At 43.2% G+C, this 144,179-nt stretch overlaps 2 protein-coding genes and 2 non-coding genes across 4 annotated transcripts; 3 read left to right on the forward strand and 1 right to left on the reverse strand.

The window, feature by feature from the left end:
• The first annotated feature begins 11,198 nt into the window (after positions 1–11,198).
• TRNAR-UCG (transfer RNA arginine (anticodon UCG)) lies at positions 11,199–11,272 on the forward strand. Its single transcript has one exon. It is a non-coding gene; the product is annotated as a tRNA-Arg (tRNA).
• Positions 11,273–15,348: 4,076 nt separating this feature from the next.
• LOC147444256 (uncharacterized) lies at positions 15,349–15,926 on the forward strand. Its single transcript, XM_086527819.1, has one exon. It carries the CDS (start codon positions 15,349–15,351, stop codon positions 15,874–15,876), a length of 528 nt encoding a protein of 175 aa, XP_086383945.1. The 3' UTR covers positions 15,877–15,926.
• Positions 15,927–16,594: 668 nt separating this feature from the next.
• Positions 16,595–16,681, forward strand: TRNAS-GGA (transfer RNA serine (anticodon GGA)). Its single transcript has one exon. It is a non-coding gene; the product is annotated as a tRNA-Ser (tRNA).
• A 5,208-nt stretch (positions 16,682–21,889) lies between these two features.
• On the reverse strand, positions 21,890–83,458 carry LOC147444258 (uncharacterized). The gene is made up of 6 exons (XM_086526937.1): positions 81,932–83,458; positions 80,864–80,965; positions 80,510–80,791; positions 24,747–25,328; positions 22,456–24,654; positions 21,890–22,371 (listed from the first exon to the last, which is right to left on the reverse strand). Exons 1-6 carry the CDS (start codon positions 83,366–83,368, stop codon positions 22,348–22,350), a joined length of 4,626 nt encoding a protein of 1,541 aa, XP_086383063.1. The 5' UTR covers positions 83,369–83,458; the 3' UTR covers positions 21,890–22,347.
• Between the last annotated feature and the right edge of the window lie 60,721 nt (positions 83,459–144,179).

Below are 144,179 nucleotides of genomic sequence, written 5' to 3' on the forward strand. Positions count from 1 at the left end.
TCAACTTTGAAATCCAACACTCTAGCCTTCCATGCTGAGCGGTAAACATTGATAGCACTAGACCTCTTGGCTCTTCTTGGTTGCATTAGGACCCATGAACCTTTGTTTATCCTTTGTCCAACCCATTGGTTCTCTGCACTTATTGAAGTTAATATTGTAATTGATGATATGCTACTACTTGGCCTTCTAGGCAAAGTGTAGGTGTTGCTAGTTGGTGTGAGAGACCATAAACACCTAGAGCTTCTTGGGCGGGAAGACGTGGAAGCCATAGCTCTGAGAGAAAAACTTTAGTGGAGGGAGATTCACTTTGAAAGTATCCTAATGGAGGGAAAGTGTTTTACAATTCCAATATCTTGTGCGGGCTTAATGGCCACCCTCCAGTACGTTAATGACCATAAGAGAATATCAACAGTGGGACCACACATGCACCTAACAGCTCGGTAAAAGCAAAGAAGTTATGATGCCACAATCCTAGATTCGTGAAAATTTTAAAATTATTTTCCTATTTCTTGAATCTTTCCACGTATTTTCCTACGTAACGTAGCCCTGAAGCTCATTGGACTCACTCTATTTTCTCTCTCTTTCATATGGCCCTCCAAATGACCTCCGAAATTTCCTAATGGGTGCTAGGTAACCAAGCCCTTTTTACGTGATCAGAAGTGGTAGAACAAACTCATTCAACTTATATGATCAAACAAGATGAGTATCTTTTAACACATAGGTCAGGACCGAGATAGTGGCATTATAATGTTGTGCATTAATCCAAAAAATTGTGTCTAGTAAAAAAAGTGCCCAACCGCTAGGTAAACAACCTTCAAAAAAAACCAAATATCAATCCAATATCTCATTTATGCCGGCCAACACTATCAAAGCCAATTTCCCAACTCGAGAATTTCTATGAACAAACCGGCAAATCATAGATCAAGTTTCACCTTAATGCTAGGAATTAGGTCAAGAAAAACCCAACAACTAAACCAAATCAAGGGGAAAGGAGCCACATTTTCTCAATCACTTAAAATATGATACACTTGCGATCGGAAGATCAACTAAAGTGCTCAGAAGAACAATTTTTTTAACCAGACGACAATATCAGTACCAGCACCATAATTTAATTTTTTTCTTTAAAAAATGTTGCAGTAAGTTTAAAAAACAAAAAGAAAACACAACTGGTTTGCTTTCAGAGTAAGTACGGCACCAACCTGTGAAGGAGGGTTTTGATCAACCAACTCCATTGAGTTTTGATTTTAAAAAAAATCAAGATTCAGTTCACAATGCAGCAGCATGCAACACCCACACTCAACTCTCTTTCCAAAACACACGCATGTCAAGGCTAAGTTAGGGGAAGAGCGTCCCTCACCTCCATTTATAGTGGTTGAGGGAGGTAACGCCATCAATTCTGAGAGGAGAGAATCCCTCGAGTCGAGCCTCCGCAATCGGATCAGGGCCCCATACCACCAGCTACACAGAGCAGGGATTAGGGGTAAATAGTAAAAGTGTAGAGAATACTAAGCGGCATGATACCATAGAGAAAACGCACGACGCATAAGATAATGCATTTTTTATAGACCCCCAAGGTACAAGAGCAAGGGGGAGGGAAGAGAGTTGAAGATTTAGGGGCACTTTTCAAGAGGATTATTACCACGGTAGCTTGGGAAAAGAATATCCATTAAAGGCAATGTACCCGTTAATGTCAGGGTTAAAAAATCCCTCCCATTTTTTTTCTAGGGCTTTAGGGTTTGTTCCCATATTTTTACCAAGAGATATATTTAGGAGGTGATTTACACTAGCACATGTAACAAAGCAATTAGGCAGGTAATATACTGCAAAAGTATTCACCCATCAGTTCCAAAATGATGCAGATTGCAAGTGAGGGAGAGGGGGGGGGGGGGGGGGTTTGGGACTAAGTAACACCCATATTAAATGCGGGGTGGAGTAATGGGATCGACGGTCCGGATTGTGGGGTGAGATCTCGAGGCGCACTAAACACGGCCGCACCAAAAGTTGAGGGTCGCATAGGCTAACCACCTCACCCACGTGTGCATCATGTATGCCTAGGCGTTTTCATGGCCTTATATTGTGAGGTGTCCAAGTTTAGTGCCCGTCCAGTTCAGTTTCCAAGCTGTCCAGGTTTAGTGCCCGTCCAGGTTCAGTTTTTTATTTGATTGCTTCGGCTGCGATCTCCTCTTCTTTCGCGCGTGAGCTTCTCCTCCTTTGATCCCATTGCCTGCCCCCCCCCCCCAAATATGGGTGTTACTTAGTGTCCCAAAATTGGAGAGAAGTATTTATTACCTCAATGTGGGATATTTTTGCGCATAGGTTCCAATTTAATTTAAAAACTTTAGTATTGTAATACAAACCAGTAGTTAGTAATGGATAGAAATGTGTGTGTGTGTGTGTGTGTGTGTAGCAGCTTGTTCACACCATATAACATTAGAACCTTGTAAAACTATGCACAGATCTCATGATGTGTGTGTGTGTGTGTGTGTGTGTGTGTGTGTGTGTGTGTGTGTGTGTGTGTGTGTATTTAGGTGTGTGGGAGAGTGCGTGAAGAAGACCTACACGTGACAGAAGACCTGAGCGTGAAGAAGACCTACGCATGCTAACTGCACCCATCAGCTCTGCACGACCTACGCATTATGCTCGCCTTGGATGCCTGCGAAGTCTCTCTGCAGCAATAAGCCCTCAACACAGAATCCTTGCCCTTGCGCAATCTGCCCTTTCTACTCTATACTGATTGAGTTTTGCTTTGATTCTGTAGGTTCGGTGATTTTAGGCTAACCCAGTAAAGGAGTTCTTTATAGTGAAGTGTTTTTTACAAGGTGCTCTGTTAGTATATGTAGTGCAGGTTCTGTCAACTGTCAAGTTCATGTAAAGTTTTTGTGGTACAAAGAAAGTTTGAAAAAAGAAAGTGAGTGCTTGGCTAGTGCATGCTTGTAGTATCAAACTTTGATTGTAGAAACGGTTGTGTAGCTCGATTCATGGCAGAATATGTTGTATAGAAGCGTAGGAAACAGGTTAATCTCTCCTCGATGGATGCTGCAAACATTATTAAAGAGTGCTTGTCAGAGGATTTTGCAAATTTTCAAAATGCCTTGTAAGGCCAGCGACCCGCTACTACCGAAGTGGTTATTCCGGTTCAACAATTTTTACAAGTATCAACGGACTATATAAGTTGTTATCCATGTCCAACTTACAACTTTTTTTACTTTAAACAAACGTTCAAAGTGTAAATGTATTTCCATTTTGTAAAAAATTAGTTAAAGCTTGTAAAAAAGTCCATAACCCCTTGGAATAACGGTAGCTATTATATGTATGGTTTCTATATAACCCAATTTTTTATACAACCCCATTTAATCCAAGTGACTTAATACCACCATTAGTTGAAAGTTTATTTTGTGCCTACTTCTCAATCATTTTCCATCAAGATTTTACATAGCATTTATGTCATTCTTTAGTTAGTGTGGTAAATTTAATCATACAAATCTCTTAAACTAATCAAGTAAATGCGGTACATCTCTTTCCACTTCCATCTTTAAAACCACTAGTCAAAACATAATAACTTTTGTCCTCAGTTATAGCTAAATCCCTCAAAAAAAGATCGTTCTACACCTCAAATAGTTTGTCAATTGCTTGGCTTATGCAAAGAAGCATTGGGCAAAGCATATCAAATCCTCTACATTAAGTTTGAGTAAGAGGAACCAAAAATTTCTGAAACTTGTACAAACGAGTGTAGATAAGCCATTCCTTAAGTGGAAAAAACCATGAAATCTAGACTTTTCAATCACGGCATCTCCATCCTGGTATGCAATGTGACCCAGATTACATAGCGCACTTTATCATCAATGTGACACCATGATTACACTAGCAGCTCCTCAAAAAAACCCATCATCAAATGCAATCAAAGGCTCGTTAGACTCAGCCCCTCTTTTTTACAGTTATCACGACATTCTCGGCCAGTATGTAGCTATACCCTAGGTGTATATTGCCTTATACTGGCATTAGTGGCCTAACCCTACAGTAATATCCCAATCATATTGAGTCAGTACGCAGAATCATGATCACAAAACCAAGGCCTCGAGCATATTGCCATGCCTGTACGTGATGTGCATAAGTACTACCTAATGCCAGTCACCCCTATCCATCAAAGAGATGGCAAAAATTCCAATTATTTTCCAGTGAATGCCAGTCCAAGCTTTGGTGTAGGGAAACATATACCCGTGCAATCATAAAATCTACATGTCATGTGAAAACGGCCCATCATAAATCTATACAAACCTTTTTATATTTGCTCAAGCCAAGTGCCCTTTAAGCCTAACGTCAAAACACGTGAAGAGAAATTATGTCGACTACTGTAAAAAAAACCACCTGCGTCAAAAAATTGGGGAAAACACGAACTGGTTTTTAATACACATGGTCGCTAAATATCAAGCCAAAACATTTTCATGTACATCATATGAAAACCAGAATTACTGGTATAGGAAAACCAATATAAAAAAAATGTACAGAATGAGGACCTGAGAAGCGACCTCTTTTGCCACAAGCTCCATGATTAGACAGTAGGCAAGCTTCCAAAACAAACCCAGTGTTTTGATGGTGATGCAGACTAGCGGTATTGAAACCGGCTCTGTATCCAAAGTGTGTGGCTTCAAGCGGCAGCTGCCTTGGCCCCATAGGGGGGCTGAGTGGGAGAGAGCAGATGAAAAACATCATCATGCAACATGCAGGTGCAGAGAGATCCTATGTGTGGTATACACTGTTACACTATAAGCGATAGGCGTGAACAACTCGATATGCCCAAGATCATTTAACACAATAGCCAGAGCTACCCGCCATTTTATTATTGGGTATTGTTCTATTTTTAATGCGCCTTTGAAAGGCATTTAACAAAGTTATGCGTGCTTGTAGTATCAGACTTTGACTGTAGAAACGATTGTGTAGCTCGATTTATGGTAGAAGATGTTGTATATAAGTGTAGGAAACATGTAAATCTCTCCTTGATGGATGCTGCAAACATTACTAAAGAGTGCTTGTCGGAGGATTTTGCAAATTCTTGAAATGCCTCGTAAGGCCAGCAACCCACTACTAAAGTGGTTAGTCCGGTTCAACAACTTATAGATCCGGTTGCACAATATGCGTTGAATGCAGCTATCTTGTTTTTCTCTAGCAAGATGCCCTCGGTACAAGACGTAGGTCAATGAGTTGATTTTTTGTTGAATAGACAAGTAGTCCAAGGGGTTTATTTTGGTGCCCCTGGGTTTTATGAGGTATTATTGGTAGACATGGAAGCTCGTTTGCAACTGTTGAAAATGCCACCTTTGTTTTTCAACATGCAAATGATACATGTATTGCCATGGGCGCTTACTAAAGACTATCAGAGTTTGATACGACATAGGTGTGCAGTGTGGATGGAAATAGTTGGATTTCCACGGACTTGGAAGTATTTCTTGCCTCTTTTGGCTGCTCAGTTGGGAAAAGTGATATGCCCGCCAAACTTGGATACCAATTCCAATAGATTTTGTGTGTTATGGGATACAGATAAACCAACGCCATCATGCATCACAATTGACTCTAGTGATCTAGTAGTATGCAAGAGGCCATTTAAACTTAAATGGGGAAAATTGTGCATGTTTTAGCTATGGAAAATTTGGCCATATGCTGTCTGAATGTCAAAAGCCTTTATTGACATTGCCACCTTTTGATGTTCCTACATCTAGAACTCATGCTGCCTCCCCCTTCTCTTTGTCTGTGAAGACAAAGTTGGGAAATGATAATGGAAACATGCAGGTTCACCGGGATAAAAACAAAATTAAGAACTTGGCTAATGTGCATTCTACTACAAAGGTTGATACCAAAGGGAAAGCCAAAATGGGAGATTCCATTAACGGTTGGAAAACTCCAAAGAAGACTACTAAGCCTCATGTTCACATGTCTTAAGAAATTATATACCTGCTTTGGATGGGAGAAGTGGTGGAACTTTTGCATCGGCATCTCATGATCATAAGTCTCTAGTTGAAGCGTGGGATAGAGTGGTTCACTTGTATAAACATGCTCTACTCAGCCCCACATTTGTGTCGTTGCCTATGCATGGAAATCCGCCGCAAGGAACACATATGGAGTCTGCTTTATTGATTCTTAGTATGGAGGCAAATGTGCCTATGGGCAGTTGTAAATATTGTACAGATGCATTCTTCTCTTAGATGTTTTACGTATAATGTGTGAGGGTTGTGCAACCACGACAAGTGAAAGCTAATCTGGCATTATGTACATATACAAAAAGCAGATATAGTGGTGTTACAAGAGCATAATCAGCACGAGTTCGCTAGCCAATCTTCGTATTATGCGAGATTTTGGATTGCTTTGCTGGTGTTAGTTATTTTTTGGGTGTTTTAATGATGGTGCGACATAAATTGCAACCAACCTTAGCTTATAATGACCCGGTAGAACGTTGGTTGTTCAATGTCTGCTACAAGGAAATATTCTAGAATTTGCGAGTGTTTATGCTTATATTGCCTCGGCACAAAGAAGTCATCTTTGGCAAGATTTGGTTAGATACCCTTGGCGTTCACATGCTTTTTGGTGTGGGGATTTTAAAAATGCACCTACAAACACGGATAATATGGCTCGTAATTTGCATATGTTGAGCTATGAGCATTCTTCTTGGGATGATATGGTTAGTAATGCAGGTGCTTTGGATCTATGGGCCATTACTCGCTCCTCAAAGCGGGGTTATACTTTTACTCATGATGCCACTCTGGATATAGAGCATGACTGGATCTGTGTTGGGCGCTCCGCAATATGATATGTTTGCATGTGATATGAAGATTGATCGTTTCTTTACTCTATCGAATCATTTTCCTCTTTGGCTCTTGATTCATTTTGAGGTATTGGCTACAAACTCTCCATTCCCCGCAAGTGGTTGTTGCATATTAATAATGCATATCTTTCACATATCCAAAGCTTGATTGAATCAGTGATTCCTTTGCTTGTCTCTCATATGTTTATTGATGTGGATGTGGCTTGGTATCGCTTTGTCATGTGGATCCAGAAGGATTATGGTTCATGGTACATGTATCAGCTAAGAGATAAAATGCGTGAAGGTAAGGCAACTTGTCACGCTTTAGAAAGCCTTGTAGATACTAGAAGGCTTACTAATGTTGAACAAGAGGAGTTATGTGTGGCTAAACCCTCGTTGATGCATAATAACAGGAGGAAACTTGAAAAATGGAAGGTTAGATCGAGACAGTATGCTTTCATGGATAAAGGTTGTTCGTCTAAAAAGTTCTTTAAGCATTTTCACCATTCGCGACAACCTGTCACTATCAAAAGGGTTAAGGATGATATTGGGCAATGGACGGCCAATAATGTTCAACTGGAAGAGTCCATGGTGGATCATTTTCAACGGGTTTTTTCCACTCTTGAAGCTCCCTCAAGTGAGGTTTTGCAAGCAAGACAGGTACTATTGTCATATGTACATTGGATATTGACAATGAATGATATAGTTACCCTTGAGTCCAATTTTACTGAAGCTGAATCGCATGATGATTTGTTACATCTTGGTCATTTAAAATCACCTGGATGGGATGGTAATACGGTTGAATTCTTTCTCCGCTTTTGGGAGTCCCTTAAGCAGCGTCTACTTCTCATGATAAATCATGCATGGACTGCGCAATCTTTCCCACAATCGTGGAAAGGACTAGTGAAATTGTTTCCTAAGTAATCACTATGTGAATCCTTCTCGCATTGGCGTCCTATCATGCTTATGCCGGTCGTTTACAAGTTGTTGTCAAAATTGATAGCTACACGTATTAAAGATCATTTGTTCTCTGGCATACATCCAGCTCAGTATGGATTCATCCCTTGCAGAGAAATTATGGATAATATTGCCAATGCTTTCGTTTGAATTGAGTATGTGAGCACATGCACTAAGGTTTGTTCCTCCGGTTCTTCTACAGTGGGTGCATAATAAGCACATCTTGTTCAATAATGGATTGTTGTCATTTTATTAAGTTGTTTAAACTTACATGATTTGAGTGAATACTTACGAAAGGGGCCAAGAGAGATCAATTGCGGGGTGGAGTAAATGGCCAACTCGTCAGGCTCATGACCTGAAGACCGCAGGTTCGAACCCTGCCCCCGCACGTAATGTTGTCAGCAGGCCCTACGTTGCCGTGCGCCTAACGCTTCTCCTTATCAACGTGTTGTAAGTAGTATAGTGGCTGAACAACGTGCCTAGAGTAAATTGGTCCTTAGCTCCGGAAAAACAGAACAAAACCCTTTCTCCTAAAGGATCGTACTGCTTATCACAAAATCGGGCCTTACTGCCCTATCCAATTTCACTCCACCTTATGATTGGTAGCTAACAAGCACACAGCTATCAACGACTTGACCTCTTAGTTTGGTGGTTCGCGTTTACATGGATGGTGCTTAAGCTTCCTTTCTTCTTTCTTTTTGCAAGGCACCAAGAAACGTTGAAATTTCCTATTTGCTCTTTTCTCTTTTATTTCCTAAAGTGTTTTCTCTAAAAGAAACTTATAGATCTTTCGGATTCAGAGAAGCCTGAGCATAGCCATCGCGTATTAAAGAAAAAGAGTGGATAGCCATGAATGCGTGAAAGAAACTTTCTTTGAAGGAGTTACGAAGGCATAGCTACAGCTCATATCATACTATCTGGCTTATTTCAGGCGAAAATAAAACACATTGTCAATACGATAATGCCGTAACGGCAACCTTAGACTAGAATACCCATTGAGTTGCAAGGACAGGGTTTAAAAGTGCACAGGTATAACATGCATACGTGGGCAGGACCTCACGCAAAAAAAGTGCTTTTTTCCTAAGTAGAAATAATGTATATTAATCAATCTAATATTAATCATGTTCTAACCGTTAGTTGTCGTCGTATGTTCACACAGTAGAAGTCGGATCTATGAAACTGATATAGGTTTCTTTATTCTTAATTATGATTTGGAAATTAGCCAAGAGAGATCAATTGCAGGGTAGAGTAAATCTCGAAAGTGACCTCTCTTTTCCCTTCTAGTTTACTTATATTACAGTTCTAGAGTATATGTGATCTCCACCAGACATGCCCAATGCTTTAGCCAATACACAAAAATGTATACCGTGATTTCGTTGTCTATCAATCACAGCATGCATCTTAGATGAATATAAAGAAGCAAGAAAAAGCGTTACGAGTAGGTAAACCCTCCGGTCAAGTAGTCATGCATGATAATCGGTGCATCCAATTCTTTAGCTCAATATTTCATTCAATCTTTTTCTAAACACTTTAGTGATAGATATTCTTTTTTTTTTCGACACACCATAGGGCCCACAGGGGGAGGTGCTTATCCCTTCCAAATATTAGCCATGTTACATGGTCGGGCAAGGGCCGCGTACCATCGGGCAAGAGCCACGCGTAGGCATCACCATGGCCACCTAATTGATGCACCACATGCTGGGAACGACGGAGAGAACTCGTAGCAACCAGCTAGGAACCTCCTCCTCGGGTGACCCACCCCAGGAGGAGGATACACTCGAGTGTCCAAGGGCAAGAGCCCTAGCAACGTGAACACCAGGTGAGCACAAGGTGTCCCTCTAGAGTGTGACCCAACGGGGGATTTGAACCCACAACCCGTAGGTTGAGAGGGCAAAGCCTTACCGTTAGACCAACTCTTTGGGGACTAGTGATAGATATTCTTAGATTCGGGTCGAATCGTTGATTTTGAGTAAAGTGGCCTTCAAGTGCTAATGGTTACCTCTTTCACGAAGGCCCACGGCAGCCTACCTAGGCCGTGGAAAATTCAATAAAAGTATGATCCGATTGATCGTTCAAAAGAATTCTACTCAATTGTTCAGTTGCATAACTTCATTGGGTTGCGCTATTAAAACATGGTTCGGATTCACGCTTACGCTCAGGCAAGAGAGCATTGGATTCTTATTCAAGCATTCAACGATTGATTGGAAGGGCTGCACACTTTTCGTAAGGAAAATGAAAGAGTGATAGATTATTACTGCTGAGGGTCAAATTGTTGATTTCACGCAAGCAAACGGCGCTATCTCCGCATTTTGTCTTGCTGGTTCCCTATAGCTTTGCATCCTTTTCATGGCCTCAAAGCAGGAAGGGGCAAAGTAAGCGAAAGAAAGATGATCGCTACGCTCAGGCTTCCCTTAGGGGAATCCTTTCGCTACGCTTGCCTCTTTCCGCCGTGGAAAAGGTTGGCACAAAGCGAGTTTAATTCTGTAGGTCGCGCATATGCTCATTTCGATCGGTGAAATCAATTGGTTCGATTCCAGTCGTGGGCTGCTATTAATATTAAGACCCAATTTTCAATTTAAAAAAGAACAACTCTACTATGTTAATTTTGTTGAAATTCCCCTTTATCGATGTGCTGCTTTGTGTGATGTTTACAGGTCTGGTAATTGGTGCATTCTGTTGCCAGGTCAATGTCAATCCGATGGAAATAATGTTCTTTCTTTGTAGAATGCAAGCTAGGTTTACAAATCTCCAGGAACAACTCGCGCAGTTACAAGAGCATGCAGCAGAATTAGAGGGTCAACTTGCCCAAAGCCGCAACCTAAATAACGCGTTAACTGAGAAGGCCGAGGCTTCTGAGATTGACGCCGTGGAGGCAAAGCTCAAATTGTATAAGATATTAGTCGAAGCAGAACGTTATGTTGAACCTGCAACCTGCGATCGGGAGGCGATTAAAGGTCTTTGGGTACTGGTCCAGCATCGGAGAAAGTACAAACTGGACATAACCCGCCATTTTCAAACGAAGCCTGAAGCTAATATAGCAGCAGGACCTTTTGAGGTTTTTCCTCCTTCAGACCTTCTATCCACAACACGTAAAGGAAAAGAATTAGCTTTGCCAGAGCGCCAGGGAACCGAACTTTCCTCTGGGGATCCCGGACCGAGTACAAGTGGAGAAGCCTCAGTCTCCAAAATATTTATCCCGGCTCCCTCGAAAGAATTTGTCGTCGACCCTGCCATTTTAGCCTTTTGTTCCTCACTTACTTTAAATTTTCTTAGTTTCCAGGGAATCCTTGGCTCACTCTGGGTTGGTATGACACTCCTTTTATCTTCGAAGATATTAATCAAGAAATTAAGGTGTTTGGGGAAATTGTGGGATATAGTGAAGAGGTGGGTTGGCAAATGAAGGTAGCGCAGAGAACCAGGGGTTGGGCCGACGACCCCCCCCCCCCCCGCACCGATAGCTCAATTGGATAGAGTGTCTGGCTTCGAACCAGGTGGTTAGGAGTTCGAGTCCCCTTCAGTGCCAATGCCTCCGCCCATTTATGGATTTATTTTGTTTTGAAACGAGAAAAAAACGAATAACAGGGATGGGGGCAACATGAATTCCATCCCACCGGGCCCCCTTGTTCGAGGTGTTGCCACGAATCTGGTTGATTCTCCCATTTTCTGCCCATTCGCTCCCCTAGCTTCTGTCCTTTTCCCATTCTTCAGACATATTCACCCCGTGTGGGCAGCCCTTTGGATCGGACAAAGCACTAATCAATGGTTTTCGGGCTTTCTTTTGCGGCTTCATTTCGGTTTTAAATCGCCGGGGTCCTGCGCAGGGCAGGCAACATCATTTCCCTTCTTTCCTTGCCACAGTACAGACGGCATTGCGGGGTGATCCTTTATTACGTATTATAAGAAACACTACAAAGGTAGCAATAAAGGTTAGAGGACGTGAACGGAAGGACGCGCGCGGAATAATTGCTACCTCCCCTCCCACGCAGGGAAACGGAAAGGGGTCAATCACCCACAAGCTTTTTTCGTAACTTAGCTTTGCAAACAAAAGAATGGTAAGAAAGATAGGAATCGTTGTGACGGCGCAGGATCCACCTTGATCACCTTTGCTGAAGTCCGGTGTTGCTGAACAATACCAATGTGGTAAGGTGTTGCTAAACAAGACAATGTGCCACTTTTGTTTGCAGTCCACAATGCGCGAAAAGCGATTAGCTACGAATGGATAGGCATGGTCCAATGCCAGCGAGGGGCGTGATAGATAGATCATTGGGCCTGGCCTCGTAGTCGTAGTGCCGGTTTACGTGTTGGAATACCATGGGGAATGATGGATTTGCCATCAGCACCATCGCACGATCTTACATAGACACGTCGCCAGCACATACCTACTCACTAATGTACACAATGGTAAACGGTAATCATAAGTATGTGTGTAAGATGGGCTTAGTACGAGAGGACCGGCATCGAGTCGTTGTCGAAATCATCTTCAACGAAAAAAAGTTATTAATGACCCTAAGGATTGAAAATTTCCTAAAAGCGAGAAAGACCTAACTTTTACCTTTTTAGTGACTAAGTTAGCGACTGACGCAAAATACACTCTTGCAGACACCAAAAATAGTGCAATTTACGAAAAAGACAGCAATTAGCCCTTCGCCAATCCGTTTGTATCATGGGTAATTTGGTAACCACATCTATAGTATAAAAAACATTTCTTTTGTCTTGACCTAGACCATACGACGATCTGAGGCTAAGCCATTGCCCTGCTACGTGCCATTTAGTTTAGAAAACGTAAGTTATAGCAAGCGTAGCTCTGGAATCCCGGGTGGGGAGCCAAAGCGTAACGATAAGACTGTTTCTTTACTTTTTTTTTGTTTTTAAAGAATTATTATTAGTTACAAAATGACGCTTGTAAGAAAAGGTAAGCAAAATCAACGTTTTAACTAATCCTTGGAATGGAACGATTAAAGATTTAACCTTATCCTAACTCACAAAAAACTAGCATAATTGGCATATTTAAGATGTACGGGTTTTTTGAGTTGAGGTGGATAACCAATCTATCCGATTGGTTTGTAAGACAGCCACAGAAGCGATAGCACCGGAGAGCTCAATTACCTTTCATGCCCTTTCACTGGTTTTCACCATCCTAGCTTTCTTTCACTTTTTAGTGATAGTGATTTTATTTGTTTTTTTTTGTTTTCCCTCTTTTTTTTTGCATTATAATATATGATTTCGCGGTGGTTTACGTAGGGTCCTATCGACCCATAGAACTCTACGGAAAGTGTAGACGGAAGTACAGGAGTAGTCTTGACGGAGGGTGTTGGCATTTTTGTTTTCGCCGTTGTTTAATCACAAAACACAAAGAACAGCCATGAATATTAGTATTAATAACCGCAAAACAAAGTTTTAAAGTAACAATGAATTTAGGTTGTTGTTTTAATTTTAAAAAGCCCCCAACAAACTCCCCGCAGGCTCCAACCCCTGGCCCAATTAATGAGGTTCCCCCCATTAACCTACCGCCAGCAGAAATTCGCCCATTTGAGACCGAACTTACTTTATCACACTGGGTTAAAGAGACGGCGCCATCAAGTACATCCACGGTGCCGCCGCAGGCTGCAGAGACAGCAGAGATAGTCAACCTTGCTTCACCTTTTGAATTCTTAAACTTTACTGTAATTTACATGATCGCCTTGGCCTTGATCATTCTAGCAGTCATTTACAGAAAACGTATAAAACTTTTTAGTGTAAAGATGGCTCTTTTTCACGAACCACAAAGATATAGGGACTCTATACTTAATCTTTGGTGCTACGGCTGGAGTAATGGGCACATGCCTTTTGGTATCAATCTATATGGAATCAACATAACCTGGCCACTAAATTCTTAGTGGACATTAACCTTATAATGTGTTAATAATTGCTTACACTTTTTTAATGACATCCCTTCCGATTACGCTGGTGATGATAGGTGGATTTGGTAACCGGTTTGTTCTGATTCTTACAGGCGCACCCGACATGGCATTTCTATGATTAAATAATATCTTATTTCGGTTGCCGCCACCTTCGTTGTTGCTTCTATTAAGCTTAGATCTAGTAGAGGTGGGCAGTGGCACTGGGTGGACGGTTAAAAAAAAAGGTCGTGCCCTGTGGAGACGTGGGGAACAGTAATTCCGCTTGATGCGGGAACGTCCTTACTACAAAGAAAGAAGCCAAGCCAGGCCGCAGACCTTGAAAATCCAAACTACTGTATAAATCTTTACCACGAAAGGACAACCTGCTTGGGGGGATTTGCCCTCCCATCAGAGACTCAATGCGGAATATCTATCACTCCGCGGATGGCTTGTAGGTATGACAGATAAAGATAGCTGTTTTGGCAACATGCTCTAAGACGCAAGTACGGCTTAAGTATCCTTATTGCCTAAAGCAAGTACGATCCATGGTTTACTACGTTACGTCAGGAAGATGCTTGATGTAGGGTTTGTCGATGCGCATAAGATCATGGAAGTGTATTAAATTGAAGGATGCTAGCTTAACACGCGTGGGCCTGGAATGACCATGTATAGATTACTTTTATTTGTTTGGTTTGTTTTAGTGACAGCATTCCTACTTTTACCATTCCTTCTCGTGCCGGCAGGTGCAACTACCATGTCATCAACCGATCGAAACTCTAATATCACTTTTTTTGACCCTGCTGGAGGAGGGGACCCTATCTCATACTAGCATCCTCCTTGGCTCCCTAGTTATCTAGAGGTTCATATCCCCATTTTATCAGGATTTGGTATCATTAGCTACATTGTTTCTACTTTCTTCAGAAAACCTGTTTTTGGTTATTTAGGCATGGTGTATGCCATGATTAGTATTGGAGTTCTCGGATTTACTGCTTGGGCTTATTATACGTTTATTGTAGGCTTAGACATGGATACACGTGCCTACTTTACGGCGGCCATCATGACTATCGTCGTGCTTACTGGAATCAAGGTTCCTAGTCGGATTGTTATCATGTGGGGAGGCTCGATATAATACAAAACACTCATGTCATTTGCAGTAGGGTTTATTTCTCTGTTTACTATAGGAGGACTTACTGGTATAGTTTTGGCTAATTCCGGGATAGACGTTGCTTTATACGATACTTACTACGTGGTTGCATATTTTTATTATGCATCTTTTATGGGAGCTGTTTTTGCCTTATTTGTAGGGTTCTATTATTGGATAGGTAAAATGCCTGGTCTTTAATACCTAGAGACTTTGGGTTAAATTTATCTTTGGATTACTTTCTTTGGAGCGAATCCGACTTTCTCTCTCATGCATTTCCTAGGTCCTTCAGGTATGCCATGTCGCATCCCTGATTATCCAGATGCTTACGTTGGATGGAATGCTTTAAGTAGTTTCGGCTTTTATGTTTTCGTATTGGGGATCCCTTGTTTTTTATAGTAGTTTTTAAAACTTTGAGCGATGGGAACAGGTGTGCTCCAAGTCCTCAAGGTGGTGAATAGAATTCAACCATATTTGAATGGATGGTCTACAGTCCTCCAGCTTTTCATACTTTCGGAGAACTTTCAGCTATCAAGGAAACCACAACCGTTTCGAGAGATCCCCCCGTGGTTTTGTTGATGCCTTTGCCGGTCGGGAATGTCGATCTCGGTGTAGTCGATTTGTATCGTCCAGTGATCAATCGACTTCATGCAGAATCTCCTTGGAGATATGCATTTGATCATTGCGAAGAGCTCAAAACCATCATTGAGACCTTTCAACAAGGGCGGCTATTAAGGCCTGAAGATACTTATGATTTCATCCAACAACTGTATCCCAAACAGTTGAACTCGTTATTAGGGTCAATATTTAGCAGTATTCGCCCTAACTTGGATGCATTTGCCAAAGCACAATACTTAATAGTATCTAAAACTTTGGAAGAGCAAAGTTCGAATTGTTTCTTAAAATTCATTAACATTACACACCGTACAATAATAGACATGGGAATTGCTAATCCCGATCAGGATTTAGATCATATTATTGCGACTGTACTTCCACAGGTTCGTCCAGAATTCACCGTAGCTGTTACTAACGACCTTTTGGTACACATCATACCGCCGTTTCACACTTACGATAAATTATTAGCCTTCATAAGTTTCTTAACTTAAATGGTTTAATATAAATGAGTACAAAACAGAACTTGAAAATACAAACTAACGCTGGGGGAAGGTCCGATCCCTTCCCTTCCCGGAGGTATGGCTGAGCGGCTTAAGGCATTGGTTTGCTAAATCAACATACAATACATTGTATCATGGGTTCGAATCCCATTTCCTCCTACACTTTTCCTTGATGATTATGTTGAAGTACAGTACAGAATCGAAAATTACAAGACGCTCTTTCCCAATGATATGATGGCCAGGCCGTTAAGTAAATCAGAGCTAGGTTTAGTCGCTCTATGAATGGTCAGGCTATTAAAGGTCCAAGTCTTCTTTGGCCTTTTTTTAAAAGTTATCGTGCACTGATTGAAGCGTAATTCCGTCCGTTCTTTACGCATGTATTTCCTATTAAGCTTTCTTCGCCTCGCTTGATAAATGTCAATCCTTTGCCTTTCGCCATTCGTAACTTGATCAAATGACACCATAATAGCTCGTAATTGTAGAGCTGCTAAGAGCATAGTTATATGTAAAGAGACTCACAAGTTATCGTCGTCATCTTCTTTTCACGGGTTTCATTATTATATAGGTTTGTCTTGTTTTTTTTAAACAAAACACAAAAAAGCTATTGCTTATATGTGCGTGCCTATAGCCCTTTTTTTTATAGAGTTTAGACTTTTAAAAACAAACTAAGACACTTTAAAGAAATAAAAAAGAAATAAAAAGGGTCTAAGGAAGGGTGGCCGAGTGGTTTAAAGTGTAGCACTGGAAATGCTATGTAGACTCCTGTTTACCGAGGGTTCGAATCCCTCCCCTTCCTTGCCATGAATGAAAGTTTTCAACTACGAGAGTACTAAATCTACAGGAAAACCCCATCTCACACGTACGACTACTAAATATCTTTCTTCTTACATCGTTCCTTATTAACATAGTAGAGTTGTCCTTATTTAAATTTAAAGCATTGGTGCTTAATATTCATAGCAGCCCACGACTGGAATCGAACCAATCGATTTCACCGACCGAAATGAGCATATGCGTGACCTACAGAATTAAACCTAGGTGTGGGATATATGACTATTACTACCATCGAAGCAACACAACCAGGCATTTCTCTCTTCCTTTGCTTAACTGTGCCCGGCACCACTGAAGATCTTCACTCAACATAGCCTAGGGTGCAACCGTGAGATGGGGCATACCTCTAAAGGGAAGATACGGGAGAACGCCGAATGCATGTGCTGCAACTACGCCAGCTATCCATCGAAAAGATTAACTGACCGGCGGAAAGAGGCAAGCGGAGCGAAAGGATTCCCCTAATGGGAAGCCTGAGCGTAGCGATCGCGTATTAAAGAAAAAGAGTGGATAAGCACCACTATATTATGAAATCTACAATTGCTTACTTTTTATCGACGATTTTACCATTAAACAAAGAATCTATCATGGTTGCTCGCTTTGTGCCTATAAAACAAGTGACAGCACTATATAGATTGCTTTAGTAGCACCTTTATGTAGCCTACGACACAAGGATAAAGCGTAATGGCAAGCACCATCCTAGCAAGCAAAGATGCAAAACGGGAAAGCTATCTTTGCTATATTATTTTTACTCGTAAATAATGTATCTACATGGATTAACAAGCATACATGCATGCATGCCTTATAGAGCAGAGCATTTGTTTAATCCCACGGTCAAAGGCAAAGGGAAATTAAGTTTTTCCTTTATCTGGTGGTTTGCGTGGTAATGGATGGTGCTTGAGATCCCTATCGCATCTTTTTGTCTCCTTTCTTGAGGTTGAGGAACCGCTTTAACCTTATAGCTACCGGCTGCCAGGGCTTAGGTGACAGGTAATGCTCCCTTCCCTTACGGCGATCCCGTTCCCTCCTAAATTGTCCTATCAGGAACGCGCCCACTAGGCTTCCCGTTGCCCGAAGTGGAGACGGCCACCCCTTGGCGGCCTTGCGCCCAACTGTCATACAACAAGTAGGCAAGAAAACCGACAAGGAAAGCAAGCAATAAGAAGGCCTTGCAATTCTTAGTTTTTGGTTAATTTATGACAGGCAAGGCTGGATTGAAATCGCAAAGACAGGCATACACGGGCAGGAACGCTAAGGGGAACTAAGGAGGTGCTTTTTTGTATATAGAATATACACTTTTCAATGTAATATGAATCATGTTCTAACCTAACGTCATCATGTGTTTAAACGGTATAAATCGGATTTATGAAACTGATATGGGTTTCTTTCTTTATTGGGGCTGAGTGGCAGAATAGAGCTCGGTGCCTCGTACTGAGAGGCATCATGTCCTAACGGAGATGTTTAAATTTTGAAAATCTAAATTGTTGTCATTGCATCAAATGGATTGGCACTCTATATTATGGCCAGGTGAAATAGTAAAGCCTAATCAAATTGTGAGGCATCTTGGATACCCGTTGGCTTGGTCACTCAACAATGCCAAATTATTGGATTGGGTTGAATAAGCTGCGGTCTAAATTGCACTATTTGAAATTGTCTACTTGGCCGCTGCATGTAAGGTTCGGAATAGTGCGGTCCATCTTGATGGCTTATATGCATTTTTTTCCTGCCATTGTTGTATTGGACACCCTGTCATCTTACGCGTTTCATGTCTTGGATTTTAGAGCACTTTTGGTCCACTTGCTCTCAGAAAAAGGGTCTATGATTGCTCGCGATGGATAAGTTGTGTACTCCAAAGCGTTGTGGTGGTATGAATATTCTACATTTGTGTTCTCTTGTTACAGCAAGGAAGGCCACCTTGTTATTGGGTGCTCGTTGAGCAAAAATACCCCTGGATGCAAATGTTTGCGCTTCTCTGCTCTCATGCGATTACTACACCGGCTTTTGGCCACACTGACAACCTTCATACTGGAATGTGGTTCTTGGTAAATTTAAAGCTATGATTACTAGATGCCCCCTTGCTTCCAGTCTTGTGGCTGATTGGAAATTGGTCATAAAGGAATTGTTGTGGCATGTTAAGAGATGACGCCTGTGGCAATTCAATTCAATTGAAGAGTTTGCATTGGAGTCGGGTTCTCTTGTTCAACGCTCTCCTAGACAAGGTTATTTTCTCTCCCAAAAAGGTATTGACACGATAACGGATGTGAACAACCCTGATGGACGAGTGCTCTCATTTAAACAGGATGCTCTTACTTTTAGGCTTGGGATGCACTACAAGCATATGTGGAACACCATTAAGGATAAGTTCGACTCTATATCTCCCATTCCGCCGTTGGTTGCAGAGGATCGAATCTGTAATTGACATTATGTTGGTTTTTCGATCCTCTCAATATTTGCAAAGAAGGTGTATTGTCATTTGTAGTCATATTCCTAGATACGACGACACTGTAATAAGGTATGGAACATAATAACAGTGTGACATGGTGGTAGAGTAAAGTTACGAAAGTGTGGCATACTAAGCTACCGTTCAAGGAGAGATTGTTTATCACGAGATGCATCGTTGGGGTTCTCCCAACTGGTAAATTTAGAACATTGGCCTCTTCGTGATGTGTTCATTGTGGTGCAGGCATTGAGAATATTCCACATTTATTGTGGTCTTGTTCTCGTAGGCAAGAATTTGTGGGTTGCATCTCTATAGCTCTTCACTTGCGTTTCCCTGGCATACATTTTGGTAGATCTTTCTGGATCTTTGGAGTGCTTCCACAATTGCTTTGACCGTCCACATGCATCTTCGGTTGGGTTAGATTTTGGTGCTATGGACAATGTAGAGAGCACGGACTTTCCTCATGTTTCAACAGATTCAAGTGGAGCATGTTTCCTTCTTCAAGATATCTCTTCAAGTTGCCTATGACTTGGACAAGCTCCCCGTTAGTCATTACAAGCTCTACTTTGATTGTTTCTGATTTACTGTTTGTAATATTTTCTATGGGTTTTCCTCGTTGTGAGGTTTCCCTTGGTAATTCAATCTGACATTACTAAAAAAGAATGTGTGTGTGTGTGTGTGTGTGTGTGTGTGTGTGTGTGTGTGAGAGAGAGAGAGAGAGAGAGAGAGAGAGAGAGAGAGAGAGTGCTTAGATGCAATTCACAAGAGGAAAGGCAGACAAAAAAGAACACTCAAGCTATTGAGACACATATCCATTTTAAAATAGGACCATATCATGAGCACAAATAACAACATTTTTAATATGAAGAGCTATTTTACAAAATTCATTATGGTGAGTTGCTGAAATGATTAATGCATAAGTACTCAACATAATAAACAAGAATGCAAGGGTTCACACAATACAACTCCTGATGAGAAAAAGGCCTACCTCTCAAGTTAGAGAGAGGCAAGAAGAGATGAGAGAATTGTCAATCATAAATGCCTTCAAGAAATTATTAAAGGCGTAATTTTGTACACATTCTCAACCATTCTTAAGAAAATAAATCCATAAATTCAGAAAACATCACATATTTTCCCTAACACAAAAAATTGGGCAACAAAGAGATTACAAACCGTAATCTATTACTCTACACAAAATAGCTTTACAATTAAGGTCTAACAATATATACACCAACCTAAAAACCCAAGCAAAACAAGACTATCTACAACATGAGACTAATGCTCGTTAGCAATACCTATACCTTACTACAAACCATGCACAATAATAGGTATAGACATTGCTTCATTGCAAGTCACAATCCCGATGAGAACATAGATAATCAAGCAGGGAGGTGGCAAGAGACCAAGGGCCCATATACATACAGCTATAAGTATAACTACCCACACCTCTCTCTCTCTCTCTCTCTCTCTCTCTCTCTCTCTCTCTCTCTCTCTCTCTCTCTCTCTCTCTCTCTCGTATAAGAGTTAAAAGCATAGATCTGAAAGCAGTGCTCGAAAAAAAACCTAGGTTTAGTGTAATCCCACCTACAAATATTGAAATTTACCTCTAAATTTTATATTTGAAAGTGAAACACTACCAAATTTTAACAAAAATTAGTGTACTTCAATGTAAAAACCTTCAAATTTTGTCGATTTACCTCTGTTGTCACACATATGTAGGTTTGCCAAGTTTTTTGGGAAAATGTTTCTTTTCGAGCATTGTCTGAAAGGTCTCTTACAAGTGTTTATACGTCGTCATATATTCTCTTCTAATAGCAAGAAGGGCGACCACATGTGAAAAAAAAGAGGAAAGTGGAATAAATACATCACCCAAGTGTGGTAGACTCGTTCTCCCAATTTCCTCACGAGTAAGAGACCTTGAGTTCAAGACTTGTCAGATAGATGTCTGAGCCTCCTCAAATGTTCCTTGCTCAAAATTCATAGCTGGAAATTGGTGATCTGAACATATCGTTATCGAGCCAGATGGAGCCTCGTAATAGCATGTCTAGCCAATGGGAAAAGTGACCACTAGTTTAACCCTCATGCTCATTTGATCACTCTTCAAAACTTGAGGTGCACTCTTCAAGCACAGTGACCTCATGAAACACGGTTTCTTCTCTTTCTTTCAAGAGTATTCAGCTCACACCTGCCTGCTTGCAGCATTGCCAACAGCATACACACACACACACACACACACACCATTATACAAAGTCTCTGACATCACAGAGCGGCCACCTCACGAGTGTCACGTACCTCAAATTAATATGCGGTTGGGACATGATCAACTTCCAAACAGATGATAGTCCAAGGCAATACAACCCAAAAACGAACCATGAAATATTTCGTTGAGTAAGACGAGGAAGCGTTATCCATATAGCTAGTGCAGGCAAATGGCAAACATTAACATCAGCAACAGCTCTTGGACAGCCATTACACTTTTGAAGTTTATTTATTTTACTTAAAAGGATTGCATCATTACGCCTAAGTCGACTGATCATTATATTCCTTGAAAAGCAGCTTAATTTTCTTATCCACGCCCCGGATATTGTAATGTATAAGGTGCCTTTCAAGACAATGCTAGTCAGCACAATGAAAATTTAAACCTCCACCGATAGAGCTCTGGGCATCACATTCGTACGCTTGATTTTTATAATGAGAGACGAAGAAGTTTTACATGCGACCAAAAATCGAATTGTTGACTAAACCAAAAATGCTAAGCGATACATACTGGTAAAACCATCATCTACACGAATATCCCTGCTCACAAGATATTTGGGGTTTGTTTTCTAATTTAAAAACATAAAAAGACTAAAGATATAGGGTTGGTGGACGACATTCAGAAGGTCACACACGCAGGTTAACAATTTATACCATATATTCACGATTCCATCCTTTCCGAATGGAAGCTTGCGAGACTTGTATACAAAGCAAAGCAAGTTAGCATGTATGTGCTAATTTGCATGGCTTGGACATGTACAAAGAGCATACTCATTTTACTTCTCCTGCAAAACCATTGAGATTTGTGGTCATGAGAGCACCTAAGAGGCCTCCAATTTCCAGCACGCACAACAAATAATCTGGTTAGGACTGGGACCAGTGACAAGCACCACCAAAACAAGAGAGACCTCACCATCCAGCGAATATGCCTTGCAATCTTGTCAGCCTTGGAGGTAAGAATCATTCTGTAGAACCCTCCAGCAAAGGGTCAATTAAGATTTAAATTCAAGTAAGAACGATACATATTAAGCACAATTTGAAGAACTTACAAGATCTGCTTCCTCCATGACATCTGCTGCCGTGCTAGCAGCAGATTCGGACCGGCAATTCGCATGAACGATGGGCCCCAGAGAGGATTTATCAAAGCCCTCCACAGAACTCCCGGGAGGAACATTCAAGTAAACAGCCCCTTTATACATCCACTCATCGATCTCGTCACTGTAGAAGTCTTCAAATGGCTCCCCGCATAACGCACAAGTCACTTGATTTTCATCAGCAGGAACTGCCATTAGCTTTTCTGGCTCTTCCATCTTTTCTACCACCTCAGGAAAGAACGCTGGAGACACCTCTGAGCTAGCTGCCCCTGTGCCACTCAGCCACTCTTTTGTATTTACAAACCATTTCCGAGAGACCTTTTTGGCAGATTTCTGTCTTCTATTTCTAGTCACATGCCAGTCCATGTGTTCGCTGTGCTCTTCTTGATGCTTAAATCGAAGTCCACAAGTTTTGCATTGCCTGGGAAAATCTGAATACAAAGCTTTAATTACTGAATCCCGTCTTTCCCGCAACAGCTCTTGCTTGAACTCCGTTCCATCAAAGCCACTTGTTTCGTTGACTGCTTTAGATGGCGGATCCAGAATTCTGGACTCGGTTATCGATGCAGTCGACAATACAACAGAACTTGGAGGCAGCACCTTTCCATAAAGCTCCATTCCACCCAAGGGCATATGAGAAGATGGATTTGGACCAAGAATGCCACTAGAGGGGTTAGAAATGGCTCCGGGTTGCTGGGCTGGAATACAAGTTGGGGCAGGGGCAGATAGTACTCCATGTGCCATAAGAGAAGACAAGAGAGAATTTAGATCAGCACCACTTGCCGGCAGGGCCCTGGAAGATGGTGGAGGTTGCAACACCAAGGGTGTTTGCTGAGGAGGTTGAGAAGGGGGAGGTGGACCAGGCGGCAGCGGAGGGTGCGTCAACCGTGTTGGGGCCACTGTTGGTGGCACAGGAAGGGGAGCAATGGCAACAGAGCTAGATGTTAAACTGGAAACAACTGGAGCCAACTGAACGGCTGAATTTGCCGACCCTACTGAAGATGGTGGTGGCCCAAATGGTAAGGGTGGGCCCCCTGGAAATGGTTGACTCGCCAGGGTTATAGATTCTGAGCCAGGTACTAGTGAGGGGACCAAGGATTCAGGATTCACTTGTGGCAATCCCCCATTAGGTGGTTTTAATGTACTTTGCAGTAAGGCTGCAAAAATGTTGTTCCCAGTTCCAGCAAACTGTGTCCCAGAAAACTTTCTAACAGTATCCTCAATTGACATTGATCCCACCGGTGCAAGAACCTGAGCTAACTGTAGCCCTAGAGGGGTTGGAAACAAACCCCCTGAGAGCTGTGTTGATTCTTTCATGCTTGCTGCCTGTGAATCATCTTGCCCATAAGGGGCTGGAGCAGGCAGATTAACTTTTGTGAGGCTTTCTGAAAGCACAGGCAGATGGCGCTGCAACTGCTGAAGCGACTGCAATAAATGACTAGGGATTTGAGGCAAAACTGGTGTTGTTTGAGTAGAACCTGGATGAGATTGTGCTTGGTCTGGTAAGTGTTCTTTCGCCTTCTGAGCTGGCAAAGGCGGCGATTGTAGTACAACAGGCGGGAACCGTACACGTAAAGGTACTGGCTGCTGTAAGGAATTTGACTGCTTATCTGGCACCTGACCCACAAACTGGGCTGGCTTTGGATAAAAACTCTGTTGATGTAGAGGGCTAGAACTTGGCTGGCTAGGTGGTGGGAGGTTTGGAAAAGGAAGCAGGGAATGTATTTGAGCTCCATTGGCACGTGACGGTGCAGAAACCTGCCGCTGTTGAAAGCTTACATTTAAACTAGCGGTGCCAGGTGGAAATGCCTCCAGCTTTAAATTCACACCACCAAACATAGGTCCTGAGACAGAAGGAAGAAGTGAATGGCTAACCACAGGTGAAATAGCTGCTGCCCCCTCGGTTGACTTCAACCCAGGATTTGTGACATCTGAAAGTCTTCCAAATACAGAGGGTGTTACTGTCCTATTACCTTGCAAGGGTAAAGGCCTTGCCTGTGGAGGGCTAGGGGGCTCAGTGACAGGATGTGGAAGGCAACCAACCATTGGGTGCTGCTCACCAAATAAGTTTGTAAGGCCCAACACATGAGAATCTTCCTGAGGATCCAAGCTAAGTGACCTCGTTGAGCTCCGCAAAGGATCACCTTCTAGATCCTAATAATAAATATAAACATAATTAGAAAGAATAATTTTGTTAGAATACCTCAAAAGCATGAGAAAAACCAGAGAACAACAATGGAATTTACCTTTCTGTTTACATCTTCCACAGATGATGGCCAATCGATGACTCCTGACAACTTTCCCAAGCCAGCCTGACCAGAGGCTCGTTCTTGAGCACTCAAAGTACCAGGCAATAGATTTTTAGCAGCACCGCCATGGAGCCATTCATCCTTGTCCCGGAGCAATTTCTCATCAACATCCCGCACTTTAGGGTTGACATCTGCCCAACTGTACTCCTCCTCCTCTGCATTTTGCCAGTTCCTAGGCCGGCCTACGTCCCTACTGTCCAGCTCTTGTACCGATTGAACAGGAGGCAGTGTCGCTCTTGACGACCGCATTCCTCTGACATTGCCATATGCATCTATTAAAGCTCTAGGCGAGTGCTGAATGTCAAAGCCATTTCTGACTCTATGTCTAAATGATGTGCTTTCTGAATTTTCTTCTTCTTTGATGGGGAACCCCACGTCCCATGCATTCTTCCTTTCCCCATTGACTCCTCTCTTATCACCTAAAGTAGCGTAATCAAACTCTGGCAAACTGGCAGACAGCTTGTGTATGGTACTTGCTTTTTCTAGTATGTTGCCACCTCTTTCATTCCGAGACTGAAGCTGCATAAAGGTATCCTTCTTCCATTTTAGAGAATATTCTTCCAGCACAAATGCTCACACAAAGATCTTTTCCACAACAAACAAATACTGACAGGAACATATAAACAGAAAAAAAAACGAACTGCATGGTTCACAAACAAAAGCCCTGACAAAACCCTGGTCAAAATCAATGATCATCTGGTCTAACGTTAGATATCAGAGCTCTTATCACACCCCACTGAACGCAGCAAGTTAACATGCATGAAACACAGTTGCACAAACAATTAACAATGAAGGTGAAACCAGCCATCACTCGTGTGAGAGGCAGACACTCACAATAGCTGCTAACCCACAACTTAAAGACAAAACCTTTACCGTGCAGATGTGAATGGCCAGAGTGGCACTCAGAGAGATGCTTTGGCCCCAAAACTGGTACTCCTTTCGGTATGTCTTTGTTGATTCACAATGCACATGTTAAGGTTATGGCCATCTTATAACCTCTTACAAAGAGTAACCAAGTAAGGGACGTGCATTCTCGACTGGGTGCCACTCTTCGTCGAAGGATGTAGCCCTTCAACAAAATGTTGCAGCTTTACATCAAGTGGTTCATGAAAGGATGTGACTATTTTCCTAAAGGTGTAACGGGCTTGGACACTCCACGCAAGAAATCAATAGCAACAAACGTGAGAAACTGTAACAACAGAACTTGAAAAGTGAGAGAGAAGAGGAGAGTCAGCATCGGAGTTCCGCTTCCGGATGCACTGGCCCCAAAGTCTGGCGCCCTTTTAGTACTTCCTTCTTTATTGCTTCACAAAGGTACAATAACCGGGAGGACTTGCGCTTTGCTTTTGCAACTGGAATGCCAGAGTGAGTCCTCCCAAGGCCGTATTTAAAGGCCCTTGGCCCAAAAGCTTACAACACGAAAAGCTAGGCCATCCAAAAGCTCTCAGGCCAAAACTGACGTCCAAAAGCTGGCCCGCGTTTTGCGACTGTGCATATGCATACCACATCAGCAGTCTTCCTACGAGTCTTGATCTTCAAGGGAAGTATGAAAAGAGACAGATCAGTTCCTACCCATGGGTTGTGATTCCCCTTACTCTCTTCGTTGTCACCCACCTTTTTCACCTAGAGTTGAGGAAGGTGGTGGATGCTCATGGCTTTCCAAACCCCTTTTCTTTCATGCAGGAATACTGGGCTGCATTACTGTCACAAAGTTATGGCATGGCCTATTCCACTAGTAGAAATCTTTGTAGATTCCCCACAATGACAACTATTTGCTCTACAGATGATACATTGGACAATCTTCGCAGATTCCCTGCTCTACATCCCACCTTTGTACGATGCCTCTATTAAAACTCTGAGGTGAAGTATCGAGCTCGTACCCAGTGGAGTTTGGATTTCCAAGTGCTGTCCTATCCAACTAGCCCGACGTACTTCGCTGCCTGGATAGTCACACATTTTCATTAAAAAAAACATTCCAAGCAGCGTCCCCTCCACAGCCCTCCCTCGCTGCCACAAATGCTGCCCATCCGTTTTGTGACCCTGTCGTCTGTGTCTCCCCTACCTCGCCTGCACCACCCTGTCTGGGTACCGTCACCTGCTGCATGCACCTGCGCTTGCCCAGTCTCCCATGACTCCAGGCTTCCTTTCTCCTTTGATCTCACTAGGAGCATCTCCCCTGATTCCTTCTAATTAACCTGTTTCCCAAAATCGTGCCCCCCCCCCCCCCCCCCCCTTTTCGATTTGCTTTACCTTACATTAGCATCTTCGTGGATCTGCATTAAAAAGAAATGGGTTCAAACCTACTCCACTGAAGAGGACCTGTTTTAAGCGCCCGAAAGTGACCGGGACAGTGTCGGAGCAGCCACCTCTACCGGATCGACCAAAGCCATGCCCACATGCACGTCTTCTTTACAGCAGAGATGGTAAGGAAAGCCATTGACAAGATGAAGCATGGGAGAGCTTATGATCATGACGGATTAATTGCCGAGCATTTTATTCATGCCAGAGATATGATTGCAGAGCTTCTAGCTATGATGTTCAACCGTGCTATGTGTGAGAGCTTGCTTGAGACTTGGAGTTTGTCTACTATCGTGCCTATCCTTAAGGCAGGAGACACTATGGAGCCTGGGAACTACCGTACTATTATGATCGATCACACATTAGCACAATTATACGCATCCATTCTCGAGCAACAGCTGAGCAGATGGGCAGAGAGACAGGGTATACGAGCAACAGGACAGGCAAGTTTTAGGAGGGGTTTCTCTACTCTTGATCACATCCCGACTCTACACGCCATTATTGAGGAGGGTAGGTCACATGGGAAACGGATATATTGTAGCTTTGTGGACTTCCTCAAAGCTTTTGATACAGTACCCAGAGCTAGACTGAAGCAGCGACTACAGGTACCCATAGAGCTCATTTGGGGGATTATGCCTTTATACACATCAGTTGCGGGGCAGGTACGCACTCCCGAGGGGATTTCATCATTTCTACCCTGGTTGACTCTACTATTGGAGTGAAGCAAGGGCGCCCACTATCTCTTACTTTGTTTGATACGTAGTAGATGAGGCCTCTGATTACATTACGAGACTAGGGGATGGAGGAGCACAGCTAGCAAGGACATGGATCCCACTTTTGTTATATGTTGATGATATTGTGCTGATTTTTGACTCCTCAAAGGGAATGCAGCGCCATTTGGATGCCTTGCATGTGTTTATGGAAGATAGCGGATTGTTTGTCAACCTTGGTAAAACCAAGGTTATGCTGTTTAACACCACATCGCAGTGGGTCAAGAGGTCAGCTCCCACATTTACCTATGGGCAAGAGATTGTGGAGTATACAGATGCATATACTTATCTGGGGTTAGTTTTCAGTGGGCCAGTTTTTTCGTTGAGAAGAGCAGTAGAGACTAGACTGACCCGAGCCTAAGCAGCCTTAGGTAGACTTGAGAGGATGTGGTCGCAAGTTCAATTTCAGAAACCTCAAACCAGACTATGGCTTTTTGATACTTTGGTGACCTCAGCTATGATGTATGGGGTGCAGATTTGGGGCCCCTCAGTTGGTTGTCACGACAGAGCTGGCAGCACTAATGGATGGAGAGGGATGGAGAGGCCCTTGGTATCTATGATTTCCCGGATGATTAGAGCCAAGGCCTCAATACCTCATGATGAGATTATTAGAGCAGAGCTAGCTACCACTCCGGTGGTGATTGTACTAGATCAGTCTCTTTCATACATAGCTTGCTCTTGAGTCTTCCCAACAGTTAGCCTTATAAGGAGACACGGCTTGCTAGTATGGACAAATGACTTCTTGGTTCCAGATGCATGGCCACACCACAATCCTCGCGCAAAGAGCTCTAGATAGACTTCAAGCCTTACAGAAGAACAAGTTAGTGGGGCACCTGATTATTGACACATCCAAGATAATGGTCATCTCGCACACTGTCCTATAGGTCAGATATCAGACAGAGCGCACTAATGTCAACACAATCATTGATGGTTGTTTTGCTACGATCGCTAATATTGCTATGCTGAAATATCAAGAGTTCTAATTCGGATGAGATGATTGGATGAAAATCTGACCATGGAACTGTATGGTGTATGCATGCTAGAGCATGTGATGTCTGGTAATGATGGTCATTGGCACATATGCATGAAAGTAGTGTCTACTAAAGAATCAGATTGGGTGTTGCAGTTGTAATCGCGAGCAATTACTCTTCTGTAAGGTGCAACGGAACTAAAAGTTGAACTTTGCTCAAGATGAGTGCTCCGAACTGTGCTCAAGGTTCCTTTTACTTACGAAAGGGAGAGCCTTCCGTTCCTTTGGTGAGGTGTGTAAATGATCACAAACAAGTGGCAAACACTGTGAATGAAAGGTGCTGAGACTGAGAGATAGAGAGAGAAGAATACGACACCAGAATGTTGTCAAACCCTCCTCCGAAGGCCCCACTCTCTATGGCGAGAGCGGTCTACTATTGATTGCACAAATCTCTACAATGCTTTGGACTTGCCGACGATGTCGACGACGATGAGGACGACGACGAGACGGGCTGAAATCTGAAAACGCTACTGGCTGAAATCTGCAAATCTTTATCTGCTGAATTCTGACTCTATGTCGGTCACGATGTCGATGGCGACGGTGTGACGACGACGTGCTGAAAACGCAGATGCTGAAATCTGCGTTTTCCAGGCTGAATCTGCAAACTACGCTGGATCTGACCGTGCGGCGAGTATCTGCTGCGGGAAGGTGAGATCTGCGAGGTTCAGGACTTCTACTGCGGTGTTGGACTGCTGAAAACTGATACTGCTGGTGCTTCTGGTGGTTCCGTCGCGGTGAATCTGCAAAACGCTGATTTGTCCTGCTGATCCAAAAATGCTAGGGCTGAATTCCGTGCTGCTGCAAAAGCGCTATGGATCTGCTGCTTCTGCTAATTCCAGAGATGATCTGCAATGCAAAACGCCACGGCTGATGATGGCTGAAAAACGATAGGCCTTGCTGTTCCAAAAACGCTAGGTTGACATGCCGGGGGGGTTCTTGCTAAGAAGGTGCCTGTTGGATGTCTGGTTTCTGCTGCCTCTTCTGCCAGATTGTGCTTGCGCTATGGTTTCTTATATACTTAGCTGTCAAAATTGCCCTACCCAGTTCCCAACAAAAGTCACTTAAAAATAATAAGTGAAAATTGGCTAAAATAGGGAAATAGGTCTATGCACTGTAAAAATGCTCCTGATGGGTTCTGATGGAAATCTGATGATCATGTTGTGTGCAACCAAAGGATATGCATCTAATCTAAGTGTTTGGACATGCACGGTCTGCGAACAGACTCACAAAAGTGCCAGAACACTTCCTAGGCTAGACTGACTAAACTGAACTGAACCCATGTCATGACGTAGCTTGACCACGTACACATAGGGTTAGATGTGCACGTGACATCTTCCTTCGACAGGGGGTATGTCACAAAGTTATGACGCGGCCTATTCCACTAAAGAGGGACCTATTTTGAGTGCCCGAGAGTGGCCCGAATGAAGTTGACCAATTTGAAACCTCAAAATACATGTACGGATATCCCTGACTTCATGGCCAATTTTTAGGAAATCCCCAATGTTTAGGGATTTTTCCTACGGACGCCAGCTTTTCATATCTAATGCTTTTTGGTCTTGGGCCTTTAAATATGAGCCTTGGGACCCTCTCTATATACATACATACATACATCCATACATACATACATGTATGTATGTATATATATATCCAATTGTATTGTATTTGAAGTGCTAATATCTATTATAATCCTATCCTTTTCGATTGGCACATGGTGCTAGTCAATTACAACTACTGAGTATTAATGGACCCCGAGAATGTTGGAGCTAGCATGTCCTTAGGGAGCTATACAAGCAAAGATATATATGTACAAGTGTTCTTGGGTCAAGGAGGCCTATAGGAGTCTTATAGAATGAACCAAGGTGGTGGTGAGTCATGCTAGGTAACGATTAATCCAACCCTGTGCACAATGGTATAAACCCACCGTCTCAAGAAAACATGGCGACGCTCCTCCATTGCCCCGAAAGATCCAATTGAAGCATCCCAATGACTTTTAAAACCTCTATGTAGCCTCCACATTCTAAGGCGATTGTCTACTCGAGTCATTTCTCATGAAGAAAAAGGTCATCCATGATCAACTCTCGTTTATAGAAAGTGCATTGACTAGTGCTTTGGTGTGTATCGAATTCTCTCTCACGTGTAATCTCCCTCTCTCCGTTTCCACACTAAACCTTTGCAATATCCATCCTATGTTCTCTATTTTCCTCCCAAGCTCTCAACAATCCAAAGATGGTTGAAATTCAACCCTTTCTCCACTGTCAAGGGTCAACCTAAAGCCTTACAGCTTCTCCAACAATTTGACGTTGTTTTCAACAACGGACATTACAATGAAGATTACAAGCTTTCAAGAGTTGTCAAATCTCTAAAGGAATCGCTATACAACGGTGGAGTGCTCTTACTGCAAAACCCATGCACCCAAGGCTTGGCAACATTTCAAGTTAGCTTTTGTAATGTGCAGCGGAAGTGATTGATGGTGAATGCTTAGGGTGAGTGCTCAGTGCGTACTCAAGGTTTCTTTTACTGAATGAGAAAGTTCCTGTTACTTCATGAGAGATGTGCAAAGACTAGAGAGAGAGGAGAGAATGATAATGTGAGTGATAGAGAGAGAGAGAAAGAGAGAAGACTAACACCAGATGGGATCCCAAACCCCCCTCCAAGGGTCCCCCCTCTCTATCGCGCTAGAGAGATATTCGCTTTGGATTGCACAAATGCTAATACAATGGTCCTAGATGCTCAGATGCAAACGGGATCTTGCGGTAGATACTTGGATTCTGCTATCGCCGATGTCGGTGATGGGCTGAAAACTGAAAAAGACTGGCTGATTTGAGGGCTGAAAATTGAAAACGCTGGCTGAACTGTACGATGGGCTGAATTCTGAAAACGCTGGCTGATTTGGTGCAAAAACGCGAAAGGGGTGCTCAGGTACTACGAGTACTTGGTACTTGTACTGCGGGTACTGACTTATGGTTGAGAAGTGATTCCTAGGGTCACTTATATATGGGATAAAAGCTGGGTCGGGCAATGCAACTTAAAATCCCACGATTTCTAAAATGATACAAAAATGTCACTTGTTGATAAGTTCATGAACTACTAATAAGAGGTGATTCACATGCAAATAAATATCTAAGCTGAGAGTATAATACAACTATATGGGAACACTCCCAATCCCTACACGTAGCAAACACTGGTTGTGCTCATGCGCAATCAGAGGGTATGCAACTAATCTAAAGTGCTTGGACATACACGTCCTGCGTACAGGGTCACAAGGCTGCCATAACACTTCCTAGGCTGTCCTAAACCCTAGAAATAAGAGTTAGCTTGTCCACATGCACATAGGGTTAGATGTGCACGAGACATCCCCCCCCTTTTCAAGGTGAGGTACTGGTACAGAGCTACATGGCTTCCGTGTAGTCCGCCAACAACTCCAAAAAATCTGCAAAGAAATCTTTGCCGACCAAATTTGCTACCTGGGTGCCGCGATACTTCAACTTCAAAAAGGACTGCAATGCTTGCTTCTTTGGGCTGCGCCGAAGCGCTCCAAAATAATCTGCTCCGGCTCCATGTCTTCAACTTTGTCTACGAGCATGGTTTCGTCCTCTTCAAAAGGCCAAAATGACCTATGAGACCAGAAAGTTACAATGTGGTGGATTTGATACAAAGTCAGAGTAACAAGATGACAAGATGACAAAATGACAAAATAAAATACTATGGAATCCTAAACTGCTAGGTGTGGACTAAGCAACTAAACAGCTAGCTGGGATAGCTAGATCACAGGAGATCCAGCATCGATCGCTGGCGGATCTCATCAATCTCCTCCATGGTCAGTAAAAAGTCTGACCGGGCGTCGTGCATGTCGAGCCTAAGTGATCGGAATCCTCTAATACAGCCTCCGCCGATGCTGTGTAGTCCTCTGCAATCGTGGGCGTCTGGATCTCCCCATCTCAGTCGCTCGGTCGATCTGTATGCCTCTGGTGTAAAGCGACGATCTCTGCTGTGGTAGTAACTCCTCCGGGTGTCCAGTGGCAGCTCTAAAGAAGTCTCTGATCTGTCTCTGAGACTGGCTAGCCTCTCCTTTCATCAAGCTCTCTCTGTGTCTGCGCAGCTCGAGCAAAAACAAACACAGGCATCTCTGATCCTCGTACCACATGACTCTAGAGAATGGTCCAAAAACAAGCAATGGAAGCGGCCTCGTATCTCGTAGTAGATGGGATGCTCTTCTGCTCTTGCTCAGAGGTGCACATCAGGCATGAGTCATAACTCATTGCTCATTGGTTTTTGATATTTTTTTCCTTTGTGGCCGTCGGCTTTGCCCCCTTTTTGTATTGCACTACCACATGAGTGATTGAGTCTTGACATATCACCTAGTGATTCTTAAAGTTGTTATTTAGCACTCTAGTCTCGACCCTCTACATGTCTCTTTGTAGTGCATTGGCTGACCTTGTAAGCCATCTTTGTAATCTATCATCTTTTTGCCCCAAGATTTTGTGTGGAGTCTGGACTCTATTTAACTTTGAGTTGATGTTCTTTCTATGAAGAATCAAGATGCTTTTGTAAAGAATGATCCCAATTCATGTGTTGTGTGTAGTGCACAATCGCGTGTAAGGCTTAAGACTGAAGCATCATTGCAATAATGCCTAAATAGGATTCTACTTGGACTAATGGGTGTGTATGGCTCTCTACTAACATATAGGTTAAATTTTAAGTATATTTTAAGCTTACCATTCCGGCCCTCGTTCCCGTTCCACTTTTCGAGGGGAGAAACCGTTCCGGAGGCCCCCGTCCCAGTTCCCGTTCCAGGTAACTTTGGCTTGGGGGTACTTGGATACTTGAGGCATACTCACAGGGGACGGGATCCGGGGCGAGGGACGGCCGAAACCGGGAAGGGGATGGGCTTGGGACGGATGGGAACGTTTGGAAATAAAGTGCCCGAGTGGAACGCAGGGGAACGTCCCGAGGACTGACGGGGACGGCCAGAAACGGGCAACCGATCAACGGTCAAAATTTTTGAATTTTGAAAATATGGTCGTTTCAAATGGCAGCAACCCAGTGGCTATAAAAGCCACCCTTTGGGTCACTATGTCTCAAGTTCTCATTGCTCAAGCCTCTCCTCTCTACCTTCGACGCTTCGCCTCCACGGTCTACCCTCTCCTCGAGGCTTGGAACTCTACCCTTGAGTCTCCTCTCTATCCACTCTCTCCCTCCTCTACCCTCTCAACTTTCAAGCTCTCCTCTATTCTCTCTCCACCATCATGTCATCTCAAGCTAACTCTAGTTCTCAAGCCAGCTCTTCTCGAAGGAGGCCCACCGTGCAAACATGGTCGTGGTGGGATGAAGTCGACTCTACGCGCATGGTCAAGGTGGCAATGCAAGACCATGGACATGCAAGCTATGCTCGTACAAGAGAACGGGTGGTGCAAACAAAGTGCGAGCCCATCTTCTTCATGAACCCGGGCACGAGGTGAAGTTTTACCCACGCATTACTCTCGAGACGAGGTAGGAGCTTCTTGAGAAGCTCACGGTGTATGAGGTCGTGGAAGCGGCCAAGAAAGGCAGTTTTGCTGCCGTTGATCCCTCCACCACGGAGACACCGCGAGAGCAAAGGTAAGCCAACCTTGGCTCCACCTCTCAAGCGTTCAAGACAAATGCATCCACATCAGGGGCTTCCATTGCGCATCGCCAAAGCACCCTCAACGAAAATTGGAATCCTAAATTGAAGGAAGAGGTGGATAGGTCGGTTGCCCAATTCTTCTTCCACGACCACATTGCCTTCCATGCTTCGCGGTGAGTTTCCATCGTGACTTATGGCATATGCACATTGCAATCTCCCATTTTGTATTTCATTATGGAGTCTTGACTCTCCATACTAACACAACATGCTCTTTTTTGTGTGGATAGGTCTCCATACTTTCGAACCATGGTTACGAAAATAGGGGAATATGGCCCCTCTTATGTGCCAGCTTCATCTGAGAGGCTTCGCACCACCTCCTTGACAAAGAGAAGCTTGCCGTGGAGCAAGCGGCCCAAGCAACAAAGGATTTGTGGGAGACCAATAGCGTCTCTCTCCTTATAGATGGATGGAGCGACACCCGCAAGCGGTCCATCCAGGGAGTGGTGGCCTATTCTCGGGGGTAGATGTATTTTGTGGAGTCACATGATGCATGCGATAGTGGCAAGGCCGCGGAGATGCTTGCTACGGAGTGGACAAGCACCATAGAGACGGCCCGGAGAATATCCTTTGTATGGTTGTAGATGGAGAGGCATCAAATAGGGCAGCCAGGGCTATCATTGACGGCATGTATCCCACTATCCATGTCACATTTTGCATGGTACATTGCGTCAACAACCTCCTCAAGGACATAGGGAGCTTGCCATGGATTTCACCCACCATTAGTGACACTAATCAAATTGTGTCCTTTGTGCTCAACCATCAAAAAGTGCGCCACGAATTCTCAAAGAGGAGCCACTTGTCCTTGCTCAAATATTCAGAGACAAGATTTGCATTCCATTGGCTTATGCTAGGCCACTTGTCTACATGTGGCGGACCCTTAAGGGAAATCTTTCTCAGTGATGAGTTCCAAGCCATGCCGAAGTCTACATCAACAACAGGGTTGAAATGCCGAGAATGGGCCGACGACGCCGCTTGGTGGGAGGAGGTGAAGACTCTTGACGCCATGGTCAAGCCTATTCTACACCTACTTCGAGTTGTGGATAGCTTGCAGCCATGCATAGGCAAAGTCTACAAAGCCATGGATCGGATGATAGAGACACTTGAGAAGCTTGTGCCTGACCCTATTCAGTATGCGGAGATTCGTGGCTTGTATGAGTCCAGGTGGAATGAATACTACTCTCCACTTCATGCGGCAACGAGCGCCTTGAGCCTAGCAGTGACATTAGGCGCAAGGTTATAGATGAGCTACTCAACTACGGGCAAAAGAAGGCCTCCTATGGATGTGTAGATGCACAGGTTGATCGTAGCAAGATTGGCTCGGTTTTGTGGTGGGAGGACTATGGAGGAGATGGCCCACATTTGCAGCGCTTGGCTGTTTGTGCCCTTAGCCAAGCAAGCACCAGTTGCTTGGAGCAACTATGGAGTGTGTACAGCCACATTGCCTCTAAGAAGAGGAGTCGCCTTGGGGTCCAGAGGGCCAATGATTTGGTGTTTGTGAGCACTAACTTGCGCATGCTTTCCAATAGCGTCACACACAAGGCAAATCCCTTCACTAAGTGGAAGATGGCACAAGAGAATCCATCTATGGCCGAGACACTTTTGGAGGAGCTAGAGGAGGACTTCGAGCCTCGCGAGGCCTCATTTGTTGCTGACGACCTCGACTACAACAATGATGTGGAGATTCAGCATGTGAGCACTACCGGAGTTTGATGATCATTGATCACTTTAGAGTCTAGAGTCTACTCCTCTACCTAGCCCTTTGTACTTTTTGTTATCCTTGAGGCTTGTCCTTTTTTAACCCTTGTGACATGCACTTTTCATTTTGTATCCATCGATGTTTTATTAGCACATTTGCGTCTATATGACTCATGCTCTTTGATCTATTTAGCGTAAATTTGTAGTCAAAGTGATGCTCTATGTGTGGCATATGTGTAGGTCAAAAAATGCCAAAAAAACCCTCTTTTATTTTGCCATTCCGACCCCTGTCCCCGTCCCCGTCCCCGTCCCCGTCCCCGACCTCGACCTCGACCCGCCGTTCCATGTTAGTATGACTTGAGGTTCTTGGGGGTACTTGGGGTTCTTGGTACTGCTTGCAATCTACATTGAAGAAGGCTTTTCTCCTACCCAAGCTCAACTCCTTCCTGCGGCGGGTACATCCCTTGGATGGCCTTACGCTCACACCAAGATTGCTTTTTCACACCTCCCGTCGATTGGCCTGCCGCAATGTGCAAGGTTCACTCTCAATGAGTGGAAAAGAGGAACGAGGGAGAGCTGGACAAGCCCTTCTTTTCTGGGTTACCTGTCACTCTTCAAAAATACAGATTAGAGAGATTGACACGCCCAAGTGGTCTTGGGTTACGTGCAATCTCAAACAAGCAAAAAAAACTTATGTGGTTCTTTTATGGCTTAATGGCCCTTAAGTCAGAGCAATGAATCGAGAGCGCGCTTCGGACTAAGGGTGAGAGTCGCTAATAAGTCCGAGGCAGGAACATGAAGATTCTTTGATAATAAAAATTTGTGAGAAATTCTTTAGGTTCTTTTCTTGAGTGATGATACCGAACACTGCCAAAGAGCTCTAAGACCAATGTAATGTGCAGCAGAAGATTGATGGCCAATGCTCAGGATGAGTGCTCAGTGTGTACTCAAGGTCCCTTTTACTAAATGAGAGAGTTTCTTTTACTTCATGAAAGATGTGCAAAGACTAGAGAGAAAAGAGAGAGAGAGAGAGAGAGAGAGAGAGAGAGAGAAGACTAACACCAAATGGGGTCCCAAACCCCCCTCCAAGGGCCCCCCTCTCTACTGCGCTAGAGAGAGATTTGCTTTAGATTACACAAATGATGATACAATGGTCCTAGATGCTTAAATTCTGATGGGATCATGCAGTAGATACTTGGATCTATGTCGCAAACGAGAGCGCACACGAATAATCAACAAGCTGAAAACATATCATCTTTCGACTCAAAAGAGATGAGGGAGAAGATCGACACAATAGTTGCGACCCCCCTTAAAGAGAATCTTTATTAGGAAGAATCTTTTTACAAGCACAAGAACCGGAGTGACCCCTCCGTTCTAGATCTTCCGACTCGAATGTCAGTTCCTTCCCTTGTGGGAATTCCGGTTTGTTGAGCTTCACGCTCTGGGAACAAATGGAAAGCGAATTGAGAGCTTGTCTCTCAGGAATTTTTTGCAAGGGATGGAGCTGACATTCGAGTCGGAAAAACTAGAACGGAGGGGTCTCCCCCCCCACCCTCTCCCTTAAAGAGAATCTTTAGTAGGGAGAATCTTTTTACAAGCACAAGAACCGGAGTGACCCCTCCGGTCTAGATCTTCCGACTTGAATGTCCGTTCCTTCCCCTCGCGGGAAATTCCCGAGAGACAAGATCTCAATTCGGTTTCCGTCTGTTCCAGAGTGTGAAGCTCAACAGACCGTTCCCGATTCTCTTCCCGGAATCTCTAAGCATAGGCCGAGGCCTCTTTGCTCCTTCTCCGTGAGGGAGTGCCTGCCAACAGCTCACACACAGAAAGCAACGATTTGTAAAGCGTATCACAATTTGGCACCTATCGCTCCTTGCACAGAAAAACTACCATCGTGCTTTGTAGTCTCGCGATCACTTGCGTCTTCTCCCAGCAGAGTCTCCTCCAAGCTAGCGCCAGTAGATCCTCCTTTCAGAGAGAGGACGTGTGATGCTTTTATAGTTCCTTGGCCATGGCAAGAATAGCCGGCCTTGCTACCGCATGAATAGCGAAGCCATCGCGCGCTGGGAATAGCCGGAGGAGAAAGAGGCTTGCAGCAGATTTAGAGAGAGGAGACAGAGTGAGAGAAAACGTTGCGCTGTCCACTTATTCAGCTGTACATACCAGCACGTGTTTTTTATTATTTTAAGCCTTGCTTTATTTTATTTATGGGCTGCCAACTCTGGCCGGCCAATCTTTTAAAAAGGTGTGAAACCTATTCAAACTCAAAAATACTCGGTGAGATGAAAATCAATGCTACACAAACACATTCCAAGCGTCCCTGGATGCAGTACACACGCAAAGATGCTGTGCAGACACAAATTCCTCGCGGGAAAGCACCTTTTTTTCCCGAAAATTTCTTAAAAATATTCCGCTTTTTAGGAAAAGCTTCTCAAAATCCATCTTTATTCTTGTGCTTGAGTCTTTACGCGTATTCCTTTTTCAGTTCAAGTTTCTTGCCATACTAATGGAATATTCCCTTTCCGATGCTCCCGCCACCCATCACGTGACGCATCAAGAATATTCGTTTCCTTGTCTCTCCTATCGAACTAACGGTACAACCCCTTCGTAATGCTTAATGTCTGTCACCAACGTGTGACTACTATCTATCCTTTTTGTTGATTTCTTTCTTATTATCTATTTACTTTCACTTTTTGGAAACACCCCTCGGGAAATCTAACTGCCCTGCATTGCATAGCTAGTGTGGAACTGCCCAGAGGGAGTCCAGGCCTGAGGGCAAGAGAGCACTAAGGTTGGACAAAGACTATGGTTAGCCAAAGTGGGGTCATTGACTAGCCAAAGCGGAATCCTTTGCTACATAGGCTACATTTGAGTTCTGGATGTGGCCGCAGTGTACAAAGAGGGTCGGATGACCTAGAAAGATACAATGGCAGCATCTCCTAAAATTTAGGGAACTGCTATTTTGGGACCTGAAAATGTGTTGACGTCATTACCTCCGGAATGACAAAGGGAACATTTTCTTACTCTGCCGTGAAGTCAACTGGGCAGCCGGTTGGGAGATTTTTAGGTGGCAACCCCGAAACGGGAAAATGCTTGTAAATGTGCCAAGTGGCACATTCTGGTGCACTTGCCTCATGCGACAAGAGTTGGCGTTGAATTTAGGAGGGAGAGAGCCTCATTTTCAGTTTTGTCACAGGTTAAGAGCTATGGAGTGCTTGCTTTCCCTCTTATGCACAGTGCGGTGCCAGGAGTGATGCCCTGCACGCTACGCACTGCCCTCTCTCTCCTCTTTGGCAGTACGTTATGCCCCTCTAGTGGGCTTTTCATTTGACCAATGTACAGTTGTGTGGGTTCATGCGCGATTGCCGAGGCAAAAGCCTCTTGCACAGGTACTGGATTAGCTAGCGGCTAATCCCCCGCAGGTACAGGTGAATTCGGAGAGGTTTCACGCCAGAAATCTCGTCCGAATCAAAGGGCAAGTAGCCCTACAGGTGCGGGAGCTCGAGGACTTGCTACGGATGCGACCGGCACGCGAAACGGAGCCCGAAACAGTAAATTACAGCCTGCTGTGTATTTTTGCAGGTTTAGGGTTTTGGCCCTAAACGGACCCTAATACCCTCAGGAGGTTCGGGGACGCGAGGGGACCGCTGTACAGGCGATCTGGCGCATTTTCGGGGCTGAAAACAGAGAATTCAGCGTGCTGCAGATTCTCGCCAGGTTTTGTAAAGTGCCCGTATGCGTCGGGAAAGTCAGTCAATGCGTGGGAATACTGACTGTGAAGGGTCCTAGCACAGTTATGCTGCCGAAATCGGGCCGGAACAGTTGAAATTCAGCCAAGTTTGTGCGGGGCAGCTTGTAGGGATCCACAACGTTTATTCCCTCTTTTGAACAATAAAGAAATACCGAAAGGGGCGCCTAAGTTAGGGGCCAATCTGGTGTCGGTCTACTCATACAGGTGCAATCTAGCAGCCTGTATCCCTCTCCCCTTTGTTGTGTCTTGAAAGTACAGGTAAAATAGACGACTAATAATGGGTGAAAGCTAAATCAAGGTTTAAAGTAAAGTCTACCGCCCTTTTTGGATTGAACAGGCTGGTTTCATGGTTGCATCGACAGGATTAAATCACTTTTTCCCATAGAAGTGAGCCTTGGTCAGATTAGGCTTGAAGACACAGGGGATCATAGACTAGACACAGGGAATTGCAATTATTGCTGACAGACCAGATGATGTGACTGAAGAGGTTTCATCTTCACAGGGTCAACAGACACATGAAGTGGGTGAGTCTTCAAGACCACCACAGACGGATGATCATATATTCAGGACCCAGTTGGCTACTGTTGTGGCTATGTTCAAACACGTAATGCAGAACCCAATGTTTTTAGCGTTTCTGCAACCTCCTGTTCCGTCTCAGCAAGTTGGGTCACTGGATTATATTCAAAAGCCTGTTAAGGCTCGAGCATAGGTAATTCATACTGCACAGTCAATGGAAACACCTGTACACTTGACGGAGAACATGCAGTCTCCACAACTTGTGCCTAAGGTGCAAGAACAGGTGGCTGAGATGCCAGTCTTTTAAGCTGTACCAGTTCAGCCCCCCACCTTTCAGCAGCCTATAGCTGGTTTTAATGGGCAGGGAAGTAACCTACAGGCTATGCAACAGGTCTTCCCACCACCTTCAGTACACCCTGGCTATTTTGGAGGTGGATCGGTATTCCAGAGCATGGCTTGTCATGCACCTGGAAATCAGTTTTACACGCCAGAACAGTGTTCGGGAGTGCTCAAACGATGATGCCTAACCCCATGTATGGTGTCACGGGCATGCTACCAGGGTTTCCAGAGCACTCAGGGCCAATTTGGGATGCCACAGGCAAATTTTGGTATGGCTGGAATTACAAATCAGCAGCCAAATATGGCGTTTCCAGGTCAAGTTAATAGCGGTCAGGGAACACAAATGAACCCTAACAGTGTTCCCATGTTTCAGTCACTTCCATATGACAATTTAACGCCGCTAGAGAGGCAACTCCGTACAAAGAAGGTGGCAAAGGTGTGTCTTTCACAACCTTTACAGGGTTTGATGACAGGAAGAAGGCTCTCTCATTCCTCCAGCAGTTTGACAAGGCCTATGCAGGGGGGAAACTTTACAGAGGCTTCAAAGGTCCGCAAGGCAGCCACTTTCTTGACAGGGAATGCAGGACAATGGTGGACAATTTTATTGCTTCAAGGGCAAGCTCCGTCCACATGGATTTACTTCAAGCAAATTTTTGCAGCAGTATGGTTATCTGATGACTTTGAAGCAGATGTCATGACAGAATGGCACCAGCTTAATGCTGCTACTTGCAAGAATCTGGATGACTACAATCGGAAGTTTTGGAAAGCTCTACTTCCAGTAATTTCCTATAGGTTTGTGCCATTGACAGAACAGATTGAAAAATACTGTTGTGGCCTACCCAAAGGATTGAGAAAATACTGCACGAAGACCAAAGTCACTACTTTCACGCAGCTCATCGAGGTAGCAAACACTGGGAATGGTTTGCTCAAGGGAGAAGATTGAGAATTCAATACTGGCGTCAAGGAAGGATCAACCAAGAAAAATTCAGCGAAGAAGTATGTTTCCAAGGAGGTTCTTAAAGTGACTCAGGAGTCAGCCAATGCAGGGAAAGGCAAAGCTTCGGCTGAATCAGAAAAGGGACCAGCGAAGAAATGGAAAAGACGTTTTCCTCGCAAGTCGGAAGAGCAAAAGAAGGTCCTGAGGACAGAGAACAAATGCTTTATATGTGAGCAGCCTGGCCACATTGCTTACAACTGTCCTACAAAGAAAAGGCCGGCTGATTCTGAAGACAAGGAGGACAGGAAAGGAAAGAAGCCCATGGCTGGTCTAGTGCCAGATATGGTGGGCGAGAAGCCAAATTCAGATGCAACTGAGCTTTGCAGAGCATGGGGAAAGGTCAGGGATCAAACAGTGCTTATCTTCTTTGATCCAGGTGCCAAAGCCAACTTCATTTCCCCAGAATTGGCTTCGAAGTTGAGAATAAGACCTGAAGAGATGGGGTATACAGCACAGGCAGGTTTGGCATGTCCTGGCCTTACAGAGGCTGTGACACCCAGCATTGGAAAGTTGCGTCTACATATCCAGTCCTATGTAGATGCTGAAGAATTTTACATCATGCCACTGGACGGATGTGATGTGTTGTTAGGTATTCCTTGGTTGTTTCGTGTACAGGGAATCATGGATGCCTACAACAAAAAGATCACTGTACAGAGCAGGGCAAAGACTCACATTCTGGATGTAAAGCTTAAAGGGGAGTCTATTCCCACTGTATCAGCTTCTGCTATTACTTCTGTAATGAAAAAGCATCTTTCTGTGTACTTGGTTTTTGCACGTGAAGTGTCAGATTGTGATGAATCACATTTATCTGTGCTAGATAAAGAAAGGTCAATGTTCTTACAGCAGTATAGTGACTGTTTTTCCGATTCATTACCGTCTCAATTACCGCCAGAGAGACCCGAGGACCATGCGATAGATTTGGTGTCAGGCAGTAGCCCACCAAATAAGCCTCCCTACAGGGTTAGTGCGGCTCAGCAAAAAGAGATAATGGGCCAAGTACAAGAGCTATTACAAAAGGGGCTGATTCAGCCCAGTTCATCTCCATTCTGTTCTCCAATGTTGTTGGTGCAGAAAAAGGATGGCTCATGGCGTATGTGCATAGACTACCGTGCACTAAACAAGAATACCATCAAGAATAGGTTCCCTATACCTAGAATTGATGATATTATGGACAAATTAGAAGGAGCAGCTATGTTTAGCAGGATAGATCTAAAGAGTGGGTACCATCAGATCCGCATTAGATCAGAGGATGTGCACAAGATTGCTTTTAGAACGACGTTTGGCCTTTACGAATTTTTAGTGATGCCCTTTGGTCTCACAAATGCTCCTGCTACGTTCAATAGGATGATGGACAGAATTTTCCGTCCACACCAGCAGTTTGTTGGTACATTCTTTGATGACATGATAATCTACTCAAAGCATGAAGAGGAGCATAGGCATCACTTGGCCATTGTGTTCAAAGAGCTACGCAATCATAGGTTGCTCATCAATGCAAAGAAAGTGAATTTTTTCTGGAAGAGATTCATTTTCTGGGACACATTGTCTCAAAGGATGGTGTCAGAATGGATCCTGCAAAAGTTGAAGCGATCAAGTCATGGCCAAATTTGAAGACGGTGCACGATGTCCGAAGCTTCTTGGGACTATGCTCCTATTACAAAAGGTTTATCCGAAATTTCGTTGAGATTGCTTCACCTTTACATGCCCTTCAAAAGAAGGCAGTCACCTTTAGATGGACACAGAAAGAGATTTCAGCTTTTAATCTCTTAAAGGAAAAGATGACTTCAGATCCAGTCATTGTGTTGCCAGATCTTAGGAAGTCATTTGTAGTCCAGTGTGATGCCTGTGGTAGTAGCATTGGTGCAGTGCTAATGCAAGATGGCAGGGTACTAGCCTATGAGAGCAGAATTTTGCAAGGGCCGGAGATGACCATGCAGGTCTATGAGAAAGAGTTACTGGCTGTGATTCATGCGCTCTTAAGTTGGAAACACTACCTGCTAGGTGCAGATTTCGTTGTCCAAACGGACCATCAGACCTTGCGATATTTCTTGACACAGGCAAAGCTATCTGAGAAGCATATGCGATGGGCAAATATCTTGTCCATGTTTCATTTTCAGATTGTGCATGTGGAAGGCAAGAAGAACGTTGTGGCTGATGCCTTGTCAAGGAAGCCACAAATTTCAACTGTGTCAATTCCTTATCATCATGAACTTGATGATATGAGAGAACAGTATGCAAATGATGAAGATTTTGCAAGGGTCTTCGAGCAGCTAATGGATGGACAACGTCATGAACACTATCTTCTCAAAGATGGGTTCATGATGATGCATGGCAGATTGTGTGTCACAAAGCCATTGCAACGCAAAGTTATAGAAGAGTCATGTCCCACCATATGCAGGGCATCGTGGTATCGATGCTACAGTTAAAGCGGTTGAGACATTCTTCTATTGGCCTACATTGAGAAGAGATGTGGATGCCTTTGTGCGAGAATGCCTAATTTGCCAGAAGGTCAAGTTTGACAGGCAAAAGACACCAAGGTTATTGCAACCACTACCTATTCCAGATAAACCATGGGAAAGTATTGCTATGGATTTTATCTTTGATCTTCCGAGAACGCAGACAGGAAACGATGGTATTTGGACTATTATTTGCAGATTTAGCAAACAGGCTCATTTTATTCCTGTCAGGAAGAAGATAAAGCCAGATCAGATGGCACGCTTGTTTATGAGCAATATTTTCAAGTATCATGGCATGCCACAGTCGATTGTTAGCGACCGTGATCCACGCATGACAAGTTTGTTCTCGAGAGGCTTGTTTGAGAATATGGGCACAACGCTCAAATTCTCTTCGTCATTTCATCCTCAAACAAATGGGCAGTCAGAAGAGGCAAATTCTACTGTCCTAGATCTGCTGAAGTGCTATGTGTCAGAGCATAAAGGAAAGTGGGAGCAGCATTTGCCATTGGTGGAGTATGCATACAATAATACAGCGCATTCATCAACTGGCAAGGCACCTTTTGAGATAGTTCAAGGTGGCAAGAAAGTTCCTCCCATACTGCATACAAAGGACAAGATATTTGAAGCACATAAGTATGTTCAGGACATGGATGAAATGTACAAGAAGGTCAAAGTGGCCTTAGAAAAGACTCAGGCAAAGCAAAAAAAAGCAGTTGATCGTCACCGTCATGAAGTGGTATATTCACTTGGTGATTGGGTGCTTTTACGCTTTGAAAAGGCAAGGTTAAAGAAGATGAAGGGCAAGGAAAGACTTTCCAAAGCTCAGCATGCGTTACTATGGGCCTTTTCAAGTATGCGACATAATCAGTGATGTTGCATATAGGCTGAAATTGCCTGACAGTTGGAAGATTCACAATGCGTTTCATGTGAGTCTTCTCAGACCCTATGTGGGTGATGTGCCAGAGGATATGCCAATTGAAGATCAGCCGAAAGTCGAGGAACTTGACAAGATCTTGGTCCCCGAATAGATTTTGGCACACAAAGAAAGGAAAGTGAAAGGCAAGGTTGCTAGGCGTTACTTGGTAAAGTTCAGAAACTATCCACCAATGGATGCTAAGTGGATGGAAGAAGGTGAACTTGCAGAGTCACCAACTGTGTTATCACTTTATCTTGAAGCCTTCGGTTTGCAACCTACCTTGACCCCTTGAGTTTCAGAGCTACATGGATTGTCAGTGTGACAATGGCTTTTGAAACAAATGATGTACATGGTATTTAAAGTGAGCTCAAATGAAATACCTATTACATGAATGTTAGAGCTGTACAGATTGTAAGTTTGGCAATTGCTCTAATGGAATGTCCAAAAGTTTGGTTAGTGCTATAGAAGTGAGTATTTCTTGTCAGTTTGTCAAGGATACAGTAATTGCTTCTATTAAAGAGTACATGTGTAACTGCATTCTTAAACTGTCGGTTTGGGTATGCTCGAAAGTGTTACGGGATCCAACGTGTAATATAAGACAGTGGCAAAATGTGCAGCTACCATTTTGTCATTGGAAAGTTAGTGACTCAAAGCAATGGCAGATTGCGAAGCTACCACTATGTCATTGGGACAGGGTTCACACGCAGGCAATACATGTGTCGACGAGGTGTGAGAGTGGCTAATAAGTCCGAGGCAGGAACATGAAGATTCTTTGATAATAAAAATTTGTGAGAAATTCTTTAGGTTCTTTTCTTGAGTGATGATACCGAACACTGCCAAAGAGCTCTAAGACCAATGTAATGTGCAGCAGAAGATTGATGGCCAATGCTCAGGATGAGTGCTCAGTGTGTACTCAAGGTCCCTTTTACTAAATGAGAGAGTTTCTTTTACTTCATGAAAGATGTGCAAAGACTAGAGAGAAAAGAGAGAGAGAGAGAGAGAGAGAGAGAGAGAGAGAGAGAGAAGACTAACACCAAATGGGGTCCCAAACCCCCCTCCAAGGGCCCCCCTCTCTACTGCGCTAGAGAGAGATTTGCTTTAGATTACACAAATGATGATACAATGGTCCTAGATGCTTAAATTCTGATGGGATCATGCAGTAGATACTTGGATCTATGTCGCAAACGAGAGCGCACACGAATAATCAACAAGCTGAAAACATATCATCTTTCGACTCAAAAGAGATGAGGGAGAAGATCGACACAATAGTTGCGACCCCCCTTAAAGAGAATCTTTATTAGGAAGAATCTTTTTACAAGCACAAGAACCGGAGTGACCCCTCCGTTCTAGATCTTCCGACTCGAATGTCAGTTCCTTCCCTTGTGGGAATTCCGGTTTGTTGAGCTTCACGCTCTGGGAACAAATGGAAAGCGAATTGAGAGCTTGTCTCTCAGGAATTTTTTGCAAGGGATGGAGCTGACATTCGAGTCGGAAAAACTAGAACGGAGGGGTCTCCCCCTCCACCCTCTCCCTTAAAGAGAATCTTTAGTAGGGAGAATCTTTTTACAAGCACAAGAACCGGAGTGACCCCTCCGGTCTAGATCTTCCGACTTGAATGTCCGTTCCTTCCCCTCGCGGGAAATTCCCGAGAGACAAGATCTCAATTCGGTTTCCGTCTGTTCCAGAGTGTGAAGCTCAACAGACCGTTCCCGATTCTCTTCCCGGAATCTCTAAGCATAGGCCGAGGCCTCTTTGCTCCTTCTCCGTGAGGGAGTGCCTGCCAACAACTCACACACAGAAAGCAACGATTTGTAAAGCGTATCACAATTTGGCACCTATCGCTCCTTGCACAAAAAAACTACCATCGTGCTTTGTAGTCTCGCGATCACTTGCGTCTTCTCCCAGCAGAGTCTCCTCCAAGCTAGCGCCAGTAGATCCTCCTTTCAGAGAGGGGACGTGTGATGCTTTTATAGTTCCTTGGCCATGGCAAGAATAGCCGGCCTTGCTACCGCATGAATAGCGAAGCCATCGCGCGCTGGGAATAGCCGGAGGAGAAAGAGGCTTGCAGCAGATTTAGAGAGAGGAGACAGAGTGAGAGAAAACGTTGCGCTGTCCACTTATTCAGCCGTACATACCAGCACGTGTTTTTTATTATTTTAAGCCTTGCTTTATTTTATTTATGGGCTGCCAACTCTGGCCGGCCAATCTTTTAAAAAGGTGTGAAACCTATTCAAACTCAAAAATACTCGGTGAGATGAAAATCAATGCTACACAAACACATTCCAAGCGTCCCTGGATGCAGTACACACGCAAAGATGCTGTGCAGACACAAATTCCTCGCGGGAAAGCACCTTTTTTTCCCGAAAATTTCTTAAAAATATTCCGCTTTTTAGGAAAAGCTTCTCAAAATCCATCTTTATTCTTGTGCTTGAGTCTTTACGCGTATTCCTTTTTCAGTTCAAGTTTCTTGCCATACTAATGGAATATTCCCTTTCCGATGCTCCCGCCACCCATCACGTGACGCATCAAGAATATTCGTTTCCTTGTCTCTCCTATCGAACTAACGGTACAACCCCTTCGTAATGCTTAATGTCTGTCACCAACGTGTGACTACTATCTATCCTTTTTGTTGATTTCTTTCTTATTATCTATTTACTTTCACTTTTTGGAAACACCCCTCGGGAAATCTAACTGCCCTGCATTGCATAGCTAGTGTGGAACTGCCCAGAGGGAGTCCAGGCCTGAGGGCAAGAGAGCACTAAGGTTGGACAAAGACTATGGTTAGCCAAAGTGGGGTCATTGACTAGCCAAAGTGGAATCCTTTGCTACATAGGCTACATTTGAGTTCGGGATGTGGCCGCAGTGTACAAAGAGGGTCGGATGACCTAGAAAGATACAATGGCAGCATCTCCTAAAATTTAGGGAACTGCTATTTTGGGACCTGAAAATGTGTTGACGTCATTACCTCCGGAATGACAAAGGGAACATTTTCTTACTCTGCCGTGAAGTCAACTGGGCAACCGGTTGGGAGATTTTTAGGCGGCAACCCCGAAACGGGAAAATGCTTGTAAATGTGCCGAGTGGCACATTCTGGTGCACTTGCCTCATGCGACAAGAGTTGGCGTTGAATTTAGGAGGGAGAGAGCCTCATTTTCAGTTTTGTCACAGGTTAAGAGCTATGGAGTGCTTGCTTTCCCTCTTATGCACAGTGCGGTGCCAGGAGTGATGCCCTCCACGCTACGCACTGCCCTCTCTCTCCTCTTTGGCAGTACGTTATGCCCCTCTAGTGGGCTTTTCATTTGACCAATGTACAGTTGTGTGGGTTCATGAGCGATTGTCGAGGCAAGAGCCTCTTGCACAGGTACTGGATTAGCTAGCGGCTAATCCCCCGCAGGTACAGGTGAATTCGGAGAGGTTTCACGCCAGAAATCTCGTCCGAATCAAAGGGCAAGTAGCCCTACAGGTGCGGGAGCTCGAGGACTTGCTACGGATGCGACCGGCACGCGAAACGGAGCCCGAAACAGTAAATTACAGCCTGCTGTGTATTTTTGCAGGTTTAGGGTTTTGGCCCTAAACGGACCCTAATACCCCCAGGAGGTTCGAGGACGCGAGGGGACCGCTGTACAGGCGATCTGGCGCATTTTCGGGGCTGAAAACAGAGAATTCAGCGTGCTGCAGATTCTCGCCAGGTTTTGCAAAGTGCCCGTATGCGTCGGGAAAGTCAGTCAATGCGTGGGAATACTGACTGTGAAGGGTCCTAGCACAGTTATGCTGCCGAAATCGGGCCGGAACAGTTGAAATTCAGCCAAGTTTGTGCGGGGCAGCTTGTAGGGATCCACAGCGTTTATTCCCTCTTTTGAACAATAAAGAAATACCGAAAGGGGCGCCTAAGTTAGGGGCCAATCTGGTGTCGGTCTACTCATACAGGTGCAATCTAGCAGCCTGTATCCCTCTCCCCTTTGTTGTGTCTTGAAAGTACAGGTAAAATAGACGACTAATAATGGGTGAAAGCTAAATCAAGGTTTAAAGTAAAGTCTACCGCCCTTTTTGGATTGAACAGGCCGGTTTCAATGTCACCCATCACATGACACATCAGAGTTGTTCGTTTCCGGTGGCTTTTAATAATTCCCGTAGATCTACAGTTGCTAACCTTACGGTTGAAGTGCACACATTTGCTCCGGTTGGAGTATATCTTATGTTTCCTCAACCTCAAAAGGTTCCTCAGCAATAGGCTGACTTGGAGACGATCCCACATATGGCCGGAGTAAACTAACATGGAAAGCATTATGGATCTTCCAATTAGATGGTAGATGTAATCAGAACGTCACATCGTTCACTTGGTCACTTATCTTCAACGACCCATAATAACGATCGGAATGTTTTACCACTTCCCTTTATGAGTTGCTTGATTTTTCAGTCTTGCCTTCTCAAACTTGAGTAAGACTAAGTGATCGATTGTTAAGTCTAGATTTCTTTTGTGCTTGTCTGCAGCTTTCTTATGTTTTTCCTAAGAGCGCAAAATTGCTCTCTTAACTTGCCCGTAGGCCATATCCAAATCTCGAACAAACTCGTCTGCTGCAAAAATTTTATCCTTAGTGACAAGGATCGGTGGAAGCAAAGGCTTACCATAAAGAATCTCAAAAGGTGCCTTCCCCGTAGACGAATGTACGGTATTGTTATACGCGTACTCGACAAGGGGCGAATATTTCTCCCAATCAAACTATCTTTATGACACATAAGATTTCAGCATATCAAGTACTATGGAATGAACAATCTCACTCTGCCCATCCGTTTGAGGATGATATGCAGAAGAAAAATTCAACTTTGTGCCAAGGTCATCAAACAAGGCACGTCAAAAGTTTCTTGTCATGCGAGGATCTCGATCACTCACAATAGACTTGGGTATCCCATGATACTTAAAGATCTGTGCTAGGAAAATCCTAGTCATATAATCCGCTTTGATTGTTTTCTTGACTAAAATAAAGTGAGCTTGCTTGCTAAATCTGTCCACTAGGGTCCAGATCGCATCATTTCCAGTCTGAGTCTTTGGGAGGTCCATAATAAGTTCCATGGCAATACTCTTCCAAGGTTGATCAGACACAAGTAAAGGTTGGAGTAACTGAGGCGTCTCATGTCGATCGTACTTTACCTTTTGGCAAATCAAACATTCCCTGACATATTGATCAATGTCTGCTTTAAGGCTTTGCCAGAAGAAATACCTTTCCAATGCTTAAGTCGTAGGGAGAATTCCCTGATGACCTGCATAAGGCGAAGCATGTGCTTCTTCCATGTCTTTCTTCCTCAACGGTTCTGCCACGCAAATTGCTTGGTGGAGGTAACCATCCCGAATGAATAGGGATATTCATTTTCTCCATTCTGTAGCTTACTCCATATTATGGAGACGTTTGGGTCGTTTGGATACAACTCAAAGTGATTCCAATTCATGATGATACACAGAAGTAACTGCATTCACCCTAGGCCATCTAGACAATGCGTATGCAGCCACATTCTTACTCCCAGCCGTATGAAGGATCTCGAAGTAATACATGGACAAAAAGTTGGCCCATCTTATCTGCTTCTCAAATAATTCCGTTGTGTAAGAAAATACCGCAAACTTTGGTGATCGGTTTTAATCACAAAATCCGCTCCTAGAAGATAATGCTTTCAGGTAGACAAGGCGTGAATCACAACCATAAGCCATAAGTTCCTTCTCGTAGATCGAGGCATGCAATTCTGCATCCTTAAGCCGTCTACTTTCATAAGCCACTACATGGGCTTCTTGGTTAAGCATTGCATTGATGCAATCACATGAAGCATCACAGTGGACCTCGAATGGTTTCCTTAAGTCTGGCACTATCAAAATAGGTCCATGGTTTAATAGATACTTTAGCCTATCAAAGGCACCTTGTTGTCTCGTGATAGGCACCTTGTTGTCTCGATCCCCATTTGGAAGGGATCTTCTTCCTTGTTAGGTCATGAAGTGATCTTGCTACTTGAGCAAAGCCTCAGATAAACCTCCAATAATAGGAGCACAATCCCAAAAAGCTACGTACATCATGTACAATAGTTGGAGTTGGCGACTCTTGTACGACCTAGATCTTTGCGGGATCCATACTCACTAGCAGCATTGGTGAAGCCGAAAGGCATTACCAAAAATTCATAAGGTTGTGTGAAAGGCAGTCTTATGGACATCCTCAGGGGCTATGCGTATTTGATGAAACCCGCTCTTTAAGTCAATGCGACTAAAGATGCTTGCACCCTGCTACTTATCGAGAATATCATAATCGGAAAGCGATTCTTGATAGTGATCTTGTTTAGAGATCGGTAATCTATGCACATTCGAAACATGTTGTCTTTCTTCTGCACCAGTAGAACTGAAGAGCAATAGCACGAAGTACTTGGTCGTACTAGACCCTTTTCCAAAAGCTCGTTGACTTGTTTTAAAATTTCTTCTTGTTGAGCAAGACTAACCCTGTATGGGTGTTGGTTTGGGGGAGAGCTACCTGGTACGAGATCAATGCGATGATCTTCCGGACGTTCCGGAGGTAGCTTGTCCGACAGAGTATCCTTGAACAAGCTTTATACTTTACAAGAAATTAAAACATTTAATCTCCAAACTAAAGAGCAAAAACGCACTTCTTTATTTCCTCTTTAATGGAGATATGGCTTACAATAGGAAATAGCCGATCCCTTGCATCAACAAAAATTTTAATGTTCTTGCCCTCATGCTCAAAAGCGAGGGTCTTTTCTACATAATCTGGGACCGGTTGCATATGGTAGTGCCATGGTATACCCAAGATGATATCACATCCCTCGATGGGTGCCATCAAAAAGCATTCGCGGTCCTTATACTCGCCAATCCGAAGATTGAGTTGTCCTTGTACGGGAGTTGCATTGGTGGTCAACCCCTCAAATGCCGATCTGGAGTGACTGGAGTCCCAAGCTGAGCCGATGGGAGGCCAAGCGTTCTACAATTTCCAATGAGATGAAGTTGTTCGTCGATCCAAGGTCGTAGAGGATCAACACCCGTTGGTTATTCGCGGATCCCTAGCCTTTAAGGAGCTGACGCTTCCCTTTTTCGGTTTCTGTATTCCCTTGAATTCAAGCTCGGTGGAGCGGGTTCCTTCTTCAATTGTTCCTTCTTCAAAGATGCTTGTTCCTGTCGTTGTTGCCGAACAGGGCAGTGGGGCTTCATGTGTCCTTTCTCACCATAGTAGAAGCACCTTCCTTGCTCTTTAAAGATCTGTACTTGGTTCAGCGTAAGATACTTGAGCCGTTTTACGGTACCCTCTGGCTTCTGAGGCTGATCCGGATCCTCCAAGGGACGGTTTTTCCCTTGGTTGCCATGGTCATCATAAATCGCTCTTTGCATTGCACGGTAAGTGCAATGTTCCATCCGTCTGGGGGTACCAGTGGAATGTAGATCTTCGGCAATGATTGCCGATTCCATCATCCGCTGAAGGCTGTCGTGTGGGTACACCTTCATGCTCTTCCGAAGCGGTGGTTGAAGGCCTGCTTAGAACTTTCGCGTCTTTTCCTCATTGAAAATCTTCATGAAAGGCGTGACTTTGACCAAAACTTGTTAACATAAGGCGTGACTTTCTCATGTTCCTTCTAGGCGAGCCAGTCCCATTCCTTCCGAATGTCCTTCTTGAAGTCAGGCGGAAGAAATTGTTCATAAAATTCAGCTATGAATTGAGCCCACGTTCTGCTTTGTGTACCTTCCAGAATTTTGGCTAACCACCAATTGCTTGTTGTCTCCTTGAGATGCATCCCAACATGACGAACTTGGATCTTTCACTGAAGTTTCCGTTGGCAAAAGCAACTTCAAACTGCCAGATGAAAGACAATGCCTTGGAGATATCTCTCCGTCCTGTGTAGTTGTCAAACTTTACATCCTTGTCACCGGATTTGAAAACCCGCATCTTGCGGTGAATCTGCTATTATCCCTCTTCAACTTGGTTAGTATTATGTAGGGAAGTAGGAGTTTTCTTCTTTGGAGAAGATTTAGATAATATGAGATGTAGATGTAGTAGTATAGTCAGGAGAGTATGATGGAGAAGAGATAGAGACATCCTTGCTTTCATTAAGCAGAGAAAGTTCTTTTTCCTAGCCCTTGCTCTTGGAAGATTGTTTGTCCTGATCCGGAGATCCCTTGTACACTTCAGCACCTCTTTCCGCACCATTCTCCTGCGGGTTGCTTCCACAAGCAGGATTTTCCTGACGCCCATCGGCATTTGTTCCTTGCGGCTTTTTGATTCAGTCCAAAACCTTTTGGACAGCCGGCAACAAAATAAGCTGCTGCAATTCCGCGAGTTGAGCTTGCACTTGCTAAAGTTCGTCTTTTTCTTCCATGGCTCATCATGGTTCTTCCCATTCCTTCTCGAAATCGTCCTCCTTTGCAGAGAAAGAGAGCAATCCGAGGTCTGATACCACTATCACAAATGTTAAGAGTTACACCATCGTTGCTTCGCCATTCTGTACGGCTAGTGATTGTCCCGGTTTGGCCACCCATCGCGTGTTCAGCCACTTTTAGGACGTGTCCGGCCGGTCATTTCCTGAGCCTAGCTGGGTGCACACATTTTTAGCCATTTTTGGGCTACAGTTACACATTTCGCCCTACCTCAACCTAAGATTCTATAAATAGAATGCTTAGGGTCTTGTAGTCATACATTGTGTATTGAGAGCATCATTTGCAGAGCACTTGTGTTCTCTCTCTCTCTCTCTCTCTCTCTCTCTCTCTCTCTCTCTCTCTCTCTCTCTCTCTCTCTCTCTCTCTCTCTCTCTCTCTCTCTCTCTCTCCAACATTTTCGGCGCGCGTGGCTTACACCCTCTCCGCTGCTCACTGTCACATGGTATCAGTCGCCAAGTTGTGGAGCATCTGCATCGATCTCCCTTCCCAAGGTAGTATCCGGACGTACGTACAGATCCATACGGTACGATACATCCATACACTTCAGTATCATACCGTACGGATATGTATTGTACGGGCGGTTTTTTTGGTTGGACAAAAAACCCCAGCTGGATCGGCAAAATTGGCTTCGCTCTTCTTAAATCTATTCCAGTGCCTAGTTCTTGCAGGTATTCTTTGCGATGGTGAGCAATCACTACAGTTTTCATTTGCAGAGGCTTGCAAAGGGACTACTCACGTGGTAAGTAACCCCGTCTCAACCCTCCCCCTCCCCCCCCCCCCCTCTCTCTCTCTCTCTCTCTCTCTCTCTCTCTCTCTCTCTCTCTCTCTCTCTCTCTCTCTCTCTCTCTCTCTCTCTCTCTCTCTCTCTCTGAGGTGTTCTCTCGCAAAAACATTAGCGTTTTTCTGCAGTTGCTTACCAATGTATAGGTGCACCATGCCTCGCAAACCCAACCCAATCTGGAATGCACACATGAATGTCATTGCGGTGGTGAATACCGGAGGGCAAGCAAGATCAGGAACACGCACTTGGACTTGCAAGTACTATGGAAAGCAGAAGACAAGTACCATGACGTGTGTGTTGAGGCACCTTACCGACGTTGGTACTACTGGGCATTGCGGAGGATGCAAGCTTATTCCACCGGAGATTAAGGATGCTTTGAAGCTTGAGCACTTCCCAGCAGGGGGTCTTCCCTCGTTCAGGGTAAGAAAGCTAATGAGGCGAGGTAGGATGCCTTACAGGATGCATTGTTTGCAGATTTCATAAATGCGCATACACAGCAAGAAAAGGATACTAGCAGGAAAAGGGCTCGTTATTCTCAAGATGTAGATGAGGATACACATCAAGGGACTCGCGCCTATGCACGGTCTACTTTGCCTTCACGTGTCCATACACAATCCTGGGTAAAAGAGCGGCAAAAGATTGCGGAGACAGAGACTGCTCGCACTCTCATAGAGTGCAACATTGCATTCAATGTCTTGCGGACAAAGCAATGGAAGAGAATGGTCCGAGCTATTGCACAAGTTGGCTCCACGGATTCCTGGAGTGGCTTGGACTATCAGAAGATGCACACGTCCATGTTAGATGAGCAGCGAGAGATCATTGATAGAGTATTGGTCCCAGTGAAAGCTCGGTGCAATGTGGCATGAAACGTTTCGGAGTTTCGTGCGTTTCGGGGTTTCGAGGTTCCTGTAACGTTTCGTTTCGGAGCTCAAAGAAAACAAAACACATGTTTTGTTTTTTATGTATGTTCGTATAATTATACACTGCATACACATACAAATTCACATGTAAAGACATGAAATACCAAAATCTAGACGTGAGACTTGAGTCACGAGTGAACAAGGTAAGTCAGTAATTATACATTGAATACACATACAAATTCACATGTAAAGACATGAAATACCAAAATCTAGATGTGAGACTTCAGTCACAAGTGAACAAAGACGAGGGGACCATGATGATGTGTAAGGCTCAGAGAGAGAGAGAGACAGAGAGAGAGAGAGAGAGATTATTCGATGTGCGTGAGGGTCAAAAAATCGATAGATTTTTTGAGGCGGCTTTTGTGCATGGCTTAAAAAATCCCTGAACGGATGGCTTGAGGTTCACTAGTCAAAAGGGAGCAAAAAAAAAAAAATCAACTTGTTTCGCATGTTTCGTCGAAACGTTTCAACCGTTTCGCCGTTTTGGGGTTTCAGAGGGCTCAAACGGGTTTTTATGTCACTATGGCTGGGTGGCAGCAGGTTGGATGTACTATCATCTCTAACGAGTGGAGTGGTCGCAGGCACCACATTATCAACATCCTTGTGTCCTCTTGTCTTGGTACATACTTCCTACGTGTCGTGGATGCTCTACGTGCCGTGGATGCGGGCAAGGCTGGTGAGCGAATTTCAACAAAGTTTATTTTTGGGCATATCAAGCAGGCCGTCAACGAGGTTGGCAAGGAGAATGAGATGCAAGTATTCTACATTCCTTGGCTCCCTTAAAATCCCTTTAATTCTGATGATATCAATGATCATTTGATAGTTGTGACTAATAAGGTAATGGTCGTATGGTTTTGCAGGTTGTCACGGACAATGCGTTCAACTACAAGGCCATGGGGGAGATGGTTGAGGCGGAGTTCCCTCGCATAGTTTGGACTCCATGTGCTGCACATTGTCTCAACTTGCTCATAGAGGACAATGGCAAGTTGTCTAGGGTACAGCCTGTTGTTTCTGATGCAACAAAGACGACTACTTTTTTCCGCAAGAAACATCAGGCACTTGCCATATTCAGGAGTCAGAGTACACTAGACATGGTGCGTCCCTCGAAGACGGTTTGCATACGTGTACCTAGTACTTCAGAGGCTTTACAGGTTGAGGGATTGTCACAAGGACGTGGCAACTGCTAACCTTAGTTGTTGGTTTCTTTCCAATAATTTTTGTTTAATTTTTGAGACCCTCTTTTTGAAGTTGCAAATGGTCGGACATTGTAGTTTCACCCGCAGACGGGAAGTTGGTCGGCACTGGAATGGTAGTGAACGGTAGTTTCACCCGCAGACGGGAAGTTGGTCGGCACTGGAATTCGCATAGTAAGAGGATGTCTAGGCTTAGTTCAAGATAATGTAGGTCCCCCCGTCGCACTTAGCAAGTTGGTGGATACTAGGAAGTGAACTCAATAAAGGCATAAAGTCAAGGTGGGATCACCAACAGAAAGTATCCGACAGTTGGGCCACATTGCACTTTTGGATGCGATCCCAATGAGGATAGATGGTCAGAAGACCAGTGGGAGCCCAACGGAAGCATCTCCTATAAATTAGGGAACTGCTATTTTGGGGCATGAAATGTGTTCGCGTCATTACCTTCGGGATGACAAGGGGAACATTTTTAATATTCTGCTGCAAAGTCAACTAATGCACCAGTTGAGAGATTTTTAGGGGAATTGCATGCATGAGTGCCAAGTGGCACTTTTTGGCCAATTTACCAAGTTTGGGAGAACAGAACTCGCAATTGACTTTTTGGAGCAGTTTAGGAGGATGATAACTCTGATTTTCAGCCATTTCTCTCCATTTTTTAGCTTCCCATGACTTTACCTAGGACCAAGGAGCTCATTTTCAGCTTTGGAAGACATCAGATCTGTGTTTACAGGGCTGTTTTGCTGCATTTTCAGCGATACGCAGGTTCTGGCAGCCATGGAAATCTTCCCCTTTTGCATCTATTTGCTCACAGATGCATTACAAGTCAAGCGCAGAAGAGGGGGCGCTAGATTTATGATGGGGGGATGCTTCATTGAGAACCTGTCTCACAAGTTAAAAACTATGGAGTGCTTTCTTTCCCTCTTATGTACAGTGCGGTGCCAGGAGTGATGCCCTACACGCTACGCACTGCTCTCTCTCCCCCCTACAAGCAGTTATGTTATGCCCCTCAAGTGGGCTTCTCATTTGACCAATGTACAGCTGTGGGGATTTATGCTTCTGTGCCGAGGCAAGAGCATCTCTGAACAGGAACGGGTGTAGCTAACTGCTACACCAAAGCAGGCACCGGTGAGGGTGATAACCTCACCACACAGGTGCATTTTCAACGCTGCCTATTCGCTGAAATTGCACTGTTTTGCAGCCGTCATGATGTCGGGAGCATTCAGAACAGTGCCCCACTGTTAGACGACAATTCGGGGGCTGTTTAGGGCTGAAAACAATGAAAGCGTGAAGCAAAGTGTTAGGTGCAGCGGAATGAATGTTGTATTTTCTCAAGATTAGTGATCTTTATTGCTCAAGGTTCCTTTTAGTTCTTAGGGAAAGAGAGAGCTTTCCGTCTTATGGAGAGTGCTATGATCACGAACAAAGTGAGTGGATATTGTGCGTGCAAGTGAATGAGACTGAGAGAAGGAGAGAGAGGAGATACGACACCGAGGGGTTGTAAAACCCTCCTCCGAAGGCCCCACTCTCGTCGGCGAGAGTGGTCTACTTTGATTGCACAAAGGTGTACAATGCAAATGCAATGGACTGATGCAAACGGGGACTATGCCGATGACGACGACGATGATGACGACGGCGACTTAGGCTGAAAACTGTGATCTTCTTTATGCTGAATTTCTTGGACTGTTTCAGGGCTGAAAATGACTGTTTTGGCTGCGTTTTTATGGCTGAAAATGGGGGATCGTCTGCAACCAACTTGGGGGCTGATCTGCTTCTGTGTCTAAGACTGAAACTGCGAGTATCTGCTGCGGTAAGGGGCTTGCTGCAGTAAGGGGCTGAAACCAAAAACGCTGAAGAGGTCTTGCTGCTAGCCAAAAACGCTAGGCTGATTTGGCTCTGCAATCCAAAAACGTTGGTTGGGCTGTCTTGGAAAAACGCTAGGGAAACTTGATGACTCTGCTGGCGATGGCGGGAATCTGCAAACGCTAGGGGCTGAAGATGGATAGCGATGGCCTGCTATAGAAGGGATCGCCAAGGATGGTGTCGAGATGCAAAAACGCTAGGGGGGTCATGAGGGGGGGGTACTGCTGAGAAGTTGCCTGTTGGGCGGGAAGCTCTCGCTGCCTCTTCTGCCAAAAAGTGCTAACTTTGGTTTACTTATATATTAACTTAGCAAAATTGCACTACCTGCTTTTGTTGGAAAGTCACTTAAAAACAATAAGTGAAAATAACCAAAAATAGGAAAATACGCTAAATTCACTGGAAAATTCCCCTAACTGATGCTAATGGATTTTGATGTAAATTCCGATGATCATGCTGTGTGCAACCGGAGGATATGCATCTATGCTAAGTGACTGGGCATGCACGGTCTACGAATAGACTCACAAAAGTGCAAGATCACTGCTAATCTAAACTGGCTTGACTGACGGGAACCCTGCCATGGTATAGCTTGTCCACGGACACATAGGGTTGGGATGTGTCACGTGACATCCCCTCCTTTTCAAAGTGAGGTACTCGTACCGAATTGTATGGTGTCGAGGGAGATCGCCAGAAGCAGTCGGAATCCTGGAAGGGACTCTTCGCCGGCCCACTCTGATGTGTGGGTCGTGCGGTACTTGAACTTCATAAAGGTCTGCAACGCTTGCTTCTTTGGGCCGCGCCATAAGCGACTCAAAGTCTTCTGTGGCTCCTTCAATGCTTCAACTTCGTCGAGTATCCGGCTTCTTTCGTCTTCAAGAATCTCCATGGCTGAAAATTCATGAAACCATCTCCAACACAAAACCATGAACATACCCATTCCATGTTAAGTGAAGGAAAAAAATCTTGTCTTCTCTAAAGACTGTGTATGCAATGTAGATGAACAAATAGATGAAGTGACAACCCGTTCAGCAACCACATGCAAACAATAAGGTCGTATCTTTTCTGTTTGATCGAAACCAATCAACTGTGGCAAATCACAATGGAAATGCCCATGCTTGGTGCTCATACTATGATGTGCTCTTTCGGAAACTGTGTCATGCCAAGGAAGAGACATGCAATGCAGCTTCCTTACATACAAACTTTTCAGCTTTTCATGAACAATCCACATACATTCGTGCTCATCCATGAGAGAAACGTGCTCAACATACAATATGTCATGCCTAGGAAAAGGGATCACATAACGATGCTGACTAAAATACAGGAAACCTTCACGAATGAAACACTCGAACAATGCGTGCGTATCAATCATGCGAACACATAATACTTCCTGTGATGGTTCTTTGAACCAAAGCTTGAGAGCCAAGATCGCTTCTTCGGGATCTATCGAATCGTCTTGTGGGGGATCTGCGGACCTCGACTCGAAAGCCAAGATCGATTCTTGGTGATTGATCGAATCTGACACGAGGTTAGCTTCGCTAAAAAAAACATCCACTAACACATCATCCTTATGAACAATCACATCATCTTCATGCAATTCATCATGCTTGTCTTTTTCATCCAAATCATCATGCAAATCATTATCATTCAAATCATCATGCTTCTCATAATCATGCAAGTTCTGTGTGTCATGCTATGGAGAAAAAGAGACTGAGAGAATCACCTTATTTCGAATCCTTTCAACCTTGTCCTGCATATTAGCAATGAGAGATGGAGAAGGAGAAGTATCCACTCCATGAAAGACAGTAGGAGAATCACTTTTGGCATTGAGAGTTAAAGTGTTAGCCTCCCAATCAACGAGAGGGTTTATTTCACGAAACCATTTCATGCCTAATATCATATCACATCTTGAGAGAGGAGAAACAACAAATCTTCTAGGGAAAGCAGTCTGTTGAATTGCAAACAACACATCAAGGCACTCCTCCGTGATGAGAGCGTCCATACCAGGACGAAAGCCAGAGACCTCGATAGGAGATCTTGGACTAACTTCGAGGCGGCCTCTCTCAACAAGAGAGGATTTATCACATCATGCATACTACCTGGGTCAAACAATATGACAAAACAGTGCCCCAACGTACGACCATAACATTTAATGAGAGAATCGAATTTCCGAAAATTGCGTTGGCATGATGACGTGGCAGACTGTACTGATTTCCGCGTTTTGCGCTGGCTGATGACGTGGTAGCTGTACGGACTTCTGAGATTTACGCTGGTAGCTTTTTGCCTTTGATTTTGGACCAGAAGCTTTTGAGTTTTAAAGGCTTTTCACCTTAAGTGCTTTTCAGGCCAAGGGCCTTTAAATATGAGGTTAGGGCTCATTCTCTGGCATGCTTCCTAGAGAAGGTGCAGAGTCTCAAATACCGGCTTGTACTGTGTTGATTGCAATATAAAGAAATATCGAAAGGGGCGCCAAGGTTTGGGGCCAGTACTCTCTGGGGTGGAATTTCGCCACTCCGTGTCGCGTGTCGTCTCTCTCTTTTAGTTCAGTTGTTATTGAAGTGCTAAAAGTCTATTCAGTCTGTTCTTTTCTATTGGCATGTGGTGCCCATCTTGTGACATCTGCATCACAATAACATCTGCATCACAATATCCCTGCAACTTCAAGTCACTTTTTCCATAACAATTACACTTTGATTGTGTACCTTTCAAATATCTCAAAATGCATTTGACAGCTTCCCAATGCGCTTTGCCAGGATTCAACATGTATCGACTAACAACTCCCACTGCATAAGCAATGTCGGGACGAGTGGCAACCATAGCATACATAAGAGAACCACAAGCTGATGCATATGGGATTCCCTTCATTGCTTTCAATGCCACCTCATCCTTTGGGCAATCTCCTTTGCTAAGCTTAGTGTATGGAGGTAAAGGTACTCCAAGAGACTTAGCATCAGCCATATTAAACCTATCAAGTACTTTTGCAATGTACCTTGCTTGAGATAAAAACAACAATTTCAGCTTTCTATCTCTTTTAATACGCATGCCCAAAATATGCTCTGCATCACCCAAATCCTTCATAGCAAATGTTGAATTTAGCTTACGTTTCAGAGCATCAAGACTAGTCTTATGTTTCCCAGCAAGCAACATGTCATCAACATAGAGAACAAGTATGATGGGACTACCATCTTCATCCCTTTTCGTATACAAACAATGATCTGCATGACTGCGTTTAAAGCCTTGAGACAGCATAAAAGTGTCAAACTTCATATACCACTGCCGTGATGATTGTCTCAAACCATACAGAGCCCTTTTCAGTTTGCATACACGTTCCTCACGTGTAGGAAATACAAAACCTTCAGGCTGTTTCATGTATATGTCCTCTTCAATGTCACCATGCAAAAACGTTGTGTTTACATCCATTTCATTCAATTCCAAATCAAGCACCCAACGCGAGCAAAAAGGATACGTAAAGTTGTAAGCTTTACAACAAGAGAAAAGATTTCTTGAAAATCACTTCCTTCTTTCTGTGCATATCCTTTTGCAACCAATCTTGCCTTGTACTTCGGTTTTTCATCCACAATCTTAATCTTGTATATCCATTTGTTAGGAAGAGCCTTTCTCCCTTTAGGCAATGACACAAGATCCCAAGTATCATTTGTATACAAAGATTTCATTTCCTCTTGCATTGCAAGCTCCCACTTACTGCTTGACTCACATGTCTTAGCCTCTTTATAAGTGAGAGGCTCCCCTTCATCTGTCAACATTATATAATGCAAATAGGGATCATATCTACTCACATTCCGCCTTGGACGAGTAGAACGCCTCACCCAATGATACACATTATCTGGAAATGGGTCTACATCAGGTGGAACAATGATATCATCAACAAAGGGCTGTTGTACATCATTTTCAGCCCTGTTTTCAGCATTGTTATGTGGCTGCACATGCCCTTCAGGAGCCTCATTTTGCTGTCCAACATCATCTGGCTCAAACACCACTGGTTCATCAACATTTTTAGCCATATGTGATGCATCCTGAGGGTCAAAATTAGGCCTAATAGGTGGCTGTACATGCTGAAATTTGACCTTCTTATGGTCACCATTAGATCCACAATTGTTTTTCAGCAGCCTTGCCTCGTTAAAAACAACATCCCGGCTGCGTACAACCTTTTTGAGCTGAGGTAACCAAATTCTATAGCCCATTTCACCTTCTTCACCGTATCCCATGAAGAGGCCTTTAATGGACTTTGCATCCAGCTTACTCCTCAACTTAGGTCTTACATGCACAAACGCTTCGCAACCAAAGACGCGTAAATGATCATATGAAGCAGGTTTACCAGACCAAACCTCTTCAGGGATGTCACCTTTCAAAGACATGTGAGGGGATCGATTACATATACTTCTCCCCAAAATCCATGAGGGAGATTAGCTGTGGACAGCATGCATCTAACCCTCTCACATAAAGTCCTATTGTATCTTTCAGCCACACCAGGGGCTGTATGGAACAGTAAGCTCCCTCTTAATGTCCAAATTTTCACAAAATTTGTTAAATTCACCACTTGTGAACTCAACCCCATTATCCGTACGCAAGCATTTCAACTTTTTACCTGTTTGGGTGGTCACAAATGCATGAAATTTCTTAAACGCAGAAAAGGTTTCATCCTTAGATTTGAGCATATGAACCCAGACTTTTCTAGAATGATCATCAACAAAAGAGAAAAAAAAATATGCACCCCCCATAGATTTAGTGGGCATGCTACAAACATCAGAATGTACAAGATCAAGCACATTAGATTTGCGAGAGACGGGAGTAATAAGAACTTTTCACTTGCTTGCCATATTGACGTTCATTACAAAAATCAAGCTTTGTGCCTTTAGCATCAAGCTTGTTCAAATTACAAAGCTTAGTAAGGCCTTTTTGGCTCATATGGCCAAGCCTCTTATGCCACAACTCCATATGTGAGTTAATTTCAGCCAAAGCAATAAGTTTGCCCAACAAGGCCTTTCCATGCAAGCTGTAAAGTGTCCCTTTCTTTGTACCTTTTACAATCAGCCTCGAGCCTTTTGTCATCTTCCATGATCCTCTCTCAAACAAAATGTTGTAACCATGCACACCCATCTGACCAACAGAAAGCAGACTCTTCTTGATTCCTGGCACATATCTAACATCATGCAAGACGACCAACAGAAAGCAGACTCTTCTTGATTCCTGGCACATATCTAACATCATGCAAGACAAGCTCATTTGTGCCATCTATAGAAAGATGCACGATAGATCCCCTCAGGACCTCATAGATGCCCGATTGACTAATCCCTATTGCAACCATGTCTATCAAGATCATTCAGACCAAAATGCTGCAGTCTTGCACTTAAACAAGTCAAGAACAAATCAGTATCATATTATCCGGAATTCCATTTCATAAAGTCATACAGCAGAATACTGTCAGCTCTCAGTATCCCTGAGCTCAAAGAGACATCAGTGACTCTAGTATTCAAAAATCAAGGCATCTGTTGACAAAGGAGCGGAGTAACTCTCCTCTTGTGCAGACCCACTGCACTAGATCTCCGGCCAAGCTGAATTCGGGGTTCCATTTGGAGTAGACTATGCTAAACCAAAAGCTTCAAGGTAAAGGTTCACAATCTGAGGAGTACAGATCCTCCTCCTCCATCCACTTCGCATCCAATGCAAGATAGTTCTTGAATTTAACCAAGAACCGCCTTCTCACTTTACCCTTATTCTTTATATCCTTATGTGCCAATATCTGTTCAGGAACAAGGATCTCCTCGTTTTCTTCCACTTCGGGTTGCTCATCAAGCTCCCCGTCTTAAGGCACATCACCTTTAAAAGGTTTCAAGAGACTCACATGAAATACATTGTGAATCCTCGAAGTGTAAAGCAGTTTCAATCAAAAGGAGACATCATTGATCTTTTCGGAGATCTAGAAAGGTCCGTAGTATCTCATACTAAGCTTTGAAAAAAGCCTCTCCTTTCCCTTTTTCTTTCTTAGGCGTGCCTTCTCAAAACATAAGAGCACCCAATCATCCTCCTTCAATTTCAAATCGCGACGATGACAATCTGCTGCCTTTTTCTGTCTTTACTGAGATTTCTGCAAAGCCTCGCGGACCTTGGCAAAAGCAGTGTCTAAGTCACGCGTATACTCATCAGCTTCAAAAATCTTGTCTTTCGTGCTTAGGAAGGGTGGAACCTTCGCAGCACCTTCAATAATCTCAAATGGCGCCTTCCCTATCGAAGAGTGTATCGTGTTATTGTAGGCAAATTCCACCAAAGGTAAATACCTTCTGATCCGAGATGTAAGACTTCAATAAATCTAGTACCACTGAATTGGCAATCTCAGACTCCCCGTCAGTCTGCGGGTGGAAAGATGACGAGAATTGCAACCGCGGGCCAATGTTCTCCCAAATAGCCTTCCAAAACAAACTCATGAATCTAGGGTCCCTATCGGAGACAATCGTCTCGAGCATGCCATGTAATCTGAAGATCTGGGCCATAAACAGTCGTGCTAAGTGATTCGGCTTGATTGTTTTCTTCACTGGAATGAAATGAGCTTGCTTGCTAAATCTGTCAATAACAATCCAGATACCATCGTGACCACTCTGTGTTCTCGGGAGATCAAAAATGAAATCCATTGCAATACTTTCCCAGGGGCGGGTGGGTATGGGCAAAGGCTATAACAATCCCTGTGCTTTATGCCTGTCAAACTTGACCTTCTGGCATACCGAGCAACTGTGCACAAACTCGTCCACATCCTTCTCGAGTCTCGGCCAAAAGAAGTATCTCTCTACCCCTTTCAAGGTGGTAGCAATGCCGCGGTGACCCGTAAAAGGCGGACAGTGGCATTCGGTCATAACCTTTTCCCTCAATGGCTGTCTAACGCACAACATGGTTTCCTCATCAAGTAGCCATCTCGAATGGAATATCCCGCTATTGTTTCCCTATCCCGTATCCGTGTGAAAATGTATGCAAAATCTGTATCTGTGGCATACTGATCGACCAAATCCTCGAAGCTCGTATGATGAATCGCGAAAATAGCCAGAACCAACGGCTTCCAAGACAAAGCATCTACCACCAAATTCTTATGTCCCTGCACATGGACAATCTGGAAGTGAAACTATCACAAGATGTTCGCCCACCGCATCTGCTTTTCCGATAGCTGCTTCTGTGACGTAAACTCTGATGGTCTATAAAGACAGTAAAATCCGCTCCGAGTAGGTAGTGCCGCCACTGAGTAAGAGCATGGATAACCGCCAAAAGCTCTTTCTCATAAATCTGTACTGTCAATTCCGGCCTTGAGAACAATCGGCTCTCGTAAGCAATGACATGGCCTTCTTGCATTAAGACCGCACCCAGACTACGACAACAAGCATCACAATATACGTCAAATGACTTCTGCAAGTCCGGCAAAGTCAAAATTGGTCCCATAGTCAATTTCTCTTTCAAAGTCTGAAAGGCAGTCACCTCTGTGGGTCCCCACGAGAAAGGGACTCCTTTCTCTGTCAAGATATGCAAAGGGAAAGCAACCTCTGCAAATTTTCTAATGAACCGCATGTAGTACAAACACAATCCCAAGAAGCTTCTAACTTCATGGACATTCTTCAAATCGGGCCAATCACGGATAGTCTCTATCTTGGCCGGATCCATCTGAACTCCTGCTGCTCCTGCTGACACTATGTATCCCAAAAAGTGTATCTCTGGTAGGAAAAATTCACCTTTCTTCGCACGAATCACTAACTTGTGATCTCGTAATGCCTGAAAAACTTGAAGCAGATGTTCTCTATGTTTTGCCTCATCCTTGGAGAAAACAATGATGTCGTCAAAGAAAGTGTCAACAAATGATCTGTACTCTCAAAAAAACATGTCCATCATCAGGAGCATTGGTGAAGCCAAAAGACATCACCAAAAACTCAAATAGCCCAAAAGTCGCCTGAAAGGCCGTCTTGTAGACGTCTCCCGACGCGATTCAGATCTGATATATCTACTCTTCAAATCAATCCTCCTAAAGCACAAGGATCCCTGTAATCTGTCGGGTATATCATCGATCCTAGGAATTGGAAATCTGTTCTTGATGGTGATTTTGTTGAGAGCTCTATAATCGATGCACATTCTCCAAGATCCGTCTTTCTTCAAAACCAACAACACTGGAAAGCAATACGGTGAAGTACTAGGCTGGACAAAACTCTTTTTCAAGAGGTCTTTCACTTGGTTCATAATCTCTTCGTTCTGGGCTCGGCTCACACGGTAAGGTGGCCCGTTCGGTGGTGTGCTTCCAGGTATCAGATCAATGGTATGATCTTCGGGACGAGCGGGTGGTAACTCGCCTGGCAGGCCCTCTGAGAAGCAATCGGTATGAGAGTGGAGAAAATCTTGGCGTTCTTTATCAAGTTCAGACATATTTGTCCTATTCAACTCTTTCAAAAAGATTGAGTAAACAAACAGACTGGATTTCATTAATTTAGAAATGGCCGAAGCCGATACAATAGGGACAGACTCGCCCTTAAGTTTTACATCGAGTAAAATGGTTCTGCCCTTCTCTCTCGTCAATGTCGCTTTTCTTGCCCGATAGTCGACCACGGCGTTGTTCTTGTGGTACCAAGGAATTCCCAAGAGGACATCACAACCTTCCAAAGGCATTATGTAAAAGTCCTCATGCCCCTAACAATGCAACCGAAGTTTGCCAATGACGGGAGTAATGGCTACGTCCCTGCCGAGTGCTGCTAGAACTGCCTCTGCAAGTGGTCCCATCCAATCGGGAGTGATCTCGAGCCGTGCCGCCAAGTCTGGTGATATCAAGTTGGCCTTGGCTCCTCCATCAAAGAAGATCGGGGCTTCTTGATCTTTCACTTTGCACCAAGCTCGCCAAAGTTCTATACTCTCGTCCATTGTGCTGGGATCGGTACCCAAGCAATCTAGAACCAGTCTTGTTTTCATCCTGCCTTTTCTCCCACGGTCCTCGGCTGCTCTCGAACTCTCAGGCCTTTTGTCGTCCTTGTCATTTTGTTCTTTCTGTGCCTTTTTAGGGAACTTCGTGGAGATATGTCCAATTTCCTCGCATCCAAAGCACTTCCCCTCCTTAATGTAGCGAGCCCTCTCTTGAGGAGTTAGTTTGGGTCGTGCATCCTTTTCTTTCTTTTCCGGATTGCTTTTCCTCTTTCTACTTTCATTTGTCGAAGTTTGTTCAGCTCTTTGCGTCATGATTTCATATGTGGGGTAGGTCAAACTGCCCAAGTGAATGGTAAAACCCCATTTCACATGACTCATCAACTCCTAAATGGAAGCTTACTTTTGTTCCAAGCAGTGATCTCGGATCTCTCTAGGAAGACCCAAGGTAAACCACTCAATTTGTTCCTTGAACGAGATGATCTTAAATGAAGACGCGGGTAGAAAAGAGCTCCAGAATCTCTCGCAATAAGCGTCCAGTGTATTCTTCTTGGTCATCCGAAGATGGTTCCAAGCAGTTCGTATGTCGCGTTCATACTCTCGAGTCAGCCAAGAAGAAATAAAAAGCCTTTTGAATTTCAGCCATTTAATTGGCGATGTCTTGTTTAATAGAAGCGTGGACCACCAAGTTCGAGCATTCCCCTTAAAGCAAGAGGCAGCTCTCCGAATCTTAAGTGCTCTGAGTAACGCCCTCCGGAGAAAGCTATGTCAAACTGCTGTATAAAAGACAAAGCCTTCGAAGCATCTCTATAACCAGAAAACGTGTCAAATTTAATTGATTGTCCACCTTCCTTAAACTCTCGGACTTTCTTGCTTTTTTCTTCCAGAAAGTCATACTCGTTGGCTTTATAAAAATTCTTCTTCTTTGCGTAAAAGCTGCTGTCATTAGAGTCTGAACTATCTGAAGACGAGCCCTCTGTAGAACTATCACCCACGGGGCGAGATTTAGGCTTCTTCGCCTTTTTCTTGCCCTTTCCGAAGCTTTGCTTTTTGCTTCGCTTTTTGCCTTTTCTATCTTCTTCGCTCGAGTTAGAAAAGCTAGAAGAACTATCAAAAGAAGAAGAAGAAGAACTGGATACTCCTTCAAATCGAACACGCTTCTTCTGCTTTCTTGCCGATTCAAATGTAGACTGACGACCCAAATAACCCGGGAAGTCAGCGCCTTTCTTCTGCTTTTTGTCGTGCTTTTTAGCTTTGTTTTGCGTGTCAAAAAGCTGAGCAATTCGTGCATCAACCACCTCTTCTAATTCTTGCTCTAAGTACATCCTGGGAGTAGGAGGTTTCTTGAGAGCCGGTTTGAGGGGTGGTTTTGTGGTCTGCTGCCACTGCGTGTGCACCTCATCGGAAGAAGTCTAGCTCATATATGTTGCAAATTTTGGGTCTTTCGCAAAATTAAGCATCATCTTTGTTGCATCGTCAATCAATTGTCGACGCTCCATCTCTTGACGCTCCGCCAGAGTAGGCCGAGGCGGGCCGTACTCCTCACGTGAATCTTCGTTGTGATCTCTTCTCGCATCTCCGGATGCAGAGGAAGTTGACTGATCTTTGCCTGAAGCCATAGATGCCGCGTAAAAAGGATCGTATTTCCCATAGGAGAGAAATCGGTCGTGCTCTGATACCACTGTAACAGACTTGGACACTCCAAGTCGAGAATCTACCGCGACACCACAAATAATCACTTCAAAACAGTTCACAGTTCACAATTGATTCAACACTGGCACGACGGAGTTCGGTGCCTAGAGATATTGGCCCCAAAGGCTGGCGCCCCTTTCGGTATTTCTTTTTGTATTAATCTGCAACTCAAAGCACAATGCGAGTCTTCGGAACTCACTGACTCTACGTCTAGATACTCTGAGATGTGATAGCCCAAAGACCAATTTAAAGAGTTTACAAGGGGATGCTAAAAGCAAAGCCCCAAAAGCTGAGAATTGAAAGCTTTCAATAATAAAGCAAAAGAGGCTTCTCTCTCTCTCTGAACCTCTTGCGTAGAATAAAGCAAAAGGGCTCTCTCTCTCTGCAATTGCGTAGCCAAAAAGCAGTAAAAGCTGCCGCAAAAAGTGCCGCTTTTTACGGGCTGCCATGTAAGCAATACGGCAGCTGTCCGTACGGATCCTGCCACGTCAGCATTCGGCTGCAATTTTCAGGAGCTCCCCCCCCCCCCCCCCGGCAAGGGGGGGTGTGTGTGTGTTAGGGTTATGCCACGTCACAGAGTTGTGACAGAATTCCCAGAAAATCTCATCCAATAAGGAGTATATCTCATTCCAGATCAAAGCTCTTGATATTCTGGAGTGGTAAGGTTAGCCATCACACCCAGACCCATTGATCTCTAACCCATTGATCTCTAACGGGTGTCTTGGTGCACTAAAATTAAATACCCACGCAATCTCACCCAACTAGGAATATTCAATGGTTGGCACATCACAATGCAACACAAATGCTCATATATGCATGTTACAAGACATAGAAACATATAGCCGTCGATGAACACTCCCCCTGCAAATAAGCACCCAAGTCCAAGCCATGAGCTGTTCAACGACTCCCTCATCACTCCTCTCACAAATCACCTAAAAAGGTCTGAACCATGAGATACAGAGGCCCTTTACAACCAAACGCCCCCCAGACCGCAGCGTGCATCATATGGAGGTGCTGAGAGTAACCACTACTCAGAATTTTTAATACTCCCTCAGTAAATAACCATCCCGGTCCAAGCCATGAGTAACAACAGCACAAACAATACTCCCCCGTAAATAACCACAAGGGACCGGGCCATGAGTAAAAACAACACTCAAATCATTCAATACTCCCCCCGCAAATAACCACAAGGGTCTGGGCCATGAGTATGAGCAAGCATTCTCAAACATCACTCTTCAGTATTCCCCCCATGAGTAAATCATCCTCGTTGAAACCAGTATTAAAACCAAAGTCAAACAATTCAAATCGGCACCAAGACAAGTTCAAAACAGATACCATTCACTTCAAACAAATTCCAAACAAGATCACCAAACAAGCTCTCAAACAAAATTCAAAAAACTACTGAATCAAACTGAAAAAGCATTCTCAACATCAATCGAGCTTGAAAGTCAACTAGACTTCCGTCACGAAACCTGCACCAATGTTAGGATTAGATTCCTCCCATAAGGTTGTTACCGACCACAGCATGGTCCATAACCTCTTGGACAGACAGTGTTCTTGTAGCGGTGAGGGCAGTCCCAAGATATAGCAATCACATTAGACCTCCAAGATTATTGGTTTGAGAAGAGACACCTACTGAGAGATGTCCAAAGACTACAAGTTGTAATCTGTTAGGGTTTCCGTGGCAAGCATTTCAAGATACCCCACTCTATCAAAAGCTGCACTCCGACGGAAGATGTCCGAAAGCATGTAACTTCGGACAAAAATTTTCTTGAAAGCTTGCCAATTCCTTGGAGTGTGCGGCTTGGTAGCTATGGACATCCACCACTTCATGGCACTGCCTCTAAGAAAAACGGTGGCTCGAAAAATCTTTGATCCTTCTCTTGCAAGTAGTGTCACGAGGCTGTGGCAACCACTAACCTTAGTTGTTGGTTTCTTTTCTTCGATTTTATTTAATTTTTGGGACCCTCTTTTTGAAGTCACAAATGGCCTGACATTGTGTGGCCAGTGTGAAACGGTCAACGGCCAAGAGTTTCACCCGCAGTTGGGAAGGGCAAGTCACAACCAGATGGTCTGGCCAGTCGGCACTGGAATCCAAGCAGTAAAAAAGTGTCTCAGCTCAACTCCAAGTCGTTTAGGCCCCTCGCTATACTTAATAAGTTGGTGGGTACTACGAAATGAACTCAAAAGAGGCAAAGAGGACACATGGCGGCTCTAGGTCAGTTTGCCAAGTCCGGCAGCAAGAGGGGGCGCCCAAATTGAGAGAGGAGTTGTTTCTCTCTCATTGTGACATACAGAGTGTGTGCGAGTAGTTGGTGCAAGTGATGAAGCTTTAATGGAAAGCTTGCCTTCTCCCTTGCACTATGTAGCGCGATGATCCCGCTCTCGCGCACCTCTCTCCCTTTTGAATACAAAACCGTGATGCCCCACTCGAGGGCTACTCATTTGTATGTACAATTATGTGGGTTCATGCGCGTATGCCGAGGCAAGAGCCTCTTGTCCAGGTACTCGATTAGCTAATTGCTAATCCCCCGCAGGTACAGGTGAATTCGGAGAGATTTCTCACGAGAAATCTTGTTTGATTCAGAGGGCAAGTAGCCCAACAAGCGCGGGAGTACAAGGGCTCGCTACATATGCATTCGACTCACGAAACGGATGCCAAAACAAGAAATTACAAGGCGCGCGAGTACGAGGGCTCGCTACATATGCATTCAGCTCACGAAACGGATGCCAAAACAAGAAATTACAGCTTGCTGTGTAAATTTGCAGCTTTAGGGTTTCGCTCCTAATCGGTCCTTTATATTCCCAAGAGGTCCGGGGAAGCGAGGGGATCAATAAATAGGTGATCTGGCGCAACTTCAGGGCAGAAAACAGAGAATTCAGCATGCTGCAGATTCTCGCCAAGTTTTCTTATGTGTTCGTATCCGCCGTGAAAGTCATCCTTTGCGTGGGGATTTTTTCTATGAAGTTTCCAAGTACAGTTATGCTACCGAAATCGGGCCAAAACGGGTTCTTTTTCAGCCTGGATTATGCGGGACAGCTCATAGGAAATCGCAGGTAAAAAATACCAAAAGGGGCACCAGTCTTTGGGGCCAACAGGTTGTCGGCGTTTGCTTGGAACGCTCTAGCTTCCAAGCCGTGTGTGTTCGAAGTATTAATTCCAGTTATAGGTTTTATTTGCAAAGTTTCTCTGTGTCCTAAAGTCTAAAGTAATGTTTCGGGTGAAAGCCAAAGTCTACCGCCCTATGGGCTGGTTTCATGGTTCCGTTGCTGGGACAAAATCACTTTCCTCAAGAAGTGAGCCTCGGTTGGTTTTTGGTGAAGACACACAGTACAGGAACGCGGGATTACACTATGGCCGACAAAGGGAAAGGCATTATGGAAGAGGGTTCCTCTTCACAAGACAGGCAAGCAATACCTATGGTGTTTGAGGTTAGTGAGAGTTCTAGGCCACCCATGTCTGTACCTTTTGTTGAAGTGAATGCTCCACCAGTGCAGGGCTTTATGATTGGGCAACTTGAAGACGATGCATTCAAGACTCAGTTGGTTGCCGTTGTGAATGTTTTCACTCGACTAGTGCAGAACCCAAGGTTTATGGAGTTTTTGCAAGCGCCACCAATGCCACAACAGACAAGGCAACTCGCCCAGCCAATAGAGCGCGTTGAGGCCCAAGCCCAGGTCCTTCATGCGTCCCAACAGGATAGGAAGCACTCGCACATTGCGGAGTCTGTTGGGGCTCCAAGACAGGTTCCTTCCGTCCATGAACAGGTGGTTAGGACACCAATTCCACAGGTTTTGCCAATTCAGCCCGCCACCTTTTAGAGTCCGCATGTTGCATTAAATGGATAGGCAACCACTTTCCCGGCAATGCATCGGGTATTTCCACCATCCACGGTACATCCTGGGTATTACGGGGGTGGATCTATGTTCCAAAGTATGGCCGGTTATGCGCCTGGAAACCCGCAATATATGCCAGGAACAATCTTTGAAGGTATGCAAGGCATGATGCCAAACCCCATGTATGGTAGTATTGGCATGCAGCAAGGGTTTCGATGCAATCAGGGCCAGTTTAGGGTGCCACATGGCAATTTTGGCATGGCCGGTTTATTTCGACAACAGCAAGATATGGCACCAACGACTCAAAATGTCAATGGCCAAGGGGCGTCAATGATCCCTATTATAGTGCCCATGTTGCACACACTTCCCTACGACAATTTGGGAGTATTGGAAAAGCCAAAGCCATACAAAGAAAGTGGTGCAGCGGTAAAGTTTGATACCTTCAGTGGTTTCGAGGACAAGACAAAGGCTCTTACCTTCCTCCAACAGATTGATACAACTTATGCAGGGGGAATTTTACAAAGGCCTCCAAGGTAAAAGAAAATGCACGTTCATGGTGGACGACATTGTTGATGCAAGGACAGGCACCCGCCACATGGGTATACTATAAGCAGATGTTTGCATCTGCGTGGTTGTCAAACGAATTTGAGCCAATGTCATGATGGATTGGCACCAACTTACTGCCACTACTTGCAAGAGCTTAGAGGAGTACAATCAGAAGTTCTGTAAAGCGTTGCTCTCAGTAACTTCCTACAGGTTCGTGCCATTGACAGAGCAGATAGAGAAATACTGTTGTAGGCTGCCTAAAGGGCTCAGAAACTATTGCACAAAGAACAGAGTGGCCACCCTTACCCAACTAATGGAGGTTGCTAACACTAGAAAGTAATTGTTGAAAGGAGAAGACAGTGGATTCCATGGCAACGTGAAAGGGGGCTAGCCCAAGAAAAATTCAATGAAGAAGCCTTTTGTAAAAGCGGCTTCTAAAGCGTCCCAAGGGCTAGAAAAGGCAAACAAAGGCAAGGATTCAGCCGAGACTTCTCGAGCGCAGGCAAAGAAACAGAAAAGAAAGCCTTTTGTGCGTAAGTCGCTCGAGGAAAAGAAGGTCTTGATGGCTGAGAATAAATGCTTTATATGCAAGTAGCCTAGTCACTTTGCTACAGATCGTCCACAAAGAAAAAGACCATCTGATTCGGATGATAAAGATGACAAGAAAGGAAAGAAGCCCAAGCCCACGGCAAGTTTAGTGCCAGACATGGTGGGTATGGTGGGTGACAGGCCTAGTAACGATGCCAGTGAGTTATGCAGAGCGTGGGGCAAGTCAAAGACCAGACGGCACTTATCTCTTTTGATCCAGGTGCCAAAGCGAACTTCATCTCACCAGACTTAGCTATGAAGCTGGGCAGCTGAAGAAATGGGGTACACGGCAGAGGCAAGGTTGGCATGTCCTGGCCACTCAAAGTGTGTTACTCCCATTATTGGAAAGTTGTGTCTGCATTTTCAATCGTATGTGGACACAGAAGCATTCTATATCATGCCATTGGAAGGGTGTGATGCGTTGTTGGGAATTCCGTGGATGTTCTGAACACATGGCATGTTGGATGTCTGTGACAAAACGATCACCCTTCAACATAGGGGCAAAACTCATGTTTTGGATGTAAAGCTTAAAGGGGAGTCTGTCCCTATTGTATCTGCTTCAGCTATCACTTTTGTAATTGAAAATCATCTTTCTGTGTACTTGATTTTTGCACATGATGTTTTAGATAATTGTCAGTCAAATTTATATGAGTTAGATAACAGAGTAGAATCCGTACGTACGTACGGTACCTTTTCGTACGGTACAACCGTACGGTACAGTACAGTACGGCATAAAAAAAAAAATGGCCGTTTTTTGCTCGGACAAATTCCGCTAGGGAGCGCTTCCAGTTAGGCTTATTAGTGTGAAGGGGGGAAGCCTTAGGCTTTTTTAATCGACCACTGTAGCAAAAGAGTCTCTGTTCTGTTACAGAGAAGTCTGCAGAGCAGTGCACAGAGTCCTGCAGAGCCGAGCTACGCGCGTGAAAAGGTACTGCTTCTGCCACCATGCACTCCGTACTCTTCTCTCGCACTCCGTACTTCTCATGTGCGTGCACTCTTTTGCATTTGCAATGTGCAGGATTCATTATGCCGCGTAAAACCAACCCCAACTGGTCGCTCCACACCAATGTTTTGAGGATCATCACGACCACTTCTCAGCAAGGTTCTGGTACACGCTTATGGCAATGCAAGTATTGTGGGGACCAATACACCAGCACTATTACGCGAGTCAAAAAGCACTTGACAGGCATCGGGTACACTGATCAGATTGGTGCATGTGAGAAAATACCACCACCTTTGAGGGAGCAGCTTATTCAAGAGTATTTTCCTGTTGGTGCTCCTGCTTTGAGAGGTGCTCCCAGCACACAGGATGCTTTACATGATGCTTTTGTTGGAGAGCTGGAGTCTTTAGGTGCGGAGACAGAGGTTGGAGGAGGTTCGGCCTCCATGCAACCCCCTACTTCCAGGAAGAGAGCACGTGTTGGTGGTGAAGGTGAGGATTCCTTGCCACGTGAAAAAGCTACATCTGAAACATCAACGCAGACCACTTTGCCTAGTGGCATCAATTCTCAGGCTTGGGTGAAAGAGCGTCAGAGGGTGGCAGAGATGGAGATATGTCACACTCTTATTGAGTGCAACATATCTTTCAATGTTTTGCGCGCAGATCAGTGGAAAAGAATGGTAAAAGCCATTGCACGGGTGGGGCCTACTGAGACATGGACAGGTCTTGATTACAGTTATTAAGTTTTTTGATCAATATGTTCATTTTAAGCATTGCATTGTTAATGAGGCTGAATTTTGAAAGGTCTGTGAACTTAAATTTAGTGTAATTGTCTTTTTTTACAAATGGTACGTACCTATCACGTACCTAAAGGTTGGTTTAGTACGGAAGTACGTTCCGTACGTACCTAAACCGTACCGTACACTACGTACCTTTCCACCTTGTTAGATAAAGAAACGTAAGCATTTTTGCAAGAGTTTAATGATTGTTTTTCTGATTCATTACCGTCACAATTGTTGTCGGAGAGGCCCGAGAACCATGCGATAGATTTGGTGCCAGGGTGTAGCCCACCAAACAGAACTCCCTACAGGGTTAGTGCGGCTCAACACAAAGAGATTATGGGTCAAGTTGAGGAGCTTTTAGAGAAGGGGCTGATTCAGCCTAGTTCTTCACCATTTTGCTCCCCAATGCTCGTAGTGCAGAAGAAGGATGGCTCTTGGCGCATGTGTATTGACTGCCGTGCGTTGAATAAGAATACCATCAAGAATAGGTTTCCTATTCCAAGGATTGATGATATTCTTGACCGTTTAGAGGGTGCTGCAATTTTCAGCAGGATGGACCTTAAGAGCGGGTACCATCAGATTCGTATAAGGCCGGAGGATGTGCATAAGACTGCGTTTAGGACGACATTTGGTCTCTATGAGTTTTTAGTGATGCCATTTGGTCTTACAGATGCTCCTGCTACGTTCAATAGGATGATGGACCGGATTTTCCGCTCGTATCAAAAGTTTGTTGGCACATTCTTTGATGACATGATAGTCTATTCAAAGAATGAAAAGGAGCATAGGCGTCACTTGACCATTGTGTTCGAAGAGTTACGCAATCACAGGTTACTTGTCAATCCTAAGAAAAGTGAATTCTTTTTGGAAGAGATCCACTTTCTTGGCCATATAGTGTCAAAGGATGGTGTCCAAATGAATCCCGCAAAGGTTGAAGCTATTAAGACATGGCCAGACTTGAAGATTGTGCACGATGTCCGAAGCTTCTTAGGATTGTGCTCATACTATAAAAGGTTTATCAGGAATTTTGCAGAGATAGCTTCACCTCTTCACGCTTTGCAAAAGAAAGAGGTCACTTTCAGATGGACCCAAAAAGAGATTTCAGCTTTCAATGGAAAAGTTGACTTCAGATCCCAGGATTGTTCTACCAGATCTTAGGAAGTCATTTGTGGTCCACTGTGACGCGTGTGGCAATAGCATCGGAGCAGTGCTAATGCAAGATAGACAGGTAGTAGCTTATGAAAGTAGAATTTTGCAAGGGCCAGAGAAGACTATGCAAGCCTACGAGAAAGAGCTTTTGGTCGTGATTCATGCGCTTTCTAGTTGCAGCACTACCTCTTCGGTGCTGATTTTGTTGTCCAAACAGACCATCAGACCTTGAGATACTTTTTGACACAATCAAAGTTATCGGAAAAGCATATGCGATGGGCAAACATTTTTTCTATGTTCCACTTCCAGATTATGCATGTGGAAGGCAAGAAGAATGTTGTGGTTGATGCGTTATCAAGAAAGCCACAAATTTCAGCTATGTCAATTCCATATCATGATGAGCTTGATGATATGAAGGAACAATATGCTACAAATGCAGATTTCGCAAGGATTTTTGAACAGTTGCAAGAAGGACAACATCACTACCTCCTCAAAGACGATGATGCATGGTAGACTGTCACTAGGCCATTGCTACATAAGGTCATCGTAGAAAGTCATGTCCCACCGTATGCAGGGCATCATGGAATTGATGTGACAGAGAAAGCGGTAGACATTCTTTTATTGGCCTACTTTGAGGAGAGATGTGGATGCCTTTGTGCGAGCATGCGTGATTTGCCAAAAGGTCCAATTTGACAGGCAAGTTGTTACAGCCACTGCCGATTCCGGATAAGCCATGGGAAAGCATTGCTATGGATTTTATCTTTGATCTTCCAAGAACGCAGACAGGGAACGATGGTATATGGACCATTATCTGCAGATTCAGCAAACAGCCCATTTCATTCCTGTCAAGAAGAAGATAAAATCTGATCAGATGGCACGGTTGTTCATGTACAATGTGTTTAAGTACCATGGTATGCCACAGTCGATTGTCAGTGATCGTGATCTTCGCATGACGAGTTTGTTTTGGAGAGGATTGTTTGAGAACATGGACACTACGCTCAAGTTCTCGTCTTCGCTTCATCCACAATCTAATGGACAGTCTAAAGAGGCTAATTCTATTGTCTTGGATCTGCTGAAATGTTGTGTGTGAGATAATAAGGGCAAGTGGGAACAGTATGTGTCTATGCTTGAGTATGCGTAGAACAATACGATGCATTCGTCCATAGGCAAGGCACCTCTTGAGATTGTTGAAGGTGGCAAAAAAGTTCCTCCCATTTTGCATACAAAGGACAAGATCTTTGAGGCAGATCGATATATTGAGAACATGGATGAAATGTATAAGAAAATCGAAGTTGCCTTGGAGAAGAGTCAGGCAAAGCAGAAAAGGGATGTTGATCGTCACCGACGTGAACTGTTGTTTTCACCTAGTGATTGGGTTATATTGAGGTTTGAAAAGGCAAGGTTAAAGAAGATAAAGGGCAAGGTACGGTTGTTTCATAAGCTCAGTATGTGTTACTATGGGCCTTTTCAAGTGCTTGATAAGATCAACGATGTTGCTTATAGGCACCTGACACTTGGAAGATTCGTAATGTGTTTCACGTGAGTCTTTAAGACCCTTTGTGGGTATTGTGCCAGAAGATATGCCACAGGAGGATCAACCAAAAGTTGATGAACTTGATGAGGTTTTGGTTCCTGAGCAGATTTTGGCACATAAGGAAAAAAAAGTTAAGGGTTAGGTTGCGAGACGCTATTTGGTGATGTTCAAGAACTATCCACCTATAATGGGATAGTTCCGCGTTCCCCGTTCCGAAACTACGCCTCTTCCACATCATTTGATTTTTTGCATACAATACCAGAACTAGAGGACAGGGAGGGGGTGAGAAAAGATGGAAAGGAGTTGCTTGGAGAAGTTACTAGTTAGTCAATTAGGCCTCTTGAAGGAAGGCTCCTCCTAAGAAACAGGTCAATAATCCATGCAGTAACTTGGCACCCTTAAAGTTTCCATATGACGTAGGGAATATGAAGTCTTTTTCCGGACTGTTGCAGTTGGGTCATCAGTTTCCCATTGGCACGTGGTGCCAGCAAGTTATACATACACCCTTCCCAAAGGTTTGGCAACCCCCAAATGCCATGTAAGCTTACCACCATCTTTGTAAGTGCTGCCACACCATTAATTCACTGTATCAGCCTCAGCCCCACAAATCAAGCATGAGAGCTCCATGACAGCTCCCAGATCATCTTTGTCACTTTAAACTGCCACGTCACAGATTGGTACCAACAGAAGACATTTGCTTTCACAAAAGCGAAGGTCCTAGCAAATGTGCTATGTGGTATTACATTAAAAGACAATATAACCTAAATAGTCACAAAGCTAGAGGTCTCGGCTATTCTAGGATGCGCCATTTCCCTCCAAACTCTTCCATCTTACGTAGTGTGACATGAAATGTTTCAAGGTTTCGGCTGTTCCGGGGTTCCACGGTCTGGAAATGTTTTGTTTCAGGGCATAGAAAAATCGCAGCAGGTTTCATCAAAAATGTAATTATATGTTTCCTGTGTGCGCGCGCGTGCGTGCGTCTGTGTATCTACAAACATGCACACACACACACACACACACACACACAAACATGTATGCACACATACGTGCGCGACAACACATACGTACATACATGTGTGGGTGAGTGAATGACATAACGTGACTCTAGCTACAGACAGAGGCTTTTAATTTTCATGGCAGTTGGGGTTTCATAGGTTCCGTTGAAATGTTTCGCAGGTATTGCTGTTTTGAGGTTTCATGCCCGTGACTCAGGCTTTTATGTCGCACTGAGTCCTGCGGTGATCCTCTACATAGGCATAAAAGTGCTCACAAACAACTCTTCATCAAACAAAGCTCCTTCTTGCTTCTGCTGCCTCTACACCAATATCTACTATTGCGGCAAGAAGAAATCTAGGCTTTCCATAAGCCAAGAAACGATTCTGCCATAGCCATAGAAGCAAGCTTATGTATTGAGCTCGTCCTCTTTCCCTAACTTTGCAAGCAATCCTGGCTTCCTTTAACTCAAGTACTTGCGACCCACAGCCCTGTTGTTCACTTGCTACTCTTAACAGGTGGTTTTAATAATATTTCTCGTTTGATCGTATCATAACACCAGAAATCAGCCTCAAGAATGGTTCAGTGTTTTCACTTTCTATAATGTCAAAATGATGCTGTATTCCCCGTACAAAATTAACACGCCATAACAGAAATTGTAGAAACACAGTGAAAGAACTAATTGTGGAACAAAAAAATACACCAATATGTACGACACTAAACCCAGAGATAAAGAGCCATAAAAACAGCCTTGGGATACGTTTATCGTATCAAGCACTGTTCAGGGGACGAGTCAGTTAAAACCTTAAGTATTTCTATGGCAAAAATAAAGAACAAGATAGCAGAGTCTCAAAATCATCTTGAAAATCAACAAGGGCACGATGTACGTAACCACAGTTTGTACATATTCAACACGAAGACTAAGCAAAGATTAGATGCATGAGTAAAACTTTATTGGTGAGACTTATAAAACCATGTGCAGAAAGCATGCCAGCAAAAAAAAAGGCAGGACAACAAAGGAGCTGCACATTTCAAAGTTAAGTTGTTTCCACACCAAACAGAAGCCATCTAAATCGTACAGCCATTTAAGAAATGCGTGCTGCCCAAAAAGACAGAGCAATCAAGAAGGAAAATACAGACAGCAAGGATCACTCACCTGATTAGATTGCTGTAACTTCTGCCTTTGTGCCTCTAAATACTTTGGATTCACATGTATGCCATGACCTGGACGCTGCTGTGGAGGAGGGGACTCGGTTAACCTGGCAGGATTAGACTGGGGAGGAGCATGTAAACCATCGGTTCCTAAAATATTGAACTGGAGCTCTCTCTCTATCTCTCGAAGGGGCTCACTATTAAACACACCTCGCCAGGTTTTAAAGAGGTGTTGCATGGCTGGGTGCTGAGATGGGTCAACTTGTCTGTACGACTTTACAAAAACCTGCAAACATGACTCCTACTGAGAAATGCGCTGAAAATCAGAAAAAATTTGTGAAAAAGGACCTTGACTCACCTCAGGAAGTCTAGCAGCAAAGTGCTTGACATACGAGCTGGAAATATTTTTTACAATGCTATCCAGTAAATAAAGGGATGGAAGTTTCTGCTCAATGGGCACCTGCAAAAAAATGCAAATCAAGCCTTAGCAATAGTGGATCTGGAGAGTCTTCAGGACTACACAGTTATGCATGCCTGGCACACCTTCCACAGCATGCACAGGTTGACCAGTTACATAACAGAGAGACGTCCCTGTTATATAGACAAAGAAATGCAAGTTTGCTAACAAACCCAAAAAACCTTGCACCATCATAGCCATAAACCATACCACTGATGTCAACATGTCATGTTCAATCACCATGCTAGAAGGCTTTAACACTCCAGAGCATGACCAGCATGCCTAAACTAACAGCACACCTGTGACGCAGCTTTTGTCTATCTCAATTAAACTACTTAAAAGTAATGTATCAAACAAGTCTTTCACCAGATACTTCCAAAAATTAGAAACGCCTTATATAGGCTCGAAGCATAGCATCGATTGTAACGGAAGGAATGGGATCTAATACATATGTCGCATGCTCAGTAAACGCGACGCGTACCTCTGTATGACATTGAGTAACTTTCCTTTTGAGGAGAATATCAATTCGCACGCTCTCAGGAGGAATCTTACATCATACACACAAACAACTCATACACGAGTGCTTGCAACCATGACCGATTGAACTTTCAAAAAGAAAACGGCTTCGTGATTGCCCATATCAATACAAGACATTAGCCGATCAGACTCCTGCCAACACATCTACCTAAATGCCTGCAAGAGAATGCACTCAGCATGTCACACAAATCGTCATTTTGCGTCGTTTAATGCATATCACTTTAAGGCGATTTGAGACACACAATGATTCCAAATAAATCCACCAAATAAAATTTGATATACATCATAATCCATTCTCTCTTCACAACATGCCCAAACTCAGAAAGTCATCCACTATTTCATTTACAGTATCCTTCCTTCTCTTATCAGAGTGCCCAAATCTAGAACAAATACAAAGATTTAAGATTTCTCCAACTTGTCACAATTACCCACCTCCAAAATGTGAGCACAGACAGTGGCCGCAATGGCCTTGGATGCATGCAGATTCTCGCCTGCGATGATGGTGAGGTTAGTAATTATGGGCTTTGAATTAAATGTGAGTTCTGCTAATGCAATTTTATACTGCGCCACAAGTTCCTGCATTGAGACATCTGTCGGCCTCTCTCTCTGTTTATCTCTGCTATCCCGACTCTTTTCATCTTCTTGCTCACGGTCTTCTTGCTCACTGTCTATAGATCTTCTTCTGTCATGGTTTGCTTGCCTTAATGTGGATCTGTATGTACTTCTGTTGCTTACCTCGTCAATAGTTGACTCGAATCCCCTCTCAGAAGTGATAACATTGTCAAGTTGCCGATTCAATCCTGTTGACATAGTTGCCACTAGGGGGCTGTTCATGTGTCTCTTACTTTCAAGACTGCGGGACTTGTCAACAACCCTTAAACTCTCTGAGCTTCGCAGTTTGTCTCTGGAAACTAGTGTAGTATCCAAGCCTCCTCGATAGTGACTATGAGGCTGCTCAGCACTTCTAGAATTTGCTTCGTGCATATCCATTGCCCTTGCATTTGTTGCCCTCAACTGATCCACATTCCTTGAAATATCCATTCCCACAAGAGACTCCCTGAAGTTTTCTGCGGCTCTGGGAACATTCAGACCCCTTGCATTATCCTGCATCCTCGCATTTTCAATGGTTCTTGGAAATTCCTTGACCCCATGCTTTTCTGTTCCTCTGACAATGCCAAAGGGTCTGAGAGTATCGAAGGAGTGGGGCTCTTCCTGACCTTTTAAAGCTTCTACTGGAAGAAAACCTCTGTCCATAACATTCTCTGTGCGCTCATTCCTTCTGTCATACCCACGGAGCTTTTCTAAATTAATAAATGACTCTGCTTTTTCCCTGTCTTCTTTGAGCAATGAAGAACCCATTCCCGTGTCAGGCCTTCTGTCAAGCATGACATAGGCTGCATTGCTGCCCAAAATGCCAGCCCCCTCCAGTCTCTTATCAGGAAACTTCATAGAGGAACGCTCTGAGGGTATTTGAGAGACGGAACCATCCCCATCAAATATACGCCCGTTGCTCCCTGCAATCCGAGAAGCTCTTTCCATCAACAACCTGTCATTACGCCCTCGCTCCAAATACAAAATCCTTTCGCGGTCACGCTCCATCTCTTCAGAGATCCTTCTCTTCATGGCCAACTCATGCTGACGATGTTGTTGCTGATGCTGCGGATGCTGATGCAGAGGGAAAGGGAGGGGTTGAAGAGAGCGGTGATCCATGGCTCTGCGAGGCTGCCCAAGGAGCGTTTCGGTAGGAAAAGTGCTCATACCCGCCACGTCCTCGTACAGAAAACCCTCGCGCGGTTGGGCGGTGGTGGAAGATGGAGGGGCCGCAATGGAGGGAGCGCTACGGGAAGACAAGCGAGCAGAGCCTGCCATCGCATTGGGGTCGGCCTCTTGGGTGTATATGTGAACGCTCGAACACAGATTCTGCGAGGACAATGAAAAGCAATAGCAGACCACAGATGAAATTGCACATAACTAGGTATGGAATCTGCGAGGACAATGAAAAGCAATAGCAGAACACACATGAAATTGGACATAACTAAAAATCGAGTATGTGTGCACGATTTTTTAAAAATAGTTGAAGAATGGGAATCTAGAGTTGATAGTGGTCGAGGAAAGAGGAAAAGTCGGTGGCGATGCAAGTCATTGACAGCTATCCAAGCAGCACATCAACGGTCGGCAGAGGGTGGCGATGGAAATGGCTACGGCATGAGCACGATTTGTAAAAAATAGTCAAAAGCTAAGTCAGAGTAAGTAATATGGCAGGGCTGGAACTCCGATTTGGGTGATCTATAGCCTCAATCGAAGAGCACGAAATCCTCTACGCATTGATGTAAAGACAGAAATTTTCAGAGTTATGGAAGGCGTTTCTGTAGCAGCATTTCCGAAGTGAACAGGTTCAACAAAATTGATTCTCATCTCCTATTTTACATACAATGTCTTCCGGCACTCGCAAGGGTTCTTTTTCTTCAACAAGGTCCACAACCATTGTGGAAAATGATCCAAAATCTCCTAAGTGTGGAGATAGCAACACAACCACCCAACCAACGACATCGGAAACCATGATCATGGCGTACTTGGTATCATTGCAAGAGACCGTAAACAAACAAGGCGAAGACTTACGAGCACTTGCAATGGAGAATGGCACACTAAGGGTACTTGTGGTTGAGAATGAGAATCTCAAGAGGACACTTGAGATGCAAACAACACGTTTGATGCAACTTGAAGAGGAAATCAAGGAATGTAAAGCGACATGAAAAATGTATGCACAAACAAGTCTTGGGCTGATGTATGTGGTAGCAATGTGGTTTCTAATTCCTCACTCATGCAAGCTATGGTTCAAACAAAAAATGTTGAGAATGTGGATGTGGAGGAGTTGAAGGAACGGGAGCGACGTTCCAAGAACATTGTTATTCGTGGAATTCCCGAAGAGAAGTTAAAGACACCTCCTTCTCTTGCCATTGTTATTGAAGATTTCTTCAAAACCCACTTTGGCATGTCCGGAGTTATGGTCTATGGAGCACATAGAGTGGGGAAGCAAGGAGCTCCTCGCTCGGGAGAACGGCCAATTGTATGCATCATGCCGGATGAGACCAAGCGAAAGATTATCCTTGATAATAGTTGAATCTATTTGAGGGATACAAAATGTTTTGTATGTGAAGATCGCACTATTAAGCAACAAAATATGCGTCACAAGGCATATGAGGAAAAGAATAATAAAAACAAAGAGATCTCTCATGAAGAAAATGTGCCCAAGGAGGAGGCAAGTCTCTCAAGCAAATAGGGATGCGTGACCTATAAGACCGAGTTACAATTGAAAATATGCTTTTGGAATTGTAATGGATACCCATGGAATGCGGGGGTTGGCATTGATGAACTAACAAGCAAAGCCGATGTTGTACTTCTTGTTGAAACTTGGGAGCATGATACACAAAGGATTAACGGCTTGGAGGATTACAATGTACATTCATTGATGTGGTCAAAGAATCTCAAGCAACGAAGAGGACAAGGAGGGTTAGCATGTATGGTTAAGAAAGGATTGGAAGATTTTGTATCAATTGTGAAAGATGACAAGTACAAACGTTATGTATGGCTGAAAATTATGACACCAAAAAGAGCACCCATTTTTGTAGCCGGTTGCTACATTCCTCATCATGATTCTCCCTTTTATGCTTGCATGGATAGAGATCAACCATTTTCTGATTTGGAAGAGGACATTGCTTATTTCAAAGGTGAAGGTGATGTTATTGTATTTGGGGATATGAATGCTCGCACAAAAACATTGCAACATGATACTCAACAATTTGATATGCCATACATTTCAAGGGAGTTGGAAGAAGTTCCCTTGTATGATCGTACTTCAATGGATGAGAAAGAGCCGGATCACTATGGAAAGTTACTTTTACACATGTGTAATAGCACAGGTATGCTCATTGCCAATGGTGTATCTTTGTGGAGTGGAACCAATGGATTTACATGTAGGAGACATAATGGGGATAGTGTGATTGACTATATGCCACTCTCTGAAGCCATCATGTATCGCATAAAGAGTTTTATGTTTGGTCAATGGACCCCGGAATCCGACCATCGCACCTTATATATTGACCTTTCATGTGGAGAAGGAACTAAGCATGATAATCTCAGCCAAAGGAAAGAGAAGTTATCACTATGTATGGATTTCAAACGGGCACCAATGTACATTGAAATGGTTGAGCAAAAATTATGGATGACAAAGCTTCAATGTGATGCACCATTGGAAACTAAATGGGAAGCTTTCAAGAAAGCTATTTGTTCTTGTGCGGAAGAATGCTTTGCCATAAAGCATCTCCATGGTATCAACAAAGATAGATCACGCAAAAGGTGGTTTGATAAAGAATGTCAAGATGCTCGAAAGTCCTTGATATAGCTTGATGCAACTATGGACAAAGACAACTATCAAAGTCATTTGCATACATACAAGGCACTGATTCAAAAGAAGAGAAGAAGATGGGAAGTAAAGCAACAAGAATTTCAAGTCCAAGAAAAGGCACATGCATGTGGAAGATTTTGGAGAAACTTGAGAGGCAAGCGGGTTGAGAATTTTGGTAACTTGAGTCTAGTGGATATGTACACACATTGTAGGCAATTATATGAGCAAGCAAATACTTAAAAAATGCCATTTTATGGTTCACTCCCATGTATGCCTTCTTTTTTTACTATTGAGGATGTATGCGGTGGGCTTGAAAAGTTGGCCACTCGCAAAGCGGGAGATCTTCAAGGTATCAAGCCGGAGATGATCAAATGGACGGGAGATTTTACCCATGAGTGGATGTGTGATATGTTCAACCTTGCACTTCGACATGGTATGCCTTATGATTGGAGTACTAATTGGGTTAAGCCTTTGCATAAAGGAGGGGATGTAAAGAATGTAAGCAACTATCGGACTATAATGATCGGGTCTCTTATGGCAAAGTTGTTTGGGTGCATAATGGAGATGAAATTGAGTGATTGGGCTGAAGAGAATGACAAGCGTGCAAAGGGACAAGCGGGTTTTCGTCGATGTCATAGCACCATTGATCATCTTGTCACTCTTCGTGTTCTCATGGAGGAAAGTTGGTTGAAAGGCAAGCGATTGTATTGTTGTTTTGTGGACTTTAAGAAAGCCTTTGATATGATTCCACGTAACAATTTGTGGAGAAGGATGGAAGAACTCCAAGTGCCAAGTGAGTTTATGCTTGCGGTTTCTCGAATCTATGAGAAGGTGATTTGTCAATTGCGCATGAGAAGAGAAATTTCAGAAATTTTTGTAAGCACTATTGGGGTTAAACAAGGATGTCCATTGTCACCAACTCTCTTTGGTCTATGCATCGATCAATTGGAACAAATGGTACTTGACTTTATGCAAGAAGAAGGCATTGAAGAGGTCACTATTTGCAATGCAGTAATCATGCTTTTGTTGTATGCGGATAATATAGTGCTTCTAGCACACACTTTAGAAGATGCACAAAAGCTTATGGTTGTCCTTGAGAACTTTTGCTTGCATAGTGGGCTGATTGTAAATGAATCCAAAACAAAGGTTATGCTTGTGAAAACCAACCATAAGGAGAAGCCATGCATTGTGTACAACAACGAGACACTTGAAGTTGTTGAGAGCTTTAAGTACCTTGGCCTTGAGGTCCCATCCAATCACAAGTGGCATGAATGTGCTATTCGTCGTTTGGAAGCGGGAAAGAGAGCATATTATGCATTTGAGAACATGTGTAATGCGGGAAACATCAAGTGTTGGGTTCTCAAGAAGTATCTTTTTGATGCATTGGTGACACCGGTTCTTCTTTATGGAGTTGAAGTGTGGGGCGGGAGCATCTCAAAGTCTACTTGGAAAGAGTTTGAGAATGTCCAAAAGCGTTTTCTTACAAACTTTCTCCAAGTTAAGACACAAACACCACATATGCTCCTACTTCTTGAGTCGGGATCTCTTCCGATTGAGGTTATGGGCATGGAAAGGGTTGTGGAGTACATGATAAAGATGCATCAAAACCCCTCACATCGACTTCCTACAATTGCATGGGACGCAAGCAAAAAAGTTCAAAAGACGCATAAAAGCAAGATCTTGAGCACGGGATGGATGCAAGACATAAAGAAGTGGTTTGGGAGATGGGATGCATTACACTTGCTACATGATGCTTCAATTGACTCTCAAGTGAATGAAGCTTTTCTACAACGCCAATGTATTACGGCTTGGGAGAAATCCGGTGGGTCACGCTTCATACATTACACCACCTATATTGCCCCCAACTACAAAACCATGTTCTTCGCTGAGAGAGGAAACCGTACTCACACTTACATGCTTGAGCCTATTCCCTTGTCCGCGATACGCACTATCGCAGCAATTCGGCTTAGCTCCCATTTCCTTCGATGCGAGATAGGGCGTTGGGGCAATGGAGAAGAGTCAAATCGATTGTGTACATTATTCTCACTGCAAGTTCGAGAGTCTGAGTACCACACACTACTAGAGTGCTCAGCTTTTGAGCACATCCGAACTTGCTTCTCTCACATTTTCAGCCATAACTTAGACCTACACACTTTCCTCTCCCAGCCAAAGTGTGGGCTCTCCATTGCGACTCTCATCACTACAATTTTGGAGCATCGAGAGTCACTCATCAGCCATACACATACTACATCACATGTAACTTTGGTCCCATAGGTCATATTTGACCTCCGAGGACGATAATAAAATCTCTCTCTCTCTCTCTCTCTCTCTCTCTCTCTCTCTCTCTCTCTCTCTCTCTCTCTCTCTCTCTCTCTCTCTCTCTCTCTCAGCCCTCATCCCACCCCCTTCGCACTCCCTCAACCTCCTTCCATTGCTCAACTCTCAGCCCTCAACCTCGCGCTCCCCCAGACACCCCCCCCCCCCCCCCCCCCCCTCTTTTTACCCCTTTTGTTCGCGACCCATCCCCTTATTTGTGCCGCTAGGCAAGCAGTCAGCCATGCGCCCCTCTTTTCAGCCTTAGGCCCTTGTTGGTTCAACATTGAAGAGCCCCCCCCCCCCCCCCCCCACTCGGCTGACATGTATGCCAAAGAACGCCGCGAAGGAGGAGGTGGCCAAACTTGAAGATACGGCAGCGTCCTACATTACAGACACCCTCAACGTCATCATCAACCAGTCATTTAAGCTTGAGAAAGAGATCGAAGCATTGAGCAAGGAGAAGGAAGCATGGAATAAGGAGAAGGAGAAGTGGGAAGGGGGGGGGGGGGGGGGGGGGGGGGGGAGAGAGAGAGAGAGAGACAGACAGAGAGAGGGAGGGAGGAAGAGGAATGGAAGAAAGAAAAGGAAGAGTTGAAGGAGAAAATCGAACTCCTTCGTGCTTCTACCACAACCCTCATCCATGAAGAAGGAGAGATTAAAGCGGAAGCCAAGAAATCCCTCAAGCAGGAGATCACCAAAGCTCTCATGGCAAGCATCGACAACAAATTGGAGACCACCAAGAAAAGATGGGTCGAAGTAGTCAATAAGAATATTAAAAAAGAGGCAAGAGCGGAAGCCCAAAAAGATGAGGTGCTCATTATACACACAACCATTCAGGAAGCGAAGATGCTACAAGCTTGCTGCCTCAATTTACAAGTGAATGGCATTAAAGAAGAGGAGGGATCCACACATGAGAGGGATGGGAAAGCCTATGCATGAAACTCAAGTACAAGGAAGAAGAGAAGCTACCTTCTCCAAAGCTTGGAGAGCCGACAAAGACTTACAGAAAAGAGCCCTCATCCTCCAATTCGCCTCCAAGGAGTCTTGAACCTCATTCATCCAAAAGAGGGACATCTTGAGAGGGTAGAGGGCCCTCCTATCTACCTTGATGACTACCTCACAGAGATGCAACAAGACCATTGTCATGCATGCATGCCTAGAGTCAAAAAAGCTCGCAAAGAATGGAAGAAGGCAGTAGACCGAGATGGTGGGGTCATCAATGATGGCAAGACCATCGCATAGGGACTCGAGGCCTATGAGACACATGAGGAGATCCACATTGCAGTTTGAAACTGCAATGGGGATCTATGGACACATCCAAAGAGGCTTGAGAAGGTGATGAGAGGAAGGGACCTCGTTCTCCTAACAGAGACACATGAGAGCCTAGAGCAGAGTCTTCCTAGGATTCATGGCTTTCATTGGGAGTCTCACTTTGAGGGAGTACACGCCATCACACTACACGAGGATCTAGAGGGGTGGCTATACTCTTCAGACAAGGACTCCATAGTAGGATACAGATTGTTGCACGCAACCCACAGGCCCGTTACCTTTGGATTCGCTTTGAGCTATCACATGAAAGGATCATCTGCATTGCCCTCCGCTACTTCCTCCCCTAGGGCTCCATATTTGCTACTACAAGGACAAAGAGGGATGGGGAAGAGAGACCATCCCCATACACATGCTTGTCAGATGAGATTATGGAGTATTCTACGTTGGGGGAAGTCTTCCTCGTGGGAGACTTTAATGCCAGAACATGTTGTGAGACATACGACACAGAGGACCCAACGGCATTACATGCCACACAAGAGGAGGCCACAATGAGAGATTCAAAATACACAACCCGCATCACAAAGTGCGGCCAATATTTGATCAGATTAGGCTCTCAGCACCGTCTCGTCATTTATAAAGAGATCGCCCAGTGGGCCACTTCGAGAGGGCTGACACCACATGAAGTTACGCCCGGGGGGACTCCTCTTACTCCACCCCACTACACCACTACACATGCTCACCTCCCACATCACATTTGTCCTTCGGACATCGGCCATTAGCTCTTTCCCGCAAACCACCCACACATTCCACACTCCCCCCCAGGGACTATGCCACATAATAGCTGGTATGATGATGAGTGCAGAGACCTTTATTGCTAGCTACATGCGCAACGGACCCTTGGGGAGATCATTGATCGGGAAGCTAAACGCCAGATGAAGATACTCACGCACCAAAAGCAGCGAGCTTTCGAGGAGGCACAATAGCTAGAGCTATACCGCTTAGCCATGAGCATGGACAGTGCCACAACATGTTGCACCCTTCAAGAGCCACACCTGACTACTCCTATTAAAGACCCACAAATATGGCACAATTATGTAGAGAAACTCTGTGAGGTACAAAACTAACCTTCGATTCCACAGCCACTCGGACCTCGATCCACAACTGTTCTTTCTTCACAGCAAAGATGGTCAAGCAAGCTATCCACCGCCTACAACACCGTCGGTCTTCAGATCATACAGGATTATAGAGTGAGCACCTGATTCACACAGTTGCCACTAGAGCCCTATTGATTGCACATGTATTCAACCGGGCTTTAGGGAAGGGCTTCCCAAAGGAGTGGACTCGGCACACCATTGTGCCAATCTACAAATTTGGGGACACCTTGGACCTAGGGAATTACAGGACTATCATGATTGGCCATACAATGGACAAATTTTATGGGACAGTACTTGAGGCCCAACTTAGTTCATAGGGAGAAACCGAGGGCCTACAAGCTCTTGGCCAGGTAGGATTTAGGCAGACCTTCTCCACCATCGACCACGTCTTCGTTCTGCTTTGCCTCATTGATGGGGAAAAGGTGCGAAAGAGGAAGTTTTATTGCTACTTTGTAAACTTCCACAAAGTGCTTGACACAGTCCCACGAGAGAGGCTCTTTCGACGATTTCAGAGTTTGGGGATACCATTGGAGATGATATGGGCCATCTATGCTCTTTATGAGTGAGTGACTAGGAGAGTTCGTTGTCCACGTGGCCTGTCAAAGTCCTTTGCTAGCACCATTGGTGCTAAGCAAGGATGCCCCCTCTCCCCAATCCTCTTTGGATTCTACATCGATGAGATCTCCGACTACATCTTACGAGCGAGAGGCGCAGGAGCTCACCTTGCAGATACATTCTATATGAGGATTACATTGTTTTGATTTTAGAGTCACCAAGAGGGCCTACAAAGCCATTTGAGCGCCTTGGATGAGTTTTGTACACACAAAGGACTGACAATGAACCTTGGGAAGACCAAGGTCATGATCTTCCACACCCCCAGGTCAATTCGGCGAGTAGCCACATTTATAGCAGCAAGAGGTACAATTGAGGTGGTCACCTCCTATGTCTATTTGGAGTCACCTTCACTAGTAGACAAGGGCCCTTCCCCATGGCTCAAGCCGCCATTGATAGACTCACCAGTGGATATGCAGCTTTGGCCATACTAGAGCGGAGATGTCACCGGTCACACTTTCAAGAGCCCCGCACAAAGGGCTGGCTATTTGATACATTAGTCACCCCAACCCTTATGTACGCAGTAATGGTGTGGGCACCCGGGTTGACAGATAGCCACTAGGCACGAATCAAGAGACCACAAGTATATATGATCTCCCGCTTGTTCCGAGGCAAGCACACAGTGCCACAAGACATTATCAAGACAGAGCTTGCTACCCCCCCCCCCCCCCTCCCCATAGTGGAGGCACTCTTTCAAACGGTTTGCTTTATCCAGAGAGTGGGAGAGCTCTTGGCTGATAGACTCACACGACGAGCATTTGAGACATCTATATAGATAGCACAGTCTGGATATGATAGAGCTTGGCACACCCTTGTCAGAGCATGGTTAGGAACACATGGCCTTGATCTTGAGAGCTTGCTACCATTCGAGTATGACCCAGACTCACTTCACGTTCATCTCTCATGTAGTAAGAGAAATATAGCACTTCGACAGGAGCTCTGGGGGGATGGGAATGGAGAGAGATTTTGGAGGGAGCTCTCTAATCCTTTCGTTGGAGTAGTGTTTGCAAGGAAAAATATTTACATGCCCTTGTTGGAGAGAGCTTTTTGGAGGGACCTATCTTTCCTATGAATCCTCAATCTAACATGTACATCGAAAAAAATTATGCTTCGAACATAGGGGCAAGACAAGAAGATAAACGCCACCCTATTAAATCACAAAGTTCTCTAAAAAGAATTACCATATCAAATCAACATCTAACATGTACTAACCAAAATATGTTAGATGTATTTGCAATTCAATCTAACATGTACATGGAAAAATATTATGCTTCGAATGTAGGGGTGGACTAGAAGATACACACCACCCTTTTAGTTCACAAAATTCTCCAAAAAGAATGATAATATTAAATCATCATTTGACATGTACTAACCAAAAAATGTGCTTCGCACATAGCAGAAGAATAGTAAGACACAAGCCACCCTTTTAAGTCATGATTCCCACAAAAAGATTTACAATATTAAATTAGCAGTTACAGTTTGTGCCATACAATTAAATGTGGGCACTAGGGGATATGATCGAAACAATTTAATTACAATTTTGTCTTATGGAGTCAATTGAACACACGAAGTAGATCTTAATTTGTCGGCTTACTCTGATGGATAAACATATTGTGGTTTAAATCCAAGCCAAAGTAGCAAAGGAAGATGAAGCAAATTTGCTTGCAGTCCATATATGGTTTGCTTTGTGCTACTTGCTATGAAAAGTCTCCACATGTACATATTAGGCTACTTGCAACATGAACTTCATACCTCTCTTGTGAAGAAGATGTCTCTACCATTAATTTTTCATGCATGTCTGCCTTCCCGACACTGTGCTGCACAATCTGGGCTTCCGTGGTTATTGCCGACTCAACTCTCTTGGAGGCTTGTATTGGTATTCTTGGCCGATAACGCACATTATTGGGTTGCTTAATTGCAACCTTCTTTATTGTGAAGCCTCTTGTCTCCACTTCTAGCAACTCTGAAGCAATTATGTTTGTTCCCTTTTCCACTAGCCATATACTTGGGATTCTTGCAGGGCATTGAGTGATTGTGTTACAGATCTGCCACGTGTGATCCACACTATCATTGCAAAACCACATGAATTGTGCCTTTGAACCGTTATCGTGAGCACTATTACCACCTCTTTCCCATGTCCAAATACCCCAAAGATGGTGCAATAGCACCTACACCGATGTTCTTTATATTTTTATCGCATTTACCGATTCTAGGTCCTAACCACCCTTAACATTGAACCTTGCTTCCCTTTGGTATACGACGGATTGCCCATATTGTTGTATGAATGTCTGTCTCCTCAACCACTAGCCCACCCTCGTGCTCTTTGACTGCCTGACCAGCCACTCTAGTAGTTTCTTGGATACCTCTAAGAATTTGCGGGATGTTTTGAGTGACATACTATGGTCGATGTGAAGCATTCTCCTCCTCACAACTTACTGTCCCAGTTTGTTTTCGGTTTTTGCCTACTGTAATGTTATCTCCCTCTATTGCCGGTTGGTGTACCTCCGATCCCTTCCTCAATCACTTCAGCAATAGCAATTGGGCCTGGTGCTCAACCCTGTCGTGTCTGACTAGCAAGTTTTTCTGCAGACGGTCTAGCTCCGTGATATCTACCATTATTTGTGACCAACATAAACTCTGTGGACAAGGTTGAATCCAATAAACTTTGAAATTGATCACCTAATTTCACACCATCTTTCACCTGACTCTGAATGTCGCCATCCGGAGTAGAAATGATGGCAAACATCTCGCAGTTACTACTCCCCTTATACTCCCTAGGATTGACCATTGCAAATCTTGCAGGGCAATCAAGTAACAAAGGTTCACTGCTAATAGTATCCAAGAACAAACTCACCTTGCCTGACAAGCCATCGTTGGGAGTCTCTTTTACAACTTACAGGCTATCCATATATATTTTAGCTAACACCCAAACCTATATTTATAGACCTAGCTGTGTCTCTCCCCTCTCTATATCCCTCTACATCCCCCCCCCCCTCTCTCTCTCTCTCTCTCTCTCTCTCTCTCTCTCTCTCTATATATATATATATATATATATATATATATATATATATACATTCCTCTCCCTCCTTTCTTCTCTATCTCTTTATCCATCTCCCTCTTCACTTCTCTCTTTCTCTCCACACCCTCTATCTGTCTCTTCACATATCTCTCTTTTCCCCTACTCTCTCTCTCTCTCTCTCTCTCTCTCTCTCTCTCTCTCTCTCTCTCTCTCTCTCTCTCTCTCTCTCTCTTCTCTCTCCATTTCTCCGTGCCTCTCTCTCTACCTCTCTCCCTCTTTTCACCTCTCTCTCTCTCTCTCTCTCTCTCTCTCTCTCTCTCTCTCTCTCTATATATATATATATATATATATATATATATATATATATATATATATCCCTCTTCACTCTATCTGTCTCTCTCTAGATCTCTTTTATCTCTCCACTTCTCTTTCTCTACCTCTTTTATCTCTCGATACCTCTCTATCTCTATCCCTATTCCCTCTCCCTTCCATCTATACCTCTCTATCTCTCTTCCTCTCCGTCCCCCCCCCCCCCCCCCCCCCCCCCCCTCTCTCTCTCTCTCCACACACACACACATATATCTCCCTTTGTTCCCTATCTCTGTCTCTCTATTGTTCTCTCTCTCTCTCTCTCTCTCTCTCTCTCTCTCTCTCTCTCTCTCTCTCTCTCTCTCTCTCTCTCTCTCTCTCTCTCTCTCTCTCTCTCTTCTTCAACTGCTTTCTATCTCTCTCTCTATTCAAACACTTTGTAGACCCCTCTCTCTCTAATGAGAAAAATTTAACAAGCGTTAAAAATATATTAAAATAGCTTCTCCTAACGAGCATATATAACGAGAATAGGGTGGTCCCATATATAATAGTTGATAGGTAACTTTTTTATTTGCTAGCAATTGTTGTCAAAAGGTGAGTCAATTGAGGTGAGTCTCCGATTTACTTCTCATTATCTCTCCCTCTATATCTGCTCCTCTTACTCTCCCTCTCTCTTGCACAAGGCAAGTGTGAGCACTAGCGCTCGCCTATGGCTTGTGCATGAGAGAGAGAGAGAGAGAGAGAGAGAGAGAGAGAGAGAGAGGTGGTTCATAAGTTGCTTCTCTGCCTATTTCACTTGGTGCTAGCGCCCACATTGAGATAGGGAAAGTGAAAGCCTATTCTCGACTTCCATGCCCGAATTTCCCGCACCTGTAATGCTTGATTGTGGCCATCAATTGCTCGACAGAGGGACCGATTGATGGTGTGCCATGCCATACACATCAATGCTCTCTCTCCATCTCTTCCTCTAACTATCTTTCTCTCTCTTGCACATCCTCGACCTAAGCGCTAGCGGCCACCATGAGCGCGAGCATGAGAGAGAGATAGAGAGAGGAAGAGAGGGAGAGAGAGAGCGTGCTTCTTCTTCTCTTGCAAGCATGCCTTCCATGGATTCTCGTCGCTCCTTCGTGAAGAGCTGCATGCACATCATCATCAAGGTTGGCACCAATGTAGTCACGGGAGAGAGAGAGAGAGAGAGAGAGAGAGAGAGAGAGAGAGAGAGTCCTTAAAATTTTTGAAATTCTTTATCATGGCAAGTAGATCTCCACTGCACGCTAGCGCCCTTCGTAATTGAGCGCATGAGATAGGGAGTGGAGTTGGTGGCCTATATAAAGGCATAGGGAGGTTAGTTTTTATTTGTTGAGAATTGCTATCTTTTTGCAAAAGAGGCGAGCCTCCTAAAGTTATCTCCTCTCGTGTTCTATCTCTTCTCCCTCCCTCCCCCCCCCCCCCCCCCTCTCTCTCTCTCTCTCTCTCTCTCTCTCTCTCTCTCTCTCTCTCTAGTGCACATGCGCTTACTAAGCGCTAGCGCCCAATTGGTCTTGCACATGACAGAGAGCAAGAGAGAGGGGGAGAGAGAAAGTCAAAGAAAGCTTATAGTTTAGGGTTTTTTTGTTTGATGATTTGAGTTTTTTGAATACCATTGCTAGCACTGTCTTAGTTAGCACAAGAGAGAAAATAGGTAAGTTAATAGGAATTTAAAGGTAAGTTTTTGACATGCTATGATGTTTTAATGATATGGTATTTGAGGTTAGTGCATCTGTATCTCTCTCCTACTCTCTCGATCTATCTACTCTCAAGTGTTTCTCTACATGGCACCCACCCTTAGATCGCTGCTCTTTCATGCCTTTGACCTGCTATTAACCTTAATGATGAAGGTAAAACATCATGGAATAGTAACCGGCTACTCTAGCTGGATAGTAGTAAAGCAGTGTTACATGACCTTACCCTAGGTCATTGTTTAGAATTGATATTAGAGAAATTTCTAAACAAAACAATTGCATATGGAGCATGAAGGGACTTGTTGACACTCACACGTGCTGCAACATGCCAATTGAGGTGTGATTTTCTCTCTTGAATTGTTAAGTACATCTCTACCCCTCCCCTACCGCGTGCATTGCATCCTTTAATAATTGAAACATGCAAACATGCATTGTCTTTGGCTAACCTGTATAATGGACCAAATGCTACATCAGAGAAGTTATGTACAACACCATTTACTTTGATGCTCGTATTTTAATTCTATCGTATTCCAAGGTGGAGAAATGATTGCTTATTTTGTGGAACCAAGAGTCATATAATGTTCTCGCGTGTGAGACTTATACACTTGTCTTCATATGTTTTGTAGCTTGTGTGCAAGCACATTGTTAAGACCTTCGACAACCCAACCGTCACTCTATAGCGTTGTCTTCTAGTGTGGCGGCACAATTTTGGGTGACGACATGCGACATCAACCAACGTTTGGCGAAGGGAGCATTTTGCATAGGATTAGGGAATCCAAGACAAGGTTCATAGAGAGATATTTTTCAACAAATTTGCCAGTCATTTTATTTTCCATAAAAAAATCCCTCCAAAATCTCTCTCCGCTCCCTTACTTGAGCTCTGGCAGTTATACATCAGATTGACTTGGATCACATCTCCCCTTCAACGGAAGATGTACACTACATAGATAATTTGCTTACCATATTTGAGGATGGGTTCATACAACGACCATGTTATATGGACACCTACACGCCACACAGCTCACGGGTGGCGATTGGTCAGCTCAGAGTATCATCACACAGATATTAGAGATATAGGTGGGGCAAGCTCTTGACATTCCCATGGAGGAGAGAGTCTCTCAAGTATGGAGAGAGGAGGTGGAGAGTGAGGAGCTTTTTGTTTGTAGATGCAGAGCCTATGATGATATTAGAGGTAGATACATTATTCAAAGGGCAGCCTCCCCTCCGCGAGATCATACACTCTCAAGATCAGAGACAGTTGGGGTGCTACCTGCTGCTGCTAGAGATACATAGGCACAAAGATACACTTCGAAAACCACATATAGAGACACAAGTGTGGGGAGAGAGTCACAACTTATTGATTTTTTCTAGAGGACCACACCCCCTCCACTCCCAGTGAAGGAGTACGAGTGGAAGTGCGACGCGAGAGAGAGTGCGAGAAGAAGAGCACGACGATACGGTGAACTCGCTCTACTGTAATGTGTAGAGCATAGTGAGTTCTTATTAGGTTTTTACAAAAGAATATGTGTACATACCTGGCGGCCCGCCCACTTACCTGGGCGACCACATTGGGCTTTATACCCCAACAACCTCCCACTTAAAGTCCAATGTGGTACTTTAAGTGTGAGAGAAGCTACTATACAAGCTAATATACAAGAGATGTAGAGAAGTGATGTACTACCCTACACCTAACTGCTTGCGAAAATGCGCAAAGCTCTCTGAGGGAAGTCCTTTTGTAAGTAGATCAGCAGGATTTTCTGTGGTGTGAACTTTGACAAGCTGAAGTTGCTTATCCTCGAGCATTTCCCTGATGAAATGATACTTCACATCCACATGCTTTGTCTTTGAGTGATAAACTGGATTGCGAGCCAATTGTATAGCACTTTGACTATCACAATATAACACAGGCATTTCTTCTTCGATTCCCAAATCTGTTACTAGTCGATTAAGACAAATTGATTCTTTGCATGCCTCTGATGCTGCAACATATTCAGCCTCTGTAGTAGACTGAGTAACACAATCTTGTAATCTAGAACGCCATGATACTGCTCCACCAGCCAATGTAAAGACATACCCTGACGTAGACCTTCGGTTGTCTAAGTCACCTGCATAATTTGAGTCTGTAAAACCCTTTACACTTAGCTCTTGACTCCCATAGCATATGCGCATACTCTTTGCAGCTTTCAGGTATCTCAATATTCCTTTCACTGCCTCCCAATGTTTCTTGCCTAGGTTTGACATGTATCGACTTACTACTCCCACTGCAAATGCAATGTCTGGGCGAGTAGCAATCATTGCATACATCAAACTACCCACTGCAGACGCATATGGAATCTTATCCATTTCAGCCTGTTCTTCCTCAGACACAGGACAATCTTGTTTGCTTAGTTTCACATATGGTGGCAATGGAACACTCAATGCCTTTCCCTTCTCCATATTGAAACGTTGCAAAACCTAGTCAACATACTCTGTTTGAGATAACCAAATCAACTTCTTTGATCTGTCTCTCTCAATGCGCATACTAAGTATATGACTTGCCTCACCCATGTCTTTCATGTCAAACGATTTTGCCATCTTTGACTTCAAAGCTGAAATTTCTTCCAAGTGCTTGCTAGCAATCAACATGTCATCCACATACAAAATAAGGATCAGCCAACTACCATCCTTAGCCTTCTTTGTATATAGACAGTGATCGAACTCACTACGTTTGTAGCCTTGAGAAAGCATAAACTTGTGGAATTTATGGTACCATGCCCTCGGTGATTGTTTTAAGCCATAAAGACTCTTTAACAACTGGCATACCCAATCTTCCTTGCCTTTCTCAACAAACCCTTCTGGCTGCTGCATGTAAATTTCCACATCTAAATCACCATGCAAGAACGCTGTCTTGACATCCATTTGGTGCAACACCAAATCTAATATGGCAACCAATGCAAGAAAAGATCTCAATGTAGTCATCTTGACCACCGGAGAGAAGACTTCATCAAAGTCAATGCCTTGTTCTTGCTTAAAGACCTTGGCAACAAGCCTTTCTTTGTACTTTGGCTGACTATCATGAGCGGTGATCTTATACCTGTAAACCCATTTACAAGGTAGAGCCTTTTTGCCCTGTGGTAATTTAACTAGCTTCCATGTCTTGTTTTTATGCAGAGCTGTCATCTCTGACTGCATGGCCAATTGCCAATTCCCGGAGTCCTTCATTTGCACTGCTTCCTTGTAACATGAAGGCTCATTGCAATCAGTCAACATGACATAGTTCATAGATGGAACAAACCTATCAGGAGGTCGCGTGATACGTCTAGATCTACGCACAATAGGTGGCTCAGGCTCAGCCACAACCTGTGGTTCCACTCTATCCTGTCCTTGCTCCTCTTGAACCCTGACATTTTGTCTTGCACGTGCAGGTCCATCTTCTTGGAAGACAACTCTTCTAATCTCCTCAACCCTCTCTGGTTTAGAATGATATTTGGCTTCATTAAAGTGAACATCATTGCTGCGGATAACCTTTCTGGATTCGGGATCCCAAAGTCTGTACCCCATCTCACCAGAATTACCATAGCCTAGAAAGATGCACTTTCTACTCTTTGGCTCAAGTTTGTTCCTAAATTCCTTTGCAACGTGAGTATATGCCTCATAGCCAAAGACTCTGAGATGCTTGTATGAGGGCACCTTGCCTGACCATACCATGTCTGCCACTAAATCCTTCTGCAAAACCTTGCTAGGAGATCTATTTATAAGATGAACAGCTGTTGATACAGCTTCGGCCCAAAACCCATTTGGCAGTTGTGCATTAGACAACATACTTCTGACCTTCTCTTGTATGGTCCTATTCATCCTCTCAGCAACACCATTTTGAGGAGGATTGTAAGGAGCAGTAAGTTCACGTTTTATACCTTTTGACTCACAAAAGTCCTGAAAGGCCTTTGAAACATACTCTCCACCATTGTCAGTTGGTAAGCATTTAAGCTTCTTGCCACTCTGATTCTCCACAAGTGTCACAAACGTTTTGAAAACACTAAACGCTTCATCCTTGTGCTTGAGAAAGTAAACTCATACTTTCCTCGAGTAATCATCTATAAATGTCATAAAGTAAGAAGCTCCCCCTAGAGATAGGTTAGGCATAGGTCCACACAAATCACTATGAACAAGTGCCAATTGTGTATCTCTTCTACTGCTTCTATGCTTATGTGGCTGCTGTGTTTGCTTACCATACAGACAATGTTCACAGAATTCAAAATCATTAAATGACAAGCCAGGCAAATAACCAGAACGAGACAAGATTTCCATTCCCTTCTTGGACATATGTCCTAACCGGCTATGCCACAAAGAAACGTTCGGCTGCTCCGTTACATTGATTACATTTTTAGAGACATTTGATACATAAATCATGTAAAGTCCTCCAGAATTTACTCCATGCGCTACTGTCATAGAACCCTTGGATATCTTCCACATGTTCTGTCCAAAAGTGGTGACGTAGCCAGCATCATCAAGTAAACCTGTGCTGATCAAGCTCTTTGTAATTGCGGGAACATGTCTCACATTCTTCAGTGTGAAAGAAGAGCCATTCTGAAACTTCAATTGAACATCTCCAACACCTAAGATCTCACATGTCTGCCCATTGCCTAGCCGAACATGATCTTTAGTGGTCACATAAGAGGTAAACCACTCCTTGTTTGGAGACACATGAAGTGATGCCCCTGAGTCTATAATCCAGTCACTCAGTGCATTTCCATCAAATGCTGTAAGAAGAGCTGAGTCCATTGTATTCTTCAAGAAGTAGATGTCTCCTGACACTAGACTGTCATCCTCTGCAACAGTGTTTGTCACATTTATTTCTTGAATCTTCAGTGAGGACTTGTTCTTCTCACCATGGTCTTCAACTTTCTCTTTGCCTTTTTCTGCTTTCCATTCTCTACAGTCTCTTTTCATGTGACCCTTCTTGCCACAATGGTAGCATTCTATGTCACTCTTGCCTTTAGCACTGCGGGACTTGCTACGAGACTGATTCTTCTTTTCACCTTTGTACTTTTCTTTGGTCCTTCCCCTGACAACTAAGGCTGTTCCTTTGCCTTTGTCCATTGTCTTTCTATTGGTTTCTTCAGTAAGTAGACTTCCTTCTACACCTGCTATGTTCAAACCATCTGGAGGTGCATAATTACTCAAAGTTGTGCGAAAAGTGTCCCAACTTTTCGGCAATGTGATCAACAGGAACATAGCTCTAACAGGTTCATCCAACTTGACACCTTGAGCTGACAACTGACTATAGATTGTGTTGAATTCATTCAGATGATTGGACATAGGTGTCCCTTCTTTCATCTTCAAGTCAACAAGCTTCTTAAGCCACTATACCTGTGAAGCTGCACTCTGCTTCTCATAAAGATCACTCAGCTTTAACCATGCTTGATAAGCCGACATCTCGTCTGCTACATTGAAGTAAACGCTTTCTGCCAAAGTCAGCATAATGGTAGAAAGTGCCAATTCATCCATTTCACTCCATTCATCTTCGTCCATATCTTCTGGTTTTATCCCCTTGAGCTTTATAGGTTTTATTTGCTTCTTTTGTACCAACACGTGCCAAATCTGCTTCTTCCACAATGGGAAATTGGTTCCATCCAGCTTCTTGATATTGTAAAGAGCAGTGTCCTGTGATCCAGCCATAGCTACGCTTCACAGTAGTTTACTTTCCCGGGAAAAATTCGGCAGAGGTTCCCCTGTAAACTGACCTCTGAACCAATATCAACCTGTCAAATGAACCAAGAAAGCTTCAGATTTTGCAGAAATTTCGGCAGAGTCTCCTTTGTAAAATGGCTCTGGTGTACCAAAAAACAGCTCAAAAAACCACTATCTCTCTAACACTGTAAGCTGTGGGTAAACCTGTCCTGCACCTGTACTGTCTCTCACTGTCCTGTAAGCATAGACTGCGACAATGCCTCAACGGCAGTAAAGCAAAGATGCAATCCCAACTGTCTAACTCATAGTCAATACATCCTAGCCGCCTATCTAAGGGTGCTCGAGGGATCGCTCCAAGACCTGTATCACAGAAAGGATCTCAACATTCGAGAATCCCCCAGCTCAATAAAACCTCACTTGACCCTCAAAAAAGGCTGCAGTAAATCTAACAATACATAGACTTCCCACAAAGTCATACATCCACAAATTTCCCACTGTATGTTGTAACCGCTGCGGCGGTTGTTTGCTGCGTGACGCACAGCCAACAAATCCTCAACAGACATACATCATCTCTGACAATACATCCCATGTGGAAGTACCTGCAATGTCAGGATGAAATCTGGAATATCAAGCAGCAAACACAAGCTACCTGATGAACTAGTGGATGTCGCCTACAGTCTGTGTGTAGATGCGCCCGTGTCGTATGTGACACACCTCCAAGAACTGTGAGCCGTCCTTCGATGTGTAGACAGCCATAAATCAACACTCTGGGAGTGCCGATATCCTCAGCACCTGCAGTCGTAGGCCAAAAACCCCAAATTTGCAGAGTCGGATCTGCACCCGCTGAGACCACGTAGTCGAAAATGGCCTGCACAAAACTTTGTCGAAGCCGAACGGTGGCTGAGATGACCTCAGAATGAAATTCTGAGAACACCAAACCCTTCGGACTCCCCCACAAGATTTGGGGCCGTGTCTTCGCCTGTCGAATCTCACTCCAATCTGAGCAGGTGACTCTGGCTACCTGCAAATGCTGCCCCGAGCCTCGATATGAGCTCTGATAGCAGTTGAAGGAGTACGAGCGGAAGTGCGACGCGAGAGAGAGTGCGAGAAGAAGAGCACGACGATATGGTGAACTCGCTCTACTGTAATGTGTAGAGCATAGTGAGTTCTTATTAGGTTTTTACAAAAGAATATGTGTACATACCTGGCGGCCCGCCCACTTACCTGGGCGACCACATTGGGCTTTATACCCCAACACCCAGATCCACTGAGGGGAGTGACTCTCTAGCAAGCTGAGATGAGTTGGGCCAGATGACATCCACGTGTTACCAAATGCCGGATACCACGACTCCACCATAGCTAGATCGAGGAGATCCACACCAGAGAGCGTTGAGATGCTGAGGAGAGACAAGCCTAAATGATGGCTCACCCTGCTGCATTCATTCGAGCAGTCCTTGCTCCCGGTCCTCCCATGTACCACACTCTACACCCCCCTATTAACATGAGATGGAGTTAGCTAGCTTGATGCATCTGCATGGTTGTACTACCCTGAGCATATAGACATGCACACATCCGTAGTACTAGAGCTCCCTCCCTTGTAAGGCCAAGGGCAACCCAAGGGGTCATGGACCTAGGCTAAGGGCCTGGACAACTTGGAATGCAGACTGGGGAGGACAAAGACTACAAGTCTTATGGTCTATATATAGGGTGGGAGGGAGGAGGATCTCCCAAGCATCTCCTGGGTTTTTAGATTGGTATCAAGAGCAAGGTTGGTTTTTGGGGGAAAGAAGGTGTGGTCATCTCACTTCACTGAAGACTTTTGCATGCTCGTGCAATTTTTGGGGGAGAAGACCACGAGGCCCACGCGTGTAGGGCCGCTTAGGGCAAGGAGGGAGCGGTGCTCAACCTCTGCCAATTTTCTCGCAAGCAAGCTCGCTGGGAGTGCAGGGTTGAAAGGAGACAATCACATAATAGCGATGAGGTGGGAGGAGCAACGAAGCTCTCTCCCTCACTCTCTCCTTCTGTGGCTCACTGCGCGTTGAAGGTCGCCATCGCTTGGGGTTTTTTCTGCGAGGGCGCGTTGAAGGTCTCCATATTTACTTGGAGGGCCATTTACACTAGGGGGGCACATTTACACTAGGGAGGGTGCCCCCCCCCCCCCCCCCCCCCCCCCCCCCCTCGCTCCCAATCATCTTCTTCTTCTTGTGGTGGCCAAAATGAAGCCAGGCACTAGCAATGCAAGCAACTAAGCCCACAGCTCTAGGGCGCACAAATTTTTCAACAAAGTTACAGAAATTACACTTACTTTGAATCAAGTTTCTACACATGCCAAGAAGATTCACTTATTGATTTTCAACATAATTGATAAGTGATCGATTTTCAACAGTGCAAGCACTAAAGAGGTGCAATTTTGCGGCTTGGATTGCGGATCGAATACGCCATGGGCTTTTTCGACCAAGGTATTAAGTTCGTAAAGCATCGAGGCACTTGGACAAAGGTTATGACTTGTTGTTCGGTCTTGACATGTCTTCTATTGGTGATTTCTACTTGGCACGGCCAATCCAGGTAGTTTCAAATTGTTCTCATTCGACCACGTTGAAGATAAGATATCTTCTATTCTCTTGTTAGCACAACACACACTGCCATGATTCAGACGTTAATATGAATCATGCGTTTGATTTTGAGCACTCTATGTTCCCCCACTGTCGGGATACACTCATGGAGGGTACCTGTGCGGTAGTGCAGATGATAGCCATAAATTGCTTGATATACAAGATTTTCGTGCCATGCAAACACGTATGTCTGTGATGGAGGAAAATTTTGCATCTTTAAATGAAAATGTTACTAAATTATCAAACTTAGTAGTGCAATATATGCAACAATAGGCCAAGAGCTCTATTGATACACATATGCAGGAGCAAGGCTCCAATCATGGACAAGGTCCCCCTTCATATTCTCTACACTCTCTCACCCAAAAAGAGGTGGACGATTTGTTGAAAAATACAAAACCGCCCACTTTTTAGGGAGAGGAAAGAGAACACAATAAAGTGCAATGAATATATTCCTTAGTATATGGGATGGGATTCACGATCTGCGATGCACTCTAAATGCAATCAAAGCACTGCAAAGAAATCTGAAATTATAAGGCAAGGCTTATAAATGGTGGATGTCTCTCAAGGAGAAGGGCATCATACCACAGACTTGGGTAGCCTTTGAGGCTGTATTTAGTTTTGCCCACAAATGAAGCAAATAGAGATTGGTTCGCTTGGGATAAGTGTTCCATGCGATAGCATAAAACATTGCTGGAATATATCTCGCACTACTAGGATGTCATTCTTAAGCTGGAAGGGCTAGATACCTTTTAGCAGGTGCATGGGTTTATCCGTGGTCTGACACCAAAGCTTAAGAAGCATGTTAAGACTCAAGATCCCAAGATGCTTGAGGAGGCAATAATGCAAGCTCATATTCATGACAATTTTGATGAGAGACCACTGCATAATAATTATGTGCCTGCAACTACACATACAAATGCACGCACACAGCATGGGCACAATAAAAGAGAGTTTTTAGTAGCTACATTGGAGGCCTCTAAAAAACCCAAGGGGTCTGGGGGTTTTCTCTCCAATGGAATGTTTGAGAAAGCTAAAAAAAAAAACCTCTATTTTACATGTTTAGAGAGTGGTATGGCAAAAAGGATTGTCCCAAGGGGAAATCTGTTGCCCAAGGAAAAGAGGGGGCATTGCACATGGTGCAACTATTTCCTCTTGAGTCCTCCTCTTGTTTCTCCAATGTGGAGGTAACACACACCGAAGTGGTGCATGAATGTTGTATCAGGGCTTCCATGTGGCAGCTAATCTTCAGTCCACATGAGCTGGTGCGTATGCATGGGTCCATCCAAGGACACACGATGTGGATTTTGGTGGACGATGGTGCTTTGCACAATTTTATTAACTTTACGGTTAGTGAAACTGCTCAAGTTGCCTCAGGCTCTGAGTTCCCACCGTTACAAGGTAGGAATGATGACCTGCCATGATGCCGAGGTGTGGGACACTCAAGTGAGAGATGTGCCATTGGAAATTCAAGGGTATCACACATCCTTGAACTTCTAGGTTATGAATGTGGACGATTGTGGTATTGGGTAGAGAGTGGTTACATAGTCTAGGACACTTAAGCATAGCTATGAGCACAACAACTTAATGTTTAAATCCAATGGTGTGCACATGCTACTGTTAGGATAGAAGGATGTGCCTTCTTCACTTTCAGTTGTCCAACAGAGCTTACGAAGCTCAGTTCTAATAACGAAATAGAAGAAGTTTTCTTGTGTTACTCCATGTGTCATTTTCTTTCTTATGTAGATCATGTTTTTTCTGATGATTCCTCAATGTCGCATGCCTCTCTCTCTTCTGTTCCATCTACAGCTACTTCTCTCTCTCTCTCTCTCTCTCTCTCTCTCTCTCTCTCTCTCTCTCTCTCTCTCTCTCTCTCTCTCTCTCTCTAACAAGCAAATGTTGCTAATAGTTTAAAGAAGTTATTAATGGATTATAAAGATGTTTTTCCACATTATTTACCACCAAGGTTACGCCAGCTTATTGACTATCTCAATAGAGGTTATATACAATCGTGTTCCTCACCATGGGCTTCTCCCATTTTATTGGTGAAGAAAAAAGACGGTAGCATGCGCATGTGCATAGACTATCGAGGATTGAATGCAGTAATTGTTAAGAACTAGTACCCTTTACCAAGAATGGATGAGTTTTTTGATAAGCTCAATCATGCTCGTATCTCTACAAAGATAACTTACAGTCAGGGTATCATCAAGTATACTTAAGACTTGTTGATATACCCAAGATTACCTTTCGAGCAGGAATTGGACATTATGAGTTTTTGATTATGCCCTTTGGGTTGACCAATGTGCCAGCTACTTTCATGACGCTTATGGATACTGTCTTGAGACCATATTTGGACAAGTTTGTTATTGTTTTTCTCGATGTCACTCTTGTGTACAATGCTTTTGAACAAGAGCATCTACAACACCTCAAGCAAGTGTTTGACTTGTTTCGAGAACATAAGTTATATGCCAAAGAATCAAAGTGTGATTTTCTCAAGGAGGAGATTCACTATTTAGGGCATGTTATTTTAGCAGACGGATTATACATGGATCAATCCCAAGTGGATGCCATTCGGAGGTGGCCATCTCCTAGAAATCTATATTTTTTTTTGGGATTTGTGGGATTTTATTGCAGGTAATTTGTTAAAAACTATGCTCACATTGTAGTTCCGATGACAGACCAATTGAAGGCCAAGGGAAAAACTTTTTAGTGGGGTCCATCTCAACAACAAAGTTTTGATGCTTTAAAGGAAGCACTAAATGCATATCCTATTTTGGCTATTAGGGATCCTTTGAAACCATTTGTTTTAAAAACGGATGCCAGTAATTGTGCTATTGGAGCAGTCCTTCTACAAGAGGGAAGGCCACTTGCATTTGAAAGCAAGAAGCTTGATTCAGCCCATCAGAATTATTCTGCTTATGAAAGAGAACTCTATGCAATAGTGTCAACCTTCAAGCTTGGTGGCACAATTTGAAATTGTGTTTGACTATGAAAGCATAAATGGTTTACACAACAATTAGATTTGAAGGGTCGAAAGGCCAGGCTGGCCGAGATTCTTCAGGAGTATGATGCTAAGCTCGAGTATCGTAAAGGACGATATAATATGGTAGCTGATGCTCTTAGTCGAATGCCTGAGACCAACTCCCTTCTTTTCACTGAGATACGAAGTGAGTTTTTGGAATCTCTTAAGGAAAAATGTGAGCATGATGAGGCATACTCCAAATTGTGGAGCCATGTACAAATGAGGGATCCTTCTCACTCCAATGCTGGTAGTGCGTTTTTAATCTCCACACTCAGTTCTCCTCTATCGAGTGATGAGCTGCAGAGATGGAATAATTTTCTATCGATGATGGGTACCTACTCCAGAAGGGGAGAGCTTGACAGACGCAAACATTCACAATGCCAAATTTATATGAATGTCACGACAGTCCGGGCACCCAAGAATTAAAAAAAATTATATTCTCGTACGACAACGGTTTTACCGGCCAAGTTTATGGTTATGTTCAAGATTATGTCATGGATTTCATTGTGGGTTTACCAACCACCATACGAGGTCATGACTCGGTATGGGTGGTCATAGACCGGTTGACTAAACTGTACAAGTTTATTCCAATTAAGTCAACCATTAAGACCCCAGAGTTAGCTAAGTTAATGGTGGGCAATCTGTACCGTTTCTATGGATTTCCAAGTAACAAAGTGAGTGATCCTGATCCCAATAATAGTCACTTTTGGAGGGCTATGTTTGGGTACACAACTCAACCTACATACTACAGATCACCCTACAATCGATGGTCATACTGAAAGAGTCAATCAAGTGCTGGAGGGCAAACATTAGCGAGAAGCAATCAGACTGGAAGATTATCTTCCTATTCTTGAGTTTGCTTATAATAGTGCTAAGCATGTTATGGTTGGATTTAGTCCTTTCATGCTCATGTATGGTTTTCAACCTTGGTCACCAATTATGGTGGGGTTGGCATCTGAAAAGCTCCAACAGGTCAAGGATTTCGTCCACAACCATATGGAAATGCTAAAACTAGCTTGTCAAAATGTCCGACAAGCATAGGATCGGTACAAGAAGTATGCTCATGAGAAACGTTGGTAAGTTACCTTCACAAAAGGGGAAGAGGTATTTTTGTGTGTGCTAGAGCATTCAGAAAGTCTAAAGAGTGGACCAACACCTAAATTATCTCCAAGATACTATGGGCCTTTCAAGATACTCAAGCGAGTTGGGGATCACGCTTACAAACTCTCAGTACTTGCGCACTCTTGTATCCATCCGGTGTTTCATGTAAGTCATTTACGTAAACGCTTGCATGGGGAAAACAAGGTCATTGACCAACAAATTTTGATGGATTTAATTTAGCCTCCAATCCAACCGCATGAACCTAAACTCAGCATAGACTATCATGATTTGCGGACTTGATATCATGTACGTCATACACCAAGGTTTTTGTCTTTACCGTGTACCAATTTGGATTGTTTTCTTTTTAGTTAGATAAAGGACATACACACATGTATCCTTGATTTGTCTCATAGACCAACTTCGGCCTCACTTAGACGTTAAAAAAGCTCTCTCTCTCTCTCTCTCTCTCTCTCTCTCTCTCTCTCTCTCTCTCTTTGAGGGTGCATAGCCGCCGTAGGGGAGGAGGCTCCCCCCCTCCCCCCATGTTTCTCCTCCCCATTTGTAGGCGCCCTTGAGATGCTCACATGCCTTTGTCACCCTCCTCCTCTATGACGGCTTCCACCCAGAGAGAGAGAGAGAGAGAGAGAGAGAGAGAGAGACAGAGAGAGAGAGAGAGAGAGAGAGAGAGAGAGAGAGAGAGAGAGAGAGAGAGAGAGAGAGAGAGAGCAAGATGACTACTTGTTGCTCATGCAAGTGAGGGAAACCAAGAGAAGAGAGAGAGAGAGAGAGAGAGAGAGATTTCTACACAACAATGAAGCTTCCTTTTCTATTTGTGGCAAGGCTTAACTTTTCAATTTTCCTTAATTCTAGAAAAGCATAGCTCCAAGTTCCGCTTATTTTTGAATTAATAAAAAACGGCCTCACTTATTGGCACGTCAGTTAACAGGACCTGCTAAAGACCAAAGACGTACGGATGCACATCGAGGATGAATACAAAGAAGCAATGAAAATTGGAGTTACACATTTTTCACATTTTCCCAAAATGGTCATGTATTGTAAATTCCCGATTTATTTCAAGCCATTGTAATATTTTTAATGTGTTAAAGGCTCAATGGGAGTTCCAAGCTGTAAAGAACAGGTCAGTTAGTGTGCCTAGGTTGCAAATTCAGTAAGTGGTGAAGCCCTAAAGGCCTTGGGCGCCCTGACATTGCATATTTTTACCCTAGGTATATAAGGTAGTGTGTGAAAGAAATTAGGGTTCTGAAGCTCATTTGTTGAGAGCACTCTTTGGTGAGAGCTCGAGGTGTGTGGCTATGGAGTCCTTGAGCTTCTCCTTGCTCATGTGACTTGACTAACACTAATCAATGATTCATTCTCTTTCACTATGCCTCTCTCATGCTTCTAATGATTGCCTATGATGCTTAAATTAGCTAGATTTTAACTAATTAGTGGTTAATCCCGTTCTAATCTTGAGTGATTGCCCTCTTTTGCTTGTGTGTGCATGTAGGTTTGATTGGAGTGTGGTGATCAATAGACCTATGTGTGTGTGCACTTGCGATTAGTGTGTTGCATGATAGGATTAGTGTTGTGTGCGAATTGCAATCGTTAGTGTGTGTGATTGGGTTGATTAGAGGTGAAGAGAAGTGGATGTGGAGATAGCCCTTCGTTGTGGCTTAGCTCCTCCATAGACCGAGAAGCTCACCTCGTAGAGTTAACCATTCATGTTGCCATGATTAGCTCACTAATCGTGTGAGTGTTTCCATGCCCTAGCCGAATAGCTCATCCCCCCCGATTGATAATTTTGTTGGTCATTGGAGCTATGCAATGATGTGACCCCCAACATTTGGCGCCGTTGCCGGAGAAGATGGCCTACGCTAGTGTAATTGTGGCATAATCGGATGTGTTTCCTCACTAATTTCACTTGTGTGTTTATGGTTTTGTGGATTTTGGATGTGTATGCATGAAGCAATGTGTTCATAATTCCCTAATTTATCACCATATCTTGTCAATTGTGTGTTTACACACTCTAATTTCACACTAACCCCTTGCTAATTTCACTAGTTTTTGCTAACTTACACACTAATTTTCTATGAAGGATTGGAGCTCTTTCAACTGTTCAATCGATCTTCATTGGAAAGGTAATCAAGGTGGTATTCTCAACCTCCCTAGAATCTAAAGATGTGTAGAATTGTATAGAGATCCGACCATGGTGCAATGTAATGTTGATGCTATGTTATTGCAATGCAATGTTAATGCTATGATGTTATGAAATTTTTGGATTGTTAGTTTTCATGCCGTCGTAATGCCTAAATTTTAAAGATTTGGTGGCGTATGAATTTGACAAGTTTCAATTGTTAATTGGTGATTGTACATTGCTAATTGTGTGCCTAATTGAGTTAATTGCATGCTTGAATGGTCAATTGTAAGTGTGTGTGCACTAAAATCAAGTGTGTGCATTTTAATTGAGTGTGTGTATGACTAATGTTAGGTGTGTTTGCACTATTTTGCCTTTGTTTGTGCACCTAAAAATCAATGTGTGCTTAATGATTTTTCAATTGTGATGATTGATTTGTGTTGTGGTCATGCCCAACTAATGATATGTGAAATCACATTGCAATTTTGACAAGATTAACCCTTTTGTGTGCGTACCTAAAGATTGGTAAAAATTGCCAATTATTTGTGTGTGTGTGTGTGTGTGTGTGCCTAAAAAGTGTTTAATTTGCATGATTGATTTAATTTTTAATTGTATATTTGATGTGTGTAATGGTTAATTGCTGCGTTTTTGAGCTCAAAACAGGGATTTATACACTCCAATTGCGTCGAATTTTGACCTAATTTCGTCACTAATTTTGCCGGTTTAATTGCCTACTCTTGATTTTATTGATAAAATTGTTTGGCAATTGAATTGATGTGCTTTTTGTGATTTTATTTGGCTACCCCAATGTGTGCATAATTTTTTTTTAAAAAAGGATATTTTTGGGATAATTTTTGGTAATTTTTTGCTAATTTTTGGATAAATTTTTGCTTAATTCCGTAAAAAATTGATATCTTGTGATATTTACGAGTTGTTTTGAATGTGTGTTTACGGCTTGATTTTGAGCGCATTTGGACTTTGATTTGCAAAATTTGAGTGTTTTACTATTTTCGGGGATCGGGTTGACGATTTTGTCGAATTTGGCGTTCTTGATAAAAATTGATATTTTTAGTGTGCTTTTGCGTGTTGGAAGTGTTCGATTGTGATTGCGGATGATTTTTAGAGATTTTTGGAAATTTTTGATTTTCGGGCGATTTTTTGGATTTTTGAGTGATGTTCGATCTATTTTTGGCATTTTTGGACATTTGGAAATATAAAATTAATAAAACAACCTGGTTTGAGCTCAATGCCCATGCCTTGCGGTGCATAAAATTTCCTCCTCGTCGGATAGATCTTTATGGTCTCTTGGGATAGTTTCCTACGACGTTAAAATAATTCTCCACGACAGTTCTCTTTGTCTCTCTTCGAGTAAACCCACTCCAACTCTCTCTCTCTCTCTCTCTCTCTCTCTCTCTCTCTCTACTCTCCCCTCTAACTTATTCTCTTCCTCTCTCTCTCTCTCTCTCTCTCTCTCTATAACTTTTTCGCTCTCTGCCGTTGACAGCCCACGTGTGAACCATCTCTCTTTTCTCTCTCTTCTCGCCAGGCTCGGGCCCTGCCGTGTGCGCCAAGCCCTCTCTCTCTCTCTCTCTCTCTCTCTCTCTCTCTCTCTCTCTCTCTCTCTCTCTCTCTCTCTCTCTCTCTCTCAACTGCTATGCGTTGTCGTGCTTTTTCGCTGACTACCCGACGCCATCTACGCGCTGTCGCTCTTCACTGCCGCCTTCAATCACGCCCGCGCGGGACCCTTTGTTTCGCTGTCAGCAAGCCCGCCACGCGCACCTCTTCTCTCCCCGCTATCCCTGCACTCTCTGTCTGCCTTGTCTTGTACTACCCGCCTACTACTAATGGTCAACAACGCCTTCACTCGCGAAGACACCGCCTTGTTTCGCGCGCTGCCCCAGCTTTCAATCCCATTAACGCTTGCAGCATTCAACGGCCGCCAGTCCTGCATAAGTATATACAGTTAAGCAATAAAAAATCAAAAATAAAACAAAGGAAAAAGGGATTTGAAAATTTAAATAAATAAATAATAATATATATATAAATAAAAAAACAAACAACAAAAAAATCATAAAATCCATAAAAAATAAAAAAAATCTAATAAAAAATTAAAAAAGATTAGAAAATCACAAAAAAGTATAAAAGGGAAAAAATCATAAAAAAAGACTTTAAAAAATTACAAAAAACTAAAGAAAACACATAAAAAAAATTTAAAAAAATAGAAAACTCGTAGAAAATTCACAAAAAAATAAATAAATGAAAATACTCATAGAAAATCATTTAAAAAATTCAAAAATTGACAAAGATAAGTCACAAAAATAGTAAAAAACTCACAAAAAATTAATAAACTGACCGAAAAAATCCCAATAAATCTTATAAAATTCATAAAACCATAAATAAATCCATAAAAAGTCTAAAATTAACAAAAAAATCTAGAAAATTACCAAAAAATTCACAAATTCACAAAAAAATTATAAAAAATCAAAACCTTTCCAAAAAATACTTAAAGATTTAGAAAATTTAAAATTTCATTAAAAAATAAGAAAATAAAAAGGAAGTCGTTGAAAGTGCCAAAAAAGCTAGAAACATCCAAAAAAGCAAAAAAAAAAAAGCAAAGCTGGAGAATCACACCTAAACAAACCGCACAGAAGTGGCCAAGTCAAAAAAAACAAGGCTGGAGAAGTGTACCGCACAACGAGGAAAAATTTAAGAACAGTAGCCAGGAAAAAACCTGAGCAAACAGCGGAAGAGTCAGAAATAGCTGAAGGATAGGCGGAAAAAGCTGAAAACGATCAACTCAAAACCGTTTGAGGGGCATACAAAATTTCAAAAAATTTGCACGCTATAAATTGGCTAGTGCAAGCAATTGCATTGCAACTTAGCTTCTAGTTGGACGAACGGAGACACAACTCACATGTGAATGCAGATTAGGCTAGTACGAGCAGCAGGAATTCTGCTAATCAATACCAAAATCTGCTAAGAGACAGTTTTTACAGAACCAATCAACATGGACTCAAATCGAGATGTGAGTTCAAGTACTACCGAGCAAGTTAGTAGCAGTGGCAACACATGCACAACTACAATAGAGCAGCTACTACAGCTATATGGCTACAATGGGGATAAATTTTTGTACACAGATACAAAAGGTCATAGGTCTCTTATGAGCAGTAAAAGCTGCACAGGAGCCAAGATCCTATTGATCAGAGTAAAGCCAGATTCAAAAAACTTCCAGATGTTCACAGACTTCAATGGAGCCAGGTATTGCAAGCTCAAAGATGAAGTGCACATAGAGGTGCGAAAAATCAACCAAGTGTTTATCCAAAAATCTGCACAAGCCAGCAAAACATACAATTGGTGCATATGCAATCAGGGTCATTGTACATGGATTACAGTGGTCAGATCTATAGTCGAGAGCTAGAATTGCAAGATCCAACAGATCAACCAATAGAAGCAACTCTAATTGGAGAAAGATGGTACAAAGGTCAAGATGAAGAATTCTACAACTTGATGCTTAGTGTTTTGAAAGAAGATGCCAACAACTTGGCCAGCATAGAAGTAGAAACTTCTCAGCAAGAGCTTGACATGACAGAACCAAATGAAATACCACCATTCATGGCGTATTGCTCAGATTGGGGACGAAAAGGTGGACATTTTTTTGAAGATTGTCCAAGAATCCAAACAATAGGGACACATCAACTGCCAAGAAAGGCATATAGTAAATTGGAAATGCGAATCTAGATGTAAGTGCATCTAACTCATCACTTTTAATGCAATCGAATGATTCTGCATTACCATTAGAAGCACCAACAAAAACATTGCAGGTTCAAAGTCAGCATAAAGATGCAGGGGCACTTGAAAAGCTTAAAATTGATTCTTTGGACAACAAATTTTGCATGAATTTGGTGAAGATGTCCAGATATTACCAAAGGTTGAAAAGACTATTAGGTTTGCGAATGATTTTGCATCCACTGCCACAAGTGTGCAATCATTCACGAGTCTAAGAGACACATCAAACAGAATGATCTTAGCATTGTATGGCATGTATAATTCATATGCACACTATGTAGTCCAAAAAGGAAAACTGTACAAAAAAGATCAACCTGTGTTTGAATGGCCCACATACGAGCTCATAGAAGTACGTCTAGTGATAGATCATAAAGGACGGTTCATTTTAGAGGAAAGAATCTATTTTAGCCGATCCTCTCTAGAGCTGAAGGATATAAACCGAGTGAACTCAGAAATCTGTTCAAATCCAAACTCTCCTCCATTGAAAATCAAACTTCAACGTTGTGACCAAACGAGCACATACTTTGACAAAAAGAATTGTAGATATAGACGAGAGTCTAGCATCTATGATGCCTTGGGTCCTGAAACCACAGAAACTCATATCTTAGGAGACCCTTGGGATAAACAATATTAGGGCAAAGATAATGCTATCTACAGCTTGACTTGGGGAAAATTGTCATGTTTCACGGAGATACATAGGAAACTATGCAGAAGATTTATAAATGCCAAAACATCAATAGTGCTACCCAAAGTGTGTCTTCAGAGTCCCAAAAGGTGAGACTAAACAAGAACCAAACAATTTTGAACTCTTACAATGAAGCAGGCTATAGTGATCACCCTAGGAAGAGGGGAGCTATAAATCCATCAAGTTCAGCTTATGTACCAGGAAATGCTACACCAGTTAGAAGCTGTCATAATAACTAATGTCTAATTCTCCTAAATGATTTTCTCATGTTAAACTGATCATTTAATATGGGGAAGTGCCAAGGGAGAAAAAGCTAGTATATTGGTTAAGCAAGCAGACCGGCCACAATAAGGATCCAAAGGAGGGGCCATTTGCAAAATAGCAAGGTGCAACAAGGGGCTTAAAAGACCCTAAGGTTTAGCCCATTAAGACTTCCAAAATGCTAACGTTCCAAAATTCAAAGGTTGTGTCCAAAGGTCAAACACTAGGGAAATTGGATGCTTTGTGTGTGTCCCAAAAAGTCTTCATAATCCCTACGTAGGAGGGGGCGAGCCTTGCAAGTAGGGAATGAGAGAGAAACACACACACACACACAAGCTCCCTTTACACGAAGGGAATGAGGGACACATGTCAGCTCCCTAGCCCAGATGCCCACAAGGTGTACTCAAATCCTATGGATGGCCATGGAGGTGGACCAATGAGAATTAGGCTAGAGTAAATCTTGTTTAATTAATTTAAAAACACTTAATAAAAGAACCAATAAGAAGTAAGCTCTCTAGAAGACTATTGGACAGTCTCCCAAGGGGTCCAATGAGCATTCAACAGCCCAATGGATTGCCTGATTCCTATTGGCCAGGAGGCAAAGGGGTCCAATGAGAGTTTAGTTGCATTTATTAATTACCTTAAGCTGTCACAAAAGGGGAAAGGGGGACACATGTTAGAAGGCTATCACTTATGCTTCTTAATACTCATTGCCTAAGCCTGGAAAGGGCCAATAGGGGTTGTAGCATGAGCAAAAAGCAAGAGGAGTCGACCAAGAAAGAGAGGGGGCTGATTTTCTCAAGGCATTATCCACACACACTCACACAAACTCACGTGTGAAGCAAGAAGACTCTCTCTCTCTCTCCTTCTCAAGCTTTAATAGAAAGCTTATCACCTACTCCAAGCTTGTGAGAAGGGAGGCCTAAACCAACAACTCTTGGCTTTGAGATGCAAATCCAACCAAGAGCCAAGCTTCAATGCATGCTCATCTCCTCTACCATGCTAATTACTGAGCTAAGCTATGCTAATATGAGTGATTATGTGACGAGACATACATCTTTCTCGTAAGACTACTCCTTCTTCCTCTCAATCTACTCTCATACCCCGCTAGCTCTCACCATCTTTGAAGGTGTGTGAGGTCTTGGGTCTGAGACCGTGAGGGAATTGATGTTGTGTTTAATAAGTGTTTTGCTTAGTGCTTGAAGTTTCCATCTTCATTGCACTAGCTAGTATTGAAGGAACACAAAGAATTGTATTGTAAAATGTCTCTCTTGATGGGAAAAACCACGATACAAAGCCTTTTGAAGGGGGAACCGGCTCCATGCAAATCCGATCCTCAACTGTTGTCAATAGATGAATTTCTCTCTCTTTTGAAGTATTGTTCATGCTATCTAACTAGGTGTTATACTTTTTGTTGCTCTCTCCACCCAAGCACTCTTGTTATTCTCATTAGGAATCTATTCTAATGAAATGCTCATTATGTTCATGTTATTTTTTACTACACACAAGTTACTAGGCCATTAAATGTTACATTGATATTAGAGCACAAGGTTTCTCTTTTCTTGCTCAAGAAGGGAGGTCCTCAAGCTAGCTATAAATGGTTGGTATTATTAAGTGCATGTGAGTAAGTAGAATAGGAATTTTTCAACCTTGCAGTGCGCTTGCCTTCGTGCAGTTAACCGGGCATCACCGTCAAGAGCTATGGTCCTAATAGTGGAGTCCTATGGGACTTGCCTGTGGCTTAACCACTATTGAGCTATTAGAAGCTTGACAGGAGCCGGTGCTATTTTGGTGTTGAACGACCCTCTCTTCTATTCCTTGCAGTTAATGGTATTCAAGCCACGGGTACAATAGCTTGAGTGATTTTTCCAAAGGGGTAAAGAGGAGTAACAACTAGGGCTTGAAGTGCCAAAGTACACCTAAAAAGTTTACACCTAAAAGTTGTTAGAATGGTTGACAATAGTAAAGAGAGTGAAACTAATGTTGATAACTTTGATTTTGCTAATGAGTAGGCTACTAATGATGCCCGTATGCTTGTTAACTACCTTGTTTCTAGGCTTCAGCAAGCTATGGGCAACCCATCCCTCCAAAGTGAAGTGCAATGGCAGCTTCTTGCTCATGGGATTCTCCAAGCTCCCCACCATGATGAGAGAGCACCTAGGAACCTCCTTGCGAGACTTCCAAAAGAGGCCTCTCTCCGATTCGGGAAGAAGAAGAGGATCCATACGAAGGGCTCAAAAATTTGCTTCTTGATGGCGCATCTCCTTCTTAAAGGAGAATTCAAGAGCCTCCACCAAAGGAACAAGAAAGAAGTGAGTCTCCTACCACCTCAATGGAGATGGCTCCACGAAGATAGCGGGCTAAACGCTCTCCATCACCTCCAAAACGGAGAAGACCATCACACACTTCTCCACACCATACTTCAAAGAGGGATGACAAAAAGCAAGAGAAGAAAAAGGCGAGAAAGAGGACACCCTTTTCTCCATCTTCTTCATCCTCTTCCTCTTATGAAAGTGATGGTGCAAACAAAGAAGATCAAGGCAAGAAAAAGGCGAGAAAGAGGTCACCCTCTTCTCCATCTTCCTCAAATTCTTCATCTTCTGAAGAAAGTGATGGTGCAACTTTTGAACCATAAAAAAGAAGAGGCCATAGGAAATCCTATGCCGCGTAGAAGAGGTCGTCCAAGCTCAAGAAGTTCAAAGAGGGAGGGAAGAACATCTCCTTCCTTACCTAGGATGGCACCTTTGGTGCTACGGACAAAGTCTTGGCCTTTATCCAACAGTTCGATGCGGCGCTTGGAGATGAGGGCTTCATGGAGTCCTCTCAGCTATGCCATGTAGCTATGCACTTTCAAAAGTCAACCAGACAATGGTGGTCTAGCCTACGAGCCAACGGTGAAGCTCCATAAACATGGAAAGCTTTAAGAGCTTCCATTATGAAGCAGTTTTTGGCCACCGATGCCAAAGACAAAGTACTCACTGTATGGCAAAGCTTGAAGCTTGTTAAGTATGGAGCCTGATTTACCCTTGTAATTTTCTGTGGTAAAAGCGCACATTTGTAAGGCCCCCATTATGAGGAGAAGCCATCGTGCGTGAAGGAAAATCACTCACCGAAAACCAAAATTTTCACGGACAAGAATCAGGGGCAACTTTAAAGGCCTCGGGGCCGGAATATTCTTTTTCGCTGTTATATTATGGCCGGACGGTGGCCGGAAAGTGGTCGAAAAACAACCGGTCGGTTGGCCGGTGGCCGGTAGTCAATGGCCGATGGCCGGTGGTCGGAAGTCAATGGCCGATGGCCGGTGGTCGGAAGTCAATGGCCGGTGGCCGGTGGCCGAATTCAATGGCCGGTGGCTGAATTCAAAAGCGGACTTGTCTTCTCAAGGGCGGCCACACATGGACGGATTGGAGGGTCCGATTTGGATTTATTCGCACAAGGGCGGCTACACATGGCTGTCTCTCATAAGAGAGGGCAGCCCTTTTGGCCTATAAAAGGAGGCCATTTCTACACACATTTCATAGTGTGAAGTTGATGCAACAAGGTGAGTGTGAGGTGGTGAGAGTGAAGCAAGGCGGGAGCTCCATGAAGGGTATAATCCCTTTGTAAACTACTTCTTGTTTTGAAGAACTAAAGCCATTGAGTGGCTGCTTTCCCGTGGACGTAGCCCACATTGGGTGAACCACGTATATCGTGTGTACTCTCTCTCTCTCTCTCTACTATATAATCTCGTGTATATAAATCTGTCTCTCTCCATTAAGTAATCTACTCAATTATCTATTTAGCTACGTCTTATTTCCTAACAACTGGTATCAGAGCAAGGTTTGCTCGTAGCTAAATTATCTCAAGGAAAGGATTCCTTGAATTGAGTGGGAGTTATGGCGGAGGAAGGGAAGCTCAAGATTGAGAAGTTCAACGGCAAAAACTACCAACATTGGAAGATGCAGATTGAAGACTATCTCTACCAGAAGGACCTCTATTTGCCACTAGGCGGTCTTGCAAAGAATCCCACAACAATGGCAGATGAAGCATGGATTGTCCTTGATCGAAAGGCACTGGGAAAAATCCGGTTAAGCTTGGCGTCAACGGTGGCCTTCAATGTTTCGTAGATGAAGACCATGGAGGACTTGATGAAGTCACTTGACGACTTCTACGAGAAACCATCGACATCCAATAAGGTATTTCTTATGAAGCGCTTGTTAAATCTAAAGATGGCAGAGAATGGTTCAGTTGCAGAACACCTAAATGACTTTAACACAAACATAAGTCAACTTCGATCAGTGAAAATCAATTTCGATGACGAAGTGCGAGCTTTCCTTATACTATCATCTCTACCGGATAGTTGGGATAGCCTTGTGATGGTTGTAAGTAATTCTATCTCTGGCACAAATACTCTTAAGTTTGATGATGTTGTGGGTGTTCTCCTAAGCGAGGAAATGCGAAGGAGAAGCACAAGAGAATCATCAAGTGCTGCACTATCAGTGGAAACAAGAGGAAGGCTTAAGGGGAGGTTCAAAAACCAAAAGGGTCGTGATCGCTCAAGGCGGAGCAAGTCACGCACAAAGTCAGTTCTTGAATGTTGGAACTGCGGCAAGAAGGGCCACATCAAGAAGGATTGCTGGTCCAAGAAGAAGAAGGAGACAGAGTCTCAAGACAACAAGCCAACATCGGAGGCCAATGTGGCAGGTAAAGTAGAGCAAGATGCTCTAATTCTCTCATTAGACAATGTGTCTAATTCCTGGATAGTAGATTCCGGGGCTTCATTCCATGCGACACCACACAAGCAACATTTCCAAGACTACACCAAAGGTAATTTTGGGTATGTATACTTGGGAGATGATGAAGCTTGTGAGATTGTCGGCAAAGGTACAGTTTCTGTCAAAACTGCTAACGGAAATGAATGTAAGCTTAAAGATGTTAGGCATGTTCCTTCTCTTCGCAAAAATTTGATCTCTACAGGACAATTGGACGATGAAGGTCACAACATTGTATTCGGAAACAAACGGTGGAAGATCTCAAAGGGATCTTTGGTGGTTGCCAAGGGTGAAAAAGTCGGTACACTTTACTTGTGTACTGTTAGCACGCAACCTTCAGCTTGTGCAGCAACTACAGAAGTTGACAGTGCGGTGTGGCACTACCGACTTGAGCATATGAGTGCCAAAGGAATGCAAATCCTTCAAACAAAGAAGCTTCTACCAGGTTTGAAAGAAGTGGACTTAGAGTTCTGTGAAGATTGTGTTTATGGTAAACAAAAGAGGGTAAAATTTCAAAAATCAGGAAATGAAAGAAAAAATAGAAAACTTGAGTTGGTTCATTCTGATGTTTGGGGTCCTGCAAGTACACCATCACTTGGTGGCTCATTGTACTATGTAACATTCATAGACGATGCGACTAGAAAAACATGGGTTTATGTCATGAAGAGTAAATCCGATGTATTTTCCATATTTCAAAGGTGGAAAGCCTTTGTGGAGAATGAAACAGGTACCAAGGTTAAATGCCTCAGATCCGACAATGGAGGCGAATATTGCAGCCAAGCTTTTGAAAGCTTTTGTGCTAGCAATGGCATTCGGAGGCAAAGGACAACCCCAAGGACACCTCAACAAAATGGGATTTCGGAAAGGATGAACAGGACAATCATGGAACGAGCACGAAGCATGCGGCTACATGCAGGCCTACCGCTTGAGCTTTGGGAGGAAGCTGTAAGTACGTCTGTGTACTTAATCAATCGGTCACCCTCAACGGCATTGGATGGGGGAGTTCCAGAAGAGGCATGGACAGGTAAACCGGTGAATTATGCATTTCTCAAAGTGTTTGGGTGTGAGGCTTTCATGCACATAGATAGAAGCCTAAGATCAAAGTTAGATGCAAAGTCCAAAAAGTGTTTCTTCATTGGCTATGGAGAAGGAGACTTTGGGTATCGCCTATGGAATCCTGAAGATGGTAAAATCTTAAGGAGTAGGGATGTAATTTTTAACGAACAAAATATGTACAAAGATTACTTGGAAAGAAAACAAACAAAAGAAACAGGTGATGAGTACATGGAGCTTGAGGACGGCGAAGACTCAAGGACTGCAAACAGTGACAATGTGCAACAACGTCAACCAAATGAGGAGCCTCAACCTATTCCCCGAAGATCTACAAGAGCAAGTAGACCTCCAGAAAGGTTTGTTCCTTCCTTCAACCATCTCTTGATCTCAGATTCTGGAGAGCCGGAATCATATGAAGAAGCTATGCAACATGAATCCAAAGAAGAATGGACGAAGAGCCTGCAAGTGGAGATGGACTCACTGCATCGCAACCAAACATGGGAGTTGGTTGAATTGCCTAAAGGTAAGCGGGCACTTCAAAACAAATGGGTGTACAAGCTAAAGGAAGAAGAAGGTGGGAAGAAAAGGTACAAGTCTAGGCTTGTGGTAAAAGGTTTTTCTCAAAAGAAAGGTATTGACTTCAATGAAATATTTTCTCCTGTTGTAAAAATGAACTCAATTAGGCTTGTCTTAAGCCTTGTGGCTGCTCATGATCTAAATCTCGAGCAAATGGATGTAAATAAGGCATTCCCTCACGGTGACTTAGAGGAGGAAATCTACATGCTTCAACCAAAGGGGTATGAAGTAAAAGGTAAGGAGAAAATGGTTTGCAGATTAAAGAAGAGATTGTATGGTTTAAAGCAAGCATCAAGACAATGGTACTTGAAGTTTGATCAATGGATGTTGGATCATGGATTCACAAGATGCAACTCGGATCACTGCGTCTACACGAAGAATTTGGGAGATGGGAAATTCATCATCCTAATGTTGTATGTTGATGACATGTTGATTGCAAGTGCTAACATGCAGGAAATCAAAGACCTAAAAGAGGAGCTGTCCAAATCTTTTTCAATGAAAGATTTAGGTGCTGCAAAGAGGATACTTGGTATGAAAATATCAAGGGACAGGACGAAGAAGACAATAAAGCTATCTCAAGAAGATTACATCAAGAAGGTACTAGAAAGGTTTGCAATGCAAAATGCAAAACCAATTTCTACACCTTTGGCTGGTCATTTTAAACTAACGAAGGATATGTGTCCAAAGACACAAGAGGAGATAGCCTATATGTCTAAAGTTCCATATGCTGCAGCAGTAGGTTCTCTAATGTATGTTATGGTCTGGACAAGGCCAGACATTGCACATGCAGTGGGAGTTGTGAGTAGGTTCATGGACAACCCAGGTAAAGAGCATTGGCAAGCTGTGAAGTGGATACTTAGGTATCTAAAAGGGACAACAACAAATGCTTTGTATTTTGGAGGAACTGATATTTTTCTAGAAGGGTATGCTGATGCAGATATGGCAGGTGACAAAGATACTCGAAGGAGCACTACTGGCTATGTGTTCACGGTTGGAGGCACAACAGTAAGCTGGGCTTCAAAGCTGCAGAAAGTGGTTTAACTTTCTACCACGGAAGCAGAGTATGTAGCAATGACGGAGGCAAGCAAAGAAATTCTGTGGCTTCACAGATTCTTAAAAGAGCTTGGATTCAAACAAGACAATTGTGTCTTGTACAGTGATAGCCAAAGGGCTATCCATCTTGCGAAGAACTCAGCCTTTCATTCAAGGACAAAGCACATTGAGGTGAGATATCACTTCATACGCACTCTTTTGGAAGAGGGACAACTAAAGCTAGGAAAGGTGCATACAAGTGAAAATCCTGCAGACATGTTTACAAGGGTGGTCAACAAGGAGAAGTTGAGCTTTTCCTCACTTTCAATCGGCATTCAAGGATAAGAAGCCAGAATGGAAAGCAGTCACATGTTTGGTTTGGAGATCAATCTCCAAGTGGGAGATTGCTAAGTATGGAGCCTAATTTACCCTTGTAATTTTCTGTGGTAAAAGCGCACATTTGTAAGGCCCCCATTATGAGGAGAAGCCATCGTGCGTGAAGGAAAATCACTCACCGGAAACCAAAATTTTCACGGACAAGAATCAGGGGCAACTTTAAAGGCCTCGGGGGCGGAGGCCTCCGAGACTTTTTTTTCGCCGGAATATTATGGCCGGACGGCGGCCGGAAAGTGGTTGGAAAACAACCGGTCGGTTGGCCGGTGGCCGGTAGTCAATGGCCGGTGGCCGAATTCAAAAGCGGACTTGTCTTCTCAAGGGCGGCCACACATGGGCGGATTGGAGGGTCCGATTTGGACTTATTCGCACAAGGGCGGCTACACATGGCTGTCTCTCATAAGAGAGGGCAGCCCTTTTGGCCTATAAAAGGAGGCCATTTCTACACACATTTCATAGTGTGAAGTTGATGCAACAAGGTGAGTGTGAGGTGGTGAGAGTGAAGCAAGGCGGGAGCTCCATTAAGGGTATAATCCCTTTGTAAACTACTTCTTGTTTTGAAGTACTAAAGCCATTGAGTGGCTGCTTTCCCGTGGACATAGCCCACATTGGGTGAACCACGTATATCGTGTGTACTCTCTCTCTCTCTCTACTCTATAATCTCGTGTATATAAATCTGTCTCTCTCCATTAAGTAATCTACTCAATTATCTATTTAGCTACGTCTTATTTCCTAACAAAGCTCTCTCCCTACGAATCCATTCACAAATATGTAGACAAGTTTTGGGACTTACAACTCAGAGCCGCTGTCTTCAAAAAGTTGGATTTTGGAGAGCAAAAGAAATAATTTTTTGCGAGCTTAGCTGAAGAAATGGCGGAGTATGTCAACTCCCAAAGGCCACGCACCATATCGGCGGTTATACACCATACTATGGTGGCTTCTCGAATCAATTTCCAAACAAGAGCTAAGGGAAATTCTTATCCCATGGAAAACAAGGGTTCCAATGATCCTAAGGGGAAGGACAATGTCCAAAAGTCTCCTAAGGGCAATTCCAACAAAGCTAAGGAGAAGGGAGTTTACAAAGGTAAAAACAAAATCTCTCCTGAAGAGCTTGAGCGTTATCGCAAGGATAACCGTTGTTTCATGTGCGGCAAGCAAGGGCATGCGTACCGCGCTTGTCCCCAAAAGAACACCCGCCATGAGCCGCTTAGAGCTACCTTGGTTGTAATCTAAGAGGAGGAAACTCACCACAAAGGATCTTCTCTATGCCATGCTTAGGGAAAGGTAAGAGAACATGATGCTTTTATTCTCTTTGACCCTGGTTTTACTGGCAATTTCATATCCACAGAGTTGGCCACCAAGCTAGGCATACAAGCTTACGAGATGGGAGATGTCCTACCCGCAGATGGTGCTTTCAAGGGGCAAGAAGCTTCAGTCACTCCCTTAATCGGGAAATTGAGGTTCCATGTCCAAAGCTATGTGGACAAAGAGGACTTCTTTATCTCTCCTCTCAAGCACGAGGATGTAATCCTAGGGGCACCATGGTTCGATTGCATGGCTGCCAATGTTAAATTCCCTAAAAGAAGAATCTACTTTAGGTTCACGGAAAACGATATGTACATAGATGCTAAGAAAATGGGTAACACCATACCCATACGCAAGCTTTAAATAAGTCAATAAAGAGCTCTATTTCAGTGTACATGATTTTTGTTAAAGATTCTCAAAATGAACCTAATGTTTTAGCAAAAGAAAATATACACACTCACAAGGAATTAGAGTTATCCAATTTTCTCAAGGGGTTTCAAGATGTCTTTATTGATGACATCCCTTGTGAGCTAACTTCTAAACGAGGCAATGATGACCATGCAATTGAATTTCTTCCAGGAAGTTCACCGCCTAACAAACCTCCTTATAGAGTTTCTCAAGCTCAAAAAGAGGAGATTATGCGGCAAGTGCATGAGTTAGTTGAGAAGGGCATGGTTAGGCCTAGCTCATCTGCATTTTGCTCACCTGTGTTACTAGTGCAAAAGAAAGACGACACATATCAAATGTGTGTCGACTATAGAGCACTAAATAGGATCACTATCAAGAATAGGTTTCCGGTTCCGCGGGTAGAAGACCTATTTGATAAGCTACAAGGGTCCACCTACTTCAGTAGGATTGACCTAAAAAGTGGCTATCATCAAATAAGGATAGTTGATCAAGACATTATAAAGACCGCATTTCACACTACGTTTGGTATTTACGAATATATAGTCATGCCTTTTGGCTTGACCAATGCACCAGCCACATTCAACCGCTTGATGGAGAAGCTATCTAGGCCTCACCGAACCTTTACTGGAGTGTTCTTTGATGATATCATCATCTACTCTAATTCATTGGACGAACACAAGCAACACCTCCAGGTAATATTTCAAGTTCTAAGAGAGAATAAACTTTATGTTAATCGAAAGAAAAGTCAGATTTTCATACAAGAGATTCAGTATTTTAGGTCACATTATCTCTCAAGATGGCATCCAAACGGATCCATCAAAATTAGAGGTAATAAAAGGATGGCCTAAACCAAGGAATCTTCATGAACTAAGAAGCTTTATAGGTATGTGTGCATACTATAGACGCTTCATAGAAAAGTTCTCACAAATTGCAAGACCATTACATGACCTAACAAAGAAAAATGTTAGGTATACACGGTCCGCAAAGGAGAACAATGCTTTCAAAAAGCTTATCTCTCAACCTGAGCTTACACTGTCGGATCTCTCAAAGCCATTTGAGGTCCAATGTGACGCTTGTGGTGATTGCCTTGGAGTTGTTTTGCTCCAAGAAGGGCACGCCATAGCCTATGAAAGTCTAAGGCTCGACCCTGTTGAGCAAGCTCTAGGCATATATGAAAAGAAACTCCTCACAGTTCTACATGCCTTAGACTCATGGAAGCACTATTTATTGGGGACTCCTTTCATTCTGCGAATGGATCACCAAAGTCTTAAGTACTTCATGATGCAGACTGAGCTCTTTGACAAACAAATGAGGTGGGCAAATTTCCTTTCGCAATTTCATTTTTATACTGCTCACGTTGCTGGCAAGCATAATCAAGTAGTCGATGCACTCTTAAGATGGTCGAGAGTGAATGCGGTTTCATAGCAACTCACAATGATCTATCTTCTATGATAGATGAGTATGCTATTGATCTCGATTTTAGAGATGTGATTTCAGCCCTTGCACTAGGGAAGAAAGAGGAACCATTTACTTTACAAGATGGTTATCTTCTCTATGGCAATAGACTATGCATTACTAACTCATTACGTGAGAAAGTAATGTATGAATCTCATGCTCCTCCTTATGCGGGGCATAGAGGGATTCAGTCTACCCTAAAGGTGATTGAAACATATTTCTATTGGCCTACCATAAAAGCAAACATACAAGAGTATGTTTCTAAATGTGTGGTATGCCAAGACACGAAGTTTGATAGAGGGAAGCAACCTGGGTTGCTTCAACCCTTGCCAATCCCTAATTCACCATGGGAGAGCATATCCATGGATTTTATCTTTGGATTGCCTAAGTCTATCCATGGGAATACGGGAATATGGACGATAGTAGACAGGTTCACAAATCTTCAAGTACCATGGCTTGCCAATGTCCACAGTGTTGGATAGAGATCCTAGAATGACCAGTAGTTTCTGGAAGGGTCTCTTTGAGAATTTAGGGACAAGGCTAAAATTCTCTTCGGCCTATCACCCACAAACGGATGGCCAAAGTGAAATAGCTAACCTAACAATTCTCGATCTACTAAAAGCCTATGTAATGGAAGTAGATCAAAGATCCCAATGGGACAAGTACTTACCCTTAGTGGAGTATTCCTACAATAACACTGTACATACTTCCACGGGAAAAGCACCTTTTGAGGTAATTGAGGGAAGATCAAAAAGTCCCCTGCTACTTAGGTACACGGGAAGATCTTTGTTGTAGATGAGTATAGCAGACACCTACAAGAATCTTTCCCAAAGATTAAAGATGCTATCTCTATCTCACAGCAAAGGCAAAAGGCTGCCGCTGACAAGCACAAAAGAGCCCAAGCCTTTAAAGAAAATGATTGGGTCTTACTAAAATTTCCCAAGGCTCGATTAAGGCACACGACGGGTAAGAATCCTATAGGACACCAAAAGTACTATGCTAAGTTAGTAAAAAGGTACTATGGTCCCTTCCAGATTATTAGGCCAATCAATGAGATGGCCTATCAACCTAAGTTGCCCAGCCCCATTGGCTCATACACAATGCTTTACATGTGAGCTTACTAAAGCCTTACAAAGGAGAGCCACCTCAAGAACCAACTATTAAAGACCCACCAGAGATTGAGGACCAAGACGAGGTGCTGCAGCTCGAGTCCATCCTCCGACATGAAGACAAGGTACTAAGGGGTGGTAAGACTATTTGATGATATCTTATTAAGTTTAAGAATTATCCTTTTGAAGATGCTAAATGGATGCATGGCATATAATTAAAGGATAACCTAAACCTTTTCAATGCTTACAATGCTTCCCAAGAGTAAGCAAATGTACAAATGTTAAAAATGAACAAAGTTTTTGTCTTATAAGACTCTCTTTTTCTTTATTGTGCACAAAAATGAAGTAGTATGCATGCTTAGATCAACTTTACAAAGACAATATCTCCCGAACACCAAGTAGAGCTTGTCACTCTACTATGGAAGATTGATAGGACTAATGTGCAGACATGCTTGAGGCAGCTTAGGCTCTCAAGCGCCAGATGGATTAGTCATCTATTCTGGAATGATGTCGTAGGGTAACATAGGGATCCTCTACCCGCTAGAAAAATGACTAATGAATATGCTTTATCTTCTCTACCCCATAGTCAAGGACGACTATGATTTCAAGAAAGAGGTACTGTCATAATAACTAATATCTAATTCTCCTAAATGATTTTCTCATTCCAGGGGAGAAAAAGCTAGAATATTGGTTAAGCTGGCAGACCGGCCACAGTAGGAATCCAAAGGAGGAAAAATAGGGATCCTAAGGAGGGACCATCTGGAAAAGATCAAGGTGCAACAATGGGCTTAAAAGACCCTAAGGTTCAGCCCATTAAGACTTCCAAACTGCTAAGGTTCCAAAATCCAAAGGTTGTGTCCAAAGGTCAAACACTAGGGAAATTGGATGCTTTGTGTGTGTCCCAAAAAGTCTTCATAATCCCTACATAGGAGGGGGCAAGCCTTGCAAGTAGGGCATGAGAGAGAAACACACACACACACACACACACACACACACACACACACACACACACACACACACACACACACACACACACACACACACACATTACACAAAGGGAATGAGGGACACATGTTAGCTCCCTAGCCCATATGCCCACAAGGTGTACTCAAATCCTATTGGATGGCCATGGAGGTGGACCAATGAGAATTAGGCTAGAGTAAATCTAGTTTAACTAATTTAAAAACACTTAATAAAAGAACCATATGAAGTAAGCTCTCTAGAAGACTATTGGACAGTCTCCCAAGGGGTCCAATGAGCATTCAACAGCCCAATGGCTTGCCTAATTCCTATTGGTGGACATAAGGCAAAGGGGTCCAATGAGAGTTTAGTTGCATTTATTAATTACCTAAAGCTCTCACAAAAGGGGAAAGGGGGACACATGTCAGAAGGCTATCACTTATGCTTCTTAATACTCATTGGCTAAGCCTGGAAAGGGCCAATAGGGTTGCAACATGAGAAAATAGCAAGAGGGGTCGACCAAGAGAGAGAGAGGGGGCTGATTTTCTCAAGGCATTATCCACACACACTCACACAAACTCATGCGTGATGCAAGAAGACTCTCTCTCTCTCCTTCTCAAGCTTTAATGGAAAGCTTATCACCTACTACAAGCTTGTGAGAAGGGAGGCCTAAACCAATAACTCTTGGCTTTGAGATGCAAATCCAACCAAGAGCCAAGCTTCAATGCATGCTCATCTCCTCTACCATGCTATTTACTAAGCTAAGCTATGCTAATATGAGTGATTATGTGAGGAGATGTACATCTTTCTCGTAAGACTACTCCTTCTTCCTCTCAATCTACTCTCATACCCCGCTAGCTCTCACCATCTTCGAAGGTGTGTGAGGTCTTGGGTCTGAGACCATGAGGGAATTGATGTTGTATTTAATAAGTGTTTTGCTTAGTGCTTGACGTTTCCATCTTCATTGCACTAGCTAGTATTGAAGGAACACAAAGAATTGTATTGTAAAATGTCTCTCTTGATGGGAGAAACCATAATACAAAGCCTTTTGGAAGGGGGACCGGCTCCATCCGGTCCTCAACTGTTGTCAATAGCTTAATTTCTCTCTCTTTTGAAGTATTGTTCATGCTATTTAACTAGGTGTTATACTTTTTGTTTCTCTCTCCACCCAAGCACTCTTGTTATTGTCATTAGGAATCTATTCTAATGAAATGCTCATTATGTTCATGTTATTTTCCACTACACACAAGGTACTAGGCCATTAAATGTTATAGAAGACCTAGGGCTTCTAGCCAACATACCCCTTCAAAGCAGAAACCATTGAAAGATCATATGGTTGTTGGAAGTTTCCTATTGACCCAGATTCCCTCAAAATCTGCAAACAAATGCCTCTATGAAGATCATCAAGGACAGAAGTTTCAGCTGATCTCCACAAGTCAGAGTCAAAAGACAACAAGTCCAATAGTGTTCAAACAGTTACATGTGACCAAGGTCACATATGCATATCAAGATGCACATGGTCACGAATATCAACAAGATCACGACCTTGTACAAACCCCTATGATGGCCCCGACAAAAGTCAAAGACTATCTAAAGATGATGCAAAGCCTCAAGCTACCTAAACAGGTGACAAAAAAGTGAAACTTAATGGGAGCAAAAGTCCAGAAAGCTACACAAAGGTCACCACCAAAATCTCCTCCAAAGAGACAGGTTCTGCTAGAAAGTACAGTGGATCTATTAAGATCAAAAGTTATCCAAATGCAGGAGGACAATGCTCAACAATTACAAAAAAGTGCAGTATCACAGTTATACGAGTCGACATCAACAGAAGTAGGTGGTCAAAGCAAAGAAAATGCAGATAAAGCCCAACCAAAGGACACAACCACTTGTGAGACGATCAAGTGCAACATTGTTGGTGAAAACAAAGAAAAGCTGTTAAGAGAAGTAAAGCTAAATTTTCAGCTAGACAAGAACCTCATGTCTTTTTGCACTTGGAAAAGATGTGGCCAACCACAGCTAGAAGATGCTCCCGAATTTGTGAGCATATCTGGAGACAAACGAGCAGAATGTTGGGGAATCATCTCCACCACCATTGAAGTAAGTTTACAAATCATCATCGCCCAATTCCATGTGATCATAGCAAAAGATCTTACATATAACATTATAGTAGGAATGCCAATGGCCTAGAAGATGTTAGAGATACGGAGTTCAAACATGGTGGAGTAATAAAAAAAACAAAGCATGAAGACCAACAATGGGCACTCGCGGACAACAACACAAAGCCCTCAAGAACAATTAAAATGGAGACTGATATCAAAGCAGATCTTATTGAAGAGGATTCATCTTCATCAATCATAACTTCAAAAGAGCTTAAAGCAAATCAGGCAACATCAAGTGCAGATCAAACAAAGCAAAGAGCAACCACAAAAGCTATTGAGCAGAGAATGCCACCAAAGCCAGAATTTAAGAAGAATGAGGTTGCAAACAACCAGGAAGCAATAGGAAGACCAAAGATCAATCACTCATTGCCAACTGAATCAGCTGATGTAAGCCAGATTGGAAAACAGAGTCTCAAGCCACCTTCCATAGAGACATAGTTAGATCAAGATGAGACCATGGCCAAAGCAGAACAAAGATCTTCAAAAGAACCAGTAATGAGAATAGCTATAGTTCTCAGCAGTACAAAAGGAGCAAGTGTCAAATGTAATGCCCTACTGGATGAAGAAGCAAAGTGCAATATGATCGCATACAACATTCAAAGCATTCTAGAGATTACTCAGGACAAGCCATGTAACAAGGAAATCATGGGTAAGGCTACAAGTAAAAAAGAAATGGTTGCTACCCTTAGCATCCAAAATCATGAAGAACAAGTAAAATTTCAGGTGAAGCCTTCAAAGGAAATGCTTGCAGATGTCATCCTTGGACATTAGTGGTTAGACCAACACAAGGCCTACAAAGAGGATAAAATGCTAATACTCTCTCTCTTTTCCAAGAGATATCAAGCAACAAATACAGGTACCGTTAATGGTAGATTCAACATTACAAAAGTCACAAGAATCAAAGATAAATCTTGTAGACAAAGGTAAAGCTAAAGTGGAACTTCCACCGATTAGCACAGAAGGTGTGACAGCATATGCCTCTACATCAAAGAACCCTCATGGATTAGCTTCTTCAAGTAAGTCAGGCTTTCAAAATTTCAAATCAAGTACTGACCCAACTAAAACCTCTATGGAGACACCCAAAAAATCAAAGGTATATCAACCAAAGTACTCAAGAAAGCAAAGGAAAGTCAAGTAAGTGTTTGTTCCGAGCAGTTTAGTCAAAGTCAATGATCTAGTTTGGATTAAAGACAGGAAATCAACACATAAAGACAAACACACGGGGTGGATAGCATCACAATGGAGCTTAAAGAAACAAGAGTACTATAGAGATAACAAACAGATATGGGACCAAAACCGCATAGCATCACAATGGAGCTTAAAGGAACAAGAGTACTATAGAGGTAACAAACAGATATGGGACCAAAACCGCAGATTAGAGCATATGAAGTAGCTTCAAGTCCCTCCCAAGAAAGAAGGCCCACAAGGTATCAACCTCGATAATATCCTAGGATACCTAAAAAGCAGGTATACAATAGAACAACATCAAAAGATGTTGAAGTCTACCAAAAATCTCAAGAGGATACATAACAAAGATGGATCTAAAAGAATCTTCCTCTTGGACAAGGATTTTACATAGGGTATACAAAGATTTGGCTACCAGTCAACCACAAGCCAACTGCAACTACACCAGACCTGCATGAAGATCTCAAGAACTCAACAAGACCTAGAGTGAAGCAAAGTGAACAATGGAGATACAAAGGTCATCAAGAGATTTGGATTCCTAAGTCTTCCAGTGCTCCTAGTCAAAAGTCAAATGTCAACGATCAACAGAGGCCTACAACAACATCAAAGACTTCTAGCAATAGGTCTAATTGGAGAATCAAACAGACAGTGGAGTCTTCACAGTCAAAGAAGGACAACCCAACCAACGAGAATGCACATTCAAAGAAGATAAAACAGGTACGGCAACAAAAACCTTCAATGCCAACTTGGTCCTTCACTAATCCTCTTTTTGAGGATTCAAGACTACTTTTACCTGAAGAAATGTTTGTAGTAAGCACAAGAATGTAAAAAGTCAAGTTGCCAGGGTGCAAAAAACACTCTTTGGCATAGTCAGAGTCGGGCTGCTGAGCCATAAAATGAGCAAAGCATTAGTCCCAAAGCTTCAAGTCATATTCAACTTTGTGCAAAGAGTCGTAGTTATTAGACTTATGCTCAAGCTGGAAGAGTTGAGCATATCTAAATTCATGTCGCTCATGCAGCATAAGAGTCGAAGTCTATTAACTACAATTGGTGGAGTGTCGTAGAGTCCAACACTCACGGCGCACAGTGCACAATAAGATGAGAGCACATATCCTCGTCAATGAAAACCATTCTTAAAGGGGTGCTAGCTTGCAAAGCCATGTCATATACTTTTATAGCTACGCCATCTTTTTGAAGAACCCCTCAAAAATTTTCATGCACAACATATTGTTTTCCATGCATTTCTGTGTATGCATAAATAGGATGTTCTACCATTGGAAATATGCATTAGACAGTCTTTTTTGCTTCCACCTATGCACCTTGAGTGGACTACTATAAGCAAACCAATGTTCCATCATGGTATCCTCTCATATTTGCTGCCTTTTTAATTCCATATCTATCAGCAAATAATCCTTTGAGTACTTTGTTAATATTTTCTATGCTAATAAGTACTCCAATAATGCGCGTATCTCAAAGGCACTTTTTTTCCACTGGGCTTTTTTCCTTTAGTCATCCAGGTATTAGACCCTAATTTAGAACCTCATCATTCTACTTTCTTTGTACATACTTTTCATAAATAAACAGTAGCCTCATCATTATGCTATTACAATGGACAAATGCAACATCATCTCTCACATCAGACTATTTAGACTAATGAAGATGTTGCAGCAAATTGAACCTCATCAATGAATTCAATGACAAATGAAGACGATCAGGCCATCAAACTCCAATCAAAAACCTTCCATAGCCTCCACAGACACTTTTCAACAGTGCCCGAGGACGGGCACTAAAATCGAAAGGGGGGAATGTTAACTGAGTCAACGTCAGTTAAAAGGGGATGCTAAAGACCGAAGACGTACAGATGCCCATCGAGGATGAATACAAAGAAGAAATGAAAATTGGAGTTACACATTTTTCACATTTTCCCAAAATGGTCATGTATTGTAAATTCCCGATTTATTGCAAGCCATTGTAATATTTTTAATGTGTTATGGGCTCAATGGGAGTTCCAAACTTTAAAGAACATGTCAGTTAGTGTGCTTAGGTTGCAGATTCAGTAAGTGGTGAAGTCCTAAAGGCCTTGGACGCACGGACATTGCATATTTTTACCCTAGGTATTTAGGGCAGTGTGTAAACGAAATTAGGGTTCTGAAGCTCATTTGCTGAGAGCACTCTTTGGTGAGAGCTCTTGAGGTGTGTGGCTATGGAGTCCTTGAGCTTCTCCTTGCTCATGTGACTTGATCAACACTAATCAATGATTCATTCTCTTTCACTATGCCTCTCTCATGCTTCTTATGATTGCCTATGATGCTTAGATTAGCTAGATCTTAACTAATTAGTGGTTAATCCCGCTCTAATCTTGTGGTGCTTGCCCTCTTTTGCTTGTGTGTGCATGTAGGTTTGATTGGAGTGTGGTGCTTGATAGGTCTATGTGTGTGTGCACTTGCGATTAGTGTGTTGCATGATAGGATTAGTGTTGTGTGCATCTTGCAATCGTTAGTGTGTGCGATTGGGTTGATTAGAGGTGAAGAAGTGGATGTGGAGATTTCCCTTCATTGTGGCTTAGCTCCTCCATAGGCCGCAAAGCTCACCTCGTGGAGTTAACCATTTGTGTTGCCATGATTAGCTCACTAATCATGTGAGTGTTTCCATGCCGTAGCCGGGTAGCTCATCCCTTCGGATTGATAATTTTGTTGGTCATTGAAGCTATGCAACGATGGGATCCCCAACAGGGTTTAACACTTTCCACCTTACATATGGTCTCCGACTCCGAATAAATGGTTTTTGGGCTTGGTCACTGACGTGTTGCTAATTGTGTACTGGTACTGGTAGTATCGATACTGTTTATGTACTATAAAACTGGACCGAAGCTACTTGTGTACTGGTACGGGTGCCACTGGTGTGCTAGTACTAAACTGGTACTCACGCTAGTACAGTAGTATACTAGACTAGCACTAGTACTGGTATTGGTATTTTATTACTCTGAACTGATACTGCTACCACTTGTGTGATATATTGGTCCTGGGACTGGTATTGGTTGTGTAAGTATTAAATTGAACGGGTACTGGGGCTGCTTCTGAGACTAGTACTGGTGCTAATTGTGTGCTTGTTCTGAACAGGTTCTGGTACTAAGACTGTTTGTGTACTATTAAAGACTGGACTGGCACGGCTTGTGTTTTTGGTACTAGTGACACTGGTGTACTAATGCTGTACTGAAACTTGTATGGGTATTGTATTGTACTGAATTGGTACTGGTGCTACTTGTGTACTGGGATACTGGTACTGATGTAAAAATGGGTGGACGTGTTGCCCAGCTAGGATAGTGAAGGATAGTGTGTAAATATCCTTGGGCATAATTTACTGGGGCTTATTGACCTAGGGAGTCCTGGGTGTAATATTGTAGGTAATTCAATAATTAATATTTTGGAGGTGCCTTAAATGACACCTTATTATGCAGTAATAGCTAAGTGATATGAAGAAACACCGACGGTTTGGCTTTGGCATTATGCCCTTGTGTTAATATCCTTGTGATAATTTTTAAACTTGGGACTATTTAACCTAAAGAGCCTTGGGTAAATCATTGGAGTAAAATTCAGTATGTATATTTTTAGAGGTGCCTTTAATAAACACCTAACCATCAATAGCTAACTAAAGAGCAATGAAGGATGGTGGGCAACCTCGCTCTGTCATTTATTTTCCCTCTTGTATGACCTATTGCAGTTGGCAATATTGCACAGTCAAATACCTTCCTCTTTCCCCTTCCCTCTTGCACCTCTCTTATCTCTCTATCTCTCCCATCCCCTATTCTCTGAATGAGGTGAAGAGGCAGAAGGAACTGGGCCCGCATCAATAACTCAAAAGGAATGCGGCCAGTTAATGCAGTGGAACCACTGTATCATCTTCATATAAAAGTTGGCCCGCCACTCTACTGTAAAGGGAAATGGCCTTGGGCTCCCATCACCATAAAGGTGAGCATTTTTTGCTCACTTTGCATTGGTACTATATTGCTTCTGTGAGCATGTGAAGTACTTGTGTGCTGTGAGAGTGTGAGGTTCCTTTCTCGCAAGGGTGTCGGGTTTAGTAATCGGCTATATGGCTAAAGGCAAGGATAATCATGTTATTGTAGAGTTGGCCGTTCCGCCTCCATCTCAAGAGAGTTATGGACTATTGTCCGATTGGTGTTATTTGATTCACTTAATGCTATCCCTCATACTTGTACTGTAATATGACTTCTACTAAGCCTTGTTATGGCTATGGTTGGTTGGTGTATTTTCCTGTAGGAAATGATTTCTTTTATTGGTAAATAAAAAAAGAAGTTCAATAGTGGGTATTGGTGGCCTTGGTTTGTGATTGCATGTCAAAATGTAGGCTTGTTCTATCGATGCATAAAGATGGTCCTGTCATTAGCTTGGGCTGCTGTACATGGAAGGAAAGTAGCCTCCTGCAATAATAGATGTATGGTGCCGTTAAAATCTTAACGGTCTTCCTAAAAACTTGGTGAAAGACCCTATATGGTATAGTTGACCTACCAGGTATAAATAATCATTGGCCTGGCATGGGTACAAACCGCTCATAAGCATGGTTTTAAATATCGACCTGTATGGTCTGGTAACGCTGCCGTGGTGGTTATACTAAGGTGATGTGACTGTGGTTGGTTATCAAGGTTCTACTCTTGTTCAATTAAGGTCAATACAAGTGCGTTTTTGGCTTTTGGGCATAACTGAATAATGTGCCAAATGGCTGGTTGGTTATGATGGAGGGTGGCCAAATATGGTTATGGTTAAGATGGGGTGTCAATTATAATAAATTTGGTTGTAAATTAAGCGGCTCATAGCCATATGTAGTTGCACATTACAAAAGGATATGGGCATCTGTGGCACACATCCATGGCTTTTTGAACAAATAATGAAATATGGAATATTGGGTTTAACGCTTACTGACTTACATATGGTCTTCGGCTTTGAATAAATGGTGTTGGGCTTATTTACTAATGTCTTTTCATGTTACAGGTGACTCCAAGGTCTAGATTGATCGCCCGTATGATTATATCATTGACCCTGAGAAAATAGAGAAAATTAATACCAAACCCTGTAAAGGCAAGAAACAGGAATATGTGTCCCACTTCGAGGCTAAATTGCCTAAAAAAATTCATCTCCGGCCTTATCTCATGAGAGCTTGTAAAGCACAAAGGGCTCCTGTTGGGTTTTCACATTGTAATCAAAACCATCTCTAAATATATTTACCTTCCTTATGAATCTTCTTTGAAAGTAGTTATGTTGGGTGACATCTATAACATCTGGTATACCCATGCATCACCTGCATACGGTGCCTAATTGAATGTTGTGTTGTTTCCATGGATGCAGGTGAGGGTTACCTTCTCAACTATGGCTTTCAAAGTTCCTTGGAGTGAAGATGGTGGATTAATACATCTTCAGACTCTTACTCTATTGTACTTATGTGTAAAGTCCGTTCTGTACCATGAATGAGAATTATACCAACTTTTCATTGACATAGTTTCTAGCGTCTTTTGTAATTTGAAAGAATTCTTTGGTGTTTATGTTATATTGTTATTGGAACACACACACACACACACACACACCTAACACCAAGGGTAGTAGTGATACTATTCAAAGACCTAGCTACTATACTATATCCCGCGGTGTTCGTCCTAGATAGTTGTTCCTGGGACAGATACCTGTGGGATGGGGTTTTCTTCACACAACCCTGATAGGTTCTCCTGGTCGGTTGAAGGTTGAAGAAGCTACCAGTCCTTATTATTAGTCTTTTAAGTCAATCATTAACACAAGTTTTCTTGACAATGCAAAGCTTAGCACTATCTCAAGGGTTAGAGCTTCCTACTGAGCCTCTTTCTAAAGCCTCACTTCAAATCAGATGCATTCATGATCCTTTGGCATCAAAACTAATACAAGGAGCTTTTGAATGATCTAGCCAATTCCTCGGTTCAAGCCATGTTGTTTGATAAGTGTGTCCATACCCTCGCCTAGCTTGTCAATAACTCTAAGGAAGGGGTTGCAGATCTCTCCAAATTCATAGAGAACATTCCTTGTCTGACACTTGCTCATAAAGGAGAGTTAGCTAAACTATCTTCTGAAGGTGCTGAATTGACCAATTACTTACACAAATTATGTGGTCTTACACCTGGGTTCAGTTTCATCTATTCTGGTACAAACTGTATTCAACAGTCTATTTTATAGGGACCCCTTGGCCCTTGATGCTGTCAAAGCCTTCCAAAAGAGATGTGTTCTCTTAGTGAAACCCTCGCTAATGGAAATGGTACCTAAAGTTTGTTGGGTTTTCTCCTTCTTGCCTTCCAAAGAAGTTGAAATTGAATCACTTGGTGTGGACCATCACTTGTGGGCCCTACCTAACAAAGGGTTTTTAGCTCCCATCTCTATCGAGACCTGGGTTTTTCTAGCCAACCTTTCGACTGCTTCAATAGAAGAAGCACGACTCAAAGCGTTAAAAGGTGTCCAATCTCTTGATAAATGTGACCTTATTAAAGCTCCTTTTACTATGCGGTTTCTTGATACAAAGAAATGTGGCTCAAATACTGGCTCATATGTACGTACAAAGGGCTTGCTGGAGTTATCCAAAAGTAACTTTGAGTACTACACTGAGTCTATTTGGAACATTTACATGCCTTATGTCAAATGTGCTTGTCGATTTCTTGACCCAAAGGCTTCTTGTGAACCAAGCATTATTTGGTTTGATCATGCTATATGGTATGCCCTCAACAACTTGGATCTCATGTTCCTTGACACTCCTTTAGCTCACTACCTCTCCCTGTTCTGCTCCTAGCTTGGAGGCCAGGCCAAAGAACTTGTGCTAGCTCAAATGGTATTTATTCAGTTCTATTCCCCTATGCTTTCTCTTCTCAAAGAACTGGCTGCAAAAAACCTGGGCTTCTTTTGACTACTTATGGTAACTATCTTGGTATTAAAACTCTCCTAGGCTTGCTTAAACCTAATACGGAGGCTGAGGATTCCCCTACTCTTAAAAGACCCAACTCTCTTATATCCCCCACTTTGTCTTACACGTCCTTTTTGACGCTAGCCTCTTCTTCTACTCAGTCATATGGATGGAGAGGGAAAGCGAGAAGCATGATTAGAGGGAGAGGAAGAGGATATCCTGTCAAACACTTATTGGATTTATGAATGCAAGTACTATGTAATGAGGTTGGTAGAATGCATCTAATTTCTCAAGAGGATAGTGGGCATGGAGTTTTTGTTCATTGCGTCTTTTGCCAACAAAATTTTAGAATTCTTTTCACCTCGTTTTATATTTAACAAATGCTTTCTCTCTACATTTGGTAATTTGGATCTACTCAACCAAGTTAGGATTGGGTGGAGATTTACTGATTCCATACGACATCTGGTATACTCTAATGAGTTTCTTAGGAAAGGAAAACCCTTGTCATGTGATTGTTACTTATGGAATGAGTTTACAATTGAATTTGGCAATGTTCGAAGGCATGTTTGTACTACAAATCTTTCTATTATTGAGAATAGCTTTGTGAGAAGCCTCCTATCTAAAGGCCTCAATCACATACCTCCTCAACCACTTAATCCTCATATTTATTTAAAAGCACTTACTGAATGTCTGGTGGACTTGGTTAGTAATTTCCAATTGGAGTTATCAATTCAACAAGAATTAAAAAAAAACGTTGGAGGAAGTCTTTTCCAGTCTAGTTTCACAACTCCCACATGAGTGGTCACTCACTGAGTCGACGTGGCTTACTGCTGAACTTTACTTCGCATTTTGCAAGCTTAAGTCGAAATGGTTCATTATAGGTTTTGATAAAGCATCGAACACAAAATCTGTCATTTGCAAAAAGCTTGCCTTTGAAGCAGCTGAAAACTGCCTCAGAGGTAATCAGTCCTGTTACATTGCAGAAGACCTGGATATTATTATCCAGAAAACATATGAAAGTATGACTGGGATAGGATTGAAGGAAGAAACTACCAAGCTTCCCATCCAGTTTCCACAACATTTAAGTCATCATAAGGCAAATTTTGATGTATCTCAGATGCCTCCAATTGCCTCTTTTCCAAGATTACGGAACATGTCACGGAAGGACTTATTTGATAAGTGACGAACTCAAAGATATATGCGTTATAAAAAAAACGAAGTAAGGCCCTTCTCACAAGTAGACTTTCAACCTTTTTGGATAGTTGGCAACTCATTTGATGTCATCTTAAGCCCCATTTATTCGGTATATAGATAAGATATTACCCAATGTTATGAAAATATCCCCTTAGTAGGTGAATTTGGTCTTATAAATGTATTAAATTGTCTCGTAGACGCGGCTTTCTCTAATAAAGCAAGAGATGGATTCTCTGGCATCTCCTTTGTTAAAACAGCCAGGTGGGTGAAGAATGTGAGCAAGGCTTCACCCCTCCAAATGAATGGTAGCTAGTTTGAAATAATCATTCAATGGGTTATGAACCATTGCTACGTTGTACTTGGTAATGATTGCTTTCGTCAAACAAGTGGCATTCCTATGGGATTCTCTTGTTCCCCCACTATGTGTAGCCTTTATTTACTGTATTTTGAATAAAAATGGATTATTAGGAAAACTTCCCAACCAGAAGGACTTTCTATGCTTATAAGGTGTAATCACACCTTTAGATTTATGGATGACATATTAAGTATTAATAATCCCAACTTTGCCCGTATATCTATCTTGCTTGCTTAGCAATTGAACCCATTTTTTTAGAACAAGATATAGTCAATGGTATTACCTTCACTAAGCGTACTAATTATCTGTCCATTGAATCGATTACTGACAGTTGCGATGTTGGTAACTTTTCTACTTGATGTTTTTGGAAACGGGATCACCTTAGGCTTACTGCTGCTGAGTTTATATCAAAAAAGAGCAACAAACCATTCAAAATGGCTCTACATACCTGTTTAGGTATTCTTCACTTAATTATCTATTCTTCCTCTAATGTATTTTCAGCCCTTGAAGAAGCGAGGGTCCTTATTAGAAAATTTCAAGCTAAAGGATTCCAAAAACAAGTTCTGATTTCCAGCATAACGGTGGCTCTAAGTAAAAAAGAATGCCTGGGGTCAAGTTTGATGTTACATTACTTAGCCTTTTACTGAGGAAGTAGGCCCATATCTAATGGGCCTACTAGACTCATTAGTTATGGTCCCTGGGTAAGGGTGGGCACACACACACACACACACACACACACACACACACACACACACACACACACACACACACACACACACACACACACACACACACACACACACACACACACACACACACACACACACACACACACACTGCTAGGATAAAAGTGTTAAAATCACTATACTAATACTGGTACTACTGGTGTGCTAGTACTAGAGCTGGTACTAGTGCTAACTATGAACTGGTGTTGGTAAGGGTACTTATTATACTAGACTGACACTGGTACTACTTATGTACTTATACTCGTGTTACTTGGGTACTGGTACTGGACTGAACAAATACTGGTACTTTATTGAAGCAAAATGAAACTACTTGTATTGGGGCTGCTTGTGAGACTCCTACTAGTGCTAACTGTGTATTGGCACTTTATTATTACTGAACTGTGGTGTCTTTTGTTATTAGGCATAATTGATATGGATGGTGGCCGAATATTGCTATGGTCAAGATGGGATGTGAAATTTGGTTAAGCTGTTCATATAGTAGTATGAGGTTGCGGATTACATTAAGGATATGGGCATTTGTGGCACATTCCTGAAAAAATATTGAAATATGGAATATTACAGTTTTCACCTTACATCTGGTCTCCGACTCCGAGTGAATGGTTTTTGGGCTTGGTGACTGATACTGGTACTAATACTATTTATGTACTATAAAACTGGACCAAAGCTACATATGTACTGGTACGGGTGCCACTGGTGTGCTAGTACTGAGTTGGTACTCATGCTGGTACAATAGTATACTGGACTAGCACTGATACTGGTATTGGTATTTTATTACTCTGAACTGATACTGCTACCACTTGTGTGATATATTGGTCCTGGGATTGGTATTGGTTGTGTAGGTATTAAATTGAACGGGTACTGGGGCTGCTTCTAAGACTAGTACTGGTGCTAATTGTGTGCTTGTCCTGAACAGGTTCTGGTACTAAGATTGTTTGTGTACTATTAAAGACTGGACCGGCATAGCTTGTGTTTTGATACTGGTGACACTGGTGTACTAATGCTGTACTGAAACTGGTATGGGTACTGTATTATACTGAACTAGTACTAGTGATCCTTGTGTACTAGGATACTGGTACTGATGTAAAAATGGGTGGACCTGTTGCCCGACTAGGATAGTGTTTAAATATCCTTGGGCATAATTTACTAGGGCTTATTGACCTAGGGAGTCCTGGGTGTAATATTGTAGGTAATTCAATAATTAATATTTTGGAGGTGCCTTAAATGACACCTTATTATGCAGTAATAGCTAAGTGATATGAAGAAACACCGACGGTTTGGCTTTGGCATTATGCCCTTGTGTTAATATCCTTGTGATAATTTTTAAACTTGGGACTATTTAACCTAAAGAGCCTTGGGTAAATCATTGGAGTAAAATTCAGTATGTATATTTTTAGAGGTGCCTTTAATAAACACCTAACAATCAATAGCTAACTAAAGAGCAATGAAGGATGGTGGGCAACCTCGCTCTGTCATTTCTTTGCTCTCTTTTGTGACCTATTGCAGTCGGCAATATTGCACAGTTGACTCCCGTCCCCTGTTCTCTGAACGAGGTGAAGAGGCTGAAGAAACAGGGCCCGCCTCAATAACTCAGAAGGAATGCAGCCACTTAATGCAGTGGCACTACTGTATCATCTTCATATTAAAGTTGGCCCGCCACTCTACTGTAAAGGGAAATAGCCCTGGGCTCCCATCACTATAAAGGTGAGCGTTTTTTGCTCACTTAGCATTGGTACTATATTGCTTCTATGAGCGTGTGAAGTACTTGTGAGAGTGTGAGATTCCTTTCCCGCAAGGGTGTCGAGTTTAGTAATCGACTATAAGGCTAAAGGCAAGTATAAACATGCTATCATAGTGTTGGCCACTCTGACTCCATCTCAGATGAGTTATGGACCACTGTCCGATTGGTGTGATTTGATTCACTTAATGCTTTCCCTCATACTTGTACTGTAATATGACTTCTACTAAGCCTTGTTATGGCTGTGGTTGGTTGGTGTATTTTCTCGTAGGAAATGATTTCTTTCTATTGGTAAATAAAAAAAGAAGTTCAATAGGGGGTATTGGCGGCCTTGGTGTGTGATTGCATGTCAAAATGTAGGCTTGTTCTGTCGATGCATAAAGATGGTCCTGTCATTAGCTCGGGTTGCAGTACATGGAAGGAAAGTAGCCTCCTGCAATAATAGATGTATGGTGCCATTAAAATCTTAAGAGTCTTCCTAAAAACTTGGTGAAAGACCCTATATGGTATAGTTGACCTACCAGATATGAATAATCATTGGCATGGCATGGGTACGAACCTGTCATATGCATGGTTTTGAATATCGACCTGTATGGTCTGGTAAAGCTGCCGTGGTGGTTATGCTAAGCTGACGTGACTCTGGTTGGCTATTAAGGTTCTAATCTTGTTCAGTTAAGGTACAATTGCATTTTTGACTTTCGGGCATAACAGTGATGTGCCAAATGATTGGTTGGTTATGATGGATGGTGGCCGAATATGGTTATTGTTAAGATTGGGTGTGAATTATAATAAATTTGGTTGTAAATTAAGCGGCTCATAACCGTATGTAGTTGTGCATTACATTAAGGATATGGGCATCTGTGGCACACATCCTTGGCTTTTTTGAACAAATAATGAAATATGGAATATTGGGTTTAACACTTACTAGCTTTTATATACTTTCTCACTCTGACTAAATGGTGTTGGGCTTATTTACTAATGTCTTTTCATGTTATAGGTGACTCCAAGGTATAGATTGACTCCACGTATGAGTACTGCACATTGACCCTAAGAAAATAGTGGCAATTAATGACAAACTCTATAAAGGCAAGAAATATGAATATGTGGCCCACTTGGAGGCTAAATTGCCTAAAAAAAGTTGTTAAGATGGGGTGTGAATTATAATAAATTTGGTTGTAAATTAAGCGGCTCATAACTGTACGTAGCTGCACATTACATTAAGGATATGGGCATCTGTGGCACACATCCTTGGCTTTTTTGA

This window comes from Adiantum capillus-veneris, chromosome 13, assembly GCF_014529385.1.
Source record: "Adiantum capillus-veneris isolate H3 chromosome 13, ASM1452938v2, whole genome shotgun sequence".
Taxonomy (NCBI): Eukaryota; Viridiplantae; Streptophyta; class Polypodiopsida; order Polypodiales; family Pteridaceae; genus Adiantum; species Adiantum capillus-veneris.

Bases quoted from the DNA above. Each gene is read 5' to 3' on its own strand.
- LOC147444256 (XM_086527819.1), top strand. From the start codon at position 15,349: ATGCCTTTGCCGGTCGGGAATGTCGATCTCGGTGTAGTCGATTTGTAT.
- LOC147444258 (XM_086526937.1), bottom strand. From the start codon at position 83,368: ATGGCAGGCTCTGCTCGCTTGTCTTCCCGTAGCGCTCCCTCCATTGCG. The intron at 80,792-80,863 runs GTGAGTCAAGGT...TCATGTTTGCAG, and splicing joins TTGCTGCTAGACTTCCTGAG to GTTTTTGTAAAGTCGTACAG. The intron at 24,655-24,746 runs GTAAATTCCATT...ATTTATTATTAG, and splicing joins TGGAAGATGTAAACAGAAAG to GATCTAGAAGGTGATCCTTT.